This window comes from Octodon degus, unplaced genomic scaffold, assembly GCF_000260255.1.
Source record: "Octodon degus isolate 3935 unplaced genomic scaffold, OctDeg1.0 scaffold00119, whole genome shotgun sequence".
In the NCBI taxonomy this organism is placed as follows: Eukaryota; Metazoa; Chordata; class Mammalia; order Rodentia; family Octodontidae; genus Octodon; species Octodon degus.
The window spans coordinates 7,339,727-7,477,017 of record NW_004524695.1 but is presented as its reverse complement, the minus strand read 5'-3'; the positions used below and the strand labels follow the sequence as shown (position 1 = coordinate 7,477,017).

At 42.4% G+C, this 137,291-nt stretch overlaps 1 protein-coding gene across 2 annotated transcripts; it reads left to right on the top strand.

Annotated features, from left to right (window-relative positions):
* The first annotated feature begins 24,995 nt into the window (after nucleotides 1-24,995).
* E2f3 (E2F transcription factor 3) lies at nucleotides 24,996-104,288 on the top strand. 2 transcript variants are annotated; one of them, XM_004640151.2, is made up of 7 exons: nucleotides 24,996-25,751; nucleotides 93,350-93,461; nucleotides 95,020-95,239; nucleotides 96,616-96,774; nucleotides 100,632-100,746; nucleotides 102,160-102,295; nucleotides 103,703-104,288. In XM_004640151.2, exons 1-7 carry the CDS (start codon nucleotides 25,380-25,382, stop codon nucleotides 103,963-103,965), a joined length of 1,377 nt encoding a protein of 458 aa, XP_004640208.1. In that variant the 5' UTR covers nucleotides 24,996-25,379; the 3' UTR covers nucleotides 103,966-104,288. The 2 variants fall into 2 exon arrangements, with proteins under 2 accessions (XP_004640208.1, XP_004640209.1); XM_004640152.1 differs by lacking the exon at nucleotides 24,996-25,751 and adding an exon at nucleotides 26,638-26,907 and having other exon boundaries at nucleotides 95,038-95,239; nucleotides 103,703-104,109.
* Nucleotides 104,289-137,291: the final 33,003 nt, after the last annotated feature.

Genomic DNA, 137,291 nt, shown 5'->3' with positions numbered 1-137,291 from the left:
AGAATGATTTGTTCTAATGGTGTTTGTAAATAGGATCACAAGTCCGCATCTTGTACAGCAATTAACCACTAAGAAGAATATATGCAGTGTATTATTTGTTTTTATTTAGCAGAACCTGGGATTAAATAATTTTTTTGTTCCTTTGGTTTTGTTTTCATCTTTTTATTTAGCAGAAGCAGTGTATTGTTTGTTGAAAAATAAAAAAAATTAAATTAAATTTAAAAAAAAAAAAGTCTGGCTCTAAAAAAATGAGGCAGATAATCACTCTGCCTTATCATGGCTCTTGAGGAAAGCTGTTTCTGTGGTTAGTGATAGCAAATTAGTTTGTGTGGTATGTTGAGGTAGTTCCCTGATTTAATATTATCTGGGTTGTTGAGGAGATAGTTAAAAGCTGGAAATAAAATTTGGTACCATTTAGGCTGGGCGTGGTGGTGCACACCTATAATCCCAGCTTTGGGGAAGCTGAAAACAGGAGGATCACTTGAGTCCAATCTGTGTTGTGAGACCCTGTAGACCCTGTACTAAATACATTTTTAAAAAATTGTACCATTTGATCAAATGGCTCAAGAAAAACTATTACTAACCTTGTAAAGAAAGCATCAATCCAGAAAGAAGTATAGCCTAATAAAGTCAGTTTCTATTTCACAAAGAGTAGTCTCACTCATATTAATCACCTATCAGTGAAATTTTTTAAATAGAGGATAACCATAAATTACATATTTCTGTTAATTTTTATAAGATAATACAGCAAGTAGCATTAAAATGACAATTTTATCAAATCTGCTCAATACAAGAATCAACCGGTGGGCCACGAAGATGGCTCAATAGAATAAGCGATGTCCTGGCAAGAGCAAGGGCCTGAGTTCAATCCCTGGTTCCTCCAAAAAAAAAAGAATCAACTTGTTGATAACACTTGCCTGAGCAATGCTCTGGGTAGTACATAAACAAGTGCACTGCCTGAGTGATTCTGGTAAGCTGTTAAGTGGTAACAATTTCTAAAAATACAACTTATGGATTAACACAGAGCAGTGAACTCCTAAGGCATTAACAGAAAAAAATGTAAAAACTAGGTCTCCAAATATTCACCAATGGCAAAGAAAGGGGGTCTGGTCATGATTGCACATACCTTAAATCTCAGCACTCTAGGAGGCTGCAGGAGGGTAACAAGTTCAAACCAAACCTAGCAACTTAGTGATTTAGTGAGACCCTCCCTCAAAATTTTTTAAATAGTAGAGAGCACAGGGAAGGGAAATCTGGTGGCATACTCAGTGCAAAGACCCTAGGTTCAGTCCCCAACCACCACCACCCCCTAAAAGAGCAAAGAGGTACAGTCCAATACTGTAAACCTCAGAAAGGTGGTAGGAAGAAAACAAGATTCTGTGCCTACAAGCAAGCACAGGGGCCAGGGGTTCAATCCCTGAGCCTGCTGTGCCAGCCACACCCCTGGGGTGTACTGAGATGGCAATTGAGACTGGGCGTGGTAGTACGCGCCTATAATCCCAGCTCTTGGGAGGCTGTAAACAGGTGGATCACTGCAAGTCCGATCTAGTAGTGAGACTCTGAACACCCTGTAGACCCTTCCCCCCAAAAAAATAAACAAATAAATAAAAGAAAGAAAGGAAGGAAGAAAGAAAAGAAAAGAAAAAGAAAAGAAAAGAAAAGAAAAGAAAAGAAAAGAAAAGAAAAGAAAAGAAAAGAAAAGAAAAGAAAAGAAAAGATTCTGGAGCTAAGCAAGACAGTTTCTAGGTAGAACCTCCAAACCCAACTCCTTTTCTCATAAGCCGTAAGAATTTCATCATCCTCTTCATTATTCTAAATTTGAAAGCAACCAATCTGGGTAGTTATCCTTGGTTTAGATTCTGTTTCCCAGCTGCAGTGAATAGAAATGACTTCTGGGGAGAAAACAGGTGAAAGTCACCCAGAATGCCATGGAGAAGGCCCCAGGTCTACGCTGTTGGGGGTGAGGGGAGCCAAGGCCTGTGGACACAGGGTGCCCTGGAGGAGGGAGCTCTGAGTTGGAAATAAGCACCAAGCCTAGATCCTTTAACAAAGAGTACAGGGGTCCAGCTGAGCCCCCTGCCATGCACATAGAACACAGACCAACAGGAAACACCAAAGAGCGTGCCCAATTACAGCCCTCTGGGAAAAAAGAACTGGCCTGGGGAGGTGGAAAGGTGTCACATGGTCACCCACACTCCATCAGGCAAACAGGGGCTTTGACACAGCTGCCCGAACTTGAGCAAGAAGAAAAGAATCAGCCCTGGCAAGGAGCACCTGTAGGGCTGGGGCTGGAAGGAAAAGAGCTAAACAAAAAAGCCAACGCATACCACAGCTGGCTTGAGCACTGCACTCCAGGAAAAGCAGGAATTGCCCTTCCCAGACCCTCAGGACTGGGCAAAGGGACCTGGCTGGAGAACAGGGCTTTCACGAGAGGGCCACCTCAAAGAGAAAATAGTGCACAGAAAACAGAGAATGAGAGAATGTCCACAGGGGCTTCCTCTAATTCCTTTGTGATCCAGGAGAGGCAGCTCCAGGGTTAGGACCCCTCCATGAGCCCTCCAGGAGACAGCTATTCGAGCATCACAGGTTTCAGCGGGCTTGGGTCCTTTCAGGCACAGTAACTCATTCTATCCTACAGCAAGGCAGGAGATAGAAACTATTATGATCTTTTTCTGCAGATAAGGCCACCTGTTCATGGGAAGACAGCTCTTGATTCAGAGTCCATCCTCTTATCTATTTCACTCCCTGGTTCTCCTTTAATAATAAAAAAGAGGTATAATCTTCCTCCAGAGGAGCAGAGCACACTTGGTTCACCCAGGGGAACTATCAGACACTGCCAGCCTCAGAGAAGCTCGGAGTTTGTTCCTTCCTCCCACAATCCTCAGTGAGTAGCTAAGAAGGACCAGGGTGAAGGCAGCTCCTCTCCAGTTACACTTTCTGTTGCTAACAAGCCTTATTTTGTATATAAACAACCCACTGAAATCAATCTGATCTCTCTTAAGTGTTAAGATCTTTCTTTCAGGCATATGAAAATCCCTTCACCAACAGGTTTAGCTTCCCAGGTTGTAGAATACACCCATACATAAAACACCCACGCAGGCACACACAGCTTGCAGCAGGGTTTAGCACAGACATAAATTATGACTTACAAATAAGCACGGCTGGAGCATACAGCGCTGAACCCCCAGTTACGTAAGCACAGAGGACATCCATCTTCTACCTCAGCCGCACTAACATGATGTACTGTGGATTGGAGATTAAATTAACAGAACACAGAGAAGGCCATTTATTGTAATGAATTCCTGGAGGTGGGGGCTGGCTTTCTGACCACTCACCCACTGTGGAGAGTGGAATAGTCCCAGCCATTAACAATGAATCCAATGATAAGCCCAGGTGTTGCTTCCAGGGAGGCACGTGGTCCACAAACTCATGATTGCAGAAGCTGTCCCTCTGGACATCAGGTCCTGTATTCCAGAGTTGATTGTCCTTCAATAATCCCATTCCCACATGTGAACAATGATGTCATTTTGTTTTGGGCTTGAGTTACTGGGATTGAACCCAAGACTCAGCTGTGGCCCCAGTCCTTTTCATGTCTTATTTTGAGACAGGGGTTGGGCTGGCCTTGGACTGGCAATCCTTCTACCTCAGCCTCCTGAGAAACTGAGATTAAAGGCATGCATCACCACAACAGGCTGACTGGAATTCTGATAACATCAAGAAAATACCTAAAATGTACCAAATTCTTCAAATCAAACATATGAAAGAGGGACAAAACTAAGACCTTCAGCTCAGTATTGAGGGAGAACGTGAGGTAAGTGTACCATCTAGGGCAGGAAAAGAATTTGGCTCAAACACTGTACACTCCTCTCTATTCAGTCTCCTTATTTGCTCTTTCATCCTTCAAGATATTTGATGCATGAGTATACAGAAAATTTGTGAGAATCGGAAAGATAGAAGAAGTTGATCATGGCCCTACTTCCAATACAGTAATACCTTGGTTCATGATGCTTCTATTTGTGAACAATTTGGTTCACAAACAGAAGCATTCAAACAAAAACATTGCAGATCTTTAAGCTGGGGAGATAGCTCAGTAGAATAAGCGCTTGCCTGGCAAAGCACAAGAGCCTAAATTCAATCCCCAGTTCCACCAAAAAAAACAAAACAAAACAAAACAAAAAAAAAAAACCCAGAAGCATTGAGAAGTATTTTGGTTCTGCTCATGAGTTCTGCATCAGGAGATGAACACAACCCAGCCATTTTCCCAGAATCTGGGAATGAATTAAATTTGTGAATAAAGCAAAGTACCTCTATAATCTGTGTGTGTGTGTGTGTGTGTGTGTGTGTGTTACTGAGAAGTGAACCTACAGCCTTCATACTGAGCTATATCCCCAGGATTTTTTAATTTTGTATTTTGAGGCAGGGTCTCAATAAATCACCAAGTTGACAGGCTGAGTTCAAACTTGTAGTCCCCTCACCTCAGCTTCCCAGAGTACATCACTACACCACATCCAATAACCTGTCTCTGTGAGGATTATTTACTGTTGTTATTGTTGCTTTCTCTTTGGCATATCCAGTCGATGACACAACTACAGGTGTTAACTATGAAGAAGGTAGAGAGTGGCAGAGACCTTAAGTGGAGGAAGCGTCCAAAGGCCACATTGGTACAGATAAAGGCCCCTGTCTGATGGAAACAGGCCAACACAAGAAGTGGTTCCATAGTTTTGTGCTTGGACTCAATTTAGAAAAAGTCAGTAAGCACTACTGCTTGTTAGGGACATTAGATGTATGAGAGATTTGGGGATGTTCCTATGTTTAGGGGACAGAAAAAGAAAACCTACCAAAGGAGGATTCGGGAAGCATGAAAAGGAGATAAAGAAAGCCCCATGGAAAGTAAGAGTAGAAAATGTTCAGGAGAAGGAAACTTAAAAGTTACCAATACAGTCCTTTTAAAAAGTGCTTTCTGATTCCCACACCCCCCTCCCATTCTGCCCCCACTCATCACACTCTTCCCGAGTGAATCCACAGTCACACCTTGACTAAGGATAGGATATGCAGCAATGGCCCCAAAGTTGATACTGCCTACTGACATCATGGCTACCTTGGTTTGCATTATGGTTTCGATCTGAAAAGATCTCCCACATTCTCATGTGTTTGAGGGTGGCTGGATCATCAGGGAAGGAGGGGCACTATGCTCATCAGTAGATCAAGCTACTGATGAGTACGGTAGGGTAGCTGAATGTGCCAGCAGGAAGTGGGGCCTGGTTGGGGGGTCACTGGGGCCCTGACTTGGAAATGGATATCCTCGTCGCTGGCTGCTCCCTTTGCTCTCTGCTTCCTGGTTCCCATGGGCTGAGCGCTTTTCACCCACCATGCTCCCATGTCATCCTGTTTCTGCCTTGGACCCAGGCAACCGTGGACTGAAACCATGAGCCAAAATAAATTTCTTCTCTTCTAAATTTCAAGTATCAGGTATTTTGCCCCAGCAACAGGTAAGTGGCTAATACCATTTGTGATGCTGGAACAATTACAAAATTATCTAAAGATGCATTCTTTAAACGTATCTTTAAACGTATCTAAAGATGCATTCTTTAAACGTCAACTGTGTGCTTTCTTGTGGTTTCAACCACTTTTCATCCACATGCTAATGATCCTCAAATCTATACCTCTTACCTGAACCTATGTCTCACTGCAAATTAGGCTCTCTTCCAACAACCTGCTAAATAATTTCATCCAGGGGTCCTATAGTCCCACCTGAATTTTCACCCTTCCATGTAGTGTGCAATGCTCAGCTGGATGCAGCAGGCCCTCATAATTACATGAGCTAGGGACCTTCACATCATTGATCATTCCTTCCTCCTTCAGTCTTCACATCCAGCCCCTGAGACTTAATGGCTGTATGTCCTGACCTCCCATTTCCAGGTTGACTCCCACACTTACTGTCTTTCTTCTCTACCACCATTGAAACACTTGTTGGTCTCCCAGTTCTCACTCTGCCTCCCTTGAATCCAACCTTCCCAAATCCTTGGAGCTATGTGAAGACACAGCTTACCTGACTATTTTCTGTTATATCAGAAACAAACTTTAGGACTTTTAGAGGACTTGCTGGTGATCATCCATTTGCTGATCACTCTACACACCTGTGTCTACCATGCTTCTGGAGGCTGATACTGGAACTGTGACCAAGAGCATCCTCTCCTGCTTATTCCAATGGGCTTGGAAGTGGCAGCAGCAAGGTAAGGCAAGTCAGGTCTGGGTTTGCACTCCCCAGGTCCCTTCTTGCTCAGTGGCCAATAGCTGACTGTAACACTGGCTTTAGGTCACACCTCATCAAGGAACATCTCCACATCACCTCCTCTGTTCCAGTAACTTCATTACTCTTTCCCATTTCACTCCCAGGGATGAAAATGAGTTCCTATTCTTTCTAGTCCTAGAAAGCTACACTATCACATGTGATTTCCCTAAACTCTGTCTACATTCTCCTCAAATCTCCAAGTTTGAAATGCCATCTGTTTTCTACTTGGATCTTAGCTGATTCAAGGACAAACACGGATTCTTACTTAACTCTGTAGCTCTGAGTCCAGCCAAGTGCTTGACACATAGTAGGTGCTTAATAATAATTGAATAAATAAGGGTGTCATCAATGCTGATTTCAAGTCATATCCCGCTATACCTTAGATCCTAGGAAGTGAAGGCAATTAATGAACTAACTGAGGTTAACTTCAAGAGAAAATGGAAGATGTTTATAAAAACAGAGTTGAAGGGGCCAGCCAGTGAACTAAAGCATCTGCTTATGCAGAGCACAGCAGCCAGGGTTCAATCCCTGGTGTGCTGTGCAGACCAGCCCCCGGGGAGCACTGAGACACTGATTGAGACTGGGCATGATGGTGTGCACCTGTAATCCCAGCGCTTGGGAAGCTGGAAACAAGAGACTCACTAGGAGTCCCATCTACATAGTGAGACCCTGTAGACCCTGTCCTAAATATATCTAAAATAATAATAAAATTAAAACAGAGTTGAGTCTCAACCAGAAGACCCATAATCAATTTAGACAAAAAAAGGCAATGGTCTGAATTTTCTTGGTAAATTAAAGAGAAGCAAAATTTGAAATGTAAAGAAAGGTTGGCACAAATATGAGAAATGAGACACAGAAAATATAGAAAAAAGAATCAATTAGCAGAGTAAGCAGAGGTGATGTTAGTGTTCATTTGCATTTGCACATTTTTATAGTATGCAGTATAGCAATTCTCTGACTTGGATGCAGGAATAGAATTTAAATAAACATTGACTAAGCACTCCTGTGTGCCAGGCAATGTGCTAGATTCGGAGACATAGTAATGAGTACAATACAGTTCTATCTTCAAAAAGCTCATAGTAGAGAGAGTAAGATAAACGTGTATGCAGATTCCACCACCGTGAGTACCATGGTAACAGAATGAGGGGAGTGCCAATGGTCCAACTGAGCCTGGAGAGAAAAATGAAAAAGAAGCAGAGAAAGTATCCCTGAGGGACTGCTCTTAGGAGGCGTCCAGAAAATGTGACCCCAAGAAGAAAGGCAACCTTGAGCTGAGGTAAATACAATGAGCACAGGCAAAGACCAGGGACTCGTACACCCAACACCATGCCCAGCATCCAAACATCATTCCCAGCCTGCTTTGAAAAAAATCTGTTGTTTTTTATCAGTGGTTTTAACTTAACATTAAGACACATTTATAAGTAATTCAAAAGAACAAAGAAGTTTTCAGAGTCAAAATAAAAAGTCTACTTTCACCCCACTATAAGTCTTCCTTCATTGTTCATCGGTAAACTCCGTAAATGGCTAACAGCCTCCTCTGTGTATGGTGGAATAATATCTTGATATGTTAATCTCTATGACTTTGTTTAAAACTTTCTGTTTTGTTTTGGATTTTTTGGAACTGGGAATTGAACTCAGGCCCTTGCGCTTGCCAGGAAAGTGTTTATGCTACTGAGCCATCTCCCTGGTGCCTAAAACTTGTTAGAGTACATAATTCTTCTTTACGTACTCTTACAGTCACACTCCCAGCCACACACACATTAGAAGAAGAATACAAACCATTGGCAGAGAACACTGGGGGAATCAAGTTGACTCACAACCAAAGCTTTGGATTCCAAAGACATGATCTTCAGCAGAAATAAAAGTCTTGGTTATCAAGTCCTGGTATTATATATCAAAATCAAAGCCATGAAATATTTGAGGCAAAAAGGTTATGGTATCAATAGTAGTTTGGATATAGAATAGACACACAGGCCTTTGTCTCAGAGACTAGAGAAGAGAGTGATGGGTGGGATGGTACAGGCCATGACAAGAGTCTATGTGGCTTAGGATCCCAGGCAGGACTGGAAGCAACCAAGACAATAACAGAGGAAACCATCAGCTTTTTCTTCTGAAGGATCAGAAGGCTACCAGAGACCAAGGTAATGTCTTCAGAGGGCCCAACAGCCATTTGAACAAGGGGAACATCTTAACTGTTCTTCTGACTACAGCAGAGGTCAACAGTGGCTATATGTCAGATATGATGCTTGTTTACATCTCACTCATTTAAATGCCTCTAAGGTATAAGTGGAGCCAGGATGTATAAGGAGGTGGTGGCATGATGAAGCAAGCCCCCACATTCACCTTGAGTACACTGAGGAAATCTGTCTGGGCAAAGAAGACCACAGCCCAAAACACAGTTGTGTGCAGGTGCAGGACATTGTTTAGCACTCACTAGATTATACTACATAGACTATTGTATAAAGGAGCTTTAACTTTCAGCACTTGCCACACTGAAGACAAATTAAGTCCTCAACAAATACTTGTTTAATAAATGAACCATACATGGGTGATTTTTCTCATGGAAGAACATATAGACTTAAGAGTATTATTTGTATCAATTATAGTATTCTAACATGTAATTGCTATGATTTGGGTAAAATTATCCCCCTTCAGCCTTCCATTCAGAGGTAAGGACTGACTGGAAGAGGTTTGTCACTAGGGTATGCCTTTGGGATGCATATCTTCTTCTCTGGATCCTCCCTTCCTTCTGCTTCCTGGTCACCACCGTATGAACAGCTTTCCTTTCCAGGTTCTTCCACCATGCTGCTTCTGCCTTAAAGCTGGCCAAGCACAGAATAAATGCCCAGAAACCGGAAGACTCTGTTAAGTTGTTGTGTCAGTATTTTGTCCCAACAGGAATAAAGCTGACTAATACAGAAAATTGGTATTGAGAGTGCTGTGGAATCATTGCTGTGAATGTACCTGGCCATGTTGTTTAGAAGCTTTTGAAATATGTTTGTACAAAGAGTTGGGAAAAGTTTGGAGATGTTGGCAAGAGAAGCCCTAGGATGTCATAAGCTAAACTTGATGGGAGCTTCTTGACATAGCTCAGAAGACCAGAATGCCAATAGAAATATGGACAACAAAGGCCAGACTGATGAGATTTCAGATGGGAATAAGGACTCTACTGGAAACTGGACAAGAGATTGTGCATATTACATTCTGGTAAAGAATTTATCTACCTTTTGTCCATGTGCTAAGACTTTGTGTGAAATTGATTTGGTTGAGAACATTTCAAGACAACCCAAAGTTCATGCTATTATATGAGTGCTAATGGCTTCTTTTAGCCAGTCTATAGTGAGAATAAGGAGCAAGGAGGAGAGCAAAATGATTTGAAAGGTTATCAGTTTTTCTAGAGAGAAACCACTTAAAAAGTTAGGGCAAAGGGGAGCATGATTGCTGAAGATATTAACATAGAAAACCAAGTATATTACATCAGAACTGTAAGAAAGAAGGCTTTAGGATATCTCAGGAATTAGTCAGATCCTACAGTTCACAGGATTAAGGATATAAAAAGGTAAATGTAACCTCATTTGAAAGATTTTTGCTTTGAGAAGAAAGTCCCAGAGTGCTCTGCTCCAGAAGGGCCACCTAAGGAACTGGTATTCCAGGATTCATTCCAGTGCTCAGTCAGCCACTCAGAGGCTGCTGCAGCCCTGGTCCAAGAGGGCACAGCAACTGTTAGAGGTAGCAGCATACTTTGTATCACTGACTGCTGCTAGTTTTCCAACCATGCAGAATGCAAGGACTGTACAGTCTCAGAATTTCTACCAGATTTCGCCACCCACAGGCCCATAAATGTCTTGATTTTTTTTTTTTTTTTTTTCCAGAACCGGGGATTGAACTCAGGCCCATGCACTTGCCAGGGAAGCACTTATTCCACTGAGCCATCTCCACTACCAGATTTCAGAAAACAGCCTGGCAGGGTGCTCCAAGAGGATGGTGAGAAACTATAGGAGTAGAGGCAAAGGGGCAGTGTTGACCTCAGGAAGTCAGAGATGCCAAGACCATAGAACATCCACTGAGGAAAGGTGCAAGCACTGCGCAGAACCAGCAAAAGAGAGAGAGAGGCCATGTGGACTGCAACTGGCAAAGGTGCAGGGGTGGGGCTGGCCACGCCCTTTGAAGTTCATGTCTCCTACAACCTGCCTTGGGTGCTGATCATACAGCTATAGAATTTAATGTTTTCCTTGCAGGATTTCTTTCAGTCTTGCTTTGACCTGACTTCTCTCTACTCTCCTATTCCTTTCTTCTGGAATAGGAACATTTACTCTGTGTCATTGTATGTTGGAAGTGTTAGGCTTTTTTTATTTTGACAAGGGCTTGCAGCTAAGAGTTTTCCTTGAGCCTGAGGAGACATTTTAGACCATGACTTTTCAGCAATGTTGGAACTATTAAGACTGATGACTCTTAGAAATGGACCAAATGCATTTTGCAAGTGGCCTTTCAGGGTCCAGGGGCAGAATGTTATGGCTTAGATCTAAAATGCCCCTCCCAATCTCACATTCTGAGGTGGGGCCTGACATGCAGGGGCATCACAGGGGCATGACTTGGAAGGGTGTATTCTCAGCCCCAGCTCCTCCCTATTCTCTCTGCTTTCAGGTTGCCATGCAGGGAACAGCTTTCCTTGGCCATGCTGTTTCTGCCTGGGACCTAACTGACCATGAACAGAATCAAACAAAACTGTGAGACAAAATAAACCTCTTCTCTTTTAGATTGCAGGTATCAGGTGTTTTGCCCCAGTGCTGAGAAAGTGACAAATATAATGACATAATCCTTGACACTACTTCTCTACTAATGGCCAGTTCAGCAAGTGTATTTCTGTTGGTTAGATACGAAGTGTGATTGATGAGCTGAACTACACACATTCTGGTAGATACTGCCACATTGCTCTCCAAATGTTAATTAAGTTTATTATATCTGAGGCAACTTCCTTCTTCCTGCATGGATTAATACTTTATACTAAATATTTTAACTTCATGTTACATATTTAGAAATCAAAACATACAGAAGTCAAATAACTTGACCAAAGTTATGGATTAGTATGTTAGATTCACCAGCATATTCTTAACCATGTGTTTCTTAGAGGGCATGTTTCTACTCAACCATACCTCTACCTATAATAGAGAAATACACATTTTTGTCAATCTGCATGAGATGATATAAGTGAACTTACTGTGTGAGCTCTAACTGAGTAGCAAAGATAAATAATAGAAAGCTAATTTTCCAAACGATCCAGTGATTCACATTTCAAAAACATGAATGTACTTTACATAAAGAAATGAGCTCTGCTGATCTTGTGACCAGAGAGGTTATAGGTTAGGGATCTGAGTTTCAGACAATAGAAGTTTCAACAGATCATTGCTACCCCTTAGAATTCCTAAGGGGTCAAGAACTAAGTTTCAGTGCCACACAGCCAGCTACAGTGCCACTGGGAGAAACACCCACCCACAGAGAAAACGTCAGGAAATCTTTAAGCTGCTGCTGAGGCCTCTGGACAGCAGACAACTGTGCAATGGTCAGAGCTGTCCCAGGAGGCTGGTTATCTCCACCCCAAGACCCTACCTCCTCTGGCTGCCAGATGCTATGTTTTATTTTGCATTCCAAGAGGAAGCTACATGCAAAGGAGGCTAAAGAATATACTTAATTTTCTAGCTTCTGAGATTAACCTAGAAGAGTTTGGAGTCCATCATGTTGAATATACGAAAAAGACAGATTCTCCTACAAGTAATCATACCTCTTTTCCCCAAACATCTTTCTTTTTCCTGAATTAGCCCTCATGCAACTTGTCTTGAAGTTTCAACATAGTTTAGGCATATCAACCAAGATAAATGATCACATGTTAATTTAGATGACAGTGGAGGACAACAATAGCACTCTTTACCCAGCATCATTGATCTTACTGCTTTGGAGAAGGACACTCCACCACTATCACTCTTATTCATACCACTATTATAGGACTTGTCTCTGTCATTTATCTCCCCACCCCACCCCCATGCCCAGGGCTTTACACATGCAAAGCAAGCATTCTGTTATTGAGCTATACACCCCGCCCCATTTGTCTTTTCTTTTCTCTCTTCTCTTCTCTCCTCTCCTCTCCTCTCCTCTCCTCTCCTCTCCTCTCCTCTCCTCTCTTCTTTTCTTTTCTTTCCTTTTTGCAGAACCAGAGATTGGACTCAGGTCTTTGTGCTTGCCAGGCAGGCACTTACATTGCTGAGCTATATCCCTGGCCTTATGTTCTTTCCAATACTCACATGACCACATGTTCCTGGACAAACATGATCACAGTGATCTAGAAGTGGACACTTAACATAAGACAATGCTTTTCTTCAGTGGTAGTCTTGTTGTGATTGAGTGCTGGAACTCCTAAAATATGAAACAAAGAGCTATTGGTAGCCCTGTCTCTTGTCACATAGAGGCAAGAGGCTCTTGCCAGTTCCAATCCTAATGATGGGAGTCACAGTCAGAGACAGAGAGTTTTAGCAGTGTTTGAGCTTCTAATGCAAAAGTCCCCAGTCCCCAGCCATACTGCTTCCCTTTTGCAACTTTCTCAGATCAAGTTTAAGACACCATTAATTAAAAGATGTTATGTTACACATGTCCTTTATATAAAGTGCTCTTATGATTAAGATGTGATGTGCTACCAGTTGTTAGACTTATTCTACCTCAGAAATATTGAAAAGAAACTTAATGCAAATTTGAAAAGCAATGAAATAAAGTTGTTATTCTAAAGAAAATTCCACTGCCTTCTATGACTTACAATCACAAAAGTAAGTAATACAGCATATCTTGGACTTATATACATGAATATGATGCTAAGAAAATTTCCAACCTGGGAATAAGGTCATGGCAAAAGATAGAGCAGGAAGTAATTCTTAGGGGGGATAATACTTCACAGAGAATTGTTAACATCATAAACGATCCTGAAAGTAATGTTGGCTGCCAGGGTCCTCATATGCTCCAGTATTATTTAGAAGCATTTTTATGACCTATCAAGAGGTGAAGAAATAGTGACAAGAACAATAGTTTCAAAGAGGTCAATTAAGATAATTTACTACAATTAACAAACATGTTCAAAAATCTGAATTTCAGGTCCTATACATGAGCATCTTCTTATGAATTGATAAGTCTGCAAAACCTATCACCCTAATGCCATTAAATTGTATTATAAAATTTGTCACAAGAGAATGATTCAAACAAAACAAAACTTAGAAATGCTATAAATAAGCAAACTTTTCTTTGGTAAGTAAACAAATTGGAAATTAAGATTTACCTTTGGGGCCGCCCAGATATCTCAGCAGATTAAAGTGCCTGCTTAGGCAGTTGCAGGAACTGCGGGGTTTGATTCCGGCATGAAGGTGTGAAGTGCTGGACACGCTGAGACAGCAAATGAGACTGGGCATAGCAGCTCATGTCTGTAATCTCAGCACTCGGGAGGCTGAAACAAGAGGATCACTATGAGTCCAGTCTGTGTAGGGAGACCCTATAGACCCTGTACTAGATACATTTTAAAAAAAATTTTGAAAGACATGTACCTTTGTCAGTGCAAGTGAAGGGCCCTATCTGATAAGCTACAGACATTTATTCTCTCTCTCTCTCTCTCTCTCTATATATATATATATATATATATATATATATATATATATATCAGGGTCTATAGGGTCTCACTAAGTAAGTAGATCAGACTCGTAGTGATTCTCCTGTTTTCAGCCTCCCAAGTGCTGGGATTACAGGCACACACTACCACACCCAGTCTCAATCAGTGTTTCAGCACACCCCAGGGTCGGGGCCAGCATAGCACACTGGGCATTGAACCCCAGCCACTGCGGCCACTGAGCTCTGCCTAAGCAGGCACTTTAGTCCCCTGAGCTATTTGGCCAGCCCCATTTATTAACTCTTAAAAGTGGGAATTCCATTAGAAAGAATGTATGTAGCTACCTGAGAGCTCACTCTCAACAGGTACTACAGCCCAGAAAGCCCACTTTTACTTTAAATTCGGCTTGTGGTCTTGTGTCTGCTGTAATGTGAGCTGTGAACTCACACAGCCTGCCAGATGGCAGTGGGAAGCCCATTAGCTATGCATCACACATCCTGATCAGAACGAAAGAAATTATGCTCAGATTGAGGAGAGATGCTTGAGAGGGAGGCAATGATTAGAATTTGCTGTCTTTCTACAGAAATTTTCACATAATCATTGTCCATAAATAAACACATTCTTATGCTATACAGACCCAAATCTGGAATGAGGTCTAGAGGGACTCCTTTCACGGCGTGGGTCATAACACGCACATTCCTGTAACAGTCATTAAACAATGAGGAACCGATGCCCTTCTAAGGTTATCTAGAAAAGTCTGAACCATGGTGTAAGCTAATACATTACATGTTGTACCTTTCAGGGGAGATCCATTCTTTAATAGATCCTGGGGAGAAAATAACAGAGTTTAGTTACAAGGGAAGTTTATTAGTATCTTCTTCAGTGAACCAGCTTGATGGAAATGAATGGGAAATACACTAAGTAAATACCACTGATGAGGAAGATTCCATATAGCACTTTGAAAAGGGAAGAGGGGCCCAAAGTGTATAAGAAAACATTAACTGATAGCAAAGACTATAATCTTTCAAATAAAACATGAGATTTTGTCTGTTGCTCAACAAAATCAAGAGATTATATTGTAATCATATATTACCTTTCTCTGCTAAATAGAACACAGTTACATAAGTGTTTATTGCAATGTGTTCTCCTGAGAAAAGATCTCTTTTTTGGTTAAGGAGAACCACTGATTGTAACCATGTCAGTTTTAGTTACTTTTCTCATTGCCGAGACAAAATACCCAGCACCCAAAGTTAAAGGAAGACAGCTTTGATTTCAGTTCACAGTTTGAAGAGGTTTCATTTCATAATTGGCTGGCTCCAAGGGAGGGAAGTGGGGCAGCGTTGCATCGCAGAGGAGAAACAGTTTGTGGCAGGCAGCAAGTGACAAGAGGCCAGCAGCAAGCACAGCAGCTCTGGCCTCAGAGTGGATAGCTCTCACACGTAATCCTAGCTCTAGAGATCACTCTCAGCATCACACCCTTGATCCCAGCATCACACACTCTAGATCCAGCCACATCCAATGAGCCCCATCTATGGCTACAGGAGGCTGTCTTAGTCATTCTTCTCTCGTTGTTGGGACAAATACCCAACATTCAAAATGAAGCAAGGAAAGGTTTATTTAGCTCAGTTACTGAAGGCTTCAGTCCATACTCAGCTGGCTCCAAGGCAGAGCAGCACACAGCAGAAAGCAACCTTTCATGGTGGTGGCAAAGAGCAAGGGTGCAAGGGAGTAGCAGCAGCTCAAGCAGCTGGCTTCTCTTTCTTCCTTACATTTTTTTTCCTTCCTTACATTGTAATGCAAATTACCTGCCCCAGGGCAGGTGCAGCATCCACACCAACAATAACCAATCACAAACTCCAGAAGCCACCCCAAGACTGCATGAGGCTTTGGGGGGACACCTAGACACAAACCATAACAGAGGCTTTGGGGGACATCTAGATACAGGCTACAATAATGTCCATGGAAGCCAGTCCTAGGATTGCTTTAACTTGTCTATTCAACAAAAGACACATTAATAAATACTTCTTCTACTCCTGTTTCCTCACCTACAGACTAAGAATGAAACTATCTGTCCTCTCCCACCCACTGCAATGCTGTGAAGAAAAATGAGAGAGACACAGCAAAAAGGGAAAGCTCTGTTTGAGATGACTAGAACAAAAAAAGTCTATCTGTCCTATCCCCAAATTTTCTGGAGAAACTATATAAGTTAACAGACATTCACTGAGCATCTATTATACTTCTGAGAATTCTGACAAGCTCTAATCTGCTCTGAGGGCAATTTAGAAGACCACAAATACGAAATTGTAGTAACAGAGGTAGGGAAAGGAGTCTAAGGTGAACACTGACACCAGCTGTGAAGGATTCAACATGAACACTCCCCGTCCCCTGGTACATCCAGTCCTGAGCTCAGTGAGTCCCTAGATTGTGGCTTTCAGGCCTGGCTCTGCATCAGAATTACCTAGAACTCTTCCTATGCACACCAGACCAGGGGTGCCTTTCCCCACACCCAATGACTTACCATTTCTGTGCTAAGAACCTGTTGCTGGTAAAGATGATGGAATGACATCACCAGACTAAGCACTGCAGTCTGCTTCAGTGTCATTTTATCTTTATCTAAGTTCAGGAAGCTTTTGTTTGAACAGAAAACTCAATGTCTGAAATGAAACCTTTCAATTTGGAAAAACCGCTCAGTCTATTCATTTTTCACGTAGATGGAATTTTTTCTGTAGTTTCATGTGTTCATTCATTCATTCATTCATTCATTCAACAGATACTTATTATGGGTCTGCAGTGGTACTGGAATTGCAGCAGTGCAAAGGACAAAATCGCAGCTCTTACGAAGCGATGATCAACATAAGCTGGACATCAGGCTTTCATTTTAGGTTTTATCTTTTAATTTTACCAAATGTTCATCCAATTATTGCAAGCATTCCTTCTTACCCCCATCCCCTTGCTGCCACCCTTTCTTCCCTGCAAAGTAATTTCTATTTACCTGTGAACACAGAGTCTAATGGTTATTCATATGAAGTACATTAGTCCCTGCATATTTCTGCGATCAATTCTATACTAGGCAGTGCAGTAAAACAAGCATGTCTGTGTAACACATGCTATTCTCTTGCTTCATTTTCTTCTGGTTTCTATTCACTATGACATGCAGGAATTATGTTGTAAGGCAGGTTGTTTACATATCTTGGATAGCTATGATTTGATGGGCAATGTATACATAATCAATCAATTGACAAGTATTTATGGAGACATTTCTGCAAGAAACTACCCTTGCTTTCAAGAAGTGTATCAAGCCTCTAGTGAGGAACAACTCACAGCAATCTGGGAAGAGAAGGAACAAAGATATTCAAAGATGATGAGAAAATTATCTCCTCTTGTAAGCCAAAACTAAAATAATAGCTGCCCCATAGTGTGCAGCTTTCCCATTCGGATCAATGTTTTCCTTTACCCACGCAAGAATAGGGCCATGGACACCAGAAGGGTTTTTTTTTTTTTTTTCCCTGATCCTGATAGTTATTATACCACTCTGGACAGACAAAAACTAAGGTCAACTCTAGACAAAACCAGCTATCAGAGAAGATATCCCTCAGAATGTCCTTTGCTCCTTGTTTCCCCTGCTTCCCCCCGCATCAGCAGCATCCTCACGGCGTCAGCTCCTCACTAGGGCTGAGGATGCAGCACGGGAGCACTCTCTTCTACTTCCATTATCAATAGGATGGGAGCACCTGCTGCTGGGTGGGTGGACTGTCCCTCCTCCCCGCTCCAGATCATTCCTCCTAAAGTTGATTGGTCAGAGGGAAAAGGAGGTGATTTTTCCAGATTAAAAAAGGCTAGTGTCCAAGTAAGAAGTCTAATCATCTACTCTCCACTGAGTTAGGACTGTAATCCAGAAAGACACGATCCCAAATGCCATAATCTTAATGGTTGAAATCCTGAATGATCAAAATTCCTAAAGTTTAAAACCTCACAATGCACAATTCAAAGGACTAAAGCCTAAAAGCCCAAGTCTGAGAAACACAATTTCCACTGGGGGAAAAAAAAGCTACAAATTCAAACTGGCTAAAAAGCCAAATTCTGGGGAAAGGATTTAGTGCATTTCTGCTTATTACTGGTCCTGTGAAAACGGAAAATTGCTTCATTGTATCAAATGATCAATAACTAGACTTTCAAATGGACAGCAGAGACAAAATTGTTAAATCACACCACTACCCAAATACAAGGGCAGTGAGAGTTTCAAAGATCAAGGAAGTGAAAAAATAGGTGAAAAATACAAGAATCTCCCCTGCTAATTATTTACAGTTATTTAATTGTGCATGATTTCTGCCTCTTAACATAGAGCACCAGACATGTTTTCACAGATGCCAATCCTTAGTAAGAAAGAGCAAGCAGTATGTGAGGGTGTTGGGAAGAACTGGGTGGTACCTACAGGACTCCAGATCAGAAGAGCCCCGCAGACAGTTGACAGAATTCCCCTGGGGTGCCACTGACAGATGTGAGGAACATCTTTAAAGCTAAGGGGTTGTCCTTCAGGGACAGGTGAGATCAAAGGATTGGGGCTGGAAAATCTGAAGATCCAGGATAACCTAGTTTCCTCTCCAAACTCACCCCAGCACTCCCTACATAGAAGAAATTGCTGGGGATGGGGTCAAAATGGACTGGGAGGAACGAGGCTCAGTGGCACATGCCTGTAATCCCAGCTACAGGAGGTGTAGCAGGAGGAGTTCAAGTTTAAGGCTACCCTAGGCAGATCAGTAAAACCCTGTCTCAAAACGAAAAATGTAGAGATGGGCTGGGAATGTAGCTCAGAGACAGAGTACCTTCAGGTTCCATTTCTGGGGCGGGGGTGGGGGGAAGGAGAAGAGGTAAAGAAAGAGGGGAGGGGAAAGGGAAGAGAAAAGAAGAGGAAGAAAGGGAGGGAGAAGAGGTAAGAAAGAAAGGTATTCTTTCACAGTTCCAGAGGACAGAAGTCCAAAGTCAAGAAGTCTTGGGCTTGGCTCCCTCTGGAGACTCCGAGGGGCAGAGTGCAGGCCTCTTCCCTTGCTTCTGGTGAACTTTGGCAGCCCTGGTTTGCAGACGGCACTGCCTCACTCTGCTTTATGTTCCCAATATCTTCTTTTCTGTCTCTCACATTAGGTTAGGGCCCAATCTCGGATGATCTCTTGACATGCTTACCTTAATTATTCTGCAAAGACCCTATTTACTAAATAAAGTCAAATTCATAGGTTTTAATAGACTTATCTTGGGGGCAGGGCTACTACTCAACCTACCGCATTCTTCAAGATAAATTGTAAAAAATAAAAGGAACAGATGAGTATCCATTGACTAAGAGACTTAAAAGACACAGTGACATTTTGCAAATGGGCCAGACTAAACTGTGATTCCTAGACATGCATATTTTGGTGATAAAACTTTGAGGAAACACAAGGAGGTGAAGACTATGAATGTCAGGCTAATGGTTACTCTTGGTGCTCAAAATGGGATACATGCAAAAGACTTCCAGGTACAGGCAAATTTTCATTTCTGGCTCTGGGTGGTAATTTTACTTAAAAGTACTTTTCCTTATGGTAACACATTAAGCCTCAATTGTTTGATTTTCTTTATTTTTTGTTGTTATTGCAAGAAATATGTTCCAAATAGGCAAGGAAACACATACTTTTGAGCAATACCTTTCTCTCCCTTCCAGTGTATTTTTTTCTGAATACAGTGCTTATTATTAACTGAGAAACAACTTCACTAAAAGAAGTAATGCCAATTCACAGGACAGTCCAAATAAAGTCATATTAACAATGGTAACATTAGTTGCAGAAAAGATGCTATATGAAAGAGCGTTTTCTATGTCCTAGTTGGCAAAGAAGCTAAGTTATAGTGCAGAAATTGCTGCTCATAAATGTTTACATGGGAGTGTTTCCCACAGTGTGTGCTGTGGACTACCCCCATCAAAACTGCCCTGCTTAGGATGGAGATCTTGGACTTGAACCAGAGAAATGAATGTAGATATGATTGAGAACAGTGTTGTATGTCAGAAATCATATTGTAGATATGATTGAGACCAGTGTTGTATGTCAGAAATAATATATATATATATATATATATATATATATATATATATATTTGTCCAAACAATAATTTTTTGGTCAAAGAACTGAAGACAAGAAACCCTATAATGGTATCTACAGCACTATCTATAATAACTATAATGGTCAATTTTCTAGGATACACACTTAGCAATCTTGTTATTAGTGTCTGAAGTGATGATGGCTTAAGAGGATGCTCCTCTTGCTTCCAAACCAGGGAGATGAAACAGGATGTTATTTCTTTGTGGGCAACTAAATGAAATGTCATTAAAAAAGCCTTAAACTCCATCCAACCTAAAGTATCTTCTCCAGACCCTAAAATTTAAACTATATATTCCAAATCCAACATGGCAACTAGATTTAGCTGAACTAAATGAAAGGCACAATCTAAACTTTTGCTGCATTAATGTGCAATTTCCTTAATCCCCTAAAACTGTAATTCTCCATCTCAGGAATCAATATTGAATTTTCATACATTGTTGCCATTTGGTTCCTTGAGAATGATTTATAGACTTTTTGAATGTTGGCAGTCTTAATTTCTCAATTGAAAATGGACAGTGACATCAAGATTATGTCAAACTTTATATGGATATGGATAGCATGTACATATTCATGTATGTGTGTATATATACATATCTGTATGTATATAGAAATAAGTATGTGTATGAATCCAGAGATTTAGCGAGGGTTTAGGTACAGAATGGCAGCTCTAGCTGTAGCAAGGGAAGGTGGTAGAAGAAATCCAAAGGTATCTGGCAATCTGGCTTTCAGTCCTCAGCACTCAAAGGAATTACCAAGAAAACCCTATCAAATGCAGATCTTTGGATTCTGCCTCAAAGGATTCTGATTAGGTCTGGGTGCCACCTTGGGAATCTGCATTTTCTCAGGCTCCTTAGCTGAATCTGCACTTTGAGGTCACCAAGCAATACCCTGAAAACTGCCCACAGGCTCTATATCTGACATCAGCTATTACTGTCATTGGTGGCCAGCAAGAAATGGTATTTTGCTAGGAATAAAAATGAGGTGAGGGGCTGGGGAGATGGCTCAGTAGAATAAGCATTTCCCTGGCAAGCGCAAGGGTCTGAGTTCAATCCCCGGTTCCGCCAAAAAAAAAAAAAAAAAAAAAAAAAAGAGAGAGAGAGAGAGAGAGAGAAATGAGGTGAGCAGGAGCTGAGAGGTTTAAAAGTTCAGGTTGAGAAGTCACCTGACCAGGGGCTGTATTAATTTCCTAGGCTGCCATGCAAATTAGCACAAGCTGGGCAGTTTAAAACAATAGAAATTTATTCTATTACAGATTTGGATGCCAGAAACCCAAAATTAAAGTTTTGGTGGGCCGGGGAAGATAGCTCAGTGGCATTAAGTGCCTGCCTGGCAAGCGCAAGGTCCAGAGTTCAACCCCTGGTCCCACAAAAAATAAATAAATAAAATAAAAAATAAAGCTTTGTCAGAGTTATGTTTTCCCCAGAGAATGCAGAATTCTGTCCCTTTCCCTCTCCAGCTTCTGATGGCTTTCAGTGTGCCTAGTCGTATTGTGGCTCGTTCCAATCTGTCTCCATCTTCACATGCTTTTCTCCTGATTTTTCTCTTACATGGACACTTGTCATTGGATTTGGAGTCCACCTCTAGATAATCCAGAATGATCCTGAGACTTTTAATTTAGTTACAAGACCCCCTTCGCCGAAGTAAAGTCACACAGAATCACAGATTCCACAAAGTAAGACATAGATATATCTTTTGGGTGACCACAATTCAACCAACCACACAGGCTAATCCTGGGAGAAATAGCCTGGTTGCTAAAGCAAGAGAAATGGAAGGGATGTGGTCAGCAAGATAATGTGGTTCCAGTACTAGAATTCATGTTCAAGGGCAAGTAAGGCGGAATCAGGTGAGAAACGAGCCCAAAGGCAGCCACTAGTGGGTGAGCAGGTTGGAGTGGGACGAACAGAAGAGCTGACTTTGTGTTGCCTGAATTTCTGAGGCAGGGTTCTATAATCCCTACTGACCGGGACAGCACTCAATCTGGGACAAAACTCAATTGTTGGGCTTGGGAGATAGCTCTGTGTCCTGGGCATACTGAGCTGGCCACCAAAACTGGGTGTGGTGGTGCACACATGTAATCCCAGTGCTGGGGAAGCTGAGACAGGGAGGCTGAGACAGGTGGATCACTATGAGTAGGAGCTGCTACGTAGCAAAGACCCTGTACCAAATAAATAAACATTTTTTAAAATTAAAAAAACTGTCCTGTAAATGGGATATCATGTCTACATCTTGTACAGCAAATAACCACTAGGAAGAATGTATGCAATGTGTTAATTATTGAAACTGTCCTACCAATTTGGTTTGAAACTGTCTCATTGCTATTTGTTTTTCAATAAAATTATGGAAAAATAAGTAAATAAAATAAATTTTAAAAACTGTTCCAGAACATTATTATATAGTAATAATAATAGCAATAATAATAATATAATGAAAGTTTAGTGAAGGGGCTCACGCTGAGTGCTATCTAAGCAAGTGGATATCCAGGGACTTTAGGAAGAGTAGAGGCTAAGAGTTAGCCTCATTTATAAAGAACTGTTAAGCATGTGTACAAATGTTAAGCATGTGTACAAATAAGTGGAATCATAAATAGCTGCCACTTACTAAACACCTGCTATATGCCTGACACTTTACATTTATTATTGCCTCTTTTCAGCAGAACCTTGCAAAATGGGTATTGCAAGAGGAGGTCCCTGTGTAAAAACAGGCTTTTAGAAATTAAAGCTATACAGCAAGTTAGTGGCAGAGCCAGAATTTAAGCCATTCTGATTCCCAAGGCCATTATCTTTCTACTAAATCATGCTACCTCTCCACAAATAGATAGCCTAGCTCAAATTTTAGCTTCTATCTTGCAACATCTTTCCTTCTTTTTTGTACGTTTTCTTCTTCATTGTGAAGGTCCACTAGACCGAAAATATCAAAACATGTTTTTCTACCAAATAACCTGTATTGAAATATAACTTGGCTATGGTAGAATGAGAAATGTTTCCAAGATTTTAAAACCAGAATCACCGGTAGTCTGAGTCATGAACATTTATGTTCTTGTGGTTGTCGCATTTACCTCACTGCAATCACAGGGAGCCTAATTTTGCACAATAAGTAGGGGTCCCAGTGTGGCTCTAATGTAAGATGTGGGCCTACTATAACGGTATGTTCTACCTTCCTGCCCCTGGAATGTCCACTAACACCCCCAAATACATACCACCGGTGATGCTGTACAGATGGTAATATCTGAGTAGTCATAGCAATAGAGTGCTCCACGGTGGAAAGCAACACTGATGGAACAAGATTAAGGAAGTTCCCATTATAGTGCTAGCTCAACCAGGTATCTCTGCCCTTTGAACTTGACCTTATCTGCCCTCAAGACAGTCAGCTCTATCAGAGTCACCATATGTCTGTGTAGCAGGCCATGGATCCTCAGCTACCTTGAATGCAAAATCAATATATCCCTGAGCATGGTTCAGGAATAAATAGTACTTTTAACTCAGCTTGTTTCAGAAAAGGTAAGACAGTATTAAGTACCCCTAGCCTGAACTGATCCATCTTTTCAGACCTCGTGTAAGACTCTGAGTGCTTCAGTTTGGGGGAATTAATACTATAATAAAAAACAATAATAATAATAATAATAATAATATGAAAGTCTAGTGAAAGGGCCCAAGCTGAGTGCGATTTAAGCAGCTGTTAGGCGCAGTTCTCTGTGACTGGAACTATAAACGAGGCCCTGGGATTTTAACATCTACACCTTTCTCCTCAGTCCTGCAGGGGTCTCTGTTCTTGCTCAGTCTCACCGGTGGAATTTCCACTCCTAAAACCCTTAAATAATTCCACCTATACAGAAGTCAGTGTGACAGTAAATTCATTCTATTTTCCTGATGCCAAATTCTAACTTACAAAAAACAAAAGTCAAACAAATAAACAAGAAAAACCTCTCTAAAGATATGGTGGACTAGATTAGAGTTGCCATGTTTACTTCCAGCTGCAGGACTTCCTAGGAGACCCAGGATGTACTTTGCTGGTGCCCGGGCGCATGCATTGGGAGCACCACGTCATCCAGAAAGCCTGCACTTCTTCGGATTACTGCTTGGCGGATTAGAAACCCGCAGATCAGTTCTAGGTTAGCCCTGATTAACTGGCTTGGCTCTTTCAAGCCAGGAGTGTATGCCGGCTGGACTCCAACCAATACTAGCGGTAAGGGTTCACTTGACAAAGAGTTAATTTTTACTTAAACACAACCCAGGCTAATAATGAAGCCACCAGGAATGATCTGGAATGCTAACTAAACGGTGCCCGCAATCGCGTCGGCCCAACCTCCTGCCCCCCACGGTTCTGTCTGCCCACATGCTTCTGTCTGTCAGCATTGGCCTCGGGATCAGCTCTCGTCGCCTCATTGGTTGGATTGCAGGAAGGGAGAAACCCTTGATTTAAAGGGCTCAGTTTCCACCTGCCAGGCATCGCCGCACGGTCCAACTTGCCTTTGAAATATATTTAGGCAAGTCTCTAGTACTTTCTCATCGAGCACACCGACTGGCCAAAGGAAAGAGAGTTCCCGAGAGTGTCCCCTTAGTCACCTTGACAATTTACAAAAGCGAAACTCGCGCACCAGACCAGCGTTACACTGAGTCTGCGGGGTGCGGAGTCCCTGCCCAGGTCAGTAGCGCCGGCCCCCGCGGGCGGGACGTGCACCAGGCGTGGTCTTCCGTGGGAGAGAAGAAACAAAAAAAAAAAAAACTTGCTCTGCTTCTAGCCAATCAAAGAGGCCTATGCAAATAGGACCCCTGTCGCCCCGGTAACCACGATACACAGGATCCAATGGAAACCAGCCAGCTGAGGCCCTATACAACGATTGGGGATGAAGTAAGGAGGCAGAGACCCAATGGGCTGTGGGAACGGTCCTCGGCGGGTTGAGGGGCGGGGATATGCAAAAATAGTTTGAAAAGCCGGCGGGAAATCTGAGTTTCGCGGGAGGACCTTGGCGCGTAAACCGTATCCCTTCATTCATTGTCAGCAGCAGCTTCCTGGAGCCATTTTTCAGCTGCCGGCCGCAGCACCCGGGCTGCCGCCGCCGCCTCGCAATCCGTTGCATCGGCTGCCCCCGACGCTTCCATCCCCTCTCGGGGCCTAATATCCGTGCGGCCGGGACCCTCCTCTCTTCAGATCCCCGATTATTTTTGGCCCCCGGGGCCTGTGCGGTGCGGAAAAATAAAAAGAAAGAGAGGGGCTCGGAAGCGCCGGGCGGGGAGAGAAGGAGAGACTTGGAAACTCGGACTGCAAATAATAAAGAAATTGAAAGCAATACATTAATATACCGTAACACTAAAAAGATCAGGAGCGAGAGATGAGAAAGGGGATCCAGCCCGCCCTGGAGCAGTACCTGGTGACCGCCGGGGGTGGGGAGGGGGCGGCTGTCGTCGCCACCGCCGCTGCAGCCTCCATGGACAAAAGGGCACTGCTAGCCAGCCCCGGCTTCGCCACCGCCGCCGCCCCGGGCGCGTACATCCAGATCCTCACTACGAACACGTCCACCACCTCCTGCTCCTCCTCCCTCCCTAGCGGCGCGGCCGCCGCCGGCCCCCTCCTCCCCAGCGCCCCCGGCGCGGAGCCGACGGCCGGCAGTCTGCTCTACACCACGCCGCACGGACCCTCGGGCAGAGCCGGGCTGCTGCAGCAGCTACCAGCGCTGGGACGCGGCGGCGGCGGCGGGCCTCCGGTAATCCCCTCTCCTGCGCCCCGGCCGGACGGGAGGTGGGCTTCGCCGCACGGGGTGGGGGCGCCGGGCCGAGCGCGCGGGCCTCGGACGCTCGGAGGCTGTTGGCGCCCAGCAAGGGCTCATTGTTAGACTCGCGCGCTCCCCCCGGCGTCTGGAGGGTCGGGGGGTTCGGCCCGGCGCGTGGGGCAGCGGGGACCAACCGAGCGCCATCCACGTCAGGCACTCCGAAACTTTTCGGGGCCCCCGGTTCTTTTCTTGCACTTTTCCCTACCCCTGTTCTCCCCTCCCCTCCAACTCGAAGCTTCCTCTTTCTTGGGCGTAGGAAGGGGTCACGCCCCGGATGGAGAAGGGGTGGGGGAGGGAGCAGTGATCGGGGGCTGGGGGGGTGCCCAGGGGGTGCAAACTGCGGGGATTGTCTCGGTGCTCGATCCCTCTCCTTTCGGCCGGTCTCGGAAGCCCCTACGGGGCCGGGGGTCCCTGGGGCGTTCTCGGAGCGTAGGGGCTGGCTGGACACTTCGGGGGACCTGGTACGCCCCTCAACAAAGGCGCGGCGGGGAGCAGGGTGGCGGAGACGCCACGGGGAGCCGGGGGCGCGCTGGGACGGGGGCTGTCCGGGGCGCGCGGACCCGGGGCTCCAGCCCCGGCCTGGGCGCATCCCGCGGCGGCCGCGTGGCCAGCGCGCCCGGGCCTTCCTCGCCGGCCCCGGGCCTGCCCTTGACCCGCCTCTTCCCGGGCCCCCGCTTCCTCGCCCTGCCCCCCCCTCCGCCCCCCGGCGACGCAGGGCGGGGGCAGCCGGGCTCCCGTCCCGCAGCCCGGGTCTGTCCCTCTCTCCGGGACCCGCCGGTGACGTTTCGCACACGTGCGCGGAGGACGCGCCTGTGACTGGGGAGGCGGCGGCGGCGGCGGGAGGGGGCGCTGGAGGGGGAGAGGGGGCACCCACTTCCTCCTGCTCGCCGGCTCCCTGGCCTGGGACGGTCCCGGCGCCCTCGCACCCGCCCCCGGCACCGCCACCCTCCCTCTCCCGTCCCCACCCCCCCGTACCGGCGCCCGCCCGCGCCCGGCGCCGCCGGTCTGCTCGGCCCTCCGGGCCCCCTCTCCCGCCTGCCCCCACTGCCCCGGAGCCAGGCTGCCTTCGGAAATGCCCTTACAGCAGCAGGTGAGTGACCGGGACGGCGCGGGGACCGTGGGCGCGGGGGCCCCGTTCCGGGGGGGCCGGGGCCGGCAGGGTAGGCGGCTGAGCGGGGTTTTGGAGTGGGAACGGGGGGTTGGGTGCTCGAGGGAAATGAGTAAGCAAGAAAAATCCAACTAAGTAAATGCCCCGGCCTCGGGGACCGGGAGCCCCGGGGCGGGAGTGGCCGCCCCAGGGGGGTGGGTAGGGTGTTTATGTGTATTTTTTCTAGGGGATGGATGGATGGGCGATTGAAAACCGGAGGGGGCTTCTCGCCAATGGCCGAGTTGAGCTCTGTTTTCTGTCTTCCTTTCCTTGTGCTGGAGGGGGAGGGGGCGGGTCAGAGGGTAGGGTGTCCGTGGGGTTCCCAGGCCACCCGCCACCCCCTCCCTTTGTCCCTGTAATTTATAAAGCGCCTTTGAGAGATGATTTAGGTCAGTATGCGGCTTCTCTTTTTGTTGGTGCTAGAAAGAAGTGTGGCCCGGAGGTCTCCCCCTTTCTCCTTTTCTCTCCTGAGTTCCCCTCCTCCATGCCTCCTGGTCTTCACCCTCGTGGTGAGCTTTGGCCCGAACGAGGCTGGGACCCGACCGGACTCAGGCAGATGAACGGAGGCTTGATAGGACCAGTTGTGAACCTCACCATGTCTCTGTTCTAAATGGGTTTATTATATTTTATATTTACAGAACCAAGATTTTTGCGGGAGGAGGGTGGCTGAGAAAGTCTGTACATAGGCAGCGCGTAGGGGAAAAAGAGGTGGGAGTGAAAATAATTAATTTTTTTTATTTCCTTCCTATTCCTCATTTTCCCTCGGATTGGATCTTAACTGCTTTCCAGCTCCAGGGATATTTGCTGGGGATGTGTGATATAGTCTCAAAAGAAGCTCGTGGTTTTTTTAGTGACAAGGGTCTGCCAGCAGGGGAGAAACCGGAGTACTGTACCTGCTTCCACGTACAGTAGCTTGTGTGCTGGGTTCTCAGCCACAAGAGTACTCCAGGCTCTTATTAGAATTAGTTATTCTTACTGACAGGGACCTAAACATACTTGGCCATATTTTGACCATATTTCCCACACACACACAGACCTGTTACTATACCATCAGCCTAACCTGAAACAAGTAGCCATTGACAGATTTTCTGGATTCATTGGGGGCGGGTGATAATAGCAAATTGTCAGACCACTAAATTACAAAAAAAATTATTAGTGTGCTTGTTGAACTGGGTCTCCAAGACCGTCTAGACAAATTCATATGTAGTTCATTGTATTTAAAGTATAAAAAAAATTGCCCTCACCATGTTCCAAGTTGTTTTGAAACTTTATTCTCTTTGTCATTAGGTTATTATTCTAAAAATGTTATTTTTTAAATTTCTATACTCAACATATTTTTCATTGTCAGAACCTGTATAATTTCACAAGTAGTTGTACATGTGATTACAGTGTATGCTGAATCATTGGATAATCTGCTTTTAAGATATGGGTCTTCTGGGGAGGGGGAGGAAATTTATTTAGTCAATGCGTACAAAGTACTGAGTATTTTTGTTGTTGTTATCAAAATTAAATTAGACTTCCATTTGAGTCTTGGAATTTTATTGATACTCTTTCCCTAAGCAGGATCAACAAGATGGAATAGCTATGATTGGCTGAACCAAGTTAAGACCACCTAAACATTATCCAAGAAGAGGTTGAGAATTCTTCAGGTGGTCAGAGCTGCAGAGTCATCTGGTTCTGTTTCCAAGTTCTGTCTCAAGAACATCTAAGAACTTAACCAGGATCAAATTCCTCACCTTTTTACTAGCTGTATAGCCTTCTCTGCCATTTACAAGTTGTCTGATCTTAGGCAAACAATCTGACCCCTCGTTCCCTTTCTTGGTAAAATTAGTATACAGTGATGGAATTTTTTTGTAACTTAAAGAAATAGTAAAGACCACATGCATACTGTCCCTTTGTTTACAAGAAGGGCAAAATGGTGAAAAGTTTTCTAGGATGTTATGTAGTTAATTATTTACTTTGAATTAACTTGGATTTTGAAATACCTAAAACATGGCCATCCTGGCGCCAGGTAATTGGGCGTATCAGTAAGACCTGCTATAGAAATGAAAGTGCCAGAGTTTCCTGAGCATGTGCCTTGGATTGTGACAAATTTAGGTCAACTCATCCTCACTTGTGTGCATGAGTTGCACTCCTCCCATGAGTCCATGGCCCTGCCAACATTTGGGTACAGTTTATGTTTAGTAGCTTTTGTTAGAACTAAATTCTCAACCTTTGCCACATCAGAGATGCGCACTACAGAAATTCAGCTATAGGTGGTGAGACTGAGTGGAATGGATGAAGTCCAAAGAAACCGTTGTCAGAAGTGCTTTTCCCTGGAGCAGATGGGGCTTCATTTTCCATCTCTTCGTTTTTTTTCTAGAAAGAAGCTGAAATTATTTCCTTCTAGAAAATTTGGTATCTATTAATGCAAGAAGCAATGGCCTGTCACATCATCTTAAATTTAATCCAGTCATAGCAGCCTGCTGATTATACTTCAGGAATGAACTCTTAATGCTTGAAATTTTTATCTGAGAGTAGAAAAACCATAGGTGCTATTTCAGCAGGGTCTCTTTTCCTGCACAAGTATAAAAGAAGAAAAACGCCGAGTTCCTGTGGTTCCATACTCAGTAATCTTGCTTCTGCTGAGATATAAGATTGATGTCAAGTTTAAGCTAGGAGAGAATTTCTAGTGACTGCATACCCCAAAGTGGAAGTTTTAATACCATGCAGTACCCAGGCTGGGGCAGTATGAAGAGCTCCACTATTACCAGTACCGAGGGCGGGATCTTAATCACCCTGCAACAAAGTGCCCTGAACTGTGGCCCTGTGGTCAGAAGTACCCAAGCTTGGGAACAGGAAAGGATTTTTTTGTTTTTCTGTAAATCGCCACCTGTGTGATACTTGGAAGGGTAGATTCTGAGATTAATGTTGGGCCAGGTAACGCTAATTTGAAAACAGAAAATAATACTCTGAGCTTAGACATGAATAACACCTGGAAATTGAAAGGCTGGGGTGAAGGAGCTTTGATTGTGGTTTCTCAAAACTATAAAGAGGTAGTTTTCCTTTACTCTTTTTGGGTGGTTCTGTTCTGATTTGACTTTGTGGTTGAACCTGGGGCCTTTGCACTGATCTATACCCCCTAGCCAAATAGAGTGAGTAGTCATGTTGCTCAGGTTGTCCTAAAACTTGGGGTCCTCCTGCCTCAGCCTCCCAGAGTGCTGGCATTATAGACATTTATCACCATGCCCAGCTAACTTCTATTCTTTATTGCCATCTTGTATGACATGCCATCCATGCCTTCAGCGCCTTTCTAAGGGGCTCGGACCTATTTAGCAAATAACATTGCATATTCAACTTCATTTTCTGATTTGTTTTCTAACTTGACCTGATTTATAAATAAGCCATTTGTATGACCAGTGACACCCATTTTTCAAGGAAACCAACTCCCAGACCCTTTTAGCCATTCAGTTCTAATACTTTTAATTACGGTGAGTTGCGAGCAGCTGCCGATGTTCCTCACATTAGTCCCTTACAGATTCCTTGGAAACCACCACATATAGTGCAAAGTGGAAAAGGTAAATTTCAATTCTTAACAGATTCTGTTTCACTTTGTTTCTTGGAGGGGAACCTCACTGAATTCTTGGAGGTAGTAAGCATGTGGTTTGATGCGTGTGCAGAGTATTTACAATTGCCAAAGAGGGTGTTTTTTTTTTTTTTCCCCCCCGTCTTGTTTTATTTTATTTTTTTTTTTTCTAATCATTTTTTGTGGAACTCAGACACAAAGATAACCGGGGAAGCAGTAAATAGAGGAAACCACTAATGTATCTCCTTCTTCCTCCCCTGATCTTGTCCAGCTTTGAAGAGTGACTGGGAAAATGTATCTTACACACAAAAAAGCTGTACTAGAGTTACAGAAAAGCAACTGGGACTGGACAACAGGAGACTGGTGGGGTGGCTTTGGGATTAATGCACAGGGATTGTATACCATGGGTGCCTTTAACTTTAGGGAAAAATCGGTTTATTCCATCTTCATACTTTGGCTTCAAACACCCCTACGACGCATAAGATTGGGTTTTTACCTCTACCCCAAGCTTCCTGGGGTCATTCTTAGGGCCACCACAGTTGTCAACAGCATAAAGAGATACCGCCCATCAGGCCTGATGATCCAAAGCCCCTGTATACTTTCCTTTGCTGGAGACCCTGAGTAACATAGACCCCAGCTTTGCAAGCTGAAGCCAGCATTTGTGTCATCTTGAGGTCCACGGTAGAGAGCATTGACAGAACTAGGGAGGAGCAGGCCGGCCAAATAGCTCGGTGGATTAAAGCGCCTGCAGGCAGGCCAAGGGGCCATGGGTTCATTCCTCATTCCCTGGGCCTGTCATGCTGGCCCCGCCCCAGGGCACACTGAGACAGCAATTGAGACTGGGTGTGGTGGCACACACATGCCTAGAATCCCAGCTCTTGGGAGGCTGTAAACAGGCGGATCACTATGATCCGATCTAGTAGTGAGACCCTGAACACCCTGTAGACCCTTTCCTAAAAATGCAAGAAACAACTAGGGAGGAGATGAAAACAATGGATCTTCATCTGCTTTCTGTTAGCATTAGCAGAATGGGGCCATTGGTAATGTCAAGGCATTCTTAACATCCTTGTAACCTGCCAGGGCCCTAAGAACCATCCTGCTGATTGGCCTGGGCTGGTGAGCTGTGATGACCAAGCAGCACCATCCTTGTTACCCCACCCCCTTTGGTCAGCCAGGAAATTGAGGCCTAATGCAGTTCAGTGACTTGTCCAAGGTCACAAGGTAGCTGGTGGCAAAGCCCGAACCGAAATTGGAGACTGTCTTAGGAGAAGCCTTGTTTGCCAGGAGAGGTTAATTGTGTCATGTGCCCTGCCTGGGAAAATGAGGATTTATAGAGGACCTTTTAGATTTCTCAGGCGTGGTTAGAATTTTTTTAATGTACACATAGAGAGATGTCCTTTGAACAGTTGTCTTTGAACTTATTCCCGAAGGTAGAAAGTAAACAGTGCCACTTTAGGTGTTCAGGGAGAAGAAATGTAAAAATGAAAAGAATGCTGATCTCAGAAAGTGTTTGACAGTATTTTTGAAACTTTATTTCATATTTGCAAATTTGACACTTTTTCCGGGGAGATGACATTTCTGGTGCCCAGAATGTGAAACATGCGCTTCATAGAGAATAGAACCTAAGAAAGGATTTTGAAACTTTCCTGGGTGAGCTAGCGGATGGGTGCCCTGTGGCATTGGAGGTTCGTCCTGGGCCATCCACATCCTGAATGACTCGTGGTTTTTCAGAGCGCCCAGGGGCCCTCACCAGCCCCAGTTAGCATTGACCAAGGTGCTCTTCCTCTGTGGTTGGCTTCAGGGAGACTTCTGGTTTAGCGAAGCAGCTGATCAATTAACTCTTTCCAAGGAAGTTATCAACCCCTAAAATCCAGAACTAATTTCTTTAAAATGCCTTATTTTACTTGTGGAACTGAGAAGCTTAAAAGTAGAATTGTTTCAAGCCCTAAAGCCTACAGATGAAGCAGAATCCAGCATGGCTGTAGCTCCTGCTTCGTCAGAGACGGGGCCACACGGCCTCGCTATAATCCACCGACCAGAAGGGTGCCCACCATAGGCAGAGTCTAAAGGCGCTGTGAGCCTTCAGTAACAACTGATGAGAGTCATTGGGGAAACTGAGTTCCTTGAGATTTTTGGCAGGTGGAGGCTGTGTGGGAGAATAAATGCCCTTGGCGGTCCCTCCCAGGCAGCTCTACCTGGCTACCCTGTTCCTGCTTGCATCTGACTGCTGAGAAAGCCCGTTTCCTGCTTTACTTTTCATGACCCTGAATAAGATGACACTGGACTCTGGAGCCATGGGCAGTGAACTCAGGCCTTGTAGGTGTCACTTCTCTGCCCCTGTCCATTGCTGAGGCCCAGGCCATCCCCCCTCTCTGAGCCCTTCTGTGTCCAAAACTTCCTTGGAAAGAGGAGACTCATGAATGTGTCCTGAACAGATTCAAAACCACTTACCTTGCACGGTTGTTTTGACTGGACAAGAGCCAGAAGTCACACCATGCTGGATCCAGGGAATAAGAAGGGCAAGGGCACACATACAGTTTATGAGCCTGATTGAATGGCATCAGGCACAGCATTCGTGGTATTTTTTTAATCACACCTAGTAAAGACACTCATGAAAGAGGATATCCAGAACTGCTTCAGAAGGTGGCAAGAACAATGGGATAAGTGTGTGTGAGGCAAGAGGGGAATGTTTTGGGAGGAATTGATGGCAGTGTCTTAATATAAACATTTGCTGTATATTTTTGTCTCTTGTCCTTGAAATACCCACACCCCACTAACGGTCAGAGTGAGGAATAGCTGGCATAAGGTGAAGTGATGAGCTCCAGAGTGGATGTTAGGGTTAATTCTGTTGCCTCTACTGTCTCCTGGCTGACTTGTGTGTCTCTTTTTTCCTCTTATGTTCTTGGGGGTTAATCACAAGGCTGAGTAGATAAATGAGTCCCTAATAAAGTGTGTAGGCCAATGCCTGCTATGTCAGTGTAGATACCACTGGAATCACTGTTTCCTTCCCTGACCATCAAATTTTGAGCTGTCCTTTTGTGATTCTTTTTCTCTGCTGGCCTCAGTGTTGATTTCAGCTCTCTGAAATGACTGTGGGGACAGGAGGCAGGAACCATGGAGGGTTTTTTCCTAAAGCAATTGTTAGGATCTTTCTAGGGTCTTGGTATTTCTTTCTAAGCTGTCCATTGACTTGGGAAAGAGAACAGAAGAATAAGCTGCTTATTATAATAGGACGATCAGTAGTAATGATGTCATGAATAAAGGCTTTATTTCTGTGATTAAATGCGTTAATAAAGTGGCACTATTAATATGCATTGCACTACAATTTTGCCTCTTTACAGTAAACCATTGCTTAAGACTGAATGGTAGAAATCAGGGTGGCGAGGCTCTGGCACCCTGGCCAGCTGGGGGCCGCCGGTGGGAACTGGGTATGGGGCGTGCTGCTCCTGCCTTCTCTTTCTTTCCGTTTCCCTTTTTCTTGTGGTACCTTTTTTTTTTTTTTTTTTTTTTTGTGGGTATTTCTGGTACTGTGTACTGGAGTTGAATTCGGGACCTTCAGACTGAGCTACATAAAAATTTTTTGGTATTTGAGTGAGATAGGGTCTCAGAAGTCGCTAAACTGTTCAGGCTGAAGTCGAATGTGCCGTTCTTCTGCCTTAGAGTTTCTGAGTGCTGGGCGCACAGGCCTGTGCTACCAAGCCCAGCATTTTCTTCTTTGCTCTTACATTCTGTTAGCTCCTCTCCCTTCTGGCTCACAGAAGGATGAGACTTGCAGCCCTCCGTAGCTGCTGTCGGGACTTGCCAGATAAATTACAACCACTCCCCTGGTGCTGAGGGTACGAGGCAGTCTTGCCTTTCCTATTTTGCTTCCCATTCCTCCAGCTCAGGTGCTGCATGGCGCAGTGTTTCATGTAGTTTTAGGTTTCTCCCATGGATCGCGTCTCCCACTTTTCCTTCACCCTCCTTCCTACTGGCTCTTCAGAGAAAACCTGCCCAGAGCCTCCCTTGCCTTCCTCAGGGATTAGACCCCTTCCACAGATGACAACTGCTTTTCTGTAGGACATCACAGTCTTCCTTGTCTCACTCTCTTGCAGTCTTCTTGACTTTCTTCTCCAAACCTGTGTACTCAGAGGTCAGCCTGGCTCTTTCATCATGTGCAATCCTTCTACATCATAGACTCGCAGACATTTGTGAAGAAGCATTTTCATTAGACACCTGCTGTGTGCTTGGCACCCCATTACTCTTGGGGACTCAGAAGGAGTGTGAGGTGTGATCCGCCCACACTTGAGTTTACAGTCTGTTTGGGGAGGCAAGCTTTAAACACACATTGAACCTTAAGCAAGACTAAACAAGAGTCAGGAAGAAAACAAGACTCATCTAGCCCTCAGTGGTACAGTGTTGACAGGAAGTAGCAGAGGAGCGGGTGAGAGTCACTAGGCTCCAGTGGGCCATGAGCTCGGAAAGGTTGTAGTTCCCAGGGCTGCTGCCTCGGAGCACAACAGGGTGCGCTTTGTAATTTCCCCACATACTTCTAAAAGGTACTGGTACTGGGGCCCCACCCAGACTAGTTAGGTGGGGTCTAGGAAAAGGAACTTTCTTTAAAAGATCCAGGTGATTTTAGCATGCCCCTCCACTGGAACCTTTGGACTAAGTGCAGGGGGAGAATGTCCCTGGCAGTGGAAACAGAAGCCAGTGGTAGGGAGACAGGTTTGTATAGGTAGAACTGGCTGGGCTGCAGTCCGTGTGAGGGAAGAAGAGTCTTAGGCTGCATTGGTGAGATTGGTCTAGAGTAGGGATCGCTTTCGTGCAGGCACCAGGCAGGAAGTGAGCTGCCAGTAGAGGTTGCTGTGTTTGCACAGAGAAGTGTGCCGTCAGAGGGGCTGTGGGGATCACATCCCAGGCAGTGGCTGCCACAGGGGACAGAAAGCATGAAGGCCTTCTGTGTTGCCAGATCTTCAGCCTTCTCAAGATCCCAGAAATTTACCAGTTTTTAAATGTTGGCTCAATTAGAAAAGAAAATGTGCAGGCCAAACAAAATAGGTCTCTAGGCCAGATTTGGCTTAAGGGCTGCCACTCAGCAGTCTCTGGTCTATGGGTTAATAATAGCTAATGTTCATTGAGTGCCCACATGTATCGAGGGCACTATACTAAGCACTCTCCTCGCATTAGCACATCCACGTAACAGCCTATGAAGTGGGTATCATTGCCGTCTGTGTTCTACACAGGAGGAAGCAGTCGGCCAGGGGTTAAGGAACTGGTTTGGGGCCTTCCTAAGTGGGGCAACCAAAATTAAACTTGGGAGGCCTGGGTTTTTTTCCCAGATTTTATGGTCCATGGCCTCTCAGGCATTCTAATGGGAACTCAAGACAATCTATCAAAAAGAAATAATCTAGGGGCCAGGGAGATAGCTTGGTGGTCTAAGCACCTCCCTGGCAAGCCCAAGGACCTAGGGTCAATCCCAGGTACTGCATGTTGTGCCAGCCACTGAAACAGAGCATGGTGGTGCACACCTGTAATCCCAGTGCTGTGGAGGCTGAGACAGGAGGATTACTCTGAGTTCAACCTGCATAGCAAGACCCTGTACCAAATAAATCAATCAATCTTTAAAAACAAATAATAATCTAGTGTTTTACTTGAGGTGGGTTGAGTATCAGTTACCTGAATTACTTTGGACCAGAAATGTTTCAGGTTTCAAATGTTTTTCAGAATTGGAGACATTTGCAGACACAATGAGATCATTTAAGGTGTAGAACACAAGTCTACAGAGTTGGCTAATGCTTTATATATACCTTAGCCTCATAGTTTGAAGGGAATTTTATATATCATCTAATAATTTTGTGCATGAGACATGTTCCTTATAGTGACATTGGCATCCAAGGGCTAGCAGGTTTTGGAGCCTTTGAGACTTTGGGGTTAGGGATGCTCAAGCTGTCATAAGATTCGCCTGTGTAGCTCTATTCCAGATGCAGATTCCCAGGCCCTGGCCCTGTCCTCAGTCGTGGAACCATCTAGATCTGCTCGACTGAGACATGGGGGAGCATTGCTCTAGGATGCTGAGCACAAGAAGAGGGCATCATCTTCCTGAGTGGGATGGATCAAGAGTTCTACAGAATCCATATGCACCAGGCTCATCTTAACTCTTCTTTGATTATAAAGAATAGACCCTCCGACTGCTGGGACCTTTGTACCAGCTTCTGGATTTCCAGGTCATTGTCAAGGCAAACCATCCAAATATGAGTTACCCAAAACCCAAAGGCGGTGGGACAAAAAGCGATGGCCAAGTGGTTGGCAGTCTAAGGAGGTCAAAGCAGGCATGTTTGCTGCAAGCCAGGCACCAACATCAGCAGGATGTCTTGCGTAGTTTAGTTATCTTTCCATTGGGCCGTCTGGGCAGCGTTAATGAACAGAGTGGGCAAAACGCCAGAAATAGGACTTGGGGCGGAGCTAGGGTGCACCATGTAGAGGTTGGGTGCTGCGGAGTTAGTGACTGGAAGCAGGATGCAATAGTGATGGTGTGAAGAGGCAGGGTAGACACAAGGGACAAAGGAGACGAGAAGCATGGGTCTTACTCCTCTCCTGGGCTTGAACAGTAGCTGAAGATCAGTTCGCTGACTGTGTGTACAGTGTGGGTGGGCAGAATGGTTGGGTTGTAGGTGACACCACAGGCCATCAGGTCTTCCAACAGGCTGGGGCTGAGCCCTAGGAATGTGACTCTGGCTTTGAGGTGAAGGTGGAGGTCCTGATGAAAAGCACCAGGCCAAGAATGGTCTCCCCGGCCTTCAGGAAAAAAATTAATGTGGTCTCACAGAAGCCTTTCATCATTTTCACTTCTCCCTCTGTAATATGAAAACGAGACAAATTCATCAGGTTGATTTTTGGGGGGAATCAATACTGTCAGGGCTCCCAGAGACGAACCATCAGATGTTATTTATTATGTGCTTTACCAGGTCTGTGCTTGGCTCTTAGCTGCTTTGACAAAACCCACGGGTTGCAGCCTCTCAAGCAGAGCCAGCTGAAGGGTGCAGTACATAAAGAAAGATCACCTAATTGTGTCCCAAACCATGAGGACCCTCTTCTCCATAGTTTCTTATGCTCCCTGATTTTGCTGATCACATAAACGAAAATCTTACATTTATTTTTTTAAGCACTATCCCATTACCATTTAAAATTATGCTTCTTTGGGTATTCTGGATAAGAGAGCCACCTAAATTCTAAATATCTTTATAATTGACTTGAATAAGTAACTGCGTTGAAGCCTATTTGTAGTACTAGAATTGAGTGATTCTGTTGCTATATAGGGTGACAAAGCTTGTGATCATCACATTAATAAGTGGCAAAGTTTCCAGCCTTTCTCATTGCTGTTTTCCTTGTTAGCATCTCAGATACCCTAATTTTGGGAATTGTCTTAAGGAGGCAAGTTTTAGCTCCAGAGACCCATGATTGGGTGGTTATGATTTCAAGTAGCGTGGTGCTTGCAGCCCTAGCCTGAGAAACATGCATTGCCACTTAGGAGCGTGTGACCTTTCAAAACATTACATCTATGATCTGCAGTTACCTAAAATAGTGATCCTGTCTCCTTTGCTGTTGGGAAGGATTAAATGAGATAATGTTTGTAGAAAATGTACTTCATGTACCTTGGCGGCCTCCAGCCCTAACGTGGGAAGTGTTATATGTCCGCTGACTCTAAACTCTCAGCATTTTTGTCCTCTTCAGGGAAGACAAAATATTGGACCACATCGGTTGAACATCCACTTTGTAGGTTTGTGCACAGTGTAGTTCCAGGTACGCTGGGAAACCCCTTGATGATTCTGTTGTCTTTCTGGCTGTCAAGGAGTTCGTTAGCAGGGTGAGAGATGAAACAGTTGGCAATAACTAAGATAAGCTAGAAGACCGTGGAGACTTTTAAGAGCTTCAGTGAAGTTTCTTAGGCAGCCAAGCTTGGGGGAAAGACAGAGCTGACTTTTAAAAAGTTTAGAATTTGAGCACAGTTTCACACTATTGACATTTTGGCCACATACCTGTGGTGGTGGTGGTGGGGGGTTGTCTGGGTAGGAAGTTTAGTAGTATATTTGATGTCCATATTTAGGTGACAGTAGTGACCCCCCCCCCCAGATGTGAGTCAAAATTGTCTCCAGGGCCTACCAGATGTCTCCTGAGGGTAAAATCACCACCCATTGTGAAACACTGAACTAGACATTGAGCAGAAGGCAGAAATGAGAAATCATATGTATCTTCTATATAATATATAATTACATTTTAAAATATGGCATAAGGGCTGGGGGTGTGGCTCAGTGGTGCAGCATTTGTCTAGCATGCATGAGGTTCTGGATGTGATATTCAGTACCCCCCCCCACACACACACAAATAGGATTTTGCTAGGCATTGTGGTGCACATGTGTAATCCCAGCCATGAGGAATCTGAGGTAGTAGAATCACAAGTTGAATGCCAGCCCAAGCTACATAGTGAGACTCTGTCTCAAAACAACACCAAAAAAAATTTGTGAAATTTAGAAGTAAATGGTTTTTAAAAACTGGATTTCATTTTGAGATGTCCCATGGCCCCACAGAAACCCAGAGCTGTTATTCAGTGTTGCAGCTTATCCTAGAGAAAACACGCTCCGTGTGGTGGGCTGACACCCTGTCTGTTTTACAGTTGGGCACAATATGAATGGGCTGCAAGAAACCTCCGTGACGTGGAGAAGAAAGGATCAAAGTCTGCAGCTGAGGGGAGGAAGTGAGCATTGACCATGGCCTCGACTGAGAAAGCGAGACCTTTCTAGTTCTAGCTTTACATTTTGGGGACCTGGACACATCACCTTCCCTCTGAGCCCTCCTTCCTTTCCAGTAGATGAGAAAGATTGTAGTTCTGTCTCCCAGGGCTGCTTTTAGGACCATAAGCATTAATGTTCCAGCTCAGCGCTCTGAGACCCTCGTCTGCATCATCTGTTTTTATTGTCACAGTCACTAAGTTGTGCTTCCCTTTCAGGGCAGTTAGTTCAGCAGTTAGCAGTCCTTTCCTTTGTCATGAGAACTTCTTTTCTTTTTTTTTTTCAGAACCGGGGATTGAACTCAGGCCCTTGCGCTTGCCAGGGAAGTGCTTATTTCACTGAACCATCTCCCGGGCCCCTCACTGAACCATCTCCCCAGCCCGAGAACTTCTTTTCTTGATCACCCATTCCTCCTGTCACAGGTTTAGCCATGGGCTGTGCAGACTATATGGAGCACCTGGTGTGTGTCAGACACCGTTCTAGTGCTGGGGATACAGCAGCGTGTGTAGAGACAAACCCCCAGCCTTTGTCCTCATGGCTGAATATTTTGCTATATGATACATAAATATCCTGTTCTGGTGTTTGCTAGATTCTGGTCTGCTTGTTTCTGTTTGTATTGTTTTTGTTTTTGTTTTAGAACAATAGTTCTTAAATATGTGTGGCTTAGGACCAGCAGCATCCCTTGGGAACTTGTTAGAAATGCAGGTTTTCATGTGGGGCCAGCAGCGTGTGGCTGCCCAAGCCCCGAGGTCATTCTGGGTAAGAGCCAGTGGGCTGCAGTGCTGGGCTGTCATCATTAAAGTGTGCAGACTCTGAGGTTATAGCATTAATTGTTTGCAAGTGGACTCACATTGGCGACATCTCCTGCTGTCTTCACTTTTCTCTCTCTTTTTTTCTTTTCGTTTTCTTTTTTGTACTTTTAGGGAAGGGTCTACAGGGTGCTCAGGGTCTCACTACTAGATCGGACTCAGTGATCCACTTGTTTACAGCCTCCCAAGAGCTGGGATTACAGGCACATGCCACCACACTCAGTCTTCCTGCTGTCTTCCTTAGGTTAGCCAGCTCCCCTTTCTTGGTGGCTGTAGCCAGGAGGGCCCCTCATCACTACAGCACAGCACAAAGGTGTTTTGTCACCTGAAGAACAAGGATACTACCTTCTCTTGTTCCCCAAAGACTTCTTGATGTGTTTGTCAATTGTTTTTGTTTTTAATTTTTTATTTTGTCATTTCTGTAGCCCCAATAAAAATCTTTCAGTGTGTAGCCAAATTGCCAGCCAGAGATACAAGTCTTGCCTGAAAGTGAAATGGTGGTTCTCCTTATATTTCTGGTAATTTGGGTATTTAAAGATATTGTAAGAAGTAAGTGAAATGTTAAACCACACACACACAAAAAAAAAATCCAGCCTGGAATTGGACATGGAGAAGCCACTGGATAAATAAATGTTAGTGCAGTTCCTGCCCCATCCCAATGTGTTATAAAAAGCAGTGTAGCTGTCAAGTGGATACCACAGTTCATTGTGGAAAAAAAAATTCAGGTTATTCCCAGCTTCAGTATGAATAACCATCATATAAGTTACAACTGAAGCAATAAAAGTCTTTGCTTGCTAAAACCTTTATTTTAAAAATATGTAGCTAAAATAAACTTTAAAATAAGATGTCCCCTTTTTTTTTTTATTTGTAATGATGATGGAGTTATTTTTAAAGCCCAAATTAGATTGGCAGAAATGCTCTATCCCCAAAACTGTCCATTTATAGCGATCATTTTTAATTTCCAGACTTGGAGTGCCACCATTTTGGAAGGCAAGTTTGGAGCCATGTGGTCCATGTTGAGAAAAGGCTGTCTTAAACATGCATATGCAAGATCAGAAAGATGTGTTATGGCCCGGATTTAGGCCAGCCTTGGTTCTTTAAAAATGTCTCCCTGCCCTTTGGTGGCCATTTCCTCTCTTTTTTCTGTCTGTCTTCAGCCCAAACAACTTATGGTCGCAGCAAGTTTTAAATTTGCCATTTGTGGTTGATTATATTATAGAGGTTGGGAAAGGAAGGCCAGTGGTACTCATTTAGCGCTTCCTGCGTCGCTTCGGAGTGTCAGAATCATCTCCTCCGTTTTCAGTTCACTGCTCTGCGTGGTAAGGGCTGCTGGGTGTGGCTCTCAGACATCCTCCACCTAGGATGACCCAACTGCCACCCTTGCCAGCACCAGTTCTGGTGACCAAGGTGCGGGCCTCCCTTCTGACCAATGGGGTAATAGACTCCAGTGTAGAGCAGGACAGTCCACATAGTTGGGTTCATCAGTATTTGTCAGGCAGTGTACTTGCATCTCCTCTGAGTCTGGCTTTTCATTTTCTGTAGTAAATGAATAGTAGTGTTAAAATGGCCAGCCAGGAAAGCAGCTACCATCTTAGGCATGCCAGGCTTAGGCACACCAGGCTCCCGCAGTGTTTGTACTCTAAGCCACCTCAGTGAGGGGGGCGACTTTGCGGGATTAGGAATTGAAATTTGGGCTGGGGAGATAGCTGCCTGGCAAGCGCAAGGACCCAGCATCGATCCCTGCTGGTGCATGACCCATGCCATGCTGGCCCCCGAAACCAAGTATAGTGGTTCACTCCTGTAATCCCAGCGCTGAGGAGACTGAGACAGGAGGATCACTGAGTCTGAGCTGCATAGTGAGACCCTGTACCAAATAAATAAATAATTTTGTTTTTAGAAACAGGAATTGAGATTTGTTGGTGTGAGGAGCCAGTCAGTTAGGGTTCTAAAGGCTGATAAAATTAAGAGTACAAATTTAACTCATTTACTTTGGAGACTGTAACCACCAACTACACAGTTACCGAAATTGGGATGAGCAGTCAGAATAAGTGAGCTGAGCGGTCCTGTTCATGTCCTCCAGCTGTGACGGGTTTTCTCTCCTGTGAACTCACAAAGGCAGGGGCTCTGCATGCTTTTTATAGAGCGTATGGACACTGTCATGTACTCAGGTCTGATTCCAGGACTCTGAGAGTCAGAGTCAGCTGATTTTGTTGCCTTTCTTTGAAAAAAAAAAATCTTTTTAGTACAGTTGCTTTCCTTCTAAATAAAAGAATGTGAAAAATTAAAAGTACCCTGTTCATTTCCACCTACTCCTGCTTCCTTCTGAGGTAACCATGATAACAGCTTGGCCCTTTCTCTTTCACATCCCTTTGAAGATGCATATTTTATGTAAAAGTACAGATGATTTTTACATGCAAAAATGTATAGATTCTTTTCATGTTTTACTTATTAGCGAGGTATTTGACCGTTTCTGTATCAGTGTATATTGGCACTCATTGTTCTTGTAATACCATCTCACACGGACATGCCAGAATGTATTTAGATATTCCCAGCCGCTGGTCATTTCTGTTTCCGATTTTAACTCTTGCATTTATAAACAGTGCCACATTGGATATCTATGAATAGCCATGTGTCCCCTAATGATAAGGACACATTCTGAGAAATGTGTCATTGTCACATTTCATCATTATGTGAGCACCACAGCGTATACATGCGCAAACCTAGAAGGTTTTGGTCCATCACTCAGGGTGGTCTCTCTCTCTTTTTTTATTTGGTGCAGGGTCTCACTGTGCAGCTCAGACTCGTAAGGAACCCCCCGTTTCAGCCTCCCCAGTGCTGGGATTACAGGCGTGTGCCACCACGCCTGGTTTTGGTCGCTGGCACGGAATGTGGTGCTGGAGATCGAAACCAGGTCCTTGCACTTGCAAGGCAGGTGCTTAGACGGCCAAGCTATGTCCCCAGCCCCAGGGTGGCCTCTTGATGCTGTCAAGCGACTCAGTGAACGGAACGTGTGAGATGTTAGTGTAACAAGGCATACTGTTCTACAGTAAACCTTTTAATAAGTAAGGGTACTCTAATCATTAAACCTACAGAAGCCAGCAACACAGTCGTTTATGCACTGTCTTATAATTGTGCTGCATGCACTTTTATACAGTAGGTGGTGGAGTCGGTTGGTTTACACCATCCTCATTACCACGAGCTTGTAATTCCTTGTGTTAAGACACTGGGACAACTATAATGTCACCAGGAATGGGAATTTTTCAGCCGCATTAAAGTCTCAGCAGGACAAGTTTCGTGTCAGTGGTCTGTCACTGACCTGAGTATTGCTGTGTGGGATGCAGATGTGCACACTTTTAGTGTTACAGGACACACATGCTAAAACGTTCATTTGGTAATTGAGGAGGGCACATCGCTCTCCAAAAACAGGCTGAACCGGCTCACATTCCCGCCACAATGCAGAGGTGCTGATTTCTCATACATCCTGGCTGGATAATAACCCTTCTGTAGTTCGCTCTTGATGAGATTTGCTCGAAATGCTCGATGGTATCCCATTTTCGTGTGTCCATAATTATTACTGCTGCTGCCACCACCACTGCGCCTACTGTTGGCTAACATTTATTTGACTGCATCTGTGTCGGGGTGGTTCTAAACACTTTCCATAAAGTTCACTAATTTAAACTTCCCTGGGAAGTAGTTGTGGTTGTACTATTTTACAAACAGTAAAAGATACGCATTAGTAAATAGAAACATTTCTGCCCTGATTTGAATTTCCCTGAATTACTTTTAAGCTTCACCATTTCTTGTTTATAAGCTTCTTATATTTTTCTTATTGAGTTATTGGAACTCTTAATGAATGTTAGATACCGGGCTTTTGACAGTGTGTGTGTGTGTGTGTGTGTGTGTGATTAAAAAAAAAGTAAATATTTCTTTTATGTATGATCTATTACTCTCTCCAGACATTTCCTTCATTTTTATATACATGAAATTACAACCTTTACAGTTTATGACTTTGGTGGCTTGCTTTAAAAAGGCCTTTCCTAACCCCCAAATTAAAGAAATACTCTTCTAAATTTTCTTTTCCTGGCTTCATAATTTTATTATTTTGATCTTTAACCTCTTTGGAAGAGGATGTGTATGTGCATGCACAGGGGTGTGTTAAAGGTCTGACTTTATTTTTTTTCCCAAATGGACAGCCATTTATACAAGTACCACTTATTGAGTGGTACAGCTTCTCCTCATGAATTTGAAATGCCACTTTCATCATATTAAACAGTGCGTATGTGCCTGCTCACACAGGCAGGTGCGTCTGTTTTTGTAGTGTCTAGACCTTCTACTGTCCCCTGCTGATGTCTTGGTTTCTTTCTAAGGAAATAGCTCACTGCCTCATACACAGTACCGTTCTGGTATGCCTTGCTATAAACAGGAAAAGCCCACCCGGTCACACTTCTCATTAAAATTATAGTTTTCATGGTTATACTTTTCAGTCTTATAGATTGGGGCTTCTATTCCTTACCCCCCCCCTATTGAATTTAGTAACTGCCTGTACATATTGGGTATTTTTCTCCACTGGGAATAGCAGGAAGCATTTTACCGTTTACCTTTATTATTTCAGCAACTATGGCTTCCCTTTAGGGTTGATACCAACATCCTCTATCGATGAAGGAATGGGGTTTATTATTAGTTTTTAACTTGTCCAAGGCTACACTTTGGGAAACTGATAGATCCTGGATTCCAGCCCCAGTCCAGGTATGTTGGAACCTCTCCTAGCAGATGTACCAGATGTGTGGAGTTTTCTCACATGACAGGGACAGATCACGCTCAGGCTGGGTTAGCGGTGTTTCTCCATGTCCCGCAGTTAGCATTCAGCAGAAGCCCCCAAAACATCTAATGAATTACACCCAGGTAAGCAAGGGTCAAAACATTTGAGCGAAAGAATTTGTTCAGATTGAAGATATGAGTCAAAGTGGGACCACAGTGTAAAATTCACATGCTGGGAGCATGTGGAGAAATAATACACCTGGTGCTTTCCTTAAGCCATACACTTTTGTTTTGTTTATGTATTTGGTACAGGGTCTCTACACAGCTCGGGCTCGTAGTGACCCTCCTGCTTTCAGGCTGTCCAGCGCGGGGATTGCAGGTGTGATTTAGAAGACAGCCCTCTATATCTGTTTCACATGTGGTTTCAGCCAACCCAAGGACCCAAAGTTGCACGTACATTGTAACAGCTCCTTTCATAGAAACTGTATTTGGTGTCATAGTCTAGAAGTGTCTTAAAAGTACACAGGAGGCTTATATATTTATAGGTTAGATGCAAGTACTACTTGAGCATCCCTGGCTTACATTATCTAGGTTGGAGTGTCCTAGAACCAGTGCCCTCTGGATGCGAGGGATGGCTACACAAAGATAACCAACTGAACATTAAGGGCTGTCAGGATGGGCCACAGAGAACCCTGGGCGTTCTCTGGTGTTCACTCTGGGGTACAAACAGAGGTCTGTGGCGGGCCTAGAAGGGCTTAGCTGCAGAGAAGCACTAAAACGGGAGCGCTGTTGGTGTTGGTCTGAAGAGGTAGCTGGGCTGGACTGCCTCGCCTTCCCTCTCCCCCAGCTGGCTGCCTCTCCCCCAGCTGGCTCCCTCTCCCCTCCTGTGTGGTGCTTCCTGTTGGTTCTAAGGTGAGCATCAGGAAAGTAATTTCCTCAGGAGAACTTTGATGTTGCCTCTCCGCAGAAGGCGCCTGAGCTCCTGCTGGGGGCCTTGGGAGAGTAATCCTATTTATTAGTAGTGGTATATTGATTTTGTGTGTAAAATGGACCCAGAGGCCTGTGACAATGAGTCCATTTGAAATTATAATTTAAAATATTTAACAGAATAGTTGTGCTGAACTACTACCCTAGAATTTAAATGATTAGAAGCTCGGGGAATTTCTCACACATGGAGATAATTAATTGACGGGGGCGGGCAATTTTGTTTTTATATCCTAAGTATATCCATCTTTATATCCTAAGGTGCCTTAATGCTCCTTTTTGCAACTATTACTAGGGTAAGTACAGGGCAAATGAATTTTGTAGGCCTTTATCTAAAACATTGCTTTGTTGTTAACTTACTTATCAGCCCGCATTACCAGTGTCATACTACACAGAAGATAGTGATACTCTTTAATATTGTGAAAGCCTAAAAAAAATTTTTTTAAAGTAAAAATAATAATAAAGCAGAATTTCCAAACAGGCTAGTAGGAAAATAAAAATATTTAATATATTGTGTATTGTTATCTTTATAGTAATTATTCAGATGAGAAGATATCGGCGTGAAATATTGTCCAGGCAATACTAGCATAAGCTTTGCAGTAAAGAAAGAGAAACTATCTTAAGGTAAATGAATAATTATTTTGTTATTTATTTCGCATTTCTGTCATGTCTGCAATTATAGGTGTGACATCTGTTAGCTGCCCAGTCTTCCCACTGGTGGCATCCATCCAGTCACCACCCAGCATTGCACCGGCATTGTGGCCACACCGTGGTGACCCTGAAGCCTGGGCCTACCTCAGCTAGCAGACTCCTTGGGCCCAAGGCTTATGTTTGATCTCTCTCTCTCTCTCTCTCTCTCTCTCTCTCTCTCTCTCAACAGCTTTCCTCTACATTTCTTTTAAAATATGCTTTCACTTCCTCCTTCCCATCACCCCAATACAACTGCCCTGGCATCTTGGCTTTTTCCATTCCTGACAAATGATCTGTCCGCTGTAACTGAAGCTTCGCTGTGCTGATATCTGTTGAAATTAGACCTAGAATCTAAATGTGGCTTCCTGAAAGTATGGGCGAGACATTTTTCTCTTCAGATAGTCTGCGGTCCGGTGGCACTGAAAACCCAGCTCAGTAGGTTCTCTGGGCAAGGCCTGGGAGAGCATATGGGATACTGTGTGTCGGAAAATGATTTAGAATTAGAAGTTCTATGGAAGACACAGTGTTGGTTAGGGTTTTTTTCCCCATTTATGGTTAAGTAGTGTTCCCTACAACTACTACCTGCTTCCCCCAAACGTACTGAACTGATTTCAACCTAATTGCATTTCTAATCATGTTATAGGAATCATAAACCCTCCCTGTGCCTGCTCCAGCAACTACGTCTACTAATGAGGCTTTGTAACCCAGAGATTAAATGTTTTCATTTATGCTGTATTGACTGAGTAACCCAAGTAATACTTTAAATTTGCCCTTTTTTATTTTAGAAGTTCAAAACAAGAATAGGGTCCTGAGATCATAGGACATACAGGAAGTGCGAAATGCAGGCCTGTGGCTCATGTGACTTGCGATCATTTGGGTCTGCATAAGAGGCATGGGAGGTTGCTTGCATAGGGGTCTGGCGGCGGCGAGGGTTGCCATGTGAGCACTCGGGGCTCTGCAGGCTGCAGGTCAAGGCCTGCACTGGTGGGGTCAACTCTTCCACCTTGGCTCCAGGATCTCATCTGGTGAGTGAGTGACCTTTAAGAGTCCTCCGTTCAGGCTTTTTGCAGCTTTGTCCAAGCCACAGGAACTCACTGGGGCCATTGTCTTGGTGACTTCAGGGAGGTTTTGCTGCCTCCCTTCTTACAGTGGCTCTGTGCAGTGTGGAGATGCTATTGCCAAGTTACAGCTGGGAGACAGTGGAAGTCAGAGGTGTGTGGTGACCCCTGGTCCCCAAGGTGGGGGAGGTGGATAAGGACTTCAGCATTATTTCTTGGGTTTAAAATCTGATGAGTGGTAGAAACTCAGACATATTACTCCCTTTTCTAGACCTGAGTTTTCTTGTCCCTCGCCTGCAGCATTGGTGACCTACCTTGGGGCCAAGCATTGAAGGAGAGAAAGTTAGGTTCTCACTGTACCACATGTGATGTGCAGGCCGGAGAATGGGACTAACGACAGGTCTCCTTTGGGGCTGGCGAGATAGCTTAGTGATCTGAAGCGCCTGCTTAGGCAAGCTTAGGCAGGAGCAGGGGACACCACATGCTGTGCCAGCCCCACCCTGGGCGGGCTGAGCTGGCCAAAAAAAAAAGAGAACAAAAGGCATTTTTGGATAGATAAACCTATTTAATTATACTGTAGATTTTTTTGTTATTTGTACTGTAGATATTTTTAAGACAGTTTTGTTCCACATGGATTTGGTGCACATTTTGTTGTAGTGTTGCATTATTTGGTTGTTATTTTAAGCTCCCCCGCGATGCTAGTTTTTTAATTTTTCTGGAAATTTGGGAGTGTGTCATTCCACATCAGTGATACTAAAGGGCCTCCTAGACTAGTGCCTCTCAGCTGGGGACAGTTCTGTCCCCCGAGTGATGTGGTGATGTCCAAAATACATTTGATTTTTTTTTTTTTTTTTCTTTTTGTAACTGGAGGTGAGTGGTGCTGGTGGTATCTGATAGATAGAGCCCGAGGCATTGGGGACTATCCTAGATATACAGGACAGGCCCTTCTACAACACTACAAAATGTCAGTGCAGGAGTCCCTCTTGTTTGTGGTATCTACTATACTCTCTGTCAAACTCAGTCCAAAAATATTAAATGGAAAAATCTCAGGAGTAAACAATTTTTTAAAAAAAAATTCTGAAGTTTTAAATTGTATGCAGTTCTTGGCAGCACAATGAACCCTCATGCCACCCTGCAGCTCCTCCTGCTAGGGCGTTGCACACTGACTACGCCACCTGCCCTGCCCATGGGTCCCTCTATGGCCATGTCAGGTATTATGTGGCGTTCAGGTCACTCTTATTTTATGTAATAAAACCCCCAATGCACAGAAATTGTAGTGCTTGCCATTTGTATTTGCTAAAGAGAAGCTGTAAGGTGCTTCCTCTTGGTGAAAGCCAAAAAGATGAAAAGCCTTCAGTTTAATTAAAAATGTGTCAGGTGTGGCGGCACAGGCCTGTAATACCAGCACTTGGGGAGGCTGAGGCAGGAGGATTGTTGCAAGTTGAAGATCAGTTGGGCTACAAAGTGAGTCCAAGGCCAGAATGAACTGCATAGTGAAATCCTGGCTCAAAAAAAGCAAAAAGTGCCTGGGGAGATGGCTCAGTGGTCTTAGCGCCTGTCCGGCAACTATAAGAACCCAGGTTCAATCCCCAGAACCACATGTCATGCCAGGGTCCCACTATGCAACTCAGACTCAGTGATCCTCCTGTTTTCAGCCTCCCCAGCACTGGGGGATTGAACCCTGGTCCCTGTGCCCGCCTAAGCAGGCGCTTAGTCCAATAAGCTATCTCCCCAGCCCTTTAAAAAAAAAAAAAATTTAGAAGACACACAAAAGATGCCGAGGTTGTTAAAATCTATAGTAAGAAAAGCCTGTGAAATTGTGAAGAAAAGGAAATCTGTGCTAGTTTTGCTGTCACCTTAAGCTACAGAAGTTATGGCCCGAGTATGATAGCGCTTAGTAAGATGGAAAAGACATTAGACTTGTGGATAGGAGGAGCAGAAAATGCACCTGATTGACCTGGGCATTGTCCAGAAAGCACTGAGCTAAGAGGAGGGCTGCAGCCAGCTATTCCTGAAGGAAGACGTGGACTGCAGGGAGGGAGAGTTACGCAGACTTGGGAGTACGTTTGGACAGCTAGAGAATATTCATACGGTGTGTGCTATTATAATCTACCTTAGTACTAGCTGTTGTTAAATCCCCTATTTCCTAATAATGAATTAAATGTTTATGTATAGGGAAGTCCTAGTACGTAGGGCTGATTCTGTCCTTGCTTGTAGCATCACTGTGGGAGTCTGGGGCAGGAGGATCCTGAGTTTCGTCAAGCCCAGCCTGGGCAGTTTAGCGATTTAGCAAGAACCTGTCTCAAAATGAAATTAAAAAGGCTCACGACTTAGCTCGTGAAGTGTGAAGGCCCTGGGTTTGACCCCAACTCCATGGAAAATCTAGGACTTTCTCAGACTGCATAGAGACAAAGAGGTAGACGAAGGGAACATTTCTCTGCTCTTTCACATAGTTTGAAGCACATAAAAGTTTTGAGATCCAGCCAGAAATTTTTGTCAACAGTTTCTTTTTGCCCAGGATTAAAATCCACATTGATGTTTGAGTTTCTGGAAGGAGTAAAAAGTGGCTTGCTGCACACATATACTGTGTTCTTACTACATTTTAATTATTGTTTTCTTTACAAATAAAACATTGCTTTTTATTATTACATGTCAATTCCTCGGGAAATTTTAAAATTTGTTTTTAAACTATTCTCTTTCAAATTGAATCAGCCTATTTAACATGAACTATAGTTTCTTTTTCTTTTTCATTTTATATATTTCGTACAGGGTCTCACTACACACCTTGGGCTTATAGTGATCATCCTGTTTTCAGCCTCCCCAGTGCTGGGATTATAGGCGTGCGCTACCACTCCTGGACTGGGTCATGGGGCTTGCACAACATATGGGACCGGGGATCGAACCCTGGTCCCTGCACTTGCTAAAGCAGGTGATTAGTCCACTGAGCTATCTCGCCGGCCTGAGCCATAGTTTCTTAAATGAATCCTCTTAAGTTAAAATGGCATTGTATTCAACTAATAAGGCTTGGAGCTCTCTGCTATGATTAATTGAAATTAAAGCAAGAACTTTTATTTTAAATACTAAAGTTCCAATTTTTCCAGTATCACATCCTTGGATATTAAAGTGAGAGTTGTCAAATAAACACAGGATTCCAAGTTTCATTAGAATTTCAGATTATATACATATTTTAATAGGTGCGAGCAGGGCATAATAGTGCATGCCTGTAATCCTAGCACTCGAGAGGCTGAGGCAGGAGGATCATCACAAGATCAGGACAAACCTGGACTACAAAGTGAGCTTAAGGGAGCCTGAACTGCATAGTGAGACCCTGTCTCAAAAAGACAAAGAAGTCCCATCCAAAATTTGTGATATTCTTATTATTAAAAAATTAATTGTGTGGAATTCTAATATGACTGGTGCTCTTTGTTCTTATTTGCTAAATCTGGCAACCTTAAAGATAGAGATCGGGGTAATCGGGAGATACCAGAAAATAACTACTCATGTCTGGCATCTCCTTGTGTCTTGAGTGTTGTTACAAAAGTGTTAAATAATCTCAAGTGGTTGTGAAGGAAACATATTTCTGAAGGCAATTTAGAAAGTTTGTTTTATAATAACGCGTGTTAGTTTTTAATAAATAACTTGAATAAACTCAGTAATTTTCTCTGTGACATATACAAATGTCACTTTTGACTAGAGGAAGCTGGGTGGGCGAGAGGATCCTTTTATGGGCTGGGCTTCCAGGAATTACTCGGAATTTAAGTGACGTGATCAGATAGGATGTAAACTCTTTGCTGCTCCTATGTACAGTGTTAGAATTGATTTTAGAGGCACGGATCAGTTAACACACAGAACAGGTTGATTGTAATGTAATTAGGCTCGTCTTAAAAAAAAAAAAAAAAGCCAAAATTCGCATCCAAAACTTATTTAGAAGACAGAATTCACAGGCGTCTCAAGAAGATGAGTGTGCTGACACACAGGATTCTCAAGGCATCTCCTCACTGGTCTTTTGGTAGGAAAAGTGTCCCAGTTTGTCAGCACCCTTACTGTGTGTGGTCTCCAACAGCCAGCGTGGTGCTGCACACATGTAATCCCAGGGTCATCAAAAGTCTGAGCCCAGCCGGGCAGTTTAGCAATTTGGTGAGCCATGTTCTGAAACTTTTAAAGTGGGTGTGGGCCGGGCCTGGGAGGTGGCTGAATGCGGAGATTGGCTTCTGCTGAGGACGGAGCTCAGGGCAGGCCACAGAGCCGGGTACTTGAGCCTCGGCCGTCTCCCCAACACACAGCATCCTCTGGGGCAGGGGAGGAGGTACCGTGTGTGGGGCAACCCTCAGCCTGAGTCAGGAGAGGCAGCGTGCACCTCCTGAGCCACTCTGGGGACACTGTGGCTGCTTCTCGGGCAGCTACAACAGTTTAAAAAGGTTTGGACCTTGTTCTTATGCCCCTAAGTAATATACCTGCCTCACTCTCCTGGCTCCCTGAGGTTGCTTCAGAATAAGCTACCTGCCCACCTACCCTTGCCTCCATTAGGCTTTTGAAAATACGTAAATCGAGACACCTGTTCTTTAGTTTTGAAGGGCTCCTGCAACATGGTACCTCAGAGTGGGGAGCTTAAGCAACAGCAATTCCAGCCCTCAGTTCTGAATGCTGGAAGACCGAGCTCAAGGCATGGCCCAGGCTGGCCTCTCTCCCTGGCTTTTGGATGGCTGCTTCATATAGAGCCCCTCAGTATGTGGCCCCTGCCACCTCAAGACACCAGTCACGTTGACTAACACAGCTCCTTTTTTAAGGCCCTGTCTCCAGATACATTCTCAGGTGTGCTAGGGTTAGGGTGTCAGCATGTGGTTCTGGGGCAGTTACAGTTCTTCCCAGAACCCCTGGGAATGAGAAAAACTTGGTAATTACTTAACAATTACTTAGATTGCGGCCATTTCCCCAAACTTGTCTATTTTATCTAACATTTCCACCCTCTGGAGCCGTGGAAGATAAAATGTGTCTGTGAAGTGGAAGGGAAAACAGTGGAGGTCTTTGGCCTCTTCCTTGACATTTGTAGCGCTTCCTTAGCATGTCCTTTCCGCTAACCTGGTGGAAAAGACCTGGCCCTGAGGCAGCTGCTGTCCTGAAGGAGCAGAGGACACCAGGCAGGTGTCGCCAAGGGACAGTTCCTGGCTTTTTTTCAAATTAGATTTTTGGCATAGACAGTCAACACTCGCTGTGTTTTGGGGGAAACATGCTGCTTCTGTTGGATTGAGCTTCTTGTCCCTGAAGAAGTGGTTAGATTATCATGGCTCTAGTTGAATCGCATGATTTATGTATGGAACATTTATTTCTTCTGCCCTGAAGCTCAGAGAGACCAGTGTGGCCTGGGGAATGGAAGTAGGAAAGATGGAGAGAAGAGGGAAAGATTTTTAAAGGAGAAATGAACCATCTTGGGGTCTTAAAGAGACCTTAAGGTTTGTGTAGGAGAGACCATGGAGTGGGGTGTGGCATGCTTGGACATGTTAGAAATAAGGACTTTTTTTGTATGTTTGGGCAAGGGGGCCCAGGATACAGAAGTATTTAAGGTCAGTGTACCAGGCAGTAATGTACATGAAGGACAAAACCAGAAAGGAGAACAGCACTTCAGAATAAAATAAGTTACGAGGTCCAAAACCCTGTTGTGCTTCTTCCTGCCTCAGGACGTTTGAACTTGATGTTTCTGCTACCTGGGATGGCCTCACACTTCTCATGTGACATTGGTGCCCTGTGGACACTAACTCAGCTGTCACTGCACAGAAACCTTTGCTGCCATCCCCCCTACCTGTCACTCTTTGTCCTGTTTTCCTGTCTGATATACGTTCATTGCCATCTGAAGTTAGAATCTTAAGGGTCGCCAATGTGAGCGGGCACCAGGTGTGCCTTGCATGTTTGCTAAATGAATAAAGAAAGTGATGAAGGCCGGCAGCGGATAAACTAAGTTAATTTGGGGATTTGGAAGGTCACTCAAGGCTGCCTCAGCCCTTTCCTCCTGGCTTTTAAAAAAATTCAGGTTCTCTCAATTGACTCAGTCCGATCCACACATTTGCTAAGTGCTTGCCGAGTGAATGTCAGGAACCAAAAGTGAGTCAGGCCTTAAGGAGATCATAGACTACTGCCATGCTCCCAGGTCTTAGCAGGGATGTCTAGGTAGAATTCTAGATCATTTGTGGTACCCTCTAACTGGAATTTAACATTTTATTTTACGTATTTATTTTTTTTGCAGAACCGGGGATGAACTCAGGCCCTTGCGCTTGCCAGGGAGGCACTTAATCCACTGAGCCATCTCCCCGGCTCCATTAACATTTTAAATTACACATGAAATTTGGATATATGAATTCCATTCTGAATGTGAGCTGTAGACCACCATCGAATCAGCAAGTCTTGTGATTCTGCTGCCTATAGAAATCCTGTTTTCCTATCACATTACACTTGCTGCACAAATCCTGAAGCATTGTTTATGCCCTTCATGATTTCAAAACTGCAGCAATGTTTTGACCTGCTCCTGACTTTGTGTACTAACAGACACTTATTACTGTGTCATGAATTTCCCTTTAATATTTTGAATAGCTGTATTGCAGTACAAAGCGTTGCCTTGGTGATCCTGTGTCTTTTCATTTAGGTATATAAAAGTGTTAGCCTGAGAAGGGATCCATAGCCATCAACAGAAGATCAAAAAGGAGTTGGAGCACACCAGAGGTTGAGCAGTCTGAAGGAATTTGGTAGCAAGAGAGGTTCTGTCACCTCATCTTGTTTTGTTTTGTTTGGTGGTTCCAGGGATGGAACTCAGGACGTTGCACTTGCCAAGCAAGCACCTTTTCTCCTGAGCTATCTCCCTGGCTCCCTCTGTCACCTTATCTTTTAAAAATAAATAAATAAATGAATAAATAAATAAATTTTAATGCTCATTAGGGTCACTTTAATGAGGCTGTCTTCAGAGTAGCCCTTTTAAAAAGAACTGAAGCTTAATCCAGCCATCCCGTCTGCCTTGCCACACTTCTTCTATCTCCACTTGAATTATGGACATTGACAACTTACCTTATCTTAATTGATGTTAGCAAAGGTTCCTATCCGAAGTGATCTCCACCCCCAGCTTTTGTTGGCTTCAGGACAGACCTTTTATGAAAGACCCTTTCTTCAGAGTGTGATTGAAAGAGGTGCTCACCTTAATTAGGACTGTAGGAGGGTATTGCAAGCTTTGATGATTAAGCAAAAAACACTTAGAACGGTTGGTCAAAACGAGTTTGCCTTGCCATGTGGGAGGGACAGAGTGTTTGGAGTGATCTTTTGGTTAGGACCTTAATTAAAAGCAGCCCTAATTCACTTGTGGCAAGTGTTTATTAAATGAAAACAACCATGTACAAATCCATGCTGTAGCCTAAAAGAGGGAGCACCCTTGTGGGAGCCAGAGGCTTGCGTTCTGGTGAATTTCAGTCAGAGGAGCCAAGAAACACTGAATAGGTTACTTAACCGTTTGTGATCTCCCTAATTAGGCAGTAGATGGATCTCTAAGATCTCAGAATCTCTGAACTTGAAGGCACCGTGATTTGTGACTTCAGTAGATGTAGTGTCAGCTGTTACTTAAGGTATCAAAGGAAAGATGGACAATGTCTCTGTTTTTTCCAATGCCACTTAAATCTTAGGCCCATCAGCAGTACCAAAATATACTGCTGGGGGACTGGGGATTTGGCTCAGTGACGTAGTGCCTGCCTGGCAAGCATTAAGTCCTGAGTTTGATTCCTTTTTTAAAAAATTATTATTAATTTTATTGAGAAACAAATAGCAATGAGACAGTTTCAAAACAGGTTAGGACAGTTACAATAATTAATACATTGCTTATTGTTGTCTTTGTAGTAGTTATTATAGTACAAGATGCAGACATCATATCCTGTCCAAACACTATTAGTACGAATCTTTCTTCTCATTGAATTAAGAGAAAGTAGCTGTATATCTATCTTATTTTGTATATACAGATACAAAATGGTCCTTCACTTATATCCCCTTTTTTTGTTTAGTTTTATCAGAGATGGGTATTCCATTGCCATTTAAATATTGTCTGAGTTTGATTCCTGGTACCCAAAAAATAAAGTGGGTGATTGGATGGATGGATGGATGGATGGATTGACTGGTTGCTTAATTGATTGACTTTTAAGTATTATTAATGGCACTTTTGTCTGTTCTTTACCTATAAACTTGAGAAAAATCTGAAATTCAGGTTTTTAAATGAAAAGTAATGTAACAACCTGAAGAAAACATTAAATAATTTTGTTCAAAGGTTATCATGTAGTGTTGCCTTGATTAAGTTTAGCTGCTCTACAGTAGAAGTTGACTTTACGTTTGGGGACCAGAAGGGCTTCGGGTGGCTCAGTGTCCCTTCTCTTATCTGACACCCTGCTCCTTGCTGCATGTTTGTAATAGATGTTGGCTTAAATGAGTTACAGGCAGCAGTCAGCAGAACCAGGATCATCTCTTCAGAACTGGTGAAGGTACTTGGCACAGGAGGGGCACAGGAGGAGAGCTTGCAGGCGGGGTGATGGCAGACCTGGGGAGTGACTGGCTGCAAGTGTAGGCCTCCAGCAGGGGAACAGAAGCCTAGACCTGCCCAGGGACTCTGCCCAGCACCCACTTGCAAATGGGTGTGGCCCTAGATGTGTGGGTTCTTTCTCAATTAGTTGAAGAATATTTCATCTGGGTGTAATACTGTGATCCCAGCCTTCTGGGAGGCTGAGACAGGAGGATCATAAGCTCAAACCTGGTCCAGGCAATGTAGTAAGACCCTGTCTGAAACTTTAAAAAATTTAAAAGGCCTGGGAATGTAGCTCAGCGAGAAGGCCCTGGGTTCAATACCTAGCACCAAAATAAGTAATTTATTTATTTATGATTTTTTTATTTGTTCATCCCACAGCTGCTCTGTGAAGTCATTTAATGATCTATCCATTTTAGAGAGGAAAAACTGTAAAAGTTATGTAAAAAAATTAATAGTCAATCCAGAGTTTTGGGAGTAGGAAACTTCAGTATTGTTTTGCCTTTTGATTTGATAGTGAAAGCAGACCCACTTTAGAATAATCAGAGAGGGTTACCAAGGCAGTTTAACTGTCATATAAAAGGGGGAGAAAAAATACAATTTACTAAAATTCAGTGAATGGCTGAACATAGCACAATGAAGGAGACATTGGAGTTAAGAATGGGCTACTCTCACAGTTATGTATCAACCGTAATAATCACTGATGTTGTTGTTATTAGTACTACTGTTGCTTCTCTCTTGTCCTTCCCAACCTCCTCTGGGGAAAGAGAACTTGTCCAAACTGAGGAAAAAATTGTGTTTGGGAAAGAGTCTGTTTGGCTTAAGTCTTAGTGTATTTACGGTAGAGTGAAGAGTCTGGCCTTCGTTCCTCTGTGGCTGTGTCCTTTGCCGCTGTGTATTAGATGATTTTCCCCATCAGTAGCCTCCTCCTCCTCCTCCTCCCCCTCCTCCTCCTCCTCTCCCTCCTCTTCCTCTCCCCCCTTCTCCCCCTCCTCCTCCCTTAACATTACCAGGCAGGAGGAGGAAGCAGAAGACAGAGGGAGCACACCACTGGTGATTTCAGCCACCCAGTGAGGCTTTGCTATGGGGATTTTTGTGAAAGCCTGAGAGTTGAGCCTACTGAAGGAGTAGGAAAGTCTTTTATACCCTTTAAAAATATCAAAAATCAATATCCCCAGGCGGGATGTGCTGCTGGGAAACAGAAGTCTCGGTTGGGTACAGCCTCTGTGAACATTTAAACGTCACTCACTGCCAGGTACAGGTGATGGGAAATTGGAACAAAATGTGGTGCCTTTTGAAATGGCATCAATTTAAAAGGAGTTTTTCCTTCTCTATCCTGGCAAGGCAGTTCTTGCTTCGACATGTGATACCCTCCATAGGTCTGACGGGGATCCAAATTGGTTGATGCAAGCAAGTTTGTAAATGAAACTTAAGCAATGCAATGACCCACAGAAAATGTTGAATAATTTTGTTAACAGGTTGTCATTGTACTACTTATATATTGTTTTCCTGCTTAAGTCATGTAGAATTTGTAAAGTGCATTTAAGAAGCCTATTTTCGTTTACTGAAGGAGAGTGAAAAGCCGTTGAATTGAAGAAGCATCTTTCTTCAGGAAAGAAAGAAAATTGACTCCATTCTGAATACGTGGAGCCAAGTAAAACTGAAGCCCCTTAAATTAGCTGTGTAATCAGCTTAGTGTTAAAGAACCTCAGGATCCTCTGCTCCTTCCTGCCTTGCCCTAGCTTGCTCAGGGTCAGAGGGCGCCCGTGCAGAGCAGCTGCCTCTGCGTCCACCTTTCCATGGACTCCAGAGCTGAGCGTGGTTGTAAGATTTATTTAATGACATGTGTGACCCTGGGACTATTTGTGATGGCGAATACCACAGATTTGACAGGGTAACGTGATAGTTTTTATTTGCTTTAAGTTAACTTTAGCCTTCAGCATGGAACGATGGAAAGGGCACTAAGCTTGGACCAGAAGATCTGGGTTCAAATTTCAGCTTTGATGTTTTTTGCCTCAGCAAATCCAAGGACTCTGTTTGCTTCGTCCATGAAATGGGACAGATGATGCTCCGAGCCAGTGTACCTCACGTGGCTGGGAAGGGTTTTGTAAAGGGTTGTGTAGCGCTATACATGAATAAGAGTGTTCATCTTGTGTCTCTAATGAGTAGCTAAAATGATAAGCTTGCTTTAAAATCCTAGATACTCCGGTTTGCACAATCATACTCATATGCTTTCTCTATTTTTCCTTAGTTTATATTCACTTTAGAGTGTCTTGTGTTAGAGTTACAATCTGTCTCACTCTCTGTCCGTCTTGTTTGGTGCTGGGGATTGAACCTAGGGCCTTCCCACCAACTATAGGCCTAGCCCTTTATTTACTTTTTGGGGATCCACAGGAGAAGATCTCACTGAATTGCTAAGTTTCCCAGGCTGAGATTGAATTTGTCATTCTCCTGCCTCAGCCTCCCAGACTGTTGAGATGACCAGCAGACACCACTCCGCCCTGCTATAGCATCTCTGTCCTTCTGGGCTCTGTCTCTCAGAAGACACCCTGTGCAGACTTCAGGCCTCACCAGCAGTGCAGTCCATATGTCCCTTCCAGGATTCTCGTTCTCTGATTTTCAGTATATGAAGGCGGCTGTATATCCTGTAAGACCATTGGACATTTAAGCGTTAACGTCTATGTCGGGCAGAGATCCCAGCACCCCGCACTGGGAAGGGAGGGTGGGGGACTGCAGTCACGATCGTACAGTACTCTGCTTGGCAGCCCAGATTGGAAGGAGTTTGGTAATTGTGCTCTTTAGTCCTTCCATGCATATAGCCACTCCGGGTGATTTGGGCACCAGAGTGGAGTTTTAGGCATGAATCATCTAGTTAAGTTAGCTAGGTAATTGCCAGCTGTCTCCTGTGCTGTGTGCTCTGAAGACCCCAGCCTGAGTAATTGTCTCCTGCCTACTCATGCAAGCAAGTTGCCTGCTTCCAATTTCAAACAAAAACTAACTACATATTCGAGTGGTGCTTTAATTGAGCCATTCTTGTTGCTGACTCAGAGGTCACCACCCCTTGCCACAATGAGGACACATTAATGTGGTGAACTTGGGGGTTCCCCTTGATGTTTGTAGGGTGCAAGAAAAGGGATTTGGAAGCTGATGGGATGAGGTTTTAAGAAATATTCAAGACTTATCTCAAGTTCTGACCCAACATTTTTCTACTAATTTTCCTAGCTAAATGGGAACTCCAGCTGTATAAATAATGATTTTTGTTTGAAAAATATTTCTTCCCTTGTTTTTAGAACCATCGGGGGAATTAAATTATAAATAAGTAGCAGCAGAGCCCTACTTTGTCGATGTGAAACAGTGCAGAATTGTGCGCATGTTGATGCAAGTTCTAGGATGCGGAGACCGAGTATAAGCCTAGGGGCATGAGCCGGCTGCCCTTTGGGGACGAGGAGCAGGAGGGCTCAGATGGTCTCCGTCTGTCATTTTACTTCCTAGTTTATTTGCATATCTCTTAGATCTAATTTTAATACCGCAGTTCTTTCTGTATATTCTCAGCAGATGCAATGGCACGTTCCTCTGTGAGCATCTTCTGCATTTTTGTCTTTTAAGGATTTTTTTTTTTCTCCAAATGCCTTCAGGGCAGGTTTGGCTGGCTGGAGTGTTGTGGGGATCGAACTCCAGCAACCTGAGGCTGACAGCTTTGTGGAAGCAGCCACTTAAAGAGCAGAGCGAGGGCCAGGCCCCCTATTTTTGTCTTTTTTTTTTTTCTGAGTTCTTTTGTTTTATTAGTATATGTTTGAGACACCCAATATTTACATTCATTGGGGAATTGGTTATTTTTGTCTTTTAATAAAAAAGAATTCACATTTGATTTACCTCACAGACCTCTCCTTACTCAAGCATATATGGAAGGTGTCTTGAACTCATCTCTTCTGCAAAGGGTTGTTTTTATTATCTTCTTCCTTCTACACATACTTAACACATATCTTGTGGCAGGTACACTGCTATCAAAGAAGGTGCAACCATTATTTGACTTGGTTATCTGGAACAGTTACAGTAAGAGGTTAGTAGTGTCCACATCATCTGACTTTAGACATTTTCCCATAATGTTCTAAAGGAAGCAGAATAGTGTGGTGGATATTTACTCCTAACCTACTTCCAGGCAGAGCAGTTGTCACTACAGAAATGTATCTGTCGGTCCGAGTCCAGTTCAAAGAGAGTAAAGAGTTAATGATTCACCATTGTCCTGCCCACAGCGGGCACAGCCCCTTTCTATAAGGCTTCTTGGGAAGAGGCCAGTGGTACCAATAGAAAACAGCCTTTTCTCCCTCTTAGGTTCAGTCTGCTCTCTGCAACCCAGGAGAAGTTTCCTTTCCATATTGATGCTAAGTGTTGCTTTAGTTACAGTCTCTGTGAAAACCTCATTAAAAGTGACTTATTTTCCTTTGGGAGGAGCAGTCTCAGGCTGGAGCCAGCAGTGGAATATCGGGACTGAGGATCCTGGACCTTCTGCTATGACTCTAGTTTCCAGATTTATTGGAGTCCACCCCTGCCAGGAGTAAATTCCATAGACATCTTGAATGGAGAAGCGTACAGATGGTTAAGGGAAGGGAAAGTACTGGAGATGGTGCCACAGTCCATTGCGGACAGATGGGCTGGACCTACAGGGGTCAGGGCATCCTCCGAGAATCCACATGTGTGTTATTGTGTCAGGATATACGGAAGACACATAGCAGCAAACATCCTTATCACTTGGATCATTTTTATGTGTACAATTCAGGCACATGAGTTATATATACGTTGTTGTGCAGCCTTGCCCACTGTCCCTAGCCAGAATTTTTTCACCATCTCTTTCCCCTTCCCTCCACCCCCTGCTAACCTCTTCTCTATTCTTTCTCTGGAAATTTAACTACTCTAGGTAGTTTATAAAAGTGGAATCATCGTGAAAGAGTATCTTCTCTGCTGCTTATTGAAAGTTAACATAAGGTTTTCTGGTTTTGTCCATATTGTAGCAAGTATTATAATCTCCTTTTTGACGATTGAATAATACCGCATTGTGCATAGAGAGCCCATTTTATTCATCTGTCATCTACTGATGTGACTTGCTGCGTTTCCATCCTTTGGCTCTGGTGAATAATGCTGCAGTGTGTGTTGGGGTGTGAGGATCTGCGTCCCTGCTATTGGACTGTTTTTCGTTTCCCCTCTGCCATCACTGGGTCTCTTGGTGCTGCTTTGTAATTTTCTGGGGTCTCCCGCACCCCGCCATGCTGGCTTTGATTGGAAAAGGGAAAGCCACTTGTTTTTCTCTTGACCTGACAGGCCTATATCTGAGGTGTCCACAGGCTGTATGTCCGCAAGTATACAGGTACCATGCCATGGCCTGTGTCCTTCATGTGTGGGGGTCCACCTGCACCCTCTGCCTCCTGCATGAAGTCTCCTTTGACTTTTCACACACGCACGCACACACACACACACACACACACACACACACACGGTCACCAGCTCCTTCATAAGTGCAGCTTCATCTAAATGAAAAGCTCATTCTGCTCTGTGTACCCAGTGACAGACACCTCGCAAATCAGATGTTAGTTCCCCCATCATCTTAGTAACTTTGACACTTTTTATTCCATAAGGCAAAGTTTAGAATGATGTGAGCTTCGCAGTAGCTTTTATCACTGTAATAGAAAGCGACGGAGCAATGGTTAGGATTATTGGAAACATGTTTAACACTGACTGATGACTGGTTGTGTGTGGACTTACATGTGGACATGATTCTCTGCATTGGCCCACATAGGCAAAGCCTCCCGAGAGCATTCAAGTGGTTTTTATAAATACCACACTCCATATATCTGTATTTGTTTTGTTTCTGCTTAGCCTTAGGAACCTGTAGGCATCAGGTAGCCTTTGGGCACCATTGTCTTCTTTTGTCAGATAAGGAATGCAAAGTGTGTCTGCCCATGTGGAAAGCTGGGGATCTGCCCAAGAATTGTTGTAGGGGTGCAGTAGAAGGGCTCCAATGGGGAGCAGGATCACCGCCCTCCTTTTTGTGACATGGCTGACTCCTCATCCATACTCTTTTGTGGAACTGGGGTGTTGGGCGCTACATTCCAACTTCCCTGGAACTTAATCTTTAGCAGATACACACTTCATCTGAAATCCCCAGTTTGGAGTTAATTTTTTTTTTTTTTTAACTAGTGCTTCAGACACCATGTGAACTCCAGTAGCATTATTGCCTCCCTCAACTACTGGACAGTTGATTGCATTTGTCTGTATTGCTAATCCTCAGTGAAACTGAAAGTTATTTATTTTGCTTGATTTTTGTTTCATCGAGTAGTTTATCACTGTTTGACTGTTTAAAATGACGGGCTAGCTTGCAGGCTGGCTAGATGGGTCTCCCAGCTGGCAGACCACAAGTGGTTCAGAAGTGAGCCTTGCAGCTCAGTGTCTCTTTGGGTCCTGTACACAACACATCTTTTTAATCTGATCCTGTGTTTCTAGGCACAGATACTTTTCATAATGAAAGAGACTTCCACACAAAGCTGAGAATCCCATTTTTCAGTGTAGGTACACAGCTGATGTTTTAGACATTAAAGGTTCATCTGTTCCAAAGGCTCATTACTTTGATAAACAAAGACAGTGTTTAGTGGGGTCCCTGTGGACCACCCAAATCATCTCTTTCCCTTTTTTTTATTGTACATTGTAGGTCTACATAAATCATACAGAATTTGTACCCAGGCATAATCTGTCTTTTTTCCCCATTCTCGTCCTTTCATCCCCTTTCCTCTCCTTATTTACAAAAACTTTCACTTAAGTGTGATCTCAAGATTCATCCATTTAACTAGAAATATCTCAATCTTTAAAAAATAAATAATAAAAAATTAGAATAAAAGACATATCTCAATCTTAACCTTCTTTGTGTGACAGTAGTACCCATTATCTAAGGAAACCAGATCTTCATCCATACACGAGTTGGTGGACATTTGGGCTGTTTCCAAGATTTAGCTATTACAGACTGTGCTGCTATAAATGTGGGTTGTGCTTATATCATTGTGATATGCTGCTTTTAATTATTTCAGGAAGATACCACATAAAGGAATAGGTGGGTAAAGTGGAACCTCTAGTTTTGGTTTTGTGAGGAATCTCCATACTGATTTCCACAGTGGTGGCACCAACCTACACTTCTACCAATATTTGAAAACAATTATTTTTTTCCCCACATCCCTACCAACATTTGTTAATGGTTATTTCTTCATAACAGCCTTTCTTTATGGAGTGAGATAGAATCTTAACACTATATTAATTTGCATCTCTCAAATGGCCAGTGAAGTTGACCACTTTTTCATATATTTATTTGCTGTTTCTCCTTCTTCGTCTGTTAATTCCCTATTCATTTCAGATGCCCATTTTTGGATTGAGTCTTAAAATTTGGATGAACCTGATTAATTTTTTGTTCTTTTTATATTCTAGATATAAGTCCTTTGAGGGACAGCTGGCAAAATTTTTTCCCACACTGTGGGTTGTTACTTCATTCTGCTGTGCAAAACATCTTTAATAAGATGAGATCCCAATTGTTGATTCTTTGTGATAGTTCCTATGCAATTAGGATTTTGTTCATAGTAAAAAAAAAAACCCACCCCTTTCACAGTAGCATCAAAAAAAAAGAAAAACAATGCTTTGAAGTCAAACTAAGGAGATAAAAGATCTCCCCATTGAAAACTACACTACTCTGAAAAGAGAGATTGAAGAGAATATCAGAAGATGGAAAGATAATCCCTTGCTCATGATTAGGAAGAAACCACATAGTAAAAAGGTTTAATGCAATCTCAATCAAAATACCATTACCATACCTCACTGAACTAGAGGAAAAAAAAATCCTACAATTTGCAACTAGAAGAGACCTGGAATAGCAAAAGCAAGTCTAGGCAACAAAGGCAAGTCAGGGGGCATACATAGTTCATCATCTTTGCCTAAGCCATTGTCTTTAGCTTCCAGTAGGTTTAATGTTTCTATTTTAATATTTAGACATTTGATCCATTTCAGTTTTAGTTTAGTGCATGGTGAAAGGTATAGGTCTAGTTTTACTCTTTGACATGTAGAAAGCCAGTTTTTCCAGCATCAGTTATTAATCAGGCTATCTTCAGGTGAAGGTGTTTGGCTTATTTGACGAAGATGATGAATATGTTTGGAGTTGTTGCTGTGTCTCCTAATCTGTTCCATTAATTCTCTAATCTCTTTTTTTTTCTTTCAGTACCATGCTGGTTTTTTTTTTTTTTTTTTTTTTTTTTAATTACAGTAGCTCTGTAGTATAATTTCAAGTCAGGGATTGTGATTCCCCCTGACTGACTTGCCTTTGTTGCCTAAAATTGTTTTTGCGGGGCCGGGGAGATGACTCAGTGGAATAAGTGCTTCCCTGGCAAACGCAAGGGCCTGAGTTCAATCCCCAGTTCGGCCAAAAAATAAATAAATAAATAAAATAAAAAATTGTTTTTGCTATTCCAGGTCTCTTCTGGTTCCAAATGAATTGTAGGATTGTTTTCTCTAGTTCAGTGGAGTATGCTAATGCTATTTTGATTGGGATTGCATTAAACTTGTGTAACAGTTTTGGAAGTGTGGCCATTTTTATTATATGGTTTCTTCTATCCATGAACAAGGGATATCTTTCTATTTCCTGATATTATCTTCAATCTCCTTTTTCAGAGTACTGTAGTTTTCAATGTGAAGATCTTCTATTTCCTTTGTTAGATTCCAAAGCAATTTTTTAATTTTTCTTTTCTTTTTTATGCTATTGGGAAGAGTGTGGTTTCTCTAATTTCTCCCTCAATGAATCCATTATTTCTGTAGAGAAATGATACTGATCTTCGAATGTTGTTGACTTTGTGTCCAGCTACACTACTGAATTCGGTAATTAAAAGTAAAAGTCTTGGTGGGGTTTTTGGTGTCTTCTATATAAAGTATCATGTCATCCATAAGTAACAATAGGTGAACTTCCTTTCCTGTCCCTTCTCTTTTTTAATTGCTGTGGCTATTTCAATGTGAAGATCTTCTATATTGAATAAGAGTGGTGACAGTTGACATCTGTGCCTTGCTCCTGATTTTAGAGTGAAAACTTCAGCTTTTGTACATTCAGTATATTGGTTGTTGTTTTTTCATAAATGGCTTTTTCAGATTGAGATAAAGACTATTCCAATTTTCTGTAGGATTTTTAATATCAGTAGGTGTTGGACTTTGTCAAAATATTTTTCTTCATCTGTTAAGATGAGCATACGGTTTTTGTTCTTGGCTCATTTACTATGGTATATTCCATTTATTGATATGCATATGTTGAACCATTCCTATGTTCCTAGGAAGAATCCTAGGTAATCATAGTGTATGATCTTGATGATTTGCTGCATTCTATGTGCCAGTATCTCATTGAGGATGTTTATGTCTGTTCAATAGGGAGATTGTCCTGTACTTCTTTCTCTTTTGTGGTCAGATCCTTCTCTGGTTATGCTATCAGGGTAATGCTTCCATACAGGAATGAATTTCAGAGTATTGCTTCCCCCTCAGTTTCATTAGAGTTTCTGAGAAATAGCAGCTTTAGGTCTTCTCTAAACTTCTTATATAGAATTCAGTGGTGAATCCATCAATGCGTAGGCTTCTTTGTTGGTAGGTTTTTAATTACATTTTCAATTTATCGACTGATGCTGGCTTAATATTTTTGTATCTTGACTAAAGTTTGTTAATTTCTTATGTATCTAGGAATCTTACTAAAATAAAGGTTCTCAAAATACATATTGATGGAATTTCTGCAGGATCTGTTGTGATTTTACTCTTCATCCCTTATTGCATGGATTTGAGGCTTTTCTTTCCTTTTTTAAATAAAGTTAGTGAGGGTCTGTCATTTTTATTTAGTCTTTTAAGAACCAACTCTTCAATGTATTGATTCTTTGTGTTGTTTTTGGTCTCCAATGAATTATTTTTTGCTCTGATCTTTGTAATTTCCTCCCTTGTACAGGCTTGGGATTGGCTTGCTCTTTTGTAGAGGCTTGAGGTTCAACCTTAGTTGTTTATTTGAGCTCATTCTGTTTTCTCTGATACAGGAATTCAGTGTAAATTTCCCTAATAGGACTGCTTTCATTGAGTTCTGTAAATTACAGTATGTTTTATTGGTATGAGAAGCTGTTTAATTTCTTAATTAATTTCATCTGTAACCCATTGGTTACTTAGGAAGGTGTTACTTAATTTCCAGATGATTATGAAGTTTTTGTGGTTTCTTTTGCCATTGATTTCCAGTTTCATTTTGCAGTATGGTCTGATAATATGTATAGGATAATTTCAGTTCCTTTGTATTTACTTAAGTGTGTTCCGTCAGCTAATATGTGTTCTATTTTGGAGAGCATTTCATATGTTACTGAGAATAATTGTGTATTCTGATGTTGTAGGGTGAAACACTAAACATGTACTAATTCTGTTCATTCAAAAGTTTGGTTGAGTTCTAATAGTTTGCATGTTTGTTGATTTATTTTGTTTTATTTTATTGATTTATTTTGGTCTAGTTGATCTGTATATTTGTGACAGTGGGATATTGAAGTCCTGAATTACAGTTGTATTAGTGCCTGCTTGGTATTTTTTTAATGTCTGTTAATGTTTTTGTATATAGTTGGGTGCTTTATTCTTTGGTGCATTCGTATTTGTTACCTCTTCCTCTTGGATCCTATCTTTTACAAGAATATAGTGACCTTCTTTGTCTCTTGATTAGTCTTGCCTTGAGATCCACTTTATCTGCAAATAGAATAGTATCCCTCCTTTTTTTCTGAATTCCTTTCACATAGTTTTCCATCCTTTGACTTTCAGTCTAGGAATTTCTTTTTGAATTTAATGTGTTGGATCTTGCTTCTTGATCGATTCTGCTAGTCTGTTTCATTTGATTGATAAATTGATAGCTATAACTGGTAAAACAGTTACTTTGGTGGTTGTAACTGATACGTATTGACTTATCCATGTCATGTTATTTTCCTTTTGTTAGTTCCCTTTTTTCCCCTCTTCTCTGTTTAATTACTTGCCTGGCCTGGGGAATTCATGGGACTGTCATTGTTAGTGCTTTCTAGAATGTCCTTCAGAACATTTTAGAGTCCTGGTTCGATAATCATGAATTTCTTTAGGTGCTTTTTGTCATTTGTCATGGAAGTATCTTAGTTCTCAATCAATTTTGAAAGATACTTTTGCAGGGTACGTTTACCTGGATTAGAGTTTTATTTTGTGTTCTTGTTGTTGTTTTGGTGTTTTCTTTTAGGGTTTGAAATACTTTACTCCAAACTCTCCTTGACTTGAAGGTTTCTGTTGAAAACTTGCAGTGATTCTGATGGGCTTTCCTTTATTGGTAATTTCTTTCTTTTGCATAACACCTTTTAATATTTTATTTTTGTGCTGGATCTCTGGATTATTAATTATTATATGCCTTGGTGTAGGTTTTGTTTTGTTCAGGTGTTTTGTTTTTATCATGGCTAATTGGAGTTCTATATGCTACACCTATGTGTATGTCAAATTCTTTTTCTCTGCTTATGAAGTTTTCTGCCATTACTTTGTGAGATTTTTATGACACAAGATTTTTATGTCATTTGTACTGTGTCCTGTATTCATTTATTCCAAAAAACTTTATGTTATTCTTTATATCGTCTAATAGCTGTTGGGTTGGTTTTTCATGGTACTTGGCTGTTTTTAAGAAATCTTTCTTTTCATGCTTGCTAACTTAAATCCTGTCTTCTGTATCAGATACTCTGTTCTCACATTGACTCATTCTGCTGTGTTTGCTTTCATTGGAGCTTTTAACTTGAATATCAGTTTGAATCTGTTTCATAGATTCCATTTCTTTCCTGTGTTGGGTATTCATGGTTTCTATCATTTTCCTAAACTGTATTTTTTTTTTTTTTTTTTTTTTTTCTGTATCTGCTCTGGAGTCACTAGTCATGTCTTTGGTTATTGTCATCATATCTGTATTTATCTGAGAAATCATTTCTGATTTGATATTTTTCCAGAGCTTCGTTCATCTGCTTTGTTACTTTTACTGTTACTGCTTCAGGGAGTCCACTTGGGTGGCTTCTGAATTGTTCCACCTCATTGCTCCTGGGTTTGCCATTGGTGCGCCTGAAGTCTAGGGTTGCATCTTAAGTGTCTTCTCCTCTTGTTTTTCTTTTCATTTTAATTTCTTGTTCTATGTTTGTAAATTGGTCATGGTGGGTACCTTTATACCTGTAAGAAATGACAAGTTCTCAGAGATGACTTCCAGGTATTGTAAGAATTTACTTCTTCAATTTATTGGGGGCAAGAAGTTGCTGCCTATTTGGCCCAGCCGCTGGTTCTTTGGCCCTGAGCCATAGTATTGTTTATGAACCCAACGTCAGCCTTAGTATATCAGAAAGTACAACTTATTTGAACAGTTGTGTCATCTTGACTGAAGTAGTACAATCAGCAGTGACAGTCATCACGTACAACCTGAGAAATGACAAACTGGTAGCTATTAATTTGCTACCTTTAACCATAGGAACTATATTTGTGGTTATGCAACAAAATCTGAGACCAGAAAGTTGTACACAGTAAATATTCCCTCAATAGGACTATTTTACCCTAAGAGTAGAAAGTTTAAAAGGGCTGAATGGAAATAGAGAAGAAATTAGAAGCAATTCTAGAGCCAAGAAAGATTACATGAGCTTTGGGAAACTGGTAAAGCAGACAGGAGAGAAAAGGAAAAGGAAGAAATAAAAACAACAACAGAACGACAACGAAAAACTGGATAATATGTCCACACTCACATAATAACAATCAAATCGAGGGAAAAAAGAGAAGAAAGTGAAAAGAAAAAACCATGTTCACTCAGGGCATGTTTCTGCCATCACTGGTAGACTAAGTGGGCAGACAGATCCTGGATCTGTGCTGATTAATCCCTGTTAGACAGCCAGACTCACAGCAGGTAGTGGATAGTCCTAGCAAGCCTGCACCTTTATTGCCCTGAGCTTCAGACTGCTGTCAGGCTATGAGACTAGAATCTGACTTGTTCAGCCAGCAGCACTCCGTGTGCCTCCTGTGGGCTTGAACCCAGTTCTGCCTCACGAAAGCCACTAGATCCAGCCAGTCCACATCTGCTCTTGGGTTCCAGGCTCAGTGGGCCTTTCTCCAAGATGGCTCTCCACTAATCACTCTCCTCTGAGGGATGTCTGAACCTGCATAGCTCACCAGCCACTGCACTCTGCTGCATCCACAGCTCTGTTCCACTGATGTGTTTTTCTATGGAGGCCTTTGTGGTCACCAGTAATCAATGCATCTGCAGGCTCGAGCTGCCCCTCCCACACATTGAGTCAGGGCTCTGGGGGAGAGTGCTGGTTGCCACCACCTCCTTCTGTGTTGAGGTCTTTCTTCTCACCCTCCTATGTGCTTCAGTTTGTCACATCCCTTCTAGGCCCAGTGACCCACTTTACCCTTTCTTCTCTTCTTCACACTGCTTTTTTCTAGTGTGTAGACATCAAATCTTAGAGAAGCTGTTGAATTGCTGTTGCCCACTCCACCATCTTCCCAAAATTCTAGCTCACTGTTTTTAAAACCTTGCATTTTAAGAGAAAACTATCCCACCTAGATGTCAACACACCAAGTCAAGTTCATGTCTCTTGAAATCAAAGAATGAATTCTAAGGCGCAGCAGATGTTAAGAATAGGAAAACTTAATTGGGCAATAGGAATAGTTCTTGATAGACCAGAGGGGTTCTACTTGCCAACAAGCCCACTTTCCGGAGAAAATTTCTCTTTATTCCCTTCTGCATGTGTTTGTCATCCCTCTGTCCAGAAGGAAATGCAGGAAAGCACTCTGGCTCCTACCTGTGCAGTGGTTTATACTTGGTCGCATTCTCATGGAAAAGCAGGTTCCTCAGAAATGTAATGTCAAGAACAGTGACAACAAAAAAGACAGAGGAAATACTTATTCTTAATCCTGCAAGGCTTTATTAAGTCTTGGGACAAGTTACATGCCAGGGCAGTGGTCTTGTGAAGTCCCCCAAGTCATGGACATGAGTGACAGGACAGAGACAAGGGCCCCTGGGCTTTGGGTCTGGCACTGTGTACAGGCTGTGTCTGTGTGTCCCTAGGTTCCTGTCACATAGCAAGCCGTAGTATGTGTCTTTGCTGCTCAGTTGCACTGGGCCTGGCATTCCTTGGGCCCTTAATTTCCTCCTCCTTTGGGGTGGTACATGGGCACAGGACATGGGGAGTTATTCCTGCTATGTGGAATCCCCAGAGTTGGAGCGGGAATAGTGTTCCCCATGTCTTCCTTCCCAGGGTTGCCAGGCTATGGGAAAAATGATCTTCCTTTGTAGCCACATGTGATGGATGGTTCCAGGGCCTCCGCCAGATACTCAGATCTGCAGATGCTCGAGTTCCTTGTATAACGTGACCTAGTCTTTGCATATCCTCTCTGCGCTATACCTTCCATCCTGTCTGGATTACTTATAATACCCGTGCAGTCTGTGTGCTGTGTAAATATTATTTGTTAGGAGAAAGATGATAAATGTTGAATAGATTCCAATTTTTTCCTCAGGTATTTTAAATCCATTTGTTTGGGCTGGGGAGGTAGCTCAGCATTCTAAGCACCTGCCTGCCAAGCTGAAGGACCCAGGTTCAATCCCTGGTACTGCATGCTGTGGTGGCCACCAAAACTAGGCATGGTGGTGCACACCTGTAATCCCAATGCAAGGGAGGCTGAGATAGGAGAATGATTAAGAGTCAGCGGCACAGCAAGACCCCGTACCAAATCGATCAATCAGTCCTGTTGGTTCAATACATGGGTGGTTACATATTTTCCCCCTTTCCTAAGACATACATTTCCAGTTTGACCTACAAGTTAGCCTTGGGTCCCCACCTTCTATTACTAAGACAGTGATACATCTCGCAGTTAGTTTCTTCTTACTACTAAGGAATTTGCTTTCTCCTCCCTCTTGGAGGTGCTTACCACACCGTAGTTAGAATTCAAGTATTAAAAAAATGGGTGCAGCTGAGTTTGGTGGCACGCACCTATACTCATGGTGTGAGATTCAAAGAGGCTGAGGCAAGAGGATTGAAAGTTTGAAGCCAGCCTGGACAGTGTAGTAACTCGCAAGCCCCTGTCTCTGAAGTTCATAAAGAAGCGCTGGGAATGCCTCGTGCCACACACACAAGAATCTGGGATTTGGATCTCCACTTTGCCACTTTCTAGTTGACTTTTAAGGTTGTCATCTTAGAATTTTAGGAAGGCGGAAATCACATGTTTTGGCCTAGTGATCTGATTTACAGCAGAAGATCAGTATGTATCAGCCATAATTGTATTCATGAGATTACCTCACTAACAGTGGAGGGGCTAATCCTGGAAGGGTTAGGAGTACTTGCTTGGCATGTGCAATGGTGTTGGAATCCTTAACTGAAACTGAAGTAAAATTCCTGCTTCTGCACTAGGAAATAAGATGTGAGATTTGTAATCCACACTGTTTTGGTCTGTTTTGTTTTGTATTTATTTATATATTTGATACAGGGTTGCACAACGTTCGGACTCTTAGTGATCTGCCCGTCTCAGCCTCCCCAGCCTGGGATTATAGGCATGTGCCACCAGGCCTGGTTTTAGTGGCCAGCACAGCACAGGGCTGACATGGCATGTGGTACCCAGGATCAAACCTGGGTCCTTGTGGCGCCTGGCAGGCACTTAGACTACTGAGCTATGTCCCCAGCCTCCACACTGTTATTTTTGTTTCGTTGGTTTTACAGTGCCAAGGATTGAACGTAGGGCCTTTGCACTGACCTACATCCTTTGCCTTTTTTATCTTTTGAGTCAAGGTCTTGCTAGGTTGCCCAGGCAGCTTTGATATTTGATCCTCCTGACTCAACTTTCCAGAGTTCTGGGATTACGGGTGCACACCACCACACCTGGCTCCCTCGCATTATTTTTGATAGGATACTTTTACTGAGAGGGAAGGTAAGAAGTCAAAACAAGTACATCTTAACAAAAAGCAGCTTTGTGAAACACCACCAGTTTTCACCTTTATTAACAAATGCTGTTTCCTCAGACCTGGAGGTGCTTGTTTTTAAAATTGCCTTTCTTGGGTATTAGTCAATGACAATGTAAACAAATTTGAACATATCAGCCTGTGTCTTGTCAAGGAAAGTAGGTTTGTCCTCAGAGCCTAAAAGGGGGTAAAACCTCCACATTGTCCTATTTAATGTCATACAGAGTGGATCATCCAGTGCCTGAGGTTCTACCACTGTGACAGATGGGGAAAGGACACTGCCTCTCTTGAAATGCTTCTTGCCCTGGGGCCAAATGAGCTAAGAGCAATGCATTATGGGAAAGGGGATGGATACAGATAGATATAGAAAGATACAGATAGAGCCAATAAATCTTGCCCATTTGTGGGAGGGAATATTGGAATTTGATGATATGACAGGACCTTTGCACTGAGCTACATCTCTAGCTTTTTTTTGCCTTTTCGAGACATGGTCTCACTAAATTACTCAGGCTGAGCTTGAACTTCAGGCTCTCCTGCTTCCACTTCACAAAGTAATCACTTTGCTTTTTATTAGACCATTCCTCCTAGTCCCTTAGTACAGAAATGTAGTCAGAACCCCAAACCCCAGCTGGCCGTGATGAGGCCTTTAAACTTGAGCAGGTTTTGAAGGCAGTTCACCACTGCACCAGACTGAGACCCCCAGCAACCTTGGGATTGTTACCCCCACCCTGTAATGGCAGTGATTTCTACTTATCCAGCCTCCGAGGATAAGAGCCAGGCTGCTATAGAGAATTTATTTTTCTATTATGTCATCTTGCGCAGAGACTGCTGTACAATCGGGAATCAAACATTGCAGAGGTTGGGCCATGAGCTCATTGTGTCCATGTGCTGGGTTACAACACATTCATTCATTGGAAACAATCACTGACAGTTATCGCCATAATTTATTCCTGCCCATAGATTGGGATTTCGAGTTACAGAGTAAGCTCTCAGAATCGAGCAGCCTGGAGCTAAGTTCAGGCTACTAAAAAAGGCTTGTGACAATCCAGGTAGCACTGTTTCATTTGGTGACAACCTAGTAGGGCCCTGAGAGGAGAAATTACTTGCTTCAGGTCACACAGAAAGTTAGAACCACAGCCAGGACTAGAGAACACTGGCAGTCCTTGATACTGTGTCCTGGGTCACTCTTTGGCACTTCCTGGTGACACTTGGATAGGGCTTTACTCCTGTTTTGTTCTCCAAGGTTGCCGTGAAAGGCTTTCTCCTTCCCTGACCACTTCTTCCAGTAGAGCACAGTTGGTTTTAAAAGCTGAGCAAGGGACAGTTTTGCCTTTGGTTGCCCTGCTGCCTGGCTTGGAGCTGTTCTCCCCAGCTCCCAGGAGTGCTGGTACAGACTGGCACATTGCCTTGCTTGCTGCTACTGCGGATCCTCCACTAAGCTCCAGCGCTGGGAGTCTGTTCAGAGAGGCTGGCTGACTTGTTGCATGAGGACAGTCCCACTCTGAGGTGCTAGAGTAAGTTACATGTGTATGTCTTTCCTTCGTGTACTCACAGCCATCTGAACCAGGGGGTGCTTAAAGTTCGGTGTTACAGAGAATGTAAATTCAGACATGGCTTTAGTAGATGGGGAAATACTAAAGAACTTTGGGTACTATGACTTGTATCCTCCTCGTTTTGTATTCTACACAATATCTAAAGAGCTTTCCTCATTTTGAGATGTGTAAAAGGCTGGTTTGAATAGTTGGGGGAAAAAAAGGGGTGGAACCTATTTCTTGTCTCATCTGGGATCTTTTTATTTTTTAAGTCTTTAATTAGATGCTTGTGTTGATTGTTTATTAAAACAAAGTTAAGAGGAGCCTGCTATGAAGTGAAAAACATCGTATGAAGGACATTTGAACTTCACTTACAAAGTATGGGCTGCGGAGGAATGCAGATTCATTGCCTTAATTGGGAAAGTATGTGTAGGAATGGATTGATCAGAAGACTGCCTTCTCCCATCCTCACGGACCTGCGCAAGTACATGCTGCTCTGAACAGCCTTTATCTGCACAGTGACTTTGACATCTGATTTCTGGGGCTCCACATGTCACTGACTTTGGCCTGTCCCTCCCCAGTCACTTGACTCCTGTTTGCTTAGTTTTGGGGAGGGGGCTTATGTTGTTGTTGTTTTTTTTTTTTTTTTTTTCATTTACTTTGTTTTTACTGAAAACATACATGTAAAGGAAAAATGGTTCATATTGCCTGAACTTTACTTTTTTTAAATATAGTTTCATCTTTCAGTTTTGATAAACGTTGCAAAAAAAGCTTTTATAAGAAGTTCTGCTTTGAAAGTCTTGCTCTTTGGCCTATTCCCACCCTCCCCTGCCCTCTGTACCTCCCATAGATCCCCATTTCCATTAGGTTCTTGTCATTCATCCCTTATGTTTGCAAATTCAAAAATCTAAAAATATTTTTCCCTTTCCTTCAAAAAGGTAATAACTAGACATTATTTTTGTACCTTATTTGTGTGGTGAGCAACAGAGTGAGTTTTGCAGGTTCCCATATAGAGGAGAGCACTTGTGTTTTTCAAGGATGTATGGTATTCCACTGCATAGATGTCTTATAGACACATCTCTGAACAGATACGTCTTTAAGATTTGTACTATTACAAAGTTGCGGTGAATAATTTTGTAAAACATTTTTTGAACAAGAATGTTTGGGTCCTTTTTAACTCAGTCTAGCTCTTCCGCCATCTCCTCCAAACATACTATTTATTCAAGAGCAAATGAATCAAGTCAGTGGAGCCTACCTGTGTATTCCTTCCCCCGGGAATGCCTTTGAGCAGAAACCCTGAGATATACCTTAAGGCAGTATCTTATTTCAGTCAAAGTAATTGTCTGTCATGTAAAAGAGTCATTTCATGTTGCTTGAGCCTTTAAAATGGGGTTCTGTGAACCGGGATGATCCAGCTCAACTGAGAATTCATTGGAAATACAAACTAATCCTCAACCTATAGAACCACAGACCCCACGGGAAGGTCGGAGCAGTCTAGAGTAGAAGGTCTAGAGTCACTCTGATCCCAGGTGACTCTAAGCGTGCTCTGGCTTGAGGGCCAGGGCCTTGAAAATCCAGCTTAACAGTGTGATGGCAGATTGCAAACCCAGGCCCTGCCTTCTGGGTGGGTGGGGGGGTGGTCCTTAGCCTCTTGACACTCGAAATGTAGACCAGGAAATGGTAGTGTTTCTATTTTGACACTGGTATTCTTGAGTAGGAAACTTTGCTCGGTTGTTTTTTCCCAGAAATGACAGTCACTGGAGCTTTGGACTAGTACATGCTACATCCAAAATTTTGCTCTCTGGGTCAGTGCTTCCCTTTGTCATATAATTAAAAACTAGCAAAACTGGTTCCTATAATATGCTAGGAAGTTTTGTGGCACTGCATGCAGACTTGTCTTACTCCCACAAAAGCATCATTGTTCCTTTCTCATCCCTTGCTTTCTGCCTTTCAAAATAATTTGATACCAGAACAGAACACATATTTACCTGGGATGACTGTTGGTCACACCACATTGGGGCTGCCTTTGTGATGGTGAGCCTCCGTCACTATATTTATCCATCACCTCGGAGTCTGACTGCCAACCACAGTGGTGCTAAAGCTTCAAGATCCTCGGGCCCAAGTGTAGCTATCAGAAATCCTGGTACCCTGGGCCACATCCGTACAACAAAATCCATGTCATGGGCCATCAGGATTTTTAAAAAATGTCCCATTCATTTCCAGTGTGTATTCAAGTTTGAAACCAGGACTTTAATGCATTTGTTTGAAAGTGATTTGGGGTATTATATAACAGGGGCCAAATTATCACTTGCAAGAAAGTGGTCCGAAATGCCAGTACAATTAGAACAAAAATTGCAGTTTAAATAACAGCTTGCTTGAAATATAAAATGCTCTCCCTTTTGGATGGCTTTGTCGTGTATGGAAGAACCCATGCTGGAGTGTGTTTCTGTCTGCAGTCTCTCTCTGTCGTTGTAATAGTCTTGCTGATTGGTTTTGTTGGCTGAAAGCAAAGTGATAAAATGCCAGGGGCTGCCTGTGCCAGGGAGGTCAGGGCTAGCTTTTCCTATTTGGCTTCTTTTTGATGTAATTAGCAGATTGATTCAAACCCTTTTTTGGAGGCTTTGACCTGCACAGGCTTCGGCTATCTTCAGGAAATCCTGGGGTAGCTGTGGCCTTTCCCTGTCTTCTCTGGCACTTTGACCTGTGAGATGCTGCCCTGTCCACCGTAGCAGTTGACAAGCCTGCGTAGAAGCCCATGGTTTTATTTTTATTGACCCCGTTGCCCAATTTTCCCTGAAGCAAGTCATGCATAGTTGGCTGAAAGAAGATGAGGATGGCGTACAAGGCTTTGCTTGACATCTGCTTCGCCTGCAGGCAGGGCATCAGCGCACCATAAAGTCAGTGTTCTTTGCGTAGGTCCTGGTGCAAGGGTGTCCCGAGTGCTTTGACAAGGGTGCCGTTCATTCATAAACAGTGTGGTAATGGGGTGGGGACAGAAAGAAATTCTTTCATCCCTTTTACAACTCCAGGCAGTTTAAGAACCAAACCCTTTGGAACCCAAGGGAAGAGCTTGAGCAGTGGGCAAAGTGAGCCAGGGCCAACTTGGAACTGGGAAAGAATTTCTGTATTTGGCCTGCAGGGGAAGGCACAGATTGGGACACTTCAGGTGTTCTTTAATTTTTGCTTAGGAGTTAGTGGTGACTCTTGAGGTATATTTTCCCTGCTTTTTGTTCTTAACTGAGATCTGGTAAACTTTCGGTAAATTCTGTGATTGCCAAGTCCTGCTCAGTCTTGACCAGAGATAGGAAGTGTAAGTGAACATTTGTAATGTTCTCAGATCAGTAAAGCTCAACTGATTTGTAGAGATGGTGGTTTTATTTGTCACACACACTATTTATTTGATGGTAGTTGTTTTGCATTTAAAAGGATTCAGCCCTGGAAGTTAACCCAGCAGATGAAGTTAACTTTGCAGATGAATTCTCAGGTGGGAGTCACTTGGGGTCAGCCCATCTGTGGACCAGGTTGGTTCACAGATCTGAACTCATCTGTGAACCACAGCATAGAGGCAATGGGGGAATCTGATGAGGCAGACAGCGCTTAGCAGCGGAGACTGCTTCTCCTGCACACCCCCTGTGCTTCTGGAACTAAGTGTAGCCTGGAGAGGAACTGTTCTCTCAACTGAGAGAGAACAGTCCTTCCGGCCTCCTTAGTTCTCTTAGTCTCTACTATTGTGAGATGCATAGGGTAGAGATAATGAAGAGCTAAATGGGTTTGGAAATAAAACTTTTCTGAAAGGGTACCAGCTGTCAACGCGGGCCAGTAAGCTACACCTGCAGCTGTTTATTGCCCACTGGCTTAATTCACTCCACATGAGCTAAATTCAAGATCATATCTAGGTGTGGTGCAACATGCCCATTTTCTCAGGATTCTGGGAGGTTGAGGTGGGAAGATCACAAGTTCAAGTTCAGCCTAAGCAGCTTAACAAGACCGTGTCTCAGAAGTAAAAAAATGAGGGCTGGGGAGATGGCTCAGTGGAATAAGCACTTCCCTGGAAAGTGCAAGGGCCTGAGTTCAATCCCCAGTTCTGCAAAAAAAAAAAAAAAGAAAAAGTAAAAGCTAACTTTATAGTTTGTCATTGGTCTTACCTTGAGTACTTACTGTCATTGTTCCTTTCCTACACAATATAGTAGCATTTTTTAAAGCTCATTAATTTTTTTCCTAGGGGCCCCAGGAGATAGCTCAGTAGAATTAAGTGCTTGCCTGGCAAGTGCAAGGGCCTGAGTTCAATCCCCAGTTCTGCCCCAAAAATAAATAAATAAATAAATAAATAAATAAATAAATAATTTTTCTTTCTATGCATAGTAATTGGTTTCAGTATTAGCAATCTTATGTATTTTCAGAGCTGTGGGATTACTAGTGTTCCATCCACATTTTTTCTGTCTTTTCCTTGTTTAGTTTCAATGCCCTTTTATGAACAGTTGAAAAATGAACTTGATTTCATATGTGTTCCTCAGTAATCATAGCCTGAAGCCTTTCTGTTAGATTTTTCTTCTGAACCTCAAGAAGTATAGCTCATGATAAAACAGAAAAACACTAACAAAAAAAGACCTTGTTCTGAACCTTCCATGGATAAGTGACAGGCTCCTGAGCCATGATCTCTATCAAAATGTTTGCCCATATGAGTGTAACAGAGAGTTAAAGTCCAACTCATGTGTCAGGATCTGGGGAGTCATAAAATTATAGAATGCGAGTGAAAGAATTTGACTCCTTCCAAAGAACTGTGCTTTTTCTAACTTGATGGCCCAATTGTTTTGCTCAACAGATCTAAAAAAGAGAAGAGCCTCCTTTTACCCCCAGATTGAGGGGTCTTAGAGTCCTGCTCAGGCAGTGTCTCTAGAGCTGGTCACCTCAGCAGCCTTGGGCCCCGCCTGGCTCCTCCTGCCTCCTCCCTGGCCTCAGTCTGTGGAAAACGGCTCCCTGGTGGGGCTCTCTAGCGCAGCTTGGAGAGGTTTCTCTTCCTTGTTTGGTGCTGCTTGTAAGAAAGTTGAATTCTCATCTTAGCACTCGTACGTGTCTCAGTGGGACGTTACTCCCTGCCCAAGAGCTCTATTCTGTTCTCCCAGCTCTAGTTTTCTCTTAGCCAGCTAGGTCGGTTGCTAATACCATCATGACATTGGGGTTAAACTATGGATTGTCTGTGTGGGTAGGGTATTTCATATCTTGTTCCCCTGAAATGGTTCCAGGATGTTTCTCTGAAAGTCATTAGGAAAAACAATTAGGATAATGGAGGATCATCCATCCTCTAACCCGTTGTGCATGGGTTAGGGTGATTCTCCCACCTCCTATTTGTTTAACCCTGTATTTACCTTTTGGGGGAGCTATAAAACAGGGTCCATGCAAGATTCTCTACAGTTGTTTGAACAGTCTGAGGAGGAAATCACAGATTACCTGAGGAGACTTCGCCTTCCCAGAACAGTAGTGCCACAAGTGGAAACCAAGGGCTTCCTTTACCATTAGGCCAGGGAACTGCCCCACACATCTCCTGGGAGCAACATGACAGGAAATGTTATGCTCATGAATTATCCAGGTATTTGAGAATATCCATCATGTTCTTTTTTTTTTTTTTTTTTTGGTTGCCTGCTCACCCCACCCTGGGGGTGATGCTGGCGCAGCATGTGGAGCCACGGATTGAACCATGGTCCCTGCACACTTGCCTGAGCTTGCCTAAGCAGGCGTTTTAGATCACTTAGCTATCTCACCAGCCCTACATTGATTTTTTTTTCTTTCAATACAAAAGAGTTTTCATCTTAAAGATTTGTGAGAGGATCAACTTTTCCTTAACGAAAACACTCTATAGGAATGTACACAATAACCATTAGGTATGTTTTAGTTTTTCTTCCAAAAACTTGGCCTCACCTAACTACAGGGAGATGGAGACCTGGTGGAGAAATAGTCAAAAGTCCTGACATTCTATTCCTCCCTCTTTCCTCTCACCCATCATTCATTCACAAAATTCTGTTCTGATCCCATCTGCCAGGGGTCTCCCAACCCTGCCGGACTTCATTTGACTGCTGGTTTAGTGCTGGGACGCCGTGCTAAAGACGTTTTTGACCCTACGTGAAGCAGGGGTGTACTTTAGCCCTAAAACACTAATCTGAGTGTGTAATATACAGTGTTTTGTGCAACCATTCCCTCGTAACAGGCAGCAGTCATTTAGGTGGTTTTTGACTTCCCTGTGTATAATGCAGTAATAAATGTCTTCATGCATACCGTTGGGCTTATTTCTTGATACCTACTGCCATGTTTCCACTTCTGCCCTTTTTATTATTATTTAAGGGGATTTAAATTCAAGGGGGAAAAGACTCAAATACCTACTTCTGATGCTTTTCATTCCTTTGTGTAAATGCATATTTCCATCAGCATCATTTCCTTCTGCTGAAGGGCTTCCTCTAATCCTTCTAGTTAGATCTGCTGATGAGGCTCTTTCAGTTTTGGACTCCATGAAAGCTTCCATGTTTACCTTTGGATTCTGGGTGATAGGTTTGCTATGTGTGGAATTCAGGTTTGACAGATTCTTTTCCTTCATTACTTGAAAGCAGCTGCTCCCCCATCTTCTGACAACATTGTTACAAATGATAAATATGCTGTTGTTTTCTTTATTTGTTTGATTCATTTTGTTTATTTGGTTGGTTGGCTCGTTGGTTGGTGGGGTTTTGTTTTTTTGTCTTTTTGAGACAGGATTTCACTATGAAGTCCAGGTTGGTCCTGCACTTTTGTAGTCCAGGCTGGCTTCACAGTGGTCCTCCTGACTCAGCCTCCTGAGTGCTGGGATTACAAGCATGTGCCACCACACCTGGCTGCTGTTTTTTGTTTTATTTGTAATACAATTTTGTTAATTACTTTCTCTTTAAATTATTTTTTCCTTTAACAATGATTTTGAGCCATTTGATCATGCTGTGCTTGTATGCTGTATTTTGGGTTAGTTGAACTTCTTAATTCTGTAGGTTTATATCATCCTGTGCCCACTTAATGTTTAAGAATATGGAATATAGATACTTTAAGTTTTTCCTGGTTTTGTCTGTTGAGTCTAACATTGTATTTCTGAGCCAGTGTCAGTTGGTTGATTTTTTTTTCTCCTAAATATGGGTCATATTTTTATAGCCATGTTAAAAGCCTCTAGTAATCTTTGACTCAGTGCTAGTCATTGTTGGTTCCTGAACAACTTGTATTTCTGTAAGTATTCATTATCTGATGTGCAGCTAGCTTTCTTGGACTGAGTTTGATACTTCCGGTCTTACTTTGCCGTATTTATTCTAGGACTAATTTTGTCTTGCCAAGGAGACAACACTCATGTGCAAACTCTACTGGGTGCATCATGAATTACAGAGGTTTTTCAGGCTGCCTGATAAGAGCAGTCACTACTCCTGACACTACAGTGGCACTCAGGGCATGTCCTGCTCTTGCCATCCATCCGGTGTTTGTTCCCAGCTTTAAGTAGCTTCCTCCTGTACCTGCATTTGGCTTGGTGCTTTGATGAGTCCTCAAGGGGAACCTGATGGAGATCTGGAACCCAAACAGCTGTCTTCTCACTGGTGCTCTGTCAGGATTCCAGTTGCTAACCTCCCCAGACTTGGCTCTTTTTTCTTTTTTAACAATAGTGGGAGTTGAACACAGGACCTTGCCCTTAATTTATGTATTTATAAATTTTTTTTAGAGACAAGATTTTACTAAGTTGCCTCGGTGGTACTGAACTTGCAGTCTTTCTTCCTCAGCCTTCCAAAGTGCTGGGATTACAGGCATGTAGCACCTTACCTAGCTAACTGGCCCCTTGTAAGTTGCTCCCTACTGTGCCTCAGCCTGGACTCTTCAGCCTCCATATACAGGAATGAGTTTGCCACGAGTGAGAGTAGAGCAAGCACCTTTGGCTTTCCGGTCATTTATGAGTGAGTTCCCAAGATGACAACACACAGATACTTCGCCCTACCTTTTGTATTTTTTAAAAGCAACACTTTGTATGGGAAGGGGAATTCCTCCAGCTGATTGTTGGGGTTGAGTCTCCAAAGTGTTCCATTTGTCATGCTCCTGGACCAGCAGATAGTTTGAGACGCTCTGGCTATCAGGACCAAGTCCTTTGGAGACCAACTGATAATTAAGCACAGACTCATCTGCTGAGATTGAATGCACTAACTCACTAACTCTGCACTCCAAGCCATTTTGGCAACTGCATTCTGAAAGCTGCCACTGTGAGCTGTACTGCTTAAGACCCAGGCATTACCTTGATGTGTCAACAACAACCCAATGGGAAAAAAATTTCCTGAAAAATGTTATAGTGCTAGTACTGAAGGAGTTAAAAGCTATTTAAAATAGATCTGTCAAGCCCATATAGTAAGAAACTTTGCAGCTCTTCATTGTACCTGTAAACTATCTTTGTAGCTATAAGTGGCTGAGGACATAAAAAGGAGTGTCTTCATTCTTTTCTACATGTGGGATTAGGTCCCACTATTCACATGAATAGCTCAAAATTGCTTTTATTTTTAGTGCATGTTTCTAGTCCTCACAGAAAAAGCTAAGTACTACAGAGACTTGTAATTCCATTCCCTGAAAACATGATTGGTTTTCTCACATGATAAAATTTTGGAATTTAGTATGAACAATATAGCTATCCTTTCATAAAAATGTAAGTAGATTGCAGGAAGAGTTTGTCCCGAGAGCCCATAAACTGCTCCGTGGACTGAATCTGGCCCACAACCTACTTTGTAAATAAAGTTTTATTGGCACCCATCCAGCCCATCATTTGCATCCTCCCTGTGAACATTCGCTGGCTACCGAAGTGGAGTTAGTAGCTACGACAGAGCTACCTGTATGCCTTGGGTGGTGTAAAAGAGTCACTACCTTGCCGTTTACAGAAGAGGTTTGCCAACTCCTGCTTCACCCCACTGGTAAAAAAAAAAAAGCTGATAAAAGTCTTAAGACCAAAAATGAGGATTCAGAAAGGAGCAACACTGCCTATGAGTGCTGCAGTGGGGGCTTCTGGTGCGGCCTCCCAGGAGACTGAGCGCCGGAAGTGGAGTGTGAGCTGCAAACTGCCTGTCACTGAGTATGCTTTAAATACTTGGTCTCCCTTTAGATTGGAAATGTAGATGTCTGAGGAGAATTCTCCAATTCCATTTCATGGGCAATATTTAAGGTTAGCAGTAATCTTGAGGAAACGACATTAAAAATCAGATGATATGAGTACATTTAACCCCTCTTGTAAGTTCTGTAAAAGCATATAAGATGTGGGCTTCAGATGAGACAGTGAAGCTTTAGCATTGTAAAGGGTATTTTAGGTCCCACATCGCTCTAATGTAGAGACCACTATGACTCACAGATACGTAGGGTCATTATAGCTTTTCTCATTATCAAAAATATTACTCATTTGCCCTGATTTCCTCCGAGCAGCGTTAGGTCGATTTAATTTATTAATCAAATCCTGCTCTGAAACTGCTTATCCACTTACTCTTAATTTGCCATAGATACAGAATTCATCTATAACTGGTTTTAAAATGTTTATGCTTTTAACGATCAATATTTAGTTATTGGGGTAGACTTAAGAAAGATATTAGTGCTTCAGCAATTATTTTATACAAAAGAAAGCACTGCCTCTAATACATAGGTTTACTTACTGAGAATATAGTGTCTGTCTAGCACTGTATTAGTAGTCAGTATCCTTGCTGCTAAATTAACATGAAGTGCAGAGGGATGCTTCCTACACATATTGTCTCTTGTCCCTAGAGGTGCTGTGAAAAGAATCATCTTTTAAATTACTGAAAATGGAACTGGAGAGATAACTTGGCAGACTAAGCACCTACCTGGCAAGCACAAGGGCCCAGGTTCAATCCTTGGTACCACAAGCCATGCCAGCTCCCCAGGCACACTGGGCCAGCCACCAAAACTGGGTGTGGTGACACATGCATGTAATCCCAGCACTGGGAAGGCTGAGACAGGAGGATCACTGAGTCCGACCTGTGTAGTGAGACCTAGTACCAAATAAATAAATATTTTTTTTTGTAATTACTGAAAAATGAAAGTGGGGTCTTGGCACGAAAGGTAATCAGACAGATTTCTAGGACACCAAGAATGGGTGGAATAACAGTCAGATAGGCCGGGGGAGCTATAGCTAAGGAGTAGCCATCGGTTTTGGTAGTCACGGACATGCTGGTGTGGTACAAAGCCAAGCATGGAAGGAGACTCAAGTAAAGTTCCTTCTGCTAGTTACCTGTCACTGACAAGGGAAGAGTTTAATTTGCCTCATGGTCTTAGAACTTTCCGCCAGGGAGATGGCTCAGTAGAATAAACACTTCCCTGGCAAGCGCATGGGCCTGAGTTCAATCCCCGGTTCCACAAACAAACAAACACACAAACAAAAAAACAACTTTCTACTCATTGGCTGTGGGCGAAAACATCATGGTGAGGGGTGTCTGTGGCAGCTGGGAAACAAGAAGGGCCATACAGAGGAAGGGGCTGGGAACAGGTGCATCCTCAGAGCCACAGCCCCAGTGGCTTACTTCCTGCAGCCCAGGCCTGCTGTCTATCAACTGCTCAGCACTGAACTCTGCAGTTGGATTGCCAGCTGCTGATCGGCTTGTTACAGCCAACTGCACTGAACTAGCACAGTGCTGGGTGTAGGAGGGTTGTTGCCAGCAGCATAAGAGGCAGAACTGGAGAAGCTGATGGGAGGCTGTTTGGGAAGCTGTTGGAAGTGGCAGGTTCTCTTGAGCTGTTCTACTGGATGACCTTGTCATGCTGGCTTTCCTGATGAGCTTGGCTGTTCTTGTCAGAGGAGGAGCGCAGGACCCTGTGGTCACTGAGAATGGCTGCAGTTCACTTTGGGTGAGTCCTGGTCCTCACTTTGAGCATCACTTTCTGGCTGCCTTTCTTTCCAGAGGGGAAGGTGGCACACAGTTCAGTCTCTTGGAGAAGCTTGTTTCATTGGCTTTCCTGATGGGAATAGCTTTCCTCATGCTTGGAAGAGCTCGGGACCTCACCGAAGATGGCTGTGGCACTTTCGCAAGGAGCTCAGGTCCTTACCTTGAGCGTCACTTCCAGACTCCAGCGCAGAGCCCTCAGCTTGCTAACACAGCTTGCTTTGTCCCTCTAGCACAGACTTTCTAGCTTCCATCCCTGACCTTTGGGCCTTCCCAGTGCATGTCCGTGAAGCAGGCTGCATGAGACATTGCCGTGGGCTGGAGGCCTCCAGTTGGATTTGTGGTATTGTTATGAGCTCCAGATTTTCAGCTGGACTCGGGTAGAATATGAAGATCCAGGCCTTCAGCTGGATTCTTTGGTCTTTAGTACATGGACAGATTGCCTGCACTCTTTGTATATAAATCATTGGGTGATTCATTATAGAAATCTTGTATTGTTCCCCTTACAAAAACCCCAAACCATGACAAATTCATCAATGGGTTCATCAGTTGATGAGGTTAGTGCTCCATTGTTTGATCAACTTCCAGAAGCCTCACCTCTGAACATGTGAGCTTGGGGGGGAATTTTTTATTGTATATTTGCAACATATGATAGTTAAATTCATTTGGGAGAATTAATACATACATATATCTTGATTATTTTCAGTTTTCTTATACTCCCCATTTCCTTAATCCCCTTTTCTGTCTCCAAAAAAAATCTGCCTTCCTGTTTCCTCCCATCTCTTTTTTGCTTTATTCTTAATTTGTATTTTGGATTTCTCATCCGTGTGATATCCTATTTTCTTTGTCTAACTTACTTTACTTGACATTCTAGTCTCAAGACCCACCCATCCATGATCCTGCAAATGACACAATTTATTTCTTCTTTATAGCTGAATAAAATTCTACTGTGTGTGTATACCAACATTAATATTCACCTGTTGGTGGGATTCTACTCTGTTTGGGGGTGTTAGCTATTGAAGGCATGCCTCTATCAATATAGTGTGATGCTTGCTCAGGAGTGTTTCCAAGGAGAGCTATAACTGTGTCAAGTAGAATTTCTAGCTTTAGTTTCTTGAAGCATCTCCATACTGATTTGCCCAGAAGTTGTACGAGTTTACATTCCCTCCAGTGCAGGCGAGCTCATTTTCCTCCACATCCTCACGACCATTTATCTTTTTATGCTCTTGATGACGCAATGGGAGTAAGATAGAATCTCAGTTTTGATTTGTATTTCTCTATTGACTAAAGATGATGACCACTTTTCCATGTATTAATTGGCCATTTATACTTTTGAGAATTATCTCTTCAGGTCATTTGCCCATTTCTTGATTGAGTCATTGGGGGTATGGTGTTTTTTCAGTTACTTATATATTGTAGATATCAGTCCTGTATCAGAAGAATAGCTGGCAAAAAATTTTGCTCCTTTCTGTAGGTTCTCTTCACTCTTGAGTGTTTCCTTTGCTGTGCAGTAGTTTTTTAGCTTGATGTAATATCTCTTGCGCTATTGAAATTCTATTCAAGAATTCTTGGCTTGTTCCTATGGCTTGAAGTGTTTCCCCTAGGTTTTCATCCAGAAGTAAGTGTTTTACATAGCAGGGGGCCAGGAGGGATCATAAGTTCCTCAGACAATAATGAGAAAAATGCACACCTTGAATACGTTATAAATTTTACAGTAAAGGTTAGACAAGCGTAGAAGCCTGTGACTTTGAGCTAGGTGATCTTAAAATCTCCATGTCCTGACCCACTGGCTAAAACCCAAGTAAGATTTCACAGTAGCCTGATCTCAAGCTATAAACTACCTCCTTGAGATTATTTACCTGGTGGACTTACCTTGCTTCTCATTCTTTTTATTTTCATTTTCTTCATTTATTCAAAATGCCCTGCCTCATCTCTGGCTTTCAGACAGAATGTATCATCTATTTAATCCTTTCCTGACCCAGATCTCTTGTTAACTGGGAGTTGAGCTTTCAGTTTGTTAGAAATGTAGCAGGCTGTGCCTTGGCCTTGATTTCATGTTTCCTGTGACTAGGTTGCACAAGAACATCCCTTCCCACCAGAGTCAGCGTATCCCACCTCTGTTTTAACCCATGCACATGGCATGATACATAAGACTTTGAGTAGTCTAAAAAATGAACCACCAAAGATTTCTTTTAGTGCTAAATGGAAGTGATTTTTTTTTTTTTTTTGCTTTTCTTGTTATGCAAGTAACCCACGCCCACCTTTAAATGATTTTCAAATACAAAAAGCTAAGAAGAAAGTAAAATCACCATAAGCCTACCACCCAAAGATTAAGGCTGTTAAACTGGTATGGTGTGTACCCATAGATACTTGCTTTCTATGCATATAATTTCCCCACAAAAATAGTTTTTTACTCTTCACACCTGCTTTTTTCAAAACTTGCATATGTAGAATGTACATCATTAGTGATTGCATAACATTCGATTATATAAATGTATAGTAACTTACTGAATTTTCCTGAGATTGGACATGTGAAAAAAAATGCAAATATTTAAGAAACTGCTGTTATTAAGATCCAAACCCTAGAAACAAATGCTTAGGCTATACTCTGGAATTACTAGTTTGAATATACAAATTCAATGTACATGTAGACATGACACTTTTAAAATATAGTGAACTAGTACAGAAATGTAAAGGTGAAGTTATTGCCCCTAATTAATTTCACTTCCTAGAGATAATCACCATTAATACTTAGTATAGATCTTTACAGACTTCTTTTCTATGGAAATTTTATAATGAGGTTTATGATATATATATCTATATATCGATATATAGATATATATACACACACACACCACACACATATATTCCCCCATCTGTGGAATATTACATTATTTTTATATAGTTTTAATTTTTGCCTGTAAATTCCCTGAAAATATTTCAAGTCAAATGTAGAAATCAAATATAACATGTGGCTGTCATGTGCAGAAAGTCTGTGGTCCATTGAGGGACCCTGGAACAGATGAACTCATACAGTGGCCACTCAAAAGTTCTACAGAAGCAGAGGAACATCTCAATAAGGCTAAGAAGTCATGATCACTGACCAGCACAGAATAAGCCAGGGTTCAAATCCTGACATCTGTGACTTACTGAGACCCCAAGTAATCTTCAACTTCTGCCTTAGAGCAGGATAGGGATAGTAATGCCTCTGCACAGTGCCATCATGAATATTTATGGGGAAATGATTAGAGCAGTGTTGCATGCCCATTGGTAGGTATCTTTATTTTGTACAGGGTCTTACTACACAGCTCAAACTTGTAGTGATACCCCTGTTTTCAACCTCCCTAGTGCTACGATTACAGGCATGTACCATCAAGCCCGGATTCATTGGTCAATATTTGGTTAAGTAAATGGACCAGGATATATTAACTAGTACAACATTATGAAGCTATAAAAATATCAGGCCTTGGGGTGTGTTATGGATAGATCAGCAGGATTTCATTTAAATTAAATTTTTCTGAGGCTACAGTATATACCTGTATCTGTGTACTTGTTCATATTTCATCTGAAAAGATGTCCAAGTGACTTAATAGTCCTTCTCTTTGGGAAGGAGACTGGGACCATGAATATGAGAAACTTTTATTTTCCGTGACTTAGGCTGTTTAAATTGCCATGTACATGTGTTGTGTTAAGACAGTCATTAAATCATGAACAAAATAAATTCTTCAGGTTTATCACAAATAGTATCAATATAATAAAACTAAACATTTTTTACATTGCACTTTTCCCCTGTCTGATCTGAAATGGTTATAAACATGGACTTGAATGAGCTCACTTAGCTTACCTTATGGAGTTGTGAAATTAAGATGAATTAGTTGAGTTAAAAGCAGTTGATAGTGTTAAGCACTTAAATCTTCATTCTGAAATAATTAATAGTATAAGTCTATATGTGTCAGTATTCTTGATTGTGAGTAGTAGTAATCTCACAGACGTGGCTTTTACCAAAGTGGAATTTGTTGTGTCACATAAGTGAAAGTCTGGTATGTCCCCCTTTGGGCATGGCTATATGGACTACCTCTCTTGTGAGTTTCTGGGCAGTGTCTTTTCAGCTCTTAACTATATTTCTGTGTTGACTCAGCGTCTAACTAGCTGTAGCCTTTTCCATTGAAGAAAGTCCAATACCCCCAAATCCCAAGACTATTTCACCATGCATTGGTAATGGGACCATCCTTAAACAAAACACTCCAGCCACAGATCGGAATAAATTGATTTTGATGAGAGATTATGATACTTGTCTCTATAACCTTCATGGGCAGGATCATCCTAAAATATTGAGCAACCTCAGCCCTTTAGTTCTTGGGCTTGGAGATCAGTAGAAAACACTTGAAATAAGAACTCTGGAAGAATTCCTTCCCAATAGGAAGAAATGGGGACAAGAAGTACCAGGAAGGCAAAACTATGGTCGTTGTTCCCCATCACCCATGCTGCCTAATGGTTATCGTTCTTGGCATGTCATCTTACATGGGGCCAAGGTTTCAAAGTTTTTAAAAACCTTACGTATTGTAAAAGTTACCTTTGAAAATACTGTAGGAAATGCCATATGAGAACTGTTCTTAGCATCTTACATACCCATCTGGGGCCATATGGCTGGTGCTTCTGTTGAGTATTAGATTGGATTAGTAGTTGCTTTACTGGTAGGGGCCATGTAATATGGCACTCTTCTTATAAACAGCAAAATAACTCTTGTAAGAATATTGAGAGAAAAGACAAATTTGGTGTTTCCTATGCTTGTTCAGAAGTCAACTTAGAAGACTTCTGTACCAAAGGTGTGAGTTTTTCCTCATACACCAATCAGTTCTCTGGTGGATACCAACTGGGTGTCCTCAAATTGAATTCCAATCCAATGTTCCCCAATTCCATGTACCTGTCAGGCTATAGATTGGAGTTTCCATAACCCCTTCCTCAGGTACAACTGATCTGCTTGAGCTGCTCGCAGAATTTGGGGAACCACTGTGTATCTACAAGTTTATTATAAAGGATATCATACAGGAAACCAGTGACAAGATGCATAGGGTGAGGGATGTTAAGAGTAGGGTTTCCATCATTTTCTGGGGTATCACCCTCCAGAACTTCATGTAGTTATTCAAAAGTTCTAGAGCTCAGTCTTTTTGAGTGTTTAGGGAAGTTTCATTGCGTGAGCATGAGTTGGTTAAATTAGTGACGATTAGTGATCAATTCAGCCTTTAGCCCCTCTCCCCTCCTTGGAGGTTGGGTTTAGGGCCAGAAGTCCCAACTTTCTGATCATGGCTTGATCTTCCCAGTGACAGCCATCATTTAACTTATTAACATAGAAGACGATTACTTATAGAGAATTCACAGATCTTAGGCGTTATGTGCTAGGTAACTGGATGAAGACCACACATATCTTAACAGTGATGGCAGATGTTTTAGAAACCAAGTGCCAGATGCAACCCAACACTCATTTATAATGAAGTGCCAGCACTGCAATTAAGCTTGAATACCAAGGCTTTACTTTAGAAAAAAGTAACAACTCTACGTTAACATCTTTAATCTTAAAAGAAAAAAACACAACACAGGGCATAAGGTTACCACCACTATCTTAGAATATCACAATTATTCATTCAATAAGATGCTCACATTTTTGAGTAAAAAAAGGTGAGAGGACAGGGAGGAGCTTGTCAGGATAAGTAAGGAGGAGGCAGAGATCAGTGGCCGTCAGGCTTTATGTGCTTCCAGGCACGTGTGCTTGAATTCGCTAAACTAAGCATTAAAATAATCCTCTATCAAATATCAAAATTCCCAGCCCTTCAGTGTCCAGTTACCTCATCCCTGTGCAGACCTGGAACCCATAGGAAATACTGGGTCTTTTCACAGCAGTGGAGGAAAGGAAAAGGACAACCCAGCAGAAATAGACATTTGGAAAAGGAAGCACCGAGAGACCATAAGTCCCTTCGCCCATCGTGTCCTCCTCAGCGACAGCTGGCACTGGGTGACTTGGTGGAGATGAGACTGGCTTAGGGAGCTGCATGGCCTCCACACTTCCACCCTGTGGGAAGAATTTCTGGAGCTGCCCTCCTTTTACAGCTCATTTATTTCTGGTGTGGATTTATGGGCCTCCTGATTGATTCCCTAAGAGGCTGAGACATCACAGGCATTTGTTTTCTAGACTAAGTCATTCTCTGGCAATAAAAGTACCTTTAAAATTTAGGAGGTTGTCTCTCTAATATTTAGATTTGGCCAACTCAGTTTGGTGCTTAGTAACCAAGAGTCACACATGGAGTCTAGTTGTGATCCTTGAGGCTGAACCTCCGATGCCTAGCAACAGACCTAGGAATTTCCCAGCCTACAGCTTTATGCTTCCACAGGCCTTGCCTCCAGGCAACTTAAATAAGAACCTAGAGGGGCCAAACTAACCTGTTCCCAGGCTGCTGGCCAGAAGATCCTTGCTGCCAGTGTTAACAAGATGATGAGGACCTCAGGGTTGTCCCTGGCTCATTTCCAGATTTGCTTTCCTTCTGTTGACTTTAGCCTGGACAGAGAACATAGCTCTACATCTTCTTGGAGGGATTACTGTCTACTTAGAGAAAGGCCTCCATGGTGAGGCTGTTGGCTTTTAGGTGGTCCTGCCTCAAAGGAAGCTTGGCTTTTATCTGTAACACCTACGGACCACCACAAGAACTGACCCACACCCTGCCACCTTCGCCTAGTGCCTGCCAGCTTCCCTTTGAACTCCAGTCCATCCTGACTTCCAGGCACCCAATTCATACTTCTTCAAACAAAAAAGGAGCTTGTGTTGGCTGAAACACCTGGGTGACCTGGGGAAAAATAGCTACTGGCCCTGGTGCATGGGCTGAGCCAGAATTTTCAATCATGGCCTTGAGTCCCAGCTTATCAGCTTCACTAGAAAGGACACAACTCTTTCTTGCCAGTAGTTCCGGGAAAAGTCATGGGGGTGTCTTTTGTTCACCCAGCTTTGGTCGCATTCCCAGCAGGATGTGGCAGGATGGGGCACAGTGATTAGCCAAGGCTGGGTCACCTGTGTGTACCAAGGCACTAAGGCAAGGGCAGGCAATCCCCAGAAAAGAAAGAGGAGTGAATGCTGGCCAGCTGAAAGGGCAGACCCGCACAGAGATTCTGCGGTAGAGCTGAGAAGGGGAGACGAAAGCCAAAAGGCAAACTTGCCACATTGTCTCTTCTGGACGAGAAGGAGAGGTGTAGCTCAGCGCTAACCAGCAGAAGCCATAGTAAGAGAAAAATAGAAGAAGTAGGTGAAATAACCATCTGATAACATTATACTTAATATTTTATAAAGCCAAAGATTATCATTTTGACATGTTATCTTTTTCCCCCACCATGTGTCCAAAATCCAGCACGAATTTTATACTTAGCACATGCCAGTTCAGGTGGGCTACAGTGGCTTCTGTGGTGGAAAGTTCAGGTTGGCTGGTGACTTCTCACAGAGAAGCTGGACATCTGTTGTCCTCTAGTAAGTTATCGCTTGTGTTTCCATTCATGAGGAATTCATCTGAAATTGCAAACTCGTTGGAAGGATCTACCCCGTGATGGGCCACAACATGTGTTGCCCTGCTGGGTGTCTGGTGGGAGCCATCCCTGTCCAAACACTACTCCTGCAGTTAGTACTGACTTAGTTGTCATCCATCTTTTCTGAGACGCTAAGCCCTAGTAAGGCAGGAGCTCTTGCGTGCTTCCGTGTGTGTGTGTGTGTGTGTGTGTGTGTGTTACCGGGGATTGATCCCAACACCTTCAAACTGAGCTATATACATCCCAATCCGTTTTTATTGAATTTTTATTTTTTTTTAATTTTATTTTTATTTTTTGGCAGAACTGGGGATTGAACTCAGGCCCTGGCGCCTGCCAGGCAAGTGCTTATTCTACTGAACTATCTCCCCAGTCCCCTTTATTGAATTTTTATTGAGGCAAATCTTGCTAAGTCACTCAGCTGCCCAGGCTGGGCTAGAACTTGTGATCCTCCTGCCTCAGCTTCCCAGAGTGCTGGGATTATAGGCTCTTGCTTTACTGCTTCTGTTTCCTAAACGTACTTGCCAGTACATGAAAGACATTAGATGGGTATTTTTAAAGTGAGATAGAATTAAATGAAAAACTTAAGTCCTTACTTCCTTGGTTTGGTTGAAGCCTACAGTTGTGTATTTACAGTGTTTCTTTTCCTGATGGAGGACCCTTTGCAGTCTGGTTAGTTGTTTCTGTGCAGACACTCTTGATAAATATATAGAGCATGATTGAATCCCTGCAGAAAGCTGGCCTGTGCCACGCATGGGCATACAAGGTAAATGGGACACAGTCTGTGCCTTAAGGGAACAGAGAAATAGATGAAGAACTTACACAATACTTTCAGTAAGCGTTATCATAGAAGTGAACACAGAGCTCTGGGGGAGCACTTAGGAATCCACGGCAGGACAGAATGGAGGTGGACAGGAAACATAAATTGGTGCTGCTCCCTGGGCTGTGCGAGATTTGTAGCATCCCGCCGCGTGCTTGGTAGCTCTGTCGAATCAGTGAACAGAGCCGCATCTGCGCTTCACACTCAGGAATCACTGGGTTTGTCCACTTGTGCGCGGGCACGTGATCACCTCAGGTGTTTGTCTTCGAGCTGCTTCGCAAACCTTGGAGTGACAGGGCTGAGAGCTGCTGGTGCCTGCAGCGTTTGGTAGGGTGAAGCCAACCAGCCTCCACGTTTGCCATTGTCCATATGACCTGTGACAGGCCATCGCATTTGTGTTACAGGCAAAGCGAAGGCTGGAGCTAGGAGAAAGCGGTCACCAGTACCTCTCAGATGGTTTAAAAACTCCCAAGGGCAAAGGAAGAGCTGCACTACGAAGTCCGGATAGCCCCAAAAGTAAGGATTCTTTCATCTCTTTCCTTAATCTCCTGGGTGTGGGATTCCCACCTTGCAAAGCTTGTGGCTGGAAGATTGCCAAGGTGTGAACAGTCTTGGCGTGTTTTGATTTTATTTCTTTCTGTGCCTGTCTGAAAATTAAAGACTGGCTGCAGACACCTAGGGAAAGGCTGTAATTCCTCTTAATACTGAAAACTGGTGTAAGGGAAGACTTCTGCCACTAAAGGCAGTGTCATCTTCAAGTCAGAATATAAGCATCATCCTGTAATTTCACTGAGCTGTAACTTTCCTTCACGGGCAGGACTTCAAAGTGTGAGGCTAGCCGGATGTAGGTGGACTGTAGCAGTTACAGTAGCAGAACTGACTGTACCTGATAATGTGCAGCTGGTTGCATTCCCATTGAATGCTCTCCTCGTGTCTTTTGGGAGAGAGAGAAGTAGGTTAGGAATAGCCAGTACATTGGGCCAGGGAGATAGCTCAGAATAAGCGCTTGCCTAGCAAGCACAGGACCCTGAACTCAATCCTCAGTACCACCAAACAAACAAAAAAAAAGAACCAGTCTGTTTATGTTGTTGCATTTAATGTAAAAGGTAAATTAGACTTCCTTCTTCCCTGCATATGGTTTATGCTTAGGCCATCCACAAAGCCTGTGCAATGCTAAATTGAAACGTAGATCTGGCAGGGTTGGTGGTGCATGCTTATAATCCCAACATTATGGGAGGCCCAGGCAGGAGGATTGCAAGTTCAAGCCTAGGCCGGGCTATGTAAAATTTAGATGGACAGACCAATGGACAGACAGATAACATACATATGTAGCAATGCAAAATTTATATAGATACAATAAGTAGATAGACTAGAGAGATTGCTGGGGCTATAACTTAGTACAAAGGCCCCACATTCAGTCTTCAGTACCAAAAAAAAAAAGTGCGCCTATAAGAGAATAAATACAATATTAAATAAATGTAATTTCCAAGAGATGGGAAGATTTTTAGTTCTCTGAGACAGAGTCTTGCTATGCAGTGAGGCTAGGCTTAAAGTCACTGGATAGCCCAGGCTGGCCTGGAACTCCTTCTGCCACAGCTGCCCAAGTGCTGGGATTACAGGCATGCGCCACCACTCCTGTCCCTGGCTGAGAGATGGGGAGGTTTGATAGACTTGCAAGTATTCCTCTCCCAAATGAAGCATTATTTGAAAAATTGGTGGATAAATGATAGTATGTTGGCCCGAGAGGCCAGCAAAGACAAAGCTGCGGAGACCCTGCCTTCTCTAGACCCAGGGGCGCGATTCCCTTGGCTGCTGGGGGTGGCAGAGCCAGAGCAGGAGGTCCTGAGAAATTCAGAGGGAAGCCTGATCAGGAGGCATGGATTTCCATTGTCCCTACTTTTTCTAATAAAGCAATGTCATGGCTTTCTGTAACTCACCAAGAACACTGGCTTCGCTTCAGGAGCTAACCTCGGGCTGTGGTGGGAAAGCGCTGGCTGGCCTAACTGCACAGAGACCCTTCATTTCTTTACCTCTCCCCCTGCCCCCACCCGTTCGGTTTTTGTTTTCCTTTAAGCTCCAAAATCTCCCTCAGAAAAAACGCGGTATGACACGTCCCTCGGTCTGCTCACCAAGAAGTTCATTCAGCTCCTGAGCCAGTCGCCCGATGGGGTCTTGGACTTGAACAAGGCAGCGGAGGTGCTCAAAGTGCAGAAGAGGAGGATTTACGACATCACCAACGTGCTGGAAGGCATCCACCTCATCAAGAAAAAGTCCAAGAACAACGTCCAGTGGATGTGAGTGAGATCCATGCACCCTGCCTGGGTTTCCCCCATTCAGTGTTCATAGCTTTGCTCACTTATTTTTTTCCTTCCTCGACTCCTTGGCTATTAAAGAACTGGGGTTTGAACCCAGGTCCTTTACATCCTTTGCATGAACTATATACCCAGCCCTTTTTTTTTTTTTTTTTTTTTTTTTTTGAGACAGGTCTCATTAAGTTTCTAACAGGCCCAAGCTTTGCTCCACTTGGTGATCCTCATGTCTCAGCCTCCCAGAGTGCTAGGATTACAGTCCTGTGCCACCACACCCGACTTCTCCTCAGTGTCTTGAACAAAACTTCATGGTCTTCTGTTGAGAGACTGTCTGAGATAGAGGATCAGCATTTGATTAGTATCAAGTAGGGGAAGCCACTTAGAGACTAGAGAGAGGCTCCCTGGCTCCCAGCTGATGTCTCTGTGTGCACATGTGTGTCCTTAGAAGTGTTCACACATGTCCTTGACTTATCTCCCATAGGAACTTGGAGATTAATGATGGCTTGTAGTCATCTGGATGTACATGATGATCACATGATCGATCGTACAATCACAAAGCATCTTTAACCTTGTGATTGATCAACTCATTTTCTGTATAAATAAAGACAAGACTTATATGGCTCCATGTCTTCTATAGACTGAGGATGACTCTTGCTACCTGTATGTCCAGAGAGCTGATTAAATATACAGTAATATCATTTGTGAATTATAGACAGGAACTAAAAAGCTGGTATTTTATATTTCATATAGTATTAAACTATTAAAGCATATTGGAAGGAATAGATTGGTTGGCTTTTTTAAAAAAACCATTCAAATATAATAAAATGAATGGATAAACTTTTTGTCCTTAATGGAATTTTGGATAGTTTGGTAACCCATTTTGACCTATGTCTTTGTTCTTGCTGATAATGAGTTTGTGTCCTTTACCTCTTTTTTTTTTTTTTTTTTTTTTTTTAGCTATTGATAAAAGACCCTCAGAAATTACCTGGTTTTCTGGTTTTGTTTTGTTTTTGTATTTGAACCATTCCATCTTTTCTGTCTTTCTATGTCTCTTATCTTCCCCACCCTAGAAAGTGTAAGGTGGAGGGTGGGGGTCGAGCACCAGGTGGCTGCCGCCTTTTGTCCTCTAAATTTGAGCCTTCTAAATGGGTCTGCTTTGCAGAAAAGAGCTCTGAAAATGACAGTGCTTTTTCACTTAGTTTTGATGTTGTGAAAAATGCGGGACACTGTTCATGAAAAACACATACAAAGTTCTGATTTTAACCTTTAGCTAGCAAGCACTGTGACCTCCTGTGTGGAGGGGGCAGTTACTCACAAGACCATTCCATAAGAGCCATGAAGCATCTGTGCTTGGGTCCTAGGGGCTGCAGTCTGTCTGAGGATGGCGGCATGCTGGCCCAGTGTCAAGGCCTGTCAAAAGAGGTGACGGAGCTCAGTCAGGAAGAGAAGAAGTTAGATGAACTGATCCAAAGCTGCACCCTGGACCTCAAACTGTTAACCGAGGATTCAGAGAATCAAAGATATCCTTTGTGCCACGGTTGATGGGGAGCCAGTGCCTGCTAGACTATTTTCAGAGTTGGCAGTCTGACATAGGCACAGAGTAGATTTTATTCTGGTTTCATGCAAGATTTTGTGTGTGTGTGTGTGTGTGTGTGTGTGTGTGTGTGTGTGTGTGTAAGCCTACTTTGTTTTGCCTGGAAAGTCAACATCTTTGATAAGATACTCATTGGACTAGATCCTATCATTATGTTTTAAAAGCCAGGTGGGAACCTGTTTTTAAAGCATTTTATTCATGTGTGGTTAAAGCATATGGCTACACTCACAACGTAAGGCTATACTAATAAAAGATATGTAAGGTATTGATATTAATATTAATGACAACACTCAGCAGATTCAACTTCGGCTTCCCAGATTTTGGGTGGGTGTGAGCTGTCACTGTTGGGGTTCTCACATTCTATTTTCTTTTCATCAGCCATTGTAGCAATTGGAATCCGTTGACTCTCCCTGACTGAGCTATCGTTGAAGGGTTTGAAGAACAGAAAAAGTAACCTAGCTATTTAAGTGCCTTGTGCTGGTTCCCACTACCAGAAACTGATTTCAGGAGCATTCCAACACCTGGAAAAATCTCACCTCACCATTTGTCCTCAAACATTCGTCCTCAAAAATAAAACTATGAGGAGCTACTTAGCGTTTGTGGCTTGAAGTTGATACTCTGTTGACCATCAAGGCAAACTTCACCTTCTGTCAGCAAAGTAGGAGAGGTGGCTCCATGGTGTCAGCAGGGTTTGCCAGTATTCTCGATTATTGGTAGAAGACGAAAGCAGCAGATTAAATTCTCCCATCTCTAATTTTAGTCCTGTACTTGTGATGATTCCACACTGACCTTTGTTAGAGAAGAAAATGTACCCTGCCCACTTTCTTCTCGGTTCTCACATGTGAACAGTCTCTCCTTTGGAAGGTATAATGACATGTATTTCCCCATGTTTTTGGGGGGTTCTTTTTTTTTTCCTAAACTTGCAACTGTTCATCTCCTGTTGACCTTGTCAGCTGATGATTAGTGAGATAGAGAAGAGGTGTGATGACTAAAACCCCCAAGGGTTCCCAGAGTGGGTTGCAGGGCCTGTTCCATTCATTGTTTAGTTGGGAGCCCCATTGTGGAGGAGCTGTGTGGTTATACATGATTGGCAGCTCTTGGGAACATGTGGCTAATGGCATTGTCCTTTACATTAGCTTTCTCTGAGGTCTTTGTTGCAGGAAATGAAAGCTTCCTTGCAGGGGACTGCCAACCCCAGAAGCAAATTCGGGAGGGAGCCACAAAGGAAGCACTTTTTAAATTTGTAAGATTAGAAAATATGTTTGCACAGTTTATTTCAATTCACCATTCAGTTCCCAATTTGGTACAGCTTGTTCACAAATGTGTTGAAATTTTCTTTCTTGGAGCATGTTGAGTAATTGTAGATGAGTTTTTATTTTAATAAGTTCTTGTCGCTTAGCTTGCTGGCAGTGGGCTATGCGGTCAAAACCTGTGCACCCATTGTACTCAGTGTTCAAAGTAAAAATCAGGAGCTTCTTGTCTTCTGTAAAGGTTTCAGTAGATTCTTTGATAGGAGAAGTGGGGTCTGAGGCTCATGATCCTAAAACAACAGCCCCTACCAACCGCTGTTTCAGCTGTAGAGAGTGAAGAAGGTGATCTATGATAAATCCCCTATACATATGTGCAGGTTCTGTAGATGTGCTTTTTTTTCTGCCAAGTAGATTCATAGCTTCTGTAACAAGTATCTAATAAGAAACTTCTATTCTAAGGGACATCATTTCCTCTAGGATTTCAAAATCCTTTTTCCATATTAAATATATTAGATCACAGCCACTATTAGGTATATTATATTACCTACAGAAATGCTTTCATTGATTTGTTATTTGGTATTTTATTCTAGGCATTTTAATGGGTTTATTTTTAAACAGCTGACTAAAGACATTGCTCATGTTATTCCATGTCTCTTAACAAAGCCTTGCATCCTATTATATTCCTTCGATGTCAAGTAAAAGTTGATCTCGAAAGTCTGGGTTGTTTTTGTTTTTGTTTTTTGGTTTTTCTTTCTTTTTTTGGCACTAGGCATTGAACTCACAACCTTGCACTTGCCACACAGGCACTGTGCCGCTGAGCTACATCCCCAGCTATTGATCTCTAAGTGAGCTCACATGAATACTTTCACCGTATAGTAAGTATCTTGATATTTCATGGTAGCTTTTTAGGCTTGGCTTCAGGACACTTACAAGAGCCATTCCATACTTGGAAATACTAGCAAGAGTGGTGAAATTCTATCTTATTCTTTTTTCCTAAATCAGGTTTTCTCATATTACAGAACACCTGGGATCCACTTTCCTACTTGTGAACATTGAAATTAATAGGAGAGTTAATAATATCACACAAAGGATAATTTTCATAACAGAAATAATGACACTCTTATTATCTAGGTAATACACAATCACCAGCAGCCCAGGTGCTCTTCAGAAAACAAGCTCTTTGCCTGAGCAGCATTCTGAGTTCTCCCACCAACATGTTTGCTCCTCATTGATTCATTTGATGGCTGCTGACACTTGCTAATAACCTGGGAGTTCACAAGATTGGTAGAGCTTACATTATTTTCTACAAGTTGGGGCCTGCCATCTTTCAGTTCGAGTGATTCACTAGGGTCCATGGGATACTTGTATACCAAAAGAACATGGCTTTAAAATACCTGACTTTCTGTATTTTAGGGAAGGGTCTACAGGGTGTTCAGGGTCTCACTACTAGATCGGACTCATAGTGATCCACCTGTTTACAGCCTCCCAAGAGCTGGGATTACAGGCAGGTGCCACCACACCCAGTCTCCATGCCCTCTCAGTGGGACCCAGGGGCAGGGCCAGTACAGCAGGCCCAGGGATTGAACCCCTGGCTCCTGCGCCTACTTGCAGGCGCTTTAATCCGCTGAGCTATTTTACTGGCCCCAAAATACCTGGCTTATGTGGGTATTGATTTTTATTTGACAGTTTAACTGTCTTTGTATTTTAATATTCTAAGTAGCCATCAAAATGGGAAGGATAAAGTCTATATTTCTTTTGCTCTCTAGAACATCAGTCAGTAAAGAAGATCCCTGAGGGACCCAGTATATCTGAAGATCCAGAATCAGAGACTTTTTAAATTTTTCTTTTTTTTTTTTTTAATTTTTATTTATTTGTGTGTGTGTGTGTGTGTGTGTGTGTGGCCAGCTCAGCCCACCAGGGGGCGAGGCTGGCTGGCATGTGGTTGCTGGGGGATTGAACCGCGGTCCCTGTGCTTTGCTAAGCTTGTTCTAAGTAGGTGCTTTAGACCACTGAGCCATCTCACCAGCCCCTTAAATTTTTGAGTCCAATGCACCAAACTTGGAACTCACTATGTAGCTCAGGCTGGCTTTGAATTTGTGATGATCTTCCTGCCTCAGCCTCCTGGGTACTAAAATTACAGGCCTGTACCACTATACCCAGTTCAGACATAATATATTTTTTTATGAAAAATCAAATTTCAAAACAAAGTAAGAACAAAAAATAAGAGAATAATAATTATATACTATGTATCATACTCTTAAAAATAGCTACTTAGGGCATAAGACATAAAAAAGACTATGAAAAGAAACATATAGCCCACATTCTTTTCAGTGAAGAAACTAGTAATATAAATGAAACAACTTAGCATATATGTTAAAATATTTTAAAACAATGGAATAGGTAATTCTCCCTACCTCCTATTTACCTTTTATGAGACATTCTTATAAGGTGGTTTAAGTTTTTCCCATGTATTTTGCCGATTTCATGATATATCTGAGCTAACTAGGTAGAAGATTTCCTTAACACTTGTAACGTTAGCTTATGTTACATATCAAGATATTCGAAAAATTAGTGGCCTTAAAGACCAAACTGTTATAGTTGTGAAAGCCCCTCCAGAAACAAGACTTGAAGTGCCTGACGCCATAGAGGTAAGGAGACGGCGGCTTTGTGTATTTGCAAAGATCTTGGAATGCCTGAAGTTCAGTAGTATTGACTCATGGTGAAGGAGCCTGACCTGTTCTTACAACTTCATAGTTGTTTCCCATTTATTTTCCTTAACCCTATATTTGAAAGTGTTTCAACTATTTGATGTTTCTTGAATGTCCAGAAAATCTAACACACCCACGGAGCTGGAAGCAGTCAGTGATGCCCAGCTCCTCTTATTCTCATTCTCTCTGTCGTCTCTGTCTCTCTCTCTGTCTCTCTCTCTGTCTCTCTCTCTCTCTCTCTCTGTCTCTCTCTCTGTCTCTCTCTGTCTCTCTGTCTCTCTCTCTCTCTGTCTCTCTCTCTCTCTCTCTCTCTCTCTCTCTCTGTCATAATTTGTTATTTGTTATCTGGTAGTTCTGATCAGTTCGAGCCACTTGAGAAATTTGATGTTGATTACCTTCTATCCGGTTGCCTCCATGAATAGAGGCACAAGTGCTGTGAAGTATCTCTCTAGCTTAGCACATTTTAAGAATTTTTATAGCGCTTCTTAACATGTTTACTTTTAGGAAATTAAATGGGACCTTGAAGTATTTGATAGACTAGAATATTTTAAGAAAATAGAGCACATATTTTTGTGATCACTTTCAGATGTACTTTGATAAATTTGGCTTAGACTGCAATGATAAGATAAAGAACTGTAGTGAAAAAAATACACAAGAGGCAAGAGGATGACATTTGCAAGCCCCCTCTAGGCTAGACCTCCCACCTTGAAAGATTATTATCAGTGCCATAGGTGAAGGAGTTTTAAATGCCAGGGTCCTGCAGTCTCTTATTAAATGCAATTCCTAGGAATGCTATTTATAAGTTGGTTATTACAATTTAGCATTAGAAAGTCCTACCATAATGGAACAATAACATGAAAGTACTCTCTCCGGAATACTAAATGGGCCTTTTAATAATTTGTAGAAAAAGACTAATTTATCTAAAGAACATAATTTACTTGTACCATTTTTACAGACTGACATCCCCTACCCCAAAATGTTCTCAGAATAAGTACTAGGTGGTAAATGTCCTTGGCTTTGTGAACCCTGCTGCCTTTGTTCGGGCTATTCAACTACTAGACTGTGCCTTTGCAATACGGAAACATCCAGAGGCAACACGTTAAGTAGGGACGGCCACAGCTGTGCTCCAATAAAACTTTCTTTACCAAGCCATTTGGTGGGTTGGGTGTAGCCCTCTAGCTTTAGTTTGCTGACCCCTGCTTTACAGGAACAGTTATTAGTAGGGTTACACTATCAGCAAAGAAGCAATGTGAACAATGACTATTGCGCTGATATTTCAGTTTGAGGTGACAGTACCTTGGCTTTCACTTCTAAAAGACCTGTAGGTTGAACTTTTGTCATCTCTATTCATAGAGCCTACAAATCCATTTGGCAAGTACCCAAGGACCCATTGAGGTTTACTTGTGTCCAGAAGAGACTGAAACACACAGTCCGATGAAAACCAACAACCAAGACCACAATGGGAACATCCCTAAACCCACTTCCAAAGGTAAAAATTCCACTTTTGTCTTCTGGAAACTATGTTAGGAATGAAGGTGACTAGAAAGAAGCACAAGTCTAAGCAGGAAACAAAAAATTTCTGTCGTCACTAAGGTAGCATTTTTTAAAAGGTATTCTGACTGGTTTATAGAATAAAACAATAATTTTGGGCAAAGCCTCCTCCATTCATTCATGAATCCCTTCAGCCTTTGCTTAACAAAAGCCATTTTTTTGCATTGTCTTGGTGACTTACCTGCTGCCCTGGTAACCTGGCCAAACACCTTTGAAGGATGCTGCAGAGTAGAGAAGGAAATGAAGTTTGGAGAGAATAGCCTCTGTCCAAGAGTTTTTATTTTCCTCGTAATGCAAACGGTTATAGCTGTAAAACCCTAGGAAATTTTTTTTTTTTTCTTTTTGTGGTACCAGGGATTGAACTCCGGACGCTGAACTTGCCAGGCAAGTACTTATTCTACTGAGCTATTTCCCTGGGCCTGTAAATAATCATAAGCTGCTTTTTTTTTTTTTTTTTTTCTAGTACTGGGGATCAATCTTAGGACCTTGCTCTTTCCAGGCAGGCGCGTATGCCACTGAGCTATCCTGACCCTGGAAAAATAATTCTTAACTTCTCTAGCCCTGCTCTGTTGGTAGAGCAAAGCTCTTCACAGTTTCAGTTTAAGGACATGTGTGGGAACCAGATATTTAACTCAGTGGCATAGTGCCTGCTTGGCAAGCGAGAGGTCCTGAGTTTGATTTTTGGTTCCAAAAAAGAATATATGTTTGAGCTGGAGATATATAGTTCAGCAGCACACAAAGTCTGCCTGGCTAGCACAAGGTCCTAAGTTTGATTCCTGGTACCATAAATAAATAAATATAAATATATATAAACTTTTCCCCTATCATCTCCCAGTATAGCAGAAAAAAATGGTGATTTAAAGGAATAGATCTGATTTAATACTGAGCAAAAATACATCAACTAAAATGGTAAAAACAAAAGATTTTCTTTTTTCACCATAGAAATTCAAAGGTGATAATGCTTTATTATAGATATTTTTCTGAGGTATTTTTCATAAACTGATTGTTCTGGCTTACAGCTATTGAGTTTTTCCTTGGGGAGCCAACTCTTCACAATTCACGTATTATTTTGCCTTTCTTAAGACAACATCTAGTTACTGGAGAGAAGTTTGTGAACTAGTTAGCTTCTCTTCTGCAAGGCTATTTGCAGGTTTTTTGGCAGCAGGTATTTTGAGAGATGAGTAAGTAGACCAGGGCAGAGGAGAGTGACAAGTCACTCCGCCATGGCATGAAGCGGAGGGGAGGTGCACCCCAGATTTGTCCCATTGTCATTTAGCAAAGTGACCGAAAAGAATTCAATTGGTTTTCCTCTTACTTTTGGTTTCCCCTAATGTTTTCCTTTCAGACTTGGCTTCAAATAACTCAGGACATAGCGACTGCTCAATTTCTGTGGCAAACCTTTCTCCTCTGGCCTCCCCAGCCAACCTTTTACAGCAGACTGAGGACCAAATTCCTTCCAACTTAGAAGGACCATTTGTGAACTTACTGCCTCCCCTACTCCAAGAGGATTACCTGCTGAGCCTGGGGGAGGAAGAAGGCATCAGTGATCTCTTTGATGCTTATGATTTGGAAAAGCTCCCATTGGTGGAAGACTTTATGTGTAGTTGATTATGCTGTGTGTGACCTTTCCTTATAAACCAATCCTTTTTTTATCCTGGAACAAGAACATCTGTCATGCAGTGTTGTCCCTTCCTACCTTCTTCCTCCAAGAGAGTATCATGAAGTAAACTACAAACTTCAGAACAAAGTTGACTTTAACAAATTAAATAATTGTCTAAACGCACAGTTGCAGGCTCCCTTGGGAAATCCCTGCCTTGTCCCAGGCTCCAAAATCTCCTGGAAGAGTCAGCAAGTGAGAAAATGTGCAATCAGGTGTCTTCTGCCTGTCCTTTTCTTCTTCCCTTCTCCCTCCCTCCCTCCCTCCCTCCCTCCCTCTCTCCCTCTCACCCTCCCTCCCTCTCAGATTGGCTTGCTGTGCCTGACGGATGGGTTGTAGAATGGGGTCCAGCCACCTGGCCCACTGGAAAACAGCAATCTTCCTTAATAGCATTTCAAGCCGTGCCTTCTCTGCAGAATGCATGTCTTTGGGGTCTGCTAATATGGAATGGAACTGCAGCAAATGCAAACTTGAAGTCATGCAAAAGTATGAATTGGATTTCCTCATCTCTTCTTAGGAATATTTAAATTACTCTCATACTTCAGTTTAAGCTATGGGCTTTGTGTCCCACTAAGGAGGTCACAAGAACCTCCACGGCCTTTCGGATGAAGAACCTGTTTTCAAAGTACTTGTTTCAGATACAGAGGACTAGTGGAGTTCTGCCACTCAAAGCTGTTGTGGATTTTCCTGTCTCCATTTTCCCACTCCTACTCCTGCTCCCCTGTCCCCAGTGTATTTGTGAGTTTCCAGTTGATTTGTAGCAGATGCCTACTTAACGAGTTCTTTGTGGATTGTTTTAGACTTTTTTCTTTAGCTGCCATTTAAGCATTCCTGTGGCACCCATCACCATTTCAAGTCATTGTTTACTTTGAAGCGGTTTTTGCAAATTTGTATTGCTTTAGCAGAGGGAGAGGACCTCTGCCTGTCAGAGCATCTAAACCTGTGTGACCTGAGGTCTACCAGCCTCCGCAAAAAGCACTGCCCCATCTTGCTTCCTTTCTGGGGAAGGGGGCTCAGGGCCAGTCCAGCCTGGAGCTCCGTGATATGGGTGGCCCACTGGGAAGGAGAACAGACTATGAAGCAGTCCCAAGGAGCAGCAGGCACGGACCCCTCCGTCCTTGGGCTTCCCAGGCCCCTGTGACCAGGGAAAGGGCTTTTATGCCACACTCAGGGAGACCACTTCTCAGGATGGGTCAGATGGAGAGGCCTCTAGGGAGAAAGACATCCCCATTGTGTGAGTGGCATTCTGTGGGGGGCACTTCCTCAAGCTAGAAAGAGCAGAGCACTCCCACTCTGTCGGGGTAGAATAGTCCTGGCCACATCCAGCTCCCCTTCTCCCGTGAAGGAGCGTGTTGGACTAAAGGAAATCGGACTAAGCAAAGTGATAGAACTCCAGGGCATCTCCCTCTTCTCTCCTCAGGAATGGTGTCCCAAGTTGGAAGCTTCCTGTCTACTGCAGATCCCACAGTTGTGTCCAGGAATGGCATTCCCACTGGCAGATGGCACTGGCCATCTCCTCCTGGGAATGTGGCCTTGTACCTCAAATCCACTACTTGGATACTAAGGGCTGCAGAAATGAGGAAGTCACAAAAAACTAACCTCCGAACGAACATTTGAATTGAAATGTTTTGTGCCTGGCCCATTGGGAGGCACATGGTAGGCACTGGACTCCTACGCATTTGTTTGAATTGGTGGTATTCCTTAGGAAACAAATACTAATAAACCACAAGAACCCCAGCCAGTTTACTCTAGATAGATTTCCACAATATGCAAAGTGGTGGTGGGGTCCAGACAGATGACACCAGCACTTTAAACTCTGTGTGTGGGTATGCGTGGTGTATGTTTGGAAAGAAAAACAAAGGTGCAGACTATCTTCTTCTCTCTTCTTCAGCCTCCTCCCCTCACACACACTGGACTTGGTACAGAATATCCGTGTGGTCCGAGATGAAGCGTTGGGGTGGAGGAAGGAGGGGAGCTTCGTGTTAAGTGCCTACTGGAAATGCACTGTGGGGTTTTTTCCTGCATGGGAAACCATTTATGCCAAGCTTTCCCCTACGTCCCGTATTTATCTCATCTGGGTAGCTGCCTCTGCTTCCAGCTCTGGCTCCTTCTCTTTGCCAGCTGCACAGAGCTGATTTTTTTCCAAAGTCTAAAGACTGAGCTCACCTGGCTAGGTTGTTGTGTGTTTTGTTGACTTTCTTGTTGAACCTTTTCATAATGTAATGCTGTATTTATTGTTTAAAAAAAAAAAAAGGAATACTAATAAGTCTTAAAAATTCTTCCGTGCATATGATTTTTCCAGTTCTTGAGCTTAACTGGGGTACATGAATTTGACGTCCATACTGTATTCTGTTGGCGTTAGTCATTTTCTTTCCCCATAGTATCTGGCACACCAAGTGGGTTAGTACTACAGTGTTTGTGTTACTTTAAGTAGTAAGTGTGCAGGTTTCCTGGTACCATTGAGTTGCTGCTACTAAAGCTCACACATGAAAGGCTAAAAGTTACAAGTGCAAATTATGACTGAGTGAGCCTTAGAAAATAAAGTGTATAATGGGCAACACATAAGCTGTCAAACAGTGTTAGGTGTGTGTTTATATGTACAGTTGTGCATAGCAATCCTTTTATTTAAGTTGATATGTAGTCTACTCACACCTTCATTATTTAGCAATTTGTACAAATCTAGCAATTAATTTGTAAACACTGCCAGAATATTTTCTAGCTGGTTTGTAATTTTTTAAGAGTGTTACCTTGTTTGTGTTTTGTTGTTGCTGTTGTGGTTCTTGTTTTCATTTTTGTCTTACATGTAGACTTGTAAATAGAATTGCAGTATTTAAAGCATTAGGTTTCAGGAAAAGGAAGTAGGAACTCAGTGCATGCGTGACAACTTGTGTGTATGAGAAGGAAGGATCAGAGGGAAGATGCCTTGCGGAGGAAGTTGAGTGGCAATTGTCAGTGTAGGAATTTCTCTTCCTACAGGGTACATGATTTTGTAAAAAGGAAGTATTTCTCCCAAGATTGGGAGTAGGCATACTACTAATCAATTTAGCTTTGTGTTATATGCTAGTTTAAAAAAGAAAATATGTAATATAATGTATAAAAAATGAACAAAAAAAAAAGCTTTTATGATGGATTTTGTAAATAGATTTGTTACAGGGTGACCTGTTCTCTAGCTGTGATCTTACCACTTCAAATGGATGTAATTTGAATAAATTTTGTATGGTAAAGGATCAATAAAATGATTTTTTTTAAAGAGTTCAGACTTGTGGATAGATTTTCTTAGTGTTATGCCAGTGAAATACCAGTTTAAGGCTTAAAGACAGTCTCTGTTATTATGGAGAAGACTGAACAAAAGTGTCGCATTGTATGCTTGTCTATATTTTGGGTTCTGACCACATTAAGCACCTGTGCTGGGCTCTGCACACTGTGCAGCGGAGCCTGTCCTGACCCTTCGGCCATCTGCACCAACCACTCCTTACACCAATAAATGCTAATTCTCAAGTCTGGGAATTACCTGCCATGTTCTAGTCTGTATTTCTTAAAACACCATCCACAAACAGATGACAAGAACTAGGGCATGTAAATACTTTATAATTCAAGACACTTCACTGAATATTGTTTAGAAATGGGCTCCACGAGCAGAGTGTGGCAGCACACACTGATAATCCCGGCACGCTGTGAGACTGAGGCAGGAGGAATGTAGGTATGAATCCAGCCAGGGCAACTTGGTGAAACTCCTATCTCAAAATTTTAAATAGGTCTAGGGATGTAATTTGTGTGCTCCCTGGATTTGAACCCTATTACCACAGAGGGAAGAAAAAAAATAGCATTTAGTGTCCATTAAGGGAAAGACTTGTTCTTTTTTATTCAGTTTGGTTACTCAAAATGAACATAAACATGTCAAGGGATCAGTGTACTTTGCACTAGTCTGTGTCTGAGTCCTTTGTTACTGGAGATTAAACTTGGGGCCTTCATACTGAGCTGCATCCTCTGTCCCTGTTTTGAAACAGGATCTTAAATAATCACTAAAATGTGTAGCTGTGCTCAAATTTGCTATCCAGCTTCAGCTTCCTAGAGTGCTAGGATTACAGACATGTAACACCCAGAATCCAAATTTTAAAAATCCTAATTCCTATCAACTAGAGAAACTACAGTTACTTGGGAGAAAAACAAATGTTGGCTAAGAAACAAATACAGAGATCTTGAAAATAAACTCTAGCCACTTTTCTTTCTCAAACCTTTTGTGAAAGATGAGAGAAATTAGAAGCAGAAATGTAGGGTACATGCAGCTTTGCTAATAGTCAGCTTTAAAGTATCAAGAATTTGAAACTAAAGTGAATTAGGAGGATTCCCAATCTCGGGCCAGTGCATCTGAATAGGGATGCTTGGAGAAGATTTCCCAGGCAAGTGAGATTCAATTAAAAGATCCTCTTTGTGCTGAGGAGATAGCTCGGTGTTCTAAGCACCCACCTGGCAAGCACAAAGACCCAGGCTTGATCCTTGGTACCACATGCTGTGGTGGCCCCAGAGATTTGGGTGTGCCTGACCAGCCACCAAAACTGGGCATGGTGGCACACTCCTGTAATCCCAGCGCTGTAGAGGCTGAGACAGGAGGATCAGTATGAGTCCGAGGATCCTGAACCAAATAAATTTTTTAAAATCTTTTTTCTAGGACCTGGGGAGCTGAGAACCCCAATTTAGATCTAAACTACAGCCCTCATGTCAAGGGAGATGATAAAATTAAACTGCAGGCCATGCATCAGGATGTCAAGAATTCCTACACACTGTGCAGGATTACTCCGCTTGAAGTCAGTCAGACACTAAAGTAACGTTTCTCAGCAGGTTGCCACATTCTGTAGAACACGAAGAGCCAAGCCTTTCTGCACTAAAAGCTGACGCTTGAAGATTGACAGAATTCTTTTAGTGTATGTGGTACAGGGTCTCACTACGCATCTCAGACTCTAGTGATCCTCCTGTTTTAGCCCCCCGCCCCCAGCGCTGTGATTACAGGTGTGCACCACCACACCCTGTCTCCATGGCCAGCTCAGCTTGCCTGGAGGTGGGCCCGGCGCAGCACCACAAGGATCAAACCCGGTCCCTGTGCTTGCCTAAGCAGCCTTAGTCCGGTGAGCTAGCTTGCTAGGCTGAAAGACAGAATTTATTAAAATATTCTGAAATTACTATATCAGACTCCTAGAAGTAGAATTGCTGGTGCTCAAACATTTCAGAAGGGCCATGAGAAGCAGAGGCAACAGTTGTTCCTGTTACCAAGGACTGTCCTCTGAAGCAGCCTTCAAAACCCCAGCACTCCTTTTGCTAGGAGGCTTTAAGGTTTGGGCATTAGGATAGATAACAGTTAATTCAAGACTGATGGACAGAGCCTGAGAGATGGCTCAGTAGAATAAGCGCTTGGCTGGCAAGTGCAAGGTCCTGAGTTCAAACCCCGGTTCCACAAAAACAAACAAACAAACAAAAAAAAAAAAAAGACTAATGGACAGTGTCCATCTTCTCTTACATCAACTGCAGTGATTGACTGCACAAATGAGGAATACAGAAACAGGAATAAAAAAGTGACAAACCAACATCATTAATCAAAGTCTGTTGTGCAACTCTAGTAGAATCGTGTCATCTGATGATAATCAGTTTAAAAACAACCTCACTTCTAATGCGCTGTCTTTATCATAATTCAATGATCAGGCATTTTTGTGTGTGTGTGTTTTGCCTTGCTTTGTTTTGTTTTGTTTTGTTTTGTGGTACCAGGGATCAAACTCAGGACCTTGTGCTTCCCAGGCAAGCACTTATTCCACTGAACTATCTCCCCAGCCCTAATGATCAGTTTTGTGTGTGTGTGTTTTTTATTCAAAAGTTTCCAGACTCAAGGCTGAGGAGATAGCTCAGCAGCATAAGCATCTGCCTGGCAAGCACAGTCCTGAGTTTGATCCCCAGTACCATTAAAAAAATAAAGCAAGGAAAAGTTTCAGTCTAATGGATTCCCTTTCTACTGTAGCCGTACAGCCTTAGTTCCCCCACTCACGCAGGTGCATCAGAAGCCTTCATCCTCTTGATCCAGAACCACAGCCAGTCAGGGTTAATATGCCTGGAATTAACTTAGGGTTCCGAACGAGTTCTGTCCATATTCTTTACTAGCGCTGGAATTCTTTCTATTCTAACCTACACTTGATGGGTGCATGGTGGTCTTTATACTCTGCTTATGTGCATAACATTGAGAGAGCAATGGAAATCACTAAGAAGGGGAAGTTCGGAGACCTCAGTGTCTTTTTGTCTTCAGTATTGGATAAAAATGGATTTGCTCTAATTAAATAGAGGAAGAAGCAAATTGGCAGTAGCTCTAAAGAAGATTCTATTTCCTCCTTGAAAGGTTTCCCTTCCTGTATAGACCATTTCTTTGCTTTAAAAGTCTTGAAGACTTTTTCTGCATAATCAAAGTCAGGCATTTAAATCAACTGAGGTCTAATTGGCATGGTATAGCTCATGCCCAAATAGTGCTGAGCATCATAGAGAACGTAACCATTTACAAAATATTATAAGCCTGTCTCTTCATGTAAAGCCATTGTGATGGGTGACAAGAGCTGAAGGATAACTAGTCAGTCTGCAAATGACAGCACAGTGTATGGACAGTGCTATAAGTAGAAGAGGAAACGCATTTAGCTTTGCACTGTACCCTGGAGACCCAGGGAACAAAAAGCACTGCAGCCAGAAAGAGCTGAGATAATAACATCAGTGAATAAAAATTAAACAGTGCCCATAAGGGGAGCATGTTCAAATGGATGCAAATGGGAAGCGTGTGTGTGTGTGTGTGTGTGTGCGCGCGCACACACACACATGTGGGTGTATGTAGAACTGGGGTGAAACAGAACCAAGTTGTTTTTTTAAAAAGCACAGCTCCATTCTGACCTTGATGGGAAACTAAAGAATGAGTGTTTCTAAAGTCGAGAGGGAGTACCATCTCTGCTGCTTCAGGGTTTAGATAGCATAACAGATGCTGTTTGAAAGGGAGGGAGTGCTGAAGAAAACGGCAGGCACAGGGACAGGATGAGGGAGGTACAAATACAGAAATGCTCACACAGTCCTGAGGAGGAGAGAACCAGCAAGTAGGGAGCAAAGAAGAGTGGAGCATGACTTCTGCTTCAGGAAATAGGGCCCAGTAGATAGCCAGGAAGCCTTCCTGTTAACCAGACGTCTAGATTCAAAAGGAGATACTGTTGTTTTGTTGAAATGACAGGAAAGAACCAGAAGAATGTAAAAAGACAACTGGGCTGGAAGGTTAAGAAGCAAGCACACAGGAGAGATGCGCCTAAGGGCAGCTGCCAGTATTGTGGCTGATGTTGGAATTAGAAGCAAAGTTTGGGGCAGATGGAGAAAAAGGGAAGAACCAGACTTGGGGCTTGAGTGTCCCAGGTGGTGTAGGTCAGCTTAAGCTCTCCCTGACAGAATAGGTGCAGATGACAAAGGAGGAATGGCTTACACTGGCTCCTGGTTTGGGTCCATGGTTGGCTGGTTGCATTGTTATGGCCTGAGGTGAGGCAGAGGAAAGCTCACCTCATGATTATTGAGTTTGTCAGGTTGGAAAAAGAATAAAATAAAAATGTTAGATGTTAACAATGCAGTGGTAGAGGAACTTCTTGAGGAAAAAAGTAATTAAAATCACTAAATACAACTAGAAATATAAACTAAAAAGCAAACTTGACAAAACTCCGAATGGAGCACAGGAAAAAGAGGAAAACTAAAAATATTAGAAGATGTGTATCAGGGATTGAAATTTTTGTGTAAAAAGCCAAGAAATACGTATGTTATGTGTTGTAGGGCATGAGGTCTTTGTCAAAGCTATTAAACTCTGTCTCTAAAACTAGCCATAAACCTTATGTAAATAAATGAGCAGGGCTATATTTCAATAAAAATTTATTTATGGATGATAAAATTTTATTTTTGAGGTGATGTGCACTTGCCATGTTTTTATGTTCTTATTTCATTCATTTTTAAAAAAATCATTTTTGTTTCATTGGTTGTACAAAACAAGTGGTATGCAGCATCCCATTCAACACAGGCAGAGAGAGGAATTTATCACCCTGACCCTTACAACAAGATGAAAAGCTGAACAATCTGAAAACCAACAGCGGCTCTTAGAGCTACCAAAGAAATGAGATCCAGCATGAAGCCCTGCTAAGAAAACTGGAAAGACAAGTACGAAGATGCACAGCCTACCAGACCAAAGTGGCCACCAGAACTAGCGTCTTGTAGGAAACCTAAAGAACGTAATGGCTGGAGGCTGGGCACAGACTAACTTGAGAAAATATTTCTGGAAGATCCAGATTCAAAAAACACCCTCTCCCTATTCTAAATGTGTATCTTGGAGGAGAATTAGCTGAGCATTCTGGTGCCCATAACAGAGGCCTCCTCACAGAAAGGCTATTGCACCAGAGCCTGAGCAAAGTGGAAGAATGGAGTCACCCCATCCAACCCCACCTCAGGGAGAAAAAGGGGAAAGAAAGAAGGGCAAGAGGAAAGGGAAGGGTTAAAAATGAGAAAAGAAAGAAAGAAAACCTAAAGATGACAGAGGAGATAAAGTAAGTGCACTAGGAAATGTTAGTCTCTGACATACCTACAGCAAACAGCCTAACCCTGGCCAGATAAACACAAAACTTGCTACCAAAGCCTTATTTTCCTTGATTCCTTTTACACAAAACTTGCAAAGCATACTAAGAGGCAGATGACAAGGGCTGAAGCGCCAAAGCAAGCACCAGGATCAGACTTGGATATGGTAGAGGTTGGGAATTGACAGAATTTAAAATATCTGTGATTAATATGCTAAAAGATTCAGTGGGTTTTTCAGTTCATCAATAGACTGGACTTTACAGAGTAAAAAATCCAGGTAGTTGCTGTGTCAGTAGATATTTCCCAAACTGAAAACCAAAGAAAAAAGAGAATGAATAAAATGAAAAGAATATACTTTGATAGTTGGAAAAGTACAAAAGATGTAATAATACACATATAATCAGAATACCAGCACAAAAAAGAAAACAGTGGATCAGAAGAAATATTTGAAGTAATACTACTGGCTGAGAATTTTCCAAAAGGAGTGACAAAAACCAAACCACAAGTCCTGGAAGTTCACAGAAATAACCAGGAGAATTTTTTAAAAATCCACATCTAGGCATACCAATTTCAGTCATAGAAAACCAAAGATAAAAAGTGTGAAAGAAGATTCGTGAGTATAGGCTAGGAGGAGAATGCTTTGTGTACAGAAGAGCTAGGAGAAGAATTGCATCGAATTCTCAGGAAGCATGCAAACAAGATGAGTACAATGAAATATTCAAAGTGTTGAAAGATAAAAGCCACCAACATACATATAGTAGCCAACAAAATTATCCTCCAAAATGAAGAAGAAATGAAAACTTCCTCAGGCAAAAATTGAGGAAATGTGTTGCGAATAGATTTGCCTCACAAGCAATATTAAAGAAATTAATCAGATAAAAGGAAAATTATATAGATCCAAGACTTAGATCTACATAGAGGGGTTGGATAACTGGAGAGAATGGTATGAGAGTTATAAAGGATGTGGAGAAACTGACTATTCTGTTACAAGGAAGATGCATGACATGTGAAGCAGAATACAGGTTATGTACCCCTTATCCAGTATGTTGGAGATCAAAAGTATTTCCAAAGGTGGTTTCCGTAGTGTAGTGGTTATCACATTTGCCTCACAAAAGTGTTTCCATTTGTAGGCTTTTCTGGATTTGAAGTATTTGCGTATTGTCTTAGTTACTCTTCGCATTGCTGAGACAAAATACCCAACACCCTTAAATTAAGGAAGGAAAGGTTTACTTAGCTCACAGTTTGTAGAGGTTTCATTTCCTAGTTGGCTGGTTCAAAAGCAGGGTGGCATGGCAGAGGTGCATCACAGAGGAGAAATAGTCCATAGCAAGAAGGCAGACAATATATAGTCTTTGGTACAGGGTCTCACTACACAGCTCAGACTCATAGTGATCCGCCTGTTTACAGCCTCCCCAGCTCTGGGATTATAGGCGTGTGCCCCCACATCCAGTCTCAGTGGCCAGCTCAGCATGCCTGGGGCTAGGGCCAGTGTGTCCTTTATATTTTATGTAAGCTATCCATCTTAGGGCAGGTGCAGCACTCACACCCTTAATGCTAGCCTAACCTATGTCAAACCAGTGGCCTGAGTCAGTAATCACACATCCTTAATCCCATCACCACACACTCTAGATCCAGCCACCTCTGAAAAGCTCCACCTAAGACTGCATGATGCTTTGGGGGTACATCTAAACACAAGCTACAGTACATTTACACAATAAGATATTTGGGGGATAGAAGCTAATACTAAGTCAAATTTATTTTTCATGAGCTGGGGAGATAGCTCAGTGGTCTAAGCACCTGCCTGGCAAGTGCAAGGACTTGGGTTTGACCCCTGTTACCATGTACTGTGCTAGTCCCATGCTGAACCAGCCACTGAAACCAGGCATAGTGGCACACCTTGTCATTCCAGCCCTGAGGAGGCTGAGACAGGAGGATCACTACGAGTCTGCTTAGAAAGGCCCTGTACCAAATAAATAAAAGATTAAAAGTTTTTTTTTCAATCTATATACATTATATGCACATGCTGAAATAACTTTATAAATTGATTTTGGCACACCTGTACTCTATAACCTGTGGCATGAGGTCAGGTGTGGAATTTTCCACTGTGGCAGCACACCAGCACTTAAAAGCATTTCGCATGTGAGGTTATCAGATTAGGGATGTTTAAACTTCAGCATTACTTAAAAAGGGTCTTAGATCCAATGTAAATGTGTATTCCACAATCTATGGCAACTAGTACAACATTTTTAAAGAACTGTAATCAGGGCCTGGGGCGATAGCTCAATAGAATAAATGCTTGCCTGGCAAGCTCAAGGGCCTGCGTTCAAGCCCTAGTTCTGCAAAAAAAAAAAAAGAAGAAGAAGAAGAAGGAGAAGGAGAAGGAGGAGGAGGAGGAGAAGGAGGAGGAGGAGGAGAAGGAGAAGGAGAAGGAGAAGGAGAAGGAGAAGGAGAAGGAGAAGGAGAAGGAGAAGGAGAAGGAGAAGGAGAAGGAGAAGGAGAAGGAGAAGGAGAAGGAGAAGGAGAAGGAGAAGGAGAAGGAGAAGAAGAAGAAGAAGAAGAAGAAGAGTAATCAATGTTGAGAAAGGAGAAAAAAATAGCATCATACAAAGTGCTTGATTAAAATTGGAAAAGAGAAAAATAATTGGAAGATGAAAAAAGCAGGACAATCAAAAGACAATAATAATAAATACAGTAGATATTAATCCCACCATATCAATGTCACCTAAAATATCATAACCTAAATATACCAACTAAAGTCAGAAACTATCAAAGTGAATTTAAAAACATAAATCAACTACATATTACCCACAAGAAATTCATTTTAAATATATTAAAAGTCTATAGCTAACATCCTACCTAAAAGTGAAATACTGTAAGTTTTTTCTCTATAATCAGAAACAAGACTCTTGCTATATCTATTAAATATTTCTACTCCAAACTCTAGCTGGAGAAATTATATAAGAAAAAATAAAAACATGAATGAGAAGAGGTAAAATCATTTCTGTTACCAAAGATATGATCTTTATGTGGAGAATCAGAAAGAATACATACACCAAATAACTGCGTTTTTTTTTTAAGGGACAAAAGATTTGAATATAAAGTCTCTAAAGAAGGCATACAAATGGTCAACAGGTATATACAAATGTGCTCAACCTCACTAATCATCAGGGAAATACAAATTAACACTACTATGAGATATTACCAGATACTTGTTAGAATGGCTATTATTTAAAAAAAGAAGATAACAAGTGCAGATAAGTTTGTAAAAAAAACCAAAAAAACAAAAAACTGGAGTAAGTAAAAACATAAAATGGTTCCATTGCTCTGTGTTTTGGCTAGTATCTAGATATTCCCCCCTACACCTCATGCTCTGATAGATGGAACTTTTCTTTTTGGAGCTGACTGGAGCTAAGGTGTGTAATGCTGGGTTTAAGGGTGTGTGATGCTAAATTAGTCCACTGATGAATTAGTATAGTTCTGGGTGTGACTGAATGGGTGTACTGAAAACAAGCTCCTGGGTGTCTGTGGCACCATCCAAAAAGTTTGTCACCTTGATGGGATAAAAAGAAAAGGCAGACTCAATCCTGCTGCTTGCTGCTTCACTGCCTTCTCCCTGCTTTGCCATGAACTGTTTCTCTGCTGCCATGCCAGCCTGTCTTGGAGCCAGCTGACTGTGAACTGAAACCTCTACAAACTCTGGCCAGAATAAATCTTCCTTTCTGACTTTGAGTGTTGGGTATTCTGCCTCAGCCACAAAAAATGTCACTAAGATACTATGGGAAATAGTATGGTGGCTCCTCAAATAATTAAAAATAAAATTACTATATGATTAAATGATCATATTTCTGAATGTTTATCCAAAATTCAGGATTTCAAAGACATGTTTATATTCCCATATTTATCACATCATTATTCACAATAGCCAAGATATGGAAACAATTTAAATGTCCATTAATGAATGAGTGGGTAAAGAAAAAGTGGAATATACATAAAATGAAATGGTACTCTCCCTTTAAAAACAAGGAAATCCTATTTATGTGATGTCTTTTGGGGCATTATTCTAAGTCACAGAACTGCAAATACTGCACGATCCCACTCATGTGAGTATCAGAAATAGTCAAACATATGGAAGTAGGGAGTAGAATAGGATTGTCAAGGGATAAAGGAGAAAGACATGGTGAGTTTCCAGTCATGTCTAAAGCTTCAGTTATAAAAATGATTACATGCTATAGATACACTGTACAACATTATACTTATAGCTTGGTAGTGTATACTTACAAATTTGTAAGAAAGATAGATCTCATGTTAAATATTCTTACCATGATAAATTTTTGTTTATTTTTTTGAGGCAGGGTCTTGCTAAGTTTAGTTTAGCCTTAAATTCATGTATCTCAGGCTGCCTAAAACTCACGGCAGTCATACGCCTTAGCTTCCCAAGTCTTGGAATTATAGGTGTATGCCTGACTGAAAAACTTTTAAAGTAGATTGAGAAAGGTACACCATGCCATAAATAATCAAAGAGAAAGGCTAGAGAAGTTAGATTAACTTCAGGAGAGCATATATAAATAATCAGGGATGGAGGTCATTATATAAACATAATAGGATTAACAGGCATGGTGGTGCATGCCTGTGATCCTAGCACTCAGAAGGCTGATGCAGGCAGATCAACAAGAGTTTAAGGCAAACTTGGGCTGCATAATGAATTCAGGACCACCCTGAGCTACTGAGTGAGACCTTTTATCAAAAAAAAAAAAAGTAATAGGATCAATTCTCCAAGAATACATAATAATCCTTAATATGCACCAAAAAACATAGCATCAAAATATATGTAGCAAAAATTTAGAAAACCATAAAGAGAAACAGATGAATCTGTATTATAGTTGAATACTTAAATACACTTATGTTAGTAATTAACAGATTCAGTAGACATGAAATCAATAAAGATGTGGTTGAAAACCACATCTAATTGACAACTGTAGAATATTTCATTCAACAATAGAAGAATGCACATTATTGCCAAGCTCCCATGGAATATTTATAAGCTAGACCACTTTGTAAGCCACAAAACAAATTTTAACAGACACAAAAGACAAAGGAGCACAGAAAACATATTCTTAGATCATAAAATTAGAAATCAATGAAATATACCTAAAAAATATGAATACTTGGAAATTTGATAACACACTTCTAAATAACAGAGATCAAAGAACTCTCAAGGGAGGGCCAGTGAGATAGCTCAGTGGACTAAATGCCCACTTAAGCAAGCAGAGGAACCAGCGCTCTGTCTCCAGTCCTACTGCATGCCACGCTGGCCCTACCCCCAAGTACACTGAGCACGCAACCAAGCCCAGGTTTGGTGGTGCACTCCTGTAATCCCAGCAATGAGGAGGCTGAAAATAGGAGAATCACTATGAATCTGAACTGCGTAGCAAGACACTACCAAATACATAAATTAAGAGAAAAGAATTCTCAAGGGAAAATTTCAAACATTTTTAGCTAAATAAAAATGAAAATAGAATTTGAAAATTTGTGAAATACAGTGAAAACAATGCTTATGAATGCTTGAGAAAAGATATTCCTCTCAGCAACTCTATTAAACATTAAGTTGGAAGTCCTGACTAATACAGTAAGACAAGGAAAACAAAAGATGTACTTACCGGAAGGAGGAAATAAAACAGTGTTCGCAAATAACATGATTGTCAATGTGGAAAATCTCAATCAATCACCAACAAAACACCAAACAATTAAAATAATAAGTGACCATAGCAATGCTGTAGGATACAGAGTTAGTTTGCTACTTCAACTGTGTTCCTATCTACAAGCAATGGATAATGGGATTAAAACACACACACACACACACACACACACACACACACACACAATACCACTTACAATAGCACCAAAAAAAAAAAAAAGAGAAATAATTAGGTCTAATGTTAACAAAAGTATATTTTTGTATGCTATTGTCATGAAAGCCTAGTATAGTGGCTCATACCTTTAATTCCAGTACAAACTCTGGGAAGCTGAGGCAGGAGTATTGTATGTTCAAGCCCATACTGGGCAACTTAGTGAGAACATATCTCAAAATAAAAATATTTTTAAAAATCCGGACATATACAACTAGTGTTCCTCCTGATTTGATCTCTGTATTTAACTCAACTGAACTCAGAATCCCTAGTTTTAATTCCAGTACTGCAAAAAAGAAAAGAGTCAACATGAGGAACACTATATAAACCTCTGATGAGAGGAGTACAAGATCCATATAAGTAGTAGTAAAGAGCTATCTCATGTTCATGAATAGGATTTAATATTCTCAGCATGTCCACTCCCCTGCTTTTTTTAAATTTATGTATTCAGCACAAGATCTCACTACACAGCTCAGACTCATAGTGATCCTCCTGTCTCAGTCTCCCCAGTTCTGGGATTACAGGCATGCGCCACCATACCCAGTCTTGGTGGCTGGATCATCAGGCCCAGGGCAGGATGGCACAGCACGCAGTACTAGGGTTCGAACCCGGGTGCTTGTGCTTACCAGGCAGGTGCTTAGTCTGCTGAGCTATCTCCCTGGCCTCTTCCTCCTGATTTGATGTCTGTATTTAACACAATTGAACTCAGAATCCCAGTAAATTATTTAGGGCACATTGACACACTGTTTCTAAAGTATGTAAGCAAAGGCAAAAAAAAAAAAAAAAGTGATTATAGTATTGGGGAAGAGGGCTGGGGAGATAGCTTGGAAGTCTAAGATCATGCCTGGCAATTGCAAGGACCTGGCTTTAATTCCCAGTACCACATGCTGTGTTGACCCCGTGCTGAGCCAGCCACAAAACTGGGCGTAGTGGTGCATGTGTGTAATCCCAGTGCTAGGAAGGTTGAGACAAGACGATTACTACTAGTCTGAGCTGTGTAGTGAGATCCTGTACCAAATAAATAAATAAATACATTGAGGAAGAATGTTGAGGACTGACACTATAAAGCTACAGCAACTGAGGTAGCATGAAACTGGCAAGAAGTAGACAAATAGATCCCTGGCTCATAATAGAAAGCTCAGAAATAGATGCACAAAACTATAGTCATCTGAATCTTGAGAGAGGCAAACATAGTTTAATAGTGAAATGATAGTCTTCTCAACAAATGATGCTGGGACAACCAGACACACACACACACACACACACACACACACACACACACACACACACACACACAAAGCATCATTTACAGTCTTAATATATTTCACAAGAATTATCCTAAAGTGGATAGTTGGTCTAAATACAAAAGACACATTCTAGCAGCTTCTAGAATTTCTAGATAACACAGAAGAAAATCTAGGCCAGCTTCAGTTTGGTGATGACTTTTAAGATACACCAAAAGAATGATCCATGGGGGCTGGGGAGATGGCTCAGTGGAATAAGCGCTTCCCTGGCAAGCACAAGGACCTGAGTTCAATCCCTGGTTCCACCAAAAAAAAAAAAAAAAAAAAAAGAAAGAAAGAAAGAATGATCCATGGGAAGAATTTATAAGTTAGACACAGATGAAAACAACGGTATTGCTAAGTGTTGTGGTGTGCGCCTATAATCTCAGCACTCTGGAGGCCAAGGCAGGAGGGTCATTGCAAGTTCAAGGTAGCCTGGGCTATACACTGAGTCTTAGTTCCAAAAATGTATAAATAAAAATTTTAAAAATAGGACAACTGTATTGGTGCCTGTTCTTAAGTGGTGAGTTCACGGGTATTTATTTTATTCTTAAGCACCATAGATGCTTACTTTGTATTATGGATAATTTTTGTGTGCAATGTTTTTAAATAATAAAAACTTCTAAAATTTGAACTTCAAAATGCCAAAGAAAAAAGGTAAGAGATTGACAGCCAGCTGGTCTTTAGACAGCTAGATATAATATTAGTCTCACTATTCAGTGTATTTCTGATATAATTATGGAGCAGATTTAAGAGTTATAGAATATCATGCTATAGATTATGTTAATCACTTTTTCTTACAGTGTACTACAATAAAGTCTTGTGATAAATAAAAATAGAAAATTTCTATTTTTCTTGCACTCCTAGTGTTTTGCTTAGTGCTTCCTCGAAGGGCCTACGGGTGCAGATGGGAACCTGCATAAAAAGGCTACTTTTTCTCCAAGGCTTTGACCAGCTGCGTTCTCTTACTTTCCTCTGAGAGCTCCAGGCAAGACTGGCTCATGCACAGGTGCCAACTGGGAAGGCAGAAAGAGCAGGAAGAGTAGAAAAACAAAGTTGCCCTTCCTCTTCCCTTCATGAAAACACTAGGAGGACAATCTGGAGTAAGAAAGACCTCTGAGCCATTCTTAGTGATGTGTTGCCTTTTCCTTTTCTCTGTCTTCTTTCCTTCCTTTTCTTTTTGATGGTGCTGAAGATGGAACTCAGGATCTCACATGTGCTAAACATGTGTTCTACAGCTACTCCAAATGTATGCCTTCTTGACTCTGTCTCTTCTCCAGCTTTCGCTGCCTGCCTTACAATCTCTGCCTCCCCTCGCATCTCTTCTTTCTCAGTTCCTGTAGGCTTGGGGCTGTTCCTGCTCAGTACTGACCCCCACCCCACACCCTCTGCAACCCTGTCCCCTTCTGTCACCCAGTGTTAGCAGTTGGCATCTTAGATGTTAGGGTTTCAATTCTGTTCTTCAGAAAGGGTTGTTAATGGAAGATCAGAAGCAATAAAATAATATTCCTAATAAATATTTTCTGGAAATAGCCATTCAATTAGTTCAAGACCTTCTTTAGGCCTGTGCTTCTTCCTCCCCATTTATTGTACTTTTGGGAAAATATCATGCAACCTTTCAATATATCTTATCCTTTTATTATTTGGCTTCCTAAATTAAAATGACAAAGTTACTCTCTTTGATAAAATTACCAATGTTTTCCTCTCACATTTCTTCAAGTAACTGCTTGGAAGGTTTGAAATAGATGACACCAACCTTTTAGTAATATAGCGATATTCCATATTGCTTATGAAAATTCCTGTGTTAGGGCTGTTATTTTTCTTACTTAGGGGAAGAAGGTGATAGAGAAGACAACAGAAAAGGAAGTGGAATTATCCTCGGCCTGCTTCCTATTTTGGCACTCTCTACATAAAGCTGCCACCACACTTCAGGCCTGTTGGCAGAACACCAAATGAACATGGAAAGCTCCAACTCTCCAAGGATTATACTGCAGGTCTTACTGGTTCAGCTACTCAGAATACGGATTGGTTGCATTGAAATGCAATGCTTAATTATTATCTTATAATTATATTTATATATGTAAAGATAATTATATTTATATTTATAATTATCTTATTATCATCAAAATACCCAACAACCTAAGTTAAAGGAGAAAAGGTTTACTTTGGCTCAAAATTTGTAGAGGTTTCAATCCATAATCAAGGCAGGGTGGCATGGCAGAGGGGCAAAACAGAGGAGAAACAGTTCATGGCAGGCAGAACAAAAAAAAAAAAAAAAAAAGCAAGCAATGAGCAACAAGCAGTGACTCTCTTTTTGTCCCTTATATTCTATCCAGGCTACCCAGCCTTAGCCTGGGTAGCACTCAAACCCAGGGTGGGACATCCATAATCCTGCCAGAACTGTGCCAAACCACTCAGTGGACTAACTTACTAATCACTCACCCTTGATCCCACCACCACACGCTTCATTCCAGCATGGCACGCTGTAGATCCACCTGTCTCTGAAAAGCTCCACCTTTGAGAACGTGATGCTTTGAGAGGACAGCTAACAACAGGCCACCACAATTATGTAGAGAGATAATGAAGGAGACTTTCCAGATTGTTCAGAAAAATTCTAATATCAGTCATATTTGTGGAAATAGATTCAGATATAATCACAAATACCCCTTCTTGTCTTGGTTCTCTTTCCTGTTCTGTTCAGCTCATTTTTTACCTCATTTTCCAACTCTTCCACCCCTGAATAAAGGGCCACTTTCAAAAGTCAACATTTTAGAGGATCTGAGGGAATGAGCATATGTTTTAAGATATAAAAGAAGAGCAATTTAAGCTGGTATAAAAAAGTGCCTGGAGGTATTTTGACAACATATTGCAGCACTGAACACTTGACTTTCATTATGCTTTGAATGATAAGAAATTGATGATATATGCTGAGTTTCTTTTTAGAACTGTAAACAGGAATCCCAGAATGGAAGGGATGTGGGAACTAGATCATATGATGATTTTTTAAAAAATACAAATTGCTCATTTGAGAATCATTTAAAAAGGAAGGATATTGGTATTTGCTCTATGAAAAGATCAAGAATTTTGACATGTGCTTTCTTTACTAATTCATACTTTTGTCATAAAGTGCTATCTAATAATTTGTGAGACAAGAAATGAAAAATGAAGGGCTTTTTTTAAAGATAATGTGTAGTTAGAAATGATATTATTGCAGAAAACATATGTGTAAGGTAGTTCAAGCTTTCTAGAAAAGGAACACTAGCTCAACTCCAAGTCTTCTAGAACCGACAGGAAGAGAGAAACATGATCCATTACATGATTCAGGGTTCATGATATAAACAAAACAGGGCTCAAGAGTGGGTCCTACTATTCCTAATTCTAGGATCCAAAAATTACAGCATTGCTGAGGATGTTTAGAGAGAATACACTGCTTAAATGTTCTATGAAACAGACATGGATTAACTCAATCAATATTTATTGAATATCTGTGAGAGTTACATTTTGTATATCAATGTGGCTGGCCTATGATCCCCAAATTTTACCCTGATATTTCTGTGAGCATGTTTGGAAATGAAATTGGCATTTAAATTAGTGGATTTCAAGAAAGTAGATGGCCTCCCCCCTTACCCCTGTGTAGGTGAGCCTCCCGCAATCAGATGAAGATCGGATAGGACCAAGACTAGTCATATTTGGACTTGAAGCCCAGCACCAGCCTCTTCCCAGGGCTCCCGCCTGCCAGTTCACCCTGAAGATTTTGTACCTCCCACCAGCTCCACAGTCACATAAACCAATTCATTGAATAAATACACGCTCACACACATACCTACACTGTTATGATTTGGATCTAGAATGCTTCTCCAAAGCTTCAGGCATTCAGATGTGGGGCTTTGGGAATTTAACTGGTTCACCATCCCACTGTTCTCATGAGTGAATTAATCCTCAGAGCTGGATGTACTGCCCAGAGGTGGGGTCGGATGGGTCATGGGCCACGTGAGCAGCTCTGTACCTTCCGTCCTCCTCTGCCATGACATTTCTTCCTTGGAGCCAGTGGACCATGGAATAAACCCACTGAAATCTGGGCAAAAGTAAACTCCTTCAAATTGTGGGAATCAGCAATGAAAAAGTCACTAAGACACACACACACACACACACACACACACACACACACCACTGTTGGTTCTGTTTGCTGGAGAACCTAACTGATGCAGCACCTATATTCTAGAAACCTCCTCAGCTTCTCCAGTGTCAAACCACTGGTCATGGCTGAGCCCCTGGTGTGACACCAATCTCCTTCCCTAATTTCAGGTCACTGAATTCAGAAACTGGAATTGAGACTAAGAGAAGCCAATTTCTGTCATGCATGGAAAGTAGCCCTTTGGGAGGCAGGGGAGGGTGGTGGCCCCAACATCTTCTGTGCAAACCAGGTTGCAGAGAAAAGCATGGTAATTCAAGAAGGTCTCCCTGGAGCTGGAGAGATTGAGAAGGGTTGAAGCCAGAGCAGTGGGTTCCTACACTGCTAGTGGGTTCCTCCTAGCAGTGCGGCCTACAGCTAGCTGCACTCTGGCCCTGGAACCCACCTTCCAATTGAGCCTTCATCGGGCTTTAGTTTATTTTGCTTGAAACTAAACCATCCAACTAATATACCTTAGTCTGACAATTTGCCAGCCAGTAGGAAATCAGAGATTAAAAAAATAAAATACCAGACACAGAGGTATGTACTTGCAGTCCCAATGCTCTGGGAGGCTGAAGCTTGAGGATTTCAAGTTCAAGCCCAGCCAGAGCAAATTAGTGAGATCCTGTCTCAAAATAAAAGCACAAGAGTGTTTGGGATGTAGGTCAGTGCAAAGGCCCTGGAATCAATCCCCAGTACTCTAGTCAATCAGTTAAAAAAAAAATTACCATTTTAAATGAATAAGGAACATTTTAAAGGGTATGGTTTCCATCCTGTCATTTTCCCAATCTCTCTCCAAAGGTGTGGGGGGGTGAGCGAGGGTTGCTTCCTGCATGGAACTTCTGCCACTCAGGGGAGGGACCCATGTAGCTGATCTGTCAGTACCGTGCAGCTGGTGAGGAGGTAGTTCGTAATCTACATTTAGAAAACAGAACCAGGGTACATAGCTACAGATAAACAGTGAATAATTTTTAGAGTGAAGCAAATTTTCATTAGACAACTTTGTGTATTGTATACAGCTATTAGAAAAGTGGGCTTTGCCTAAAACAGAACCTCCTAAGATATCATATTTAATGTAGTTATTTGTTTAATTTTTTTAGGGGGAAAAGAATTCTGGGGTTTTCAGTGCCAGCTAGAGGTTCACCAGGTTAAGAAAAGTAGCAACAAGGGCCGGTGAGATAGCTCAGCGAGCTAAGCACCTGCTTAGGCAAGTGCAGAGACTGGGGTTAGGTCCCATGCCATGCAGGCCCCACTCCTGGGCACGCTGAACTGACCACCAAGTGTAGTGGCGCATGCCTGTAATCCCAGCGCTGGGGAGGCTGAAAACAGGAGGAGCACTGGGAGTCTGAGCTGCGTAGTGAGACCCTGTACCAAATATATTAGGGAAAAAAAGGTAAAAACAATACTAAGAGAAACAACAGAGAAGACCCAGAAGCATGACACAGCAGGGTGTGTGTGTGTGTGTGTGTGTGTGTGTGTGTGTGCGTGTGCATGCCACTGCTGAGAACTCAAGCACGCTGGTGTCTCTAGCACTCGCAAGAGCCAAGTATTGAGATTTAACATGTCAGCAGCTGTATTAGGATTAAGACGACGTGTGAACGATGGGCTTCCCTGCCTGTGCATACACCTATTGGGATGTCAGAAAAGATATTTTAAAATAATCTGTAATCACTCTGGACAGCTAGAAGGGCTTAAGGAGCGCATACAAGATTTGAAGTATTCTTGAAAAACTGAACATTTATAGGATCAGAGTAGCAGAGAAATAACATGGAGACATTGTAGCCAAAAACAAAGAACAGAAAGTCACTTCACTGTGCTTGTGTTTTCCTCTGGAAATGCCAAGCTCTTTGTCACTAAATAGGAAAAGGAGGAGTCTCTGATGTCTGCTAATCCCCACTTCTCAACCCGTCCCTGTGGACCAGTCTATAGTTTGGTCCCAGGAAGAAACACCCAGAGGATGTTTTCTTTTTCTAAACATAACAGGAAGGGGTAGGGTTCGAGTTAGAATTATCCAGAATATTTGGGTCAAAGAATAAATCAAGGAAGAACCAGAGGTGACTCTAGACTTTTGCCAAGACTATAGACGGTGAAAAACCCAAAACTAAAGTCACAAGAACTGCTCTCTAAACAGAGAGTACTTCAATGGATTCCCAGGGGCCTGCAAATAAGACTAAGGTGCCTCCCTGACTCAAAGGCAAGAGCACGCTGTTTCTGCATGTGTGTTTTATATGTACATACGGATATAACATACATAAAATATAAGCCTATAATCCCAGAGTGGGTAATTTAGCAACTGGGAAATTGCTAAATTGGGCAGTTTAGCAACTCAGTAAGGCCTTATATCAAAATGAGATAGAATAGAATAAAATAAAATAACGCTGGGGCTGAAGCACATGTGTGTGTGTGTGTGTGTGTGTGTGTGTGTGTGTGTATGTGCATATGTATGCATGTCTATATTTATACATATAAGCCTTCTTTGGCCTTTGCAACAACAAAAGTTTTTAAGGTATGTACAGCCATTGTGTTACAAATACCAAGGCTCTCTGATTTTAATACCTATTGATGGACAAATCACATGTAAATATAAAGTAAAAAAGATATATGCAATTCATAAATTATTGTATATTTATCTTATTAAATTTACTCTTCTTGACTCATTTTACTATTATAATCAAGATTTTCCCATAATTTGGGTCCTCACAGTAACCTGAGATTAAAAATAAAATCAATTGTAGTTAACATATACAAAATTTAAATTATCTGTACCAAACAGTGTAAATGAAAAAACTGGAAAGCCAAATATTTTTTCATATATTTTGGAAGAATGTTACATCTTTCTAAAATATTTAAAGCAATAAAAGTTAAAATAATGAATTATAAATTAAAGAGTGAATATTGAATTTAAAGTGATTTTTAAAGATAAGACTTAAATTTAACTGTTAGCATGGCCAGGGAGATAGCTCTGTAGAATAAGTGCTTGCTTAGCAAGCACAAGGGCCTGAGTTCAATCCCTGGTTCCGCCCCCAATAAATAAATAAATAAATTTAACTGTTAGAAACTTTATTTTTAAATTTTATTTTACTTTATTTTTTGGCAGAACTGGGGATTGAACTCAGGTCCTTGCACTTGCCAGGGAAGCACTTATTCCACTGAGCCATCTCCCTGGTCCCTGTTAGAAACTTTAAGCACTAATAAATTTTATTTTATTTTATTTATTTATTTATTTATTTATTTATTTATTTTGTGTGTGTGGCCAGCTCAGCTCACCAAGGAGCGGGCTGGCTGGCATGTGGTGCTGGGGGATTGAACCGTGGTCCCTGTGCTTTGCTCAGCTTAGCTTGGTCTAGGTAGGTGCTTCAGACCACTGAGCCATCTCACCAGCCCCTGCACTAATAAATTTTAAATAACAACAAGAGCTGATCACAAAGTTAGCTCTCCATGGCTGCATAGAGAATCAGTATCACCCTATGTTGCCTATTGTGTTCACACTTATGTGGTATATGCAAATTGAGCGTAATAGTGATGACTTAGTACGGCACAGTGTTGTTCAGTTCTAATGTCTATTTGTTTCAGATATGGAGCTGATTCAAGACAAGCTTCAGGTCCACCACTGCAAACAAGAGAATGGGCATATAAAATTGATTGCCTTCACTCTGAAGCGAATTTATCGTGGTAACTAACTTGAATTTTCATTCTTCAGTGTCCTTTTCCCGCTGAAGGAATATCCGTTTCTGAGATATTGATGAGGCACAACTGGCAAACCTTAGTGGCATCTGGACAGCATTGATTTCTTTGTGTCTGGGTCACAGACCTGAGACATGGAAAAGTGTTTCTCCGGGGCTGGAATAGTGTCTGGCTGTGTGTGGATGCATAAGGAGACAGATTCTGATAAACTGGAACTGTGTGCCACATCCTGAGTGAAAAAGACACCGTGTGCTACTGAATAATTTTTTTTTTCAGTAGTGGGGATTTACCCATGGGGACCTGATGCATGCACTGTGACTGAGTTACCATCTTAACCTTTTAATTTTTTTTTTTTTTGTTGTTGTTATTGTTTTGTCTTGTTTTCTGAGACAGGGTCTCACTATGTAAACCAGGCTGGCCTTGAAATTGCAGAGTCCCTCCTGCCTCATCCTCTGAGTTCCCCAAGTGCTGGGGTTACAGGCATGCAGCATCACGCCTTGCAGCAGCCTTTTCACTTTATCTTTAGGACAGGATCTTGCTAAATGGCCAAGGCTGGTCTGAAACTTTCAAACCTACCTCATCATCCCAAGATGATAAGTGGATATAGAGAACAAGTCGGGGTGGAAGTTCAACTTTAAGATATGATATGTATGATTATCAATTCTCCATAGTGAGTGCAATTATTATGTGTCTTAAACATATACAAAAGAAGATAAAGATAGCACCACACCTGGCTACTTCTTTTTTTTAAGGGAGCATCTAACAGTGTGACAGCCTTTACACTTCACTTACCGCATGACCTTGTTGTCACCTGCATCATCAGAAGTAGTGTCCTGTAATGAAAAGCAGAAGCCCCTGGCAGGTGATCAGAGAGTTGCATTTGATTAGGACATGTGCTTTTTCATCAAAACCCCCATATCCAATATGAACAAGAGGAAAAATAATGAAACAAAACAAAATCCACCATGCTTCTTAGGAAAAACACTATAAAAGCAAGGCATTATATACCAGACAGCAGACAGGTATGGTGGCACATGCCTGTGATCCCCAGCCCTCTGTAAGTCTGAGGAAGGAGTATTGCAAATTCAAGCCCAGCTTGGTTCTGTGATAAAATTAAAAATTAAAAAATAGGCTGAGGATGTAGCTCCTTGCTAAGGGCCTAAGTTCGATCCCCAATACCACAGCAGGTGAGAGAGCTAATAGTAATATGAGACAGACAATCCCTTTTTGGTCCTGACAGGCTTTCCTGGTCATGTTGGGACCAGACTTCCTATAGCTGGCATGGGATTGAGGAAAGGTGGCTGCAGGAGAAAGGTTTCCTCATATTTGTATGGGAGGCAGGTCACTAGTTGTGCTGTGAAACAAAGTTTTGAAGAGAATAAGAGTACAGGCAGGAAACCCCTTGGGAATCTATTATTTAATAGTCCAGATGGGTGTTGATGGAGACCTGAATTATGATAATGAGAGTTAGGACAAAGAAAATAATCTGAAAATTCTTAGTAGATATAGTAATCCTGAGAACATAATGACTTTATGGCTATGCAAAGGAAAGAATAAAATTAGTCTAGGATAATGTCCAGGTTTCTGGCATTTTGATTGTTTGGATTGTTACACTAATTGATTTTGAAAAACAGGAGAAGCAGATTGGTCACAGAAGTAACAAAGAATAGTAATAAGAACAACAATGCAAAAATAATAACAGATGTCATTTACTGAGTTTTATTAGCTGTTATTTACAATTCTTTTTTATGTCTTAGAACTGTGATATTTCACTATGTCCTTCCCTGGTATAGACATTCTGAGAAATGGATGCTATCATTAGTTCCTTTCTAAAGATGAGAAAAGTAAACTTCCGCAAGGCTAAAAATGCACAGGCAGCACCTTGAATAAGCAATGTCATGGGCCTGGGAGATGGCTCAGTAGAATAAGCGCTTCCCTGGCAAGCTCAAGGGTCTGAGTTCAATCCCCAGTTCCACGAAAAAGAACAAACAAACAAACAAAAAACAATGAATTTTGGGGCCGGGGAGATGACTCAGTGGAATAAGCACTTCCCTGGCAAGTGTAAGGGCCTGAGTTCAATCCCCGGTTCCGCCAAAAAAAAAAAAAAAAAAAAGGAATAAGCAATGTCATCAGTCATTTCTGATAGTCTGCCTTAACCTACAGCTGCATAAAACAATACCCTAAAACATACTGTCATAAGACAACAGAGGGTCTTGAGTCTCTAAACAGTTTCTGTGGGTCAGGATTTGGGGAGCAGATACTCAGGTTCTGGCCTGAGTGTCGCAGGAGGTGGCCGTGAATATGTCACTGAGGGTGGTGGTTATCAGAAGACTTCTTTTGGGATGTACTTGCTACAAAGCAAAGGTATAGTAGTTGGCAAGCTGATGTTGGTTGTGGTGGGAGGACTTGGCTTTGTCTCACGCACATGTCAGCACAGGAAAAGTCCCCATGGCCTTTGACCTCCCAAGCAAATGATCCCAGCAGAAAAAGGCAGATGCTTCAACTTCCTTTATAACCTAGTCTCAGAAGGCCAAATATGAGCCTCCCTCAGTGTCCTATTGATAATATAGTCAGCCACGTTCACAGTGGAAGGGGATCTTCCAAAAGTGAGGATGCTCTGCATCACACTGACTACAAGCTGCCACAATTCCCTCAATCTGGCCATGTGGCATTAAGTCACAGAACCTTTCAGCAGTCCAGTCCAGCTCTTTGTACACCTGACTTAACTCTCAGATAGATTTTTTGAGACAGGCCTGCCTTTCCAACCCTTAAGGCAATCCACTATTAATATTGTATCTGTCAACCAAGCTTTCATCAGTACTGAGCATCAGGAAATTTGACATTGTAATCCCTGACAATTCCTTGAGGGCAATAAATATCCCTTGCTGATTAAGGGCACAGACGGCCCAGTGTGTCTGATCTCTGCCCGCTTTTAAATTTCATCTCATGCAGCTCTCTCCTCATTGACACACTGCGGTCTTGCTGGTCCTTTTTGCCACTTTAGAACCTTTGAATTTGCAGGGCCTGCTGCCTGGAACATGTTTACTTGTTCTGCACACCCTCCCTTATGTTGGCATCTTATTCTTAAATGTCACCACCTCCCAGAGAATTTCCTTGCTCTCCCGGGACTCAAGCAGAGCCATGGCCTCTTGTAGTTTGGGGCTTTGAGCTATGTTCTGTCCTCCCCAAGGAAAGCAGCTCAGTCAGCACATCCTGGGGGTTGACAAGACAGCATTGGGTATTTCTGTTGTGAGTAATACAGGTAAAAACAATTATTATTACTATTTGCCAGTGCTGAGTTGGACCCTTGTCCTCAACTCCTTCAATAATTCTCTTGCATAACAAAATCAGCAAAAACGGACTTCACTGAAAGTATCAAGGAGGCCTTCCATCAGAGCAACCATTGAAGAACAGTAGCCATGGCCCTACACTATCCCATGGCTGTGGGCCTCAACAAGGGCTACAAGGTGACTAAGAATGTGAGCAAATTTAGGCACAGCCACCATTGCGGACTTCTCAGCAAACACACCATGTTCATGTGGGATGTAATCTGGGAGGTGTGCAGCTTCGCCCTCTATGAGTAGTACACCATGGAGCTGCCAAGGTCTCCAAGGACAAATGCACCCTCAAGTTCATCGAGAAAAGGGTGGGGATGCACATCCTCTCCAAAAGGAAGCCTGAGGAGCTGAGCAATGTGCTGACTACCATGTGGAAGGCAGTTGCCAAGAAAAACCAAGTCCCTTTGGAATAAAGCTTTGCAGAAAGTTAAAAAAAGAAAAGTATCAAGGAGGAATGACAAGAAAACCAGAAAAGTTACTGATTGTTGCACAACAAATTATTCAAAATGTACTACATAAAACAATAAACTTTACACCACAATTTCTGTGGATGAAAGATCTAGGAGTAACTTAGATTGTCCTTTTCTAAAGCAACTCTCTTCACTGATCTGACATAGGAATATTTTATTTATAGCTATGCTGGTAAATATTACTAATTGGTTCTTTGGGTAGAGGGGAGAAGTCATTTCCAGAGTTGCCACTTCCTGTGGTGTAAATATTCCATCCACTGTGATTGACTTAACAATACAGCACCATGTCTCTGAATGTGGAGTTGAGAAGCAATGCCAATAGGCACCAGCCCTATATGTCAACTGGCACCACCTCCAGCACACCCTGATACTCCTTCTTCATTAATTTCATTGATTCTTTTTTCTTCTCAGATTCACCCATCTTCCAGTTCTGGCTGGTTAAAGTTTGTAAATTTAAACCCTATTCATCTCTCTGGAAAACAAAAGACCTTTAGTTAACAGCATTAGCCCTCTCTAGAAGATATTTTGATAGAACTTCACTCCTGGGATCTTAACCAGAAGAAATACATTAAAACAAGTTATTTCTTCTAAACTAACAGATCAGGAGAGGAATATAAAAAAGTGGTACTTCTAGTATCTTTTTATGTATACATCATCTTATTTATAATCCCCATAACTGTTTTTGGAATAGTGTTCTCTTTTTTTTGATTAAGAAACCAATCTAGGGCTGGTGAGATGGCTCAGTGGTCTAAAGCATCTACTTAGAACAAGCTTAGCAAAGCACAGGGACCGCGGTTCAATCCCCCAGCATCACATGCCAGCCAGCCCTGCCCCCTGGTGGGCTGAGCTGGCCCCCCCCCCACACACACACAAACAAAATAAATAAATTAATTAAAAAAAAAAAAAAGAAAGAAACCAATCTAAGGGCCAGGAAGATAGCTCAACAGACTAAGTGCTTGCTTAGGCAAACTCAGGAGCCAGGGTTCTATCCCTGGTATTGCATGCCATGCTGGCTTCACCCCCCAGGCACGCTGAGCCGGCAATGGAGTCCGAGCTTGGTGAAGCACATCTGTAATCCCAGTACTAGGGAGGCAGAAAACAGTTAACTCCTGTATAACTGGGGGAGTCCAAGCTGCATAGTGAGACCCTGCACACACACACACACACACACACACACAGAAACCAATTTGAAGTTAGGGCCATCTAATCCTAAATTTGGACTCTGAACACTTCCCCCACATGACATGAGCATGTGACCCTGTGTTATGGCATCAAGACTTGATGGAAAAAAAAAAAGACTTGATGGACAGCGCTGATATAGGTGTTTCCCAATCAACCCCACAGCCTTGCCGACATGCTGCTAGCAATTACGCAATGCCAGTGTGGACAGTAGTTGGAAATAAGGAAATGAAGAAAGCTGGTCTGTGTGTCTAATGCACAAAAAACACAGAGCCAAGCAGAAATGGACATAAAAATCCTAAGACCCAAGACCTTTTCAACATTGATAGAAAAGCACTGGGTAAGTTGTTCTAAACTGAATGTCCTAGGAGGGTGAATTACTGAACTCCACAACACTTTAATTTACAGTCCTGCAGGTGAGATCCTTAGCAGATCAGTTCAGACTATCTGAACTTGGGTTTCGGTGGCTCTTTTCTGTTCACCTTTCCTTTAGTAAAAATGTCATTTAACTTTGGGAAGCCAGGTCTCCCCATTTTTGTCCTAGGGCTTTATTTTATTTTTTTGTGGTACTGGGGATTGAACTCAGGACCCTGCACTTGCCAGGCAAATACTTATTCTAATGAGCTATCTCCCTGGCCTATCCTGGGGCTTTAGATGGTAGCATTTCATGTTCTGCTTTCAAGGGTTCACACAGAGTAGGTTCTATAGTATGCAAATTATATCTCCATTACAGTCTGGTTAATTAGAATATTATATTCTCCTGAATACATGAGTTTATTAATGGATAGTTATGTAAGGTATGGAAGGCATACTTTTTTTTTTCCATACTGGGGAGTAAACCCAGGGCCAAGGCCTGAACACTGAGTGAAATCCTTCCCCTTATATGCTTTTGAGACAGGTCACAGTAAGTTGCCCATGCTTTTGATCCTCCTGCTTCAGTCTCTCAGAGTGCTGGGTTTACAGGTATGTGTTTCTGTGTCTTGCTATTGTTCAGAAAAAATTTTTTATTGAATTGAATTGGAGAAGATGACACTGCAGGCAGTCATCTTATTGCCTATGGAGATGGAGAATACACTGAGATGCTATTTGTGATGACACTTTTGTTTAACCTTTCTTTGCAAGACTTGATTGAAGTGAGATTGATATTAAGATTTTTTAGTTACACAAGTCAATAAATAACAAGTCTGTAAAAAATATAAACCAAGTCAGATTATCTTTTCTGTTATCTGCAACCAAAAAGTTCTGATAAAGCAATTTATAACAGAATTGGGTACAAAAGACACTAAATTGTAGAATCACTCAAGCTAAGGTTAATTTCAAGAAGAATGAAGAATTCTCTGTCCTAGGCTCAAAGTGGACAGCTTAACCCTTCAAATAAGTAAGAAATAGTTGGTCAAACTGTCATCATGTCTTCTATCTTGGTGACTCATACACGTTATAGGCAAAAAGATGGCATATTAGAGAACAGCATAGCGTAGCATTCTGAGTTTTAGGGAGTATTGGCTTTTGCCTTATGTTTTGGCACCGCAAAAGGAAAGGCTTAGGTTGAAAGTGGTTCTTCTGAAATCTAAGAGCTTGTGCTAATATTAGAAATGCTCTTGATCCATTAGGCCTCATCCAGCTCCTTTCACCTGCTTCTGTGGGACAAAGTGGGCTAACCATTTACAAAAATGTCTGGAATTCAGGCCTGGGGGAGATTAGCCTCACCTGCCCGCCCCAGAGGGCCTTTGTATTGCCTCATGGAAGATATGAAGATGAAGGCCTTTACACCAAGGGATAAAGAAGGGCAGAACATTCAAATTTATGGCTCAACTGGTTTTCCAGCTTTTATTATTGTCCTAGAGAACTGAATCAAAGCAAGAACTAAAGTCCAGGCTTTGCAAAAAGAAGACTGATGCCCATTTCATTTCCGTCTGTCAACTTTCTGTTGCTGTAACAGATATCTGAGATAATCATCTTATAAATAGAAGCATTTGTTGGCTCTCCATAGTAGAGATTTCAACAGGAACAGTGGGCCCTGTGGATTTGGGGCCTGTGGTCCGGCAGCTCATCATGGTGGTGAGCAAGTGTTGGGGCAAAGCTGGTCACCTCGGGTCCTAGACACAAATGCAAAGAAAAAGTATGGGTCCCAACGTCCTCTGGCAGGGCACACTCCCAGCTGACCAGAGCACTTCCTCCTGAGCCCCTCCTCTTGAAGTCTGTCTTACCTCCAACAGTGCCAACCTGGGGACTAGGCTCCAACACGCAGGCCTTGGGGGCCATTCTAGATCCAAACTAGTGCCGCACTATGGGTGCTAAATCTGTGTGACCTCAGGAAAGGAAATCTTCCCTGTTGCCTGCCTTCAATGTATCTGTTAAGGCTGAGAATGTAGTTCAGTGGTAGTGTGCTTGCCTAGCATGCTCAGGCTCCTAGATTTGATCCCCAGCACCAAAAAATAAAAAAATAATAATAAAAAATAAATAAATAAAAATAAGAGCCTTTGGAAGAAAAGGGACCATTTAGCAGATTAAAAATTTCACAGTACAGCAAATACTAGGTTTAACATATCTTTATATTTAATATATCCAGTTGTGTAGAATATATCTATTACAAGGGGAAAATGCTATTTTTCCTTATTCTTTTTTCATTGAAGGATTAATGGATACCAGGCAATGAAAACTGAAAACAATCATGATATTGTTGTGTGTGCGTGTATATATGCACATGCACTAGGGATTGAACTCAAGTCCTTGTGCATGCTAAGCAACCACATCCTGACCCTGTACTGTACTCCCAGCCCCTCATGCCACTATTATTATTGAGTCTGCCCTCCAAATACTTTGTTTACTTTTTTTTTCAGAACCAGGGATTGAACTCAGGTCCTTGTGTTTGCCAGGGATGCGCTTATCCTACTGAGCCATCTCCCCAGCCTCCTCCAAATACTTTGATAGTGGGAATAGAGCAATGTGTTCCCTTAGGTTATACTGTTGTGATAGCCAATTGTGGTGTCAACTTGAATAAGGAACACCGAGTTGATTGGTTTAGCACAGAACTGGGTATGAGTGGATAATGGACTTAGTGAAGCAGGAAGACCCACTGTGGGTGTGGGTGGCACCAACCAAAATGCATATATCCTGGATAGAATATAAAGGAAAAGAAGGAGGAAGTCTCACTTCTGCCTTTGCAGAGGAGCTTCAGTCTCCACTGTCACCTTCGGACGTCCATCTCCAGGCTTCCAGCACAGACCTTTCGGCCTTTGCATCCTGACACTGATGCGCATGAGCCTCTGCAGTGAGCTCCAGCATTTGTTTGGATTTTGGCTGGCTCTTTAGGATGGCCAGCACACAGATGGCCCTTTTGCATTCTTCCTCACCTGATTCCGCAGGCAACCATTTTAAGTGTACATTGTAAACATCAGCAAAAAGATTTATTGGGAAGCCTTCTTTGGTAATGCAGATGATGCTAAGCCAGTGTCATGGAGTCCCCCAAAGCAAAGATCATACGTTTTACAGTCGTCTACAAAGGACAAATGACTAGGTGTAAGCCTGTTGTGTTTCTCAGCCACTGCCCATTGCCTGCTGGGCATGGCCTCAGCTGGAAAGCTGGGCTGGATCCTGAGGGTGCTGCCAACTGAGGCATTAACTAATTGCACCCTCTTGTTGAGCAGCAGGTTCTCTTGGGAATAGATCTGCAGCTTGTGCTTCCATGGTCACTGCAAGTGTAGCAACCAGGTGATTTGACGGTAACTCTGGGCCATTTGTTTCTGTATTTACCATTATACTTGGAATGCCTTGGTGTGCATGTTATTTTTATTTGAGTTAGGTTTGCTAGATGATATGGAATTATGCATAGAACTTAGGCATATGTTTCAATGGAGTAAAATGGGACTTCTGGTCTTTTTAAAGATTAATACAATAACTGCATATATTTATGGAGTAGAATGTGACATTTCAATACATATATAAGGATGTAAGGATCGTTCCATTGTATAAGGGTCAGATTTTGATAATTAGCATATCCTTCACCCCATACATTTTTCCATTTTGTTATGGTGAATGCTAGAGCTCTCTTCCTACTATTTAGAAATGTACAGAACATTACGGCTAACTATAGTCACCCTACTGTGCCACAGAGCAGCAGAACTTGTTTCATGAGTTGTCATACTTTAAGGATTGGGTGGTTGTGTTTTGGCTGCATGTGACGTTTCAGTGCTGAAGTGTGAGCACATCTTAAGGCACATTCTGTGCAAAGAAGGGTGTGTGGGAATGTTGAGCTTCTAAAAGGCATGAAAAACACAGTGAAAATCCACTTTCCCCTACAGCATCCATTCATTGTTCTTCTATCAAAAGCACCTGGTTTTCTCTGTGGAACTTCCCTGAATCCCAAGACCAGCCCAGGTGCTGCAGAGAGCTCCTTCTAACCCTGGGTCCTGAGTGGGTATGGCTGCACCTTAGTCTAGCAGGGCCCTGCCTGGCTGTTGCCCTAGTGATTCAACAGGGCTAGGTGCTGGAAAAATCACAACCCAAGATGAGACTTGCAAATCATTGCTTCTGATGAGATTGTTGAGTGAAAAGTAAATTGGTTTCTTTTCTCCTGTACTTGAACCTGGAAATCAGCCTGGAATTTAATGCCAGTTATCTTGACAGCTTGTGGTGT

Excerpts from the sequence above, each read along its gene's own strand:
- E2f3 (XM_004640151.2), top strand. The coding sequence starts at position 25,380 with ATGAGAAAGGGGATCCAGCCCGCCCTGGAGCAGTACCTGGTGACCGCC. Across the intron at positions 25,752-93,349 it reads GCGGCGGCGGCGGGCCTCCG|GCAAAGCGAAGGCTGGAGCT; the intron begins GTAATCCCCTCT and ends TTTGTGTTACAG. Across the intron at positions 102,296-103,702 it reads CCCTAAACCCACTTCCAAAG|ACTTGGCTTCAAATAACTCA; the intron begins GTAAAAATTCCA and ends TTTTCCTTTCAG.